At 40.3% G+C, this 144,179-nt stretch overlaps 2 protein-coding genes and 1 pseudogene across 2 annotated transcripts; 2 read left to right on the top strand and 1 right to left on the bottom strand.

The window, feature by feature from the left end:
* Nucleotides 1-29,125: 29,125 nt before the first annotated feature.
* LOC104097207 (mitogen-activated protein kinase kinase kinase 20-like) lies at nt 29,126-86,064 on the bottom strand (annotated as a pseudogene).
* A 1,698-nt stretch (nt 86,065-87,762) lies between these two features.
* Nucleotides 87,763-88,521, top strand: LOC138908149 (uncharacterized). The gene has a single exon (XM_070198793.1). The coding sequence runs from the start codon at nt 87,763-87,765 to the stop codon at nt 88,519-88,521; it is 759 nt and encodes a 252-aa protein (XP_070054894.1).
* Nucleotides 88,522-92,850: 4,329 nt separating this feature from the next.
* Nucleotides 92,851-94,909, top strand: LOC117277043 (uncharacterized). The gene is made up of 3 exons (XM_033656463.2): nt 92,851-92,959; nt 93,889-94,177; nt 94,849-94,909. Exons 1-3 carry the CDS (start codon nt 92,851-92,853, stop codon nt 94,907-94,909), a joined length of 459 nt encoding a protein of 152 aa, XP_033512354.2.
* Nucleotides 94,910-144,179: the final 49,270 nt, after the last annotated feature.

Raw genomic sequence — 144,179 nt, forward strand, 5'->3', positions numbered from 1 at the left:
TTGGGTTATGATTCGTGGTTCTAGCATTGTTTGATGTAATTTGAAGTTTCATCTAAGTTCGTATGATATTTTAGGACTTGTTGGTATAATTTGATGGGTGTATTTTTGGATCATTGGTTGAGGGACTAGTAAAGTTAAGAAATTTGGGAGTTTGACCATGGTCAATATCGGGTTAAGACGACCTCTTTTCAGTATTTTGAGTGCGCAAGCAGGTCCGTAGCATGTTTTATGATTGAAATTCATATATGGTTTGTGTCCGGGATGTTCCAGATGAGTTTCAAGGTGGTTTCGGATCATTTCGGAGAAGTTTGAGTTAGCTGGTTTCCGGTGAGGTACTGTTCATTCGCAATTACGAAAACACTGTTCATTCACAATTGAGAACTATTTATCGCAATTGCGAAAACACTGTTCATGGGAGGCACTGTTCATTCGCAAATGCGAAATTTTTGTCAGCAAATGCGAACCTAGGCAGAAACTTAAGGATTAAAAATCTACCATTTCTTCATTTTCGATTGGGATTTTTGGAGCTCGGTTTTTGGGTGATTTTGAGGATTTCTTCACGACTTCGACTGGGGTAAGTATTCTATATCCTAAAATGATTATATATCATGAATCTATGGTTATATTCATCGTTTAATTCAAATTGAAATGGAAGAAATCAAGTTTTTTGAAAACTCTTCCAAAAACGAAAATTCAAGATTTAGAGGACGATTTGTTGTTGGAATTTGATAAAATTGGTATGGTTGAACTCATATCGGAATGGGTGATCGGATTTAGTGATAATTATGCCGGGTTCCGAGAGACCCGCATTGACTTTTGTTGACTTTTTAGAATTAATTTTTAAGTCGGCGTTTTATTATCCGGAATTATTTTCGATGAATTTTAATGAAGTTATACAATTAATTTGGTTAGATTTGAGCGGTCCGAAGGTCAATTCAAGCAAGAAGGCAATTTTGGAATATCGACATATCTTTAAAAAGTAAGTATCTTGCCTAACCTTGAGTGGGAGAAATTTCCCTTAGGCATTGAGTCTTATGTGCAATTTGTATAATTGAAAACCATGTACGTGAGGTGACGAGTACGTACTTGGTTTATATGTGCAAATTACATTGGTTCAAATCTTTAGACGCCCTTATGTATAAATTGGAAATTATTGGCACTTATTAAATCCTTCTTTGGTTGGATTTGTTTTTATATGATGATGTGGTGTGATTGCCTCCTTGATTTTTATGTGAATTATTATTTTGTTGAGTTGTTCACTCCCAGATATATTTGTTACGATTTTGTGCACATTATGATCGAGCCATGGGCTCCTTATTGTGGAAAATAATGTATTGTTGAATTTTGTGGCAAATTATAATAATTGAGCACTTGATGTGCAAATCTATGCTAAATTGTAATATTTGAGCACTTGATGTGCAATCTGTGATAAATTGTAAGCACTTGATGTAAAAATCTGTTATATGTTGTAATATTTGAGCACTTGAGGTGCAATTTATGAGATGTGATATTGGCACGTTATATTGTTGAGAAGTTTTGTTCGGGTGTTTGCACGAGATTTCTGCCGTACTATTATTACGATTGATTTATGCACATGCGGCGTGACAAGACGGACTATATATATATGTGTGTGTGTGTGGGGGGGGGGGGTTGCGCATGTGGCGAGATATGGTGGGAATATTATTATGCGCATGTGGTGAGACAAGGCGGGCATTTACTTTATTATTGCGCACGTGGCGAGACAAGGTGGGCTATGTTGGAAATTGAATTGTGATGATTTGTGATAGCCTGGTGGCATTGTTGTTTGTTGCATATTTACTTTGGGACTACGAGACGGTACCTCGGGAGATCCCCCTGTCTTGCATATTTACTTTTGGGACTACGAGGCGGTATCTTGGGAGATCCCCTGTTGCGCATTTACTTTTGAGACTACGAGACGGTATCTCGGGAGTGCCCTTTGTTGACATCTCTCTATGGTTGTACTTGTCTTTGGTTATTTTGTATTTCCGTTATAGGTTAATCCTTGTGATCTGCCGTGATGTATTATTTAATTTTACTATGTGTTTGTATTCTTTGTTGTATTGTGTTGGCTTGGGCTTTTTAGTAAGAGACTTTGAAGATTTATATTCCTGGGTTTTACCGGTTTTTGATGACTGAGTTGTTTTAAATAAAAGAAGTTACTATTATATTTTAAATTAATAAGTTTTACATTTGAGGCAACAAATTATCTGATGTTTTATTTAAACTGAAATGTCATTTTTTTTACTCAAACTATTTCTAAAATAAGCTCATTTCTTTGTTGAATTCTTACTTGGTTTAAAAATTATAACCTTACTTTATTGAAAATAAATTAATCGTGCGGATTGTATTTATTGAAATATTTGGCACGAGAGTTGTTCGTGCGGTTGTGATTAGAGATATGGACACGAGGTACCGTGAGAATATGAAAAGGGGCCGAGAATCGTATTTTATGATTATGATATGAGATATTTATTTGGAAGAGTTTTATATTCGAAGGATACTTATTTGAAGAAATATATTTGAAGGGTATTTATTTGAAGAGATTATATGTGAAAGACTTGTTTAATTGGTTGTTCTTGTGTTTCTTATTTGTCTGAGTAAAAATTATTGTGTTCTTGGCGCCTTACTATTTATAGCACTAGTGGATTATTGTTGCTATCACTGCTATTTATTTTCAATTATTTTAGTATGGTACAAGTTATTTGACTAGTGAGTGTCTTGAATGTACCTCGTCACTACTCCACCGAGGTTAGTCTTGATACTTACTGGGTACCGACTGTGGTGTACTCATACTACACTTATGCATATTTTTGTGCAGAGCGAGGTAATGTGGAGTCAGTTGACCGATCACTAGCAGTATGGAACTTGCTGTGGAGACTCAAGGTAAACCTGTTATTGCGTTCGTAGGCTTCGGAGTCACCTTTTGATATTGTATTTGCACTGTTTTATCTCTATTTCAAAACAATTGAATTTATAGGCTTTCTAGTAACTTAGTAGAGCTTATGACTTGTACTACTGTTTTTGGATTGTAAGTATGTATAGAGATTCATATTTCGTATTTGTCAGATGTTATTTAATATTGTTATTATTTCACTAAATGTTAGGCTTACCTAGTCCATAAGACTAGGTACCATCACGACATCCTACGGAGGGAGATTTGGGTCGTGACATTCGCCTTTCCAGTATTCCTGCTGTGAAGGAGGACTGCCGCTGCCCTGAGTTAGATATTATTGCTCCTGATTTTTCAGAGAGAGTGACCCTTCCCAAGGAGAGTTTAACATATTTATTCACGTATCCCTTTACTTTGGGTGCATTTTCTTTGAGCGGAGAGCTTGATTTCGTAATTGCGGAGTTTTGCCTTCGCTACCAGGTGTGCTTGGCATAGGTAAGTCCTTTAGTGTAGAGCATGGTCACCTGCCTTTGGTGTTTATGCCTGGAAACTAGAGAGGAGCTAACCCTAGCTCATATGATGAATCTTTATTCACCCAAAATCTACAGCGGGGGAATGATAAACTTTTGCAACTGTGTCCATCATGCTTTGCTGTCTAGCATGGACGATGACAATGACCGTGGGTGGATGGATGGAATAGTTCGTTGCAGTTGCCACTAGTGACATTATTCCAACAACGGCTTCATCCTTTCCGGTTTCTTGGAACCACTCTCGTAAGTTCTCTTTAATACATCTTTTCTTACTAAATATTCTTTCATGCTTGTATTGATCATTCAACCTTAGTTTGTTATAGAGACTAGATCTATACCACCGGTGGTAGAAGGCTTGGACCGGTGGGTTCAGAAGATCTTGGACATCACAACGCCCGAAACCCGTTTGTGGAAAGATCTATCTCTTAAATACGGGTGGAAGGCCAAAAATCATGGTAACTTTAATTTACCTTGTTTCCACTTTTTGTATATGAAGAACTTGGTTGAACCCTTCTGACTTGCTCACGAAATTAGGTCTACCTACGGGCTCAGTTGATGTCCCCGATGAGGATGTTTTCGCTGACCCTACTGATGCAGCGAGGTTGCTTCAGGAGGCACTCACTCGAATAGGCATCTCCGGGCCTGCTCCGGGCACAAACCTTTCTTCACGGAGGTCCCGGCCAGAGAACAAGCAACCAAAAAGATGGTGACTGGTCCTCCTTCCGGGCCAGTCATAGACACTGTGATGATAGATGATGATGAATAAGCTAGTGATGAGGGAGCTTCTCTTCATAGGAGGCGACTATCCTTATCATCTCAACAAGATGCTAAACTTGTTGAGACAGTCATACCAACCGAGGATGATATCTCGTCACTTTGGGGAGAATTTGATTTGGTAGATAATGGCAACTCCCGTTCTCAGGCCCCAATTGTTGTGCTCGGTACTGCAACCGAGTCCGTGCCATATTTGGTTTGCGAGCATCAAACAACCAACACTGCATTTGATGCAGCTGTTTCACACTCTTCAACTCCATCAGTTTCATCTCCATCATCACCATCACCAACAAATGCTCCACTCTTCAAACAACGGTTGCTACATCATCTCCATCGGCCACACCTGACCATGAAGAAGGTATCCCTCCTCCACAGTCCCCAGTTCATGGGAATTTGGGGTAAAATTATGCCTCCTCTTCTGAAGATCCATAGAGGAGGAAGAGTGTTACCCTTTCAGTCTACACCAGGTGTAACTTGCTTTCAAGGATGGTGGAACTTGCTAACTATCTGAAGCCTTTGGCTTCAGAAAAAGACTAGGAGAAGATCTAGACACTCTCTATGGAGTGTTTGTTGAAAAATGCTATGCATAATGCCGCAGCAGTGCGTTATTTTCTTTTTCTGTTATTTCTTCTACTTTTGAGCAAATATACTCTAAGTTTTACATGTTCTTTTTTGTAGGCCAACTTCCTTGCTTCTGAGGGCTTTCAAAGTTTGATTCGTGAGAAGGAAGAACTTACTTTTGAACGGGATCAACGTTTGGCAGAACGGGACCAGACTATTCTCGGCCTCTCGGAACTGGAAACCAAGGCTACCAAGGCCGTTGTTTTGGAGGCCCGTTTGTAGCAAAGTGAGCAATAAGTAATAACCCTTAGCCAAGAAATTGGGCCGCTGAGGGTTAGATTTGATGAGGCCAAGGCTAAATGGGCAGAATTCCAAAAAGACATTCTTGCTGCAACCGATCGTGAGGCTGCCTCTGCTGAAAGAGTGATTAATTTGGAGCCAGCTTTGAACTCCAAAAATGAAGAGCTTGCTGCTGCGGAAGCGAAACATGCCCAGTTGGAAGAGAAATACAGGAAAACTATCGAGCATAATAGGCTCTATAGTTCAACTGGACGTGATCTTGATGTCAGTCTCAAATCTGCTAGGTCCGCCCGAGAAAACCTTTTTGCCAAAATTACTCAACTCAAAGAAGAGCTCAAGCGCCGAGAAGCTTCCCTCATTGTTAAAAAACCTTATTCCATGTATAACATGAGGAGAATAAACTTAGAAGAGGCAAGACTTGATCATTGACATTGATGCCAAAATTGCTAAGGCCCGAGAGCTTGAGTTGGGTGCAAAAAATGGACTCCCGATGCAGTCTGATGCTCCAGGTTCTTCTGATTCTGGTTCCGAGTTTTTGAAAACTGAAGAGGGATCAGAAGGTGATGATGCCGAAGACCAAGCTGGGGATTTTGCGGTACTCACACGGTTGATATAATGTTGGTGTTCAAGTTTTTCCAAGTGGCACTGAAGAAATTTTAAAGTATTTCTTGTGGGATGATCGTGTATGAGTGGGGTGTTAGACATTCGGGCGGAGGAGATGGAATCAAATATGGTGATTTGCGTGTTCTATGGATTTGGATATTGGTATTTCTCATGAGCAGATTGTTTCATGGTTGTGGACTGTGAAGTTGTGTCGTCGCTAGCCAGATGATGAAATGTGTTATGATTCAGTCATTACAGATTTTCGGAGGGATTTTTTTATCTATTTGTGAATAACCTGAGTTGATTTGAGGGTCTATAGGTAGGCCAAATTAAGATGTGTATTCTACACCGAGCCGGAGTAGCTGGCTCCATACTACTATCATTGAGGGATGTGTCATCCGGTTGATGTTGAACTTATTCGTGTTCTCAAATGATCTGTGAGTTACTCCTTTATGCTACGAGGAGTTGTGATTTATTGGTTATATGCACAGATGGTGCGGTTCTATTTGAGCTTTATAGCGGAATTTGAGTGTGATGAGTATTTGGGTATTACATGATCAATAGCGTAATGGTTATGTCCTTTCAGGTTTTGTGTGGTATTTTTGTCAATTGCCTCTCCGTCGTTATTAATTTGGAGCAGGGTGGCTCGGGGTATATAATATGAACCTCGTGTTATAATCAGGTGATGGTTCTACGGTGTATAATGAATTTTCAGCATTTCGTTGTGGAGGTACTTGTTAATCTGGCAGGGCAGTTCTCTCATTTGAGTCATTTTCCATGACTGGGTACATTTGAATTGTTGCGTATTAGTGCACGGATGGCACGAGTTGTGGCTCCGAGTTATATTGGTGCGGTATGTCTGTGAAGCAGTTATGTTTAGTAATATAAGGTCATTGGACCTGGAATGGGTACTATCAGGTTTAATTTCGGTATATTCATGAGTATAATATTGAAAGTCGGCTCAGAAAGTGATTATGGTTCCGGTTGGAGCGAGAGACCTCCATGACTTGTTGGTCTGATAAAGGGTTACGAGATTCTACGTGTTTCTTTTATTATCAATAGTGTACGAAGGTTTTGGGATGAGGTTTGGTTCGATATGGGTTTAATACTAGTATGCGGTTGGTTTTGGAGTAGTCACTACGATTAGGAATGGTGCTATGAGCATACAAGTTGTGTAATATGCTGGGTGATTATATCCATGGTTATAGTTATAGCTATATGAAGCTTATTCGGACTTATAAAGTGTGTAAATGTAAGATTCGTATCTTGAAAGAAATTTTAAAGGTTGGAAATTAAACTCCAAGGTTTATTGGCAAAGCTTAAATTAATGATTTTCAGTTGCATTGTGTAGTCAAGCCTATGTGGGGTAGGGTGACGAGGGTTCACCACCGGGTACGTGTGTGGTAAGATGGAACGGTGATTTGATGGCTTGGAAACAACTCTTGGCACGTTCGAGGACGAACATATGTTTAAGTGGGGGAGAATGTAATGACCCGACCGATCGTTTTAAGTATTACAACCTTGCTTCCCCTTTTACTGCTCAAATTGTACTTTACAATTGTTATGTGAATTGCCGGGGTAAATGGTTCGGGTCCGGTGAGGTTTTGGAATGAATTGGAATACTTAGTTTTAAGGTTTAAAGCGTAAGTTAAAATAGTGACCGGATATCGACTTATGTGTAAACGACCCCGAAATGGAGTTTTGATAATTCCAATAGCTCCGTATAGTGATTTTGGACTTAGGAGTGTGTCCGGAAAATTTTTTGGAAGTATGTAGTGGAATTTGGCTTGAAATGCCGAAAGTTAAATTATTGGGAAGTTTGACCGGGGGTTGACTTTTTGATATCGGGGTCGGAATCCGATTCTAAAAATTGGAATAGGTCCGTAATGTGAAATGTGACTTGTGTGCAAAATTTGAGGTCAATCGGACGTGATTTGATGTGTTTCGGCACAAGTTATAGAATTTATAGTTTCAAGGTTCAATGATTTCGAATTGAGGTGTAATTCGTCGTTTTGATGTTGTTTGGTGTAATTTGAGGCCTCGAGTAGGTCCGTGTTATGTTATGGGACTTGTTGATACAATTGGTTGAGGTCCCGGAGGGCCTCGGGTGAGTTTCAGACGGTTAACAGATCAAATTTGGACTTAAGGAAATGCTGGAACTGCTACCTACTGGTGTGATCGCACCTGCGAAGATTTTGATCACACTTGCGAAGATTTTGATCGTAGGTGCGAAGCCGCATGTGCGTGAAATAAGCCGCAGAAGCGGCCAAGAGTGGGATTGGGCAGTGCTCGCAGGTGCGAAGAATTTGCCGCATCTGCGAGGCCGCAGGTGCGAGGGGGAATGCGCATCTGCGAAGCCCGCAGATGCGAGATTTTGGAGGGCCGACTGTTTTCCGCAGGCGCGTATTTTTGTCCGCAAATGCGGATGCGCAGGTGTGAGCCCAGGCACCGCAGGTGCGGAAATGCCTTGGCAGTGTTAAAAACGAGGGTTCCGAGATTTTTCTCATTTTTCGAATTTAGGAGCTCGGGTTGGGCGATTTTGGAGAGGAATGTTTTCACACAACTTGAGGTAAGTGTTCTTAACTCCCTTGTGATTATATTCCATGAATTCATCTTTATTTTTGGTGTAAGATTATTGAATCTTCAAGAGAAATAGAAGGAAATTTCTATAATGTCACGAAATGAATTTTTCTAGTTTGAATACCGATTTGGAGTCGGATTTGAATGAAATTAGTATGGTTGAACTTGTAATTGGATGGGTTGTCATATTTTGTGAGTTTCGTCGGGTTTTGATACGTGGGCCCCACAGGTGATTTTTGGGGCGTAATTTCGGATTTTGTGGAAAATATTAGCATTTTGATATGGAATTAATTTCTATAAATTGTGTGGACTGAATCAAATTAATTGTGGTAGATTCGAGCCGTTCGGGTGTTGATACGCGCATAATGGGATTTCTGGAGTATTGTTTAGCTTGCTTGACATTGGATTTGGCTTGTTCAAGGTAAGTAACTCTTCTAATCTTGGAGTTGAGGGTATGAACCCTGAATATATGTATTTTGTGAATTGTTGGGAGGTGACGCACTTACTAGGTGACAGGCGTGTGGACGTGCACTATAGAAATTGTGACATAATTGTTTCTATGAAATTTTATAGTTAAATAACCTTGGCATTTTTCCATGCGGTTTTATGTGTTAAAGAAATTGAGTTGAAAAGCATATTAAAAATCATGTTGAGGCTATGTGCCAATATTATTGGGACCCACAGAGGTCATATTGCTGTGGATTATTGTGTTAAATTGAAAATTCATACTCAGTCATATTCATTTCATTGCATATCATAACTCAGTTTTATGACTCTATTTTGATGCATAAAATGTTTTGGGCCAAATGCCTGTTTTACTGAAATACCCGAGTGGCTTGAGAGGTTTATGATTGAGTGAGGCCGAAGGCCTGATTTATGTTGCATATTTATGGGATCGGGCTGCACGCCGCAGGATGTTGCATGTTTATAGGATTGGGCTGCACGCCGCAACATGTTTGATATCGGCCGAGGGCCTGAATGTGAGGATGAGTGTGGATCGAGGATACCCGCCTGCAGCATACTTTATTATTATAGCACATGAGTTGTCTATGCAGCATGTGAGTTGTCCGTGCAGATTATAGCGCTTGAGCTGAAGGAGCCCCTCCGGAGTCTGTACACACCCCCAGTGAGCGCAGGTACCTACTGAGTGCGAGTGCCGAGTGCCGAGTGCTGAGTGAGTGGGAGGCATGAGTGATTGTGAGGTATGCCCGAGTGGCAAGAGTGATTGTGAGGTATGCCCGAGTGGCACGAGTGATTGTGAGGTTTGCCCGAGGGGCTGTATATGAGTGATGTTCTGCCCGAGGGGCTGTTTATGATTTTATCATTGAGTTGCATCGCATTGGCATGCACACATGACATACAAGCATAGAGATGTATTTCCTCGTGTTGTACTGCATCACATCATTCATGATTTTTCACACATTTTTGGCAGATGGGCATAGTGGTGCAATTGTTTTTACACGGGTTATCTGGAAGGAAAATGAAACATCTTATTTATTATTGACAAGATTTTGGGAGAAATTTATTGTTTTCAAACTATTCATATTTTTGGCAACTCCGGCAAACGATTTGGGTTTTCACTGATATATTTGAAAGGAAGAACTATTATTTTTGAAATTATGATTTGTCTAAGCATTTTATCTCTGAGTTACTTCTGGTATTATTTGCTTTATGTTATTATGGACTGTTGTGGACTATTGGTTATGGACCCGACCTTGGTAGAAGCTCGTCACTACTTTCAACCTACGGCTAGGTTTGTTACTTACTCAGTACATGGGGTCGGTTGTACTGATACTACACTTCTACACATTGCGTGCCGATGTTGGCTGCTGTTGTTGTTGTGCTCGATGGTTGCGCGACATGAAGATGTACCTACGTTCCTGATGTAGCTGCCTCTTGTTGAGGGTAGCCTTAGATTTATAAAAGCTCTGTTTATGTATTATTCAAATAGACTATGTATTTATTTCGTTTAAGCTTTGTATACTCTATTCTTAGAAGCTCATAATTTGTACTACCAGTTCTTAGGGATTGTACATGATTAAGACCTTTATTCACTTAAATTGCTTTAATAATTATTATTAAAATTGGATAGTTGGTAATTGACTTACCTAACGGGTTGGGTTAGGTGCCATCACGACTAGTTGGATTTTGGGTCATGACAAGGGTTGAGCCATCGGTGGAACCAACTCCCAGGGATGCCGATACTTCTCTTCCTCCTGATTCCGGAGACGCTGCAACTTAGATTTTTCTACCTTTATCACTATGACGCGCCCTTGTAAATAAAAACATATTTTTTGCTCAAGTATCGTTTGAGTCTTATTTTCATTTTGAATATTCATGCAAGTCTTTAACTTTTGTACTTGCTTAAGTATTTTTCACATGTTGTTCTGTTCGTGCTTTACTATGTGTAATATCAGATGCTTTTTCTTCGAAGTATTTTGGTTCCAAGAATTATCCTTTTTACATGAGGGTTTCTATAAGTATTTTTGCAAGTTTGCTTTTGCGTCTTTTTCGTATGCAGCTTTGGGTGTATTTCTCCTCGATGGCATTATTGATTCCGGGCATTGATTCTTCTGGAACCAACCCTTTAACGTGAGTATTTTTATAAGAGAGAGCCCTCTTATGTTTATAGTGCTCTTGAAGAAGACGTCTCCTATTCATTACGGCACAATCATTTAAAGTACTTGTTTAACTTTCAAATGGTAAAATTAACTCATCGTTCAGATAAGTAACAAGATAAAAACAAAAGGATTTCATTTCATTTAATTCCTTATATTTTCAAAAGTACATAAGCATTTTTCTATGCAGAAAAGAGATTGCCAAGACTTGTGGTTATAAAGAAATTGCCATGACTTGTGGCTATCTTGTACAACTTGTTTCTACGGAGCTGGCTGCGCAATCTTCGGTCCCGATTATGTATTCTGTTCCGTATTTTCATTCCCCGGTTGACGTGGCATTCAGTGTTGCCGTAACCTCATATCATTTCCCCCCAGTGTTTGAATGCAAAGAATGCAAATTGGAACACTAGAAGTATTGTATCTTCGAAGATCCCACCAATGAATTGCTAAGTAATCCTTCACTCGGCAACATATCTTGTTTCCCCTTAAGAACCCATGGTATCGAGCCAAAGAATGCCTAATAGTTCTCTAGTGGTTTGTGCTCGTGAACGGTCGGGTAACCTCCGTTCGGTAGAAAACTTAACTTTCCGATGGGAATTTTCTATCGAAGCAATGATTATCTAATCGTCTCCGAGTGAAACTTATTTGTTTTCCTTGTTATGAAAGGTCTTATCACTGATGTCTTTGTAGTATGCTTTCCATCACTGCCTCGTTAAAAACCTTGCCAGAAAAATCCAATTGGGACAAAAAATGAACAAAGGGAAAAAGAGTACAACACATACTTTCTTTTTGACTGTTGTTTGTCAGCAATAATATCTTTTGAGGTGAGCTACATTCTAGTTGTTGGGCAAGTTGTCTCCGTTTTGATTCTCCAACTCGTATGATCTTTTCCCAGTGATAGTTGAAACTCAGTAAGGGCTTTCCCATGTTGGGCCTAACTTGCCCGCGTTGCGTTCCCGAGTGTTTTGAGTTACCTTCCTTAAGACCAAGTCTCCTACTTTGAAATATTGGAGATTGGCTCTTCGATTATAATATCACTCCATTATTTTCTTTTGAGCAACCATTCTGACATGCCCAAGTCCCTGCATTCCTCGAGTAGCTCCAAGTTGATTATCATTATTTCGTTGTTCGATCCTTCGTTCGCCTCGAAATACCTTAAGGTTGGCTTCCCCACTTTCACCAGCATCAAAGCTTCTGCACCATATACAAGGGGAAAAGGGTCTCTCCGGTGCTTAACTTGGCTGTTGTTCGGTAGGCCCATAGAACCTGTGGACCCCAAGTATATCTTCGGTCCAGTTGCCTTTTGCTGCTTCCAACCTTTTCTTGAGGTTTTAAATAATCACTTTGTTTGTTGACTCCGCTTGACCATTTGCTCTTGGATGATAAGGTAAAGAGGTAATCCTCTTTATCCTCAAGTCTTCAAGGAATTTTGTAACTTTTGCGCCAATAAACTGCGGCCCATTGTCGCATGTAATTGTTTTTGGTATTCCAAACCTGCAAATTATGTTTTTCTACAAAACCTGAACATTTACCACGTATTGTTACATAAGTTCCTCTTTGGTGTCAAAAATTCCGTAGACTTGATTTACCACCAACTGCAAATCACATTTGATTTCGATGACTTCAGAGTCAAGTCCCCGGGCCAATTTGATCCCTACTATCAAAGCTTCGTACTCTGCTTCATTGTTAGTTAAAAGAATTTTTCTGATGGCTTGCCTTAAGGTTTCCCCCGAAGACGTGATTAAGACTATTTCGAGCCTATGCCCTTTAACGTTTGAATCTCTATCCAAAAATTAGGTCCAAACTCCTGATATCGATTCTGACACCATTATTGCCTCTTAGCTGCCAGAGGAAATAGTCCAGGACTGAAGTCGGCCGCGAAGTTAGCAAAGACTTGCGACTTAATTGCAGTCCTCAGTTTATATTCTATATCGAATTCGCTCATTTTGATGGCCCATTTGGCCAACCTACCCGAGAGCTCGGGTTAATGGAGGATATTCCTCACAGTGAAAGTAGTCACCACAGCTACCGGGTGGCATTGGAAATAGGGTCTTAGCTTCTGAGCGATGACTACGAGAGCTAATGCCAGCTTTTCCAAATGTGGGTATCGAGTTTCTGCTCCTTTTAAATTTTTTTGCTAACGTAATAAATGGGAGATTGCGTACCTTCATCCTCTCGGACTAAACCTGCACTCACCGCAACTTTTGAAATCATGAGGTAGAGTAGCAACGTTTCTCCTTCTTTTGGTTTTGAGAGCAATAGAGGGATTGACAAATATTTCTTCAACTCCTTCAAGGCTCGCCGACACTCCGGTGTCCACTCAAAATTATTTTTCTTTTTTAGTAGTGTGAAAGCGATGACATTTTTTTGATGAACGAGAAATGAACCTCCTCAAAGCTGCCAATCTCTTTGTGAGCCTTTGGTCTTCTTTTACATTAGAAAATTGATCTGGGATGTCATCTATGACCTTGATTTTATTGGGATTTACCTCAATTCCTCTTTATGAGACTAGGAATCCTAGTAACTTACTCGAGCTGACCCCGAACACACACTTCTCGGGGTTGAGTTTCATATTATGCTCTCTTAGGATGTCGAATGTTTCTTGCAAATGTTTCAAGTGGTCACCTCTTGGATTGAGCCAATCTTAAGTAAACAGGTTACCTCTTCTTTGACGAATTTATTCCTTGCTTCAGCAATATGGTGCTTCTTTTGCCTTAATCGGAGATCTGTTGGGATCCAAGCTTAACTTATGTACGGCTATCTCCATTAGGATTCCTGTCATATCCTCGTGCGACCATGCAAAGCAATCAGCATTAATTTTAAGGAATTCAATAAAATTAGACCTGAGTTCTGGGTGCAGTCGTGTTCCCAAATTGAATTTCCTTTTTAGGAATTCTTCGAAGAACGCAACATGCTCCAGTTCTTCTGCCGTGGACTTCGTCGCATCCGTATCTTCCAGTCCTTGAAAATATCTTGGTACCTGATATTGTTCCGACTCTTCTGTCCTCGGGTTATCTTCCTTTGTTTCGGGGGAAGGTGCCGGTTCCAGTAATTGCTATGCCGCATACTCCTTTCCTTTGCTACTGGAGACCGAAATTGCATTCATCTCTCTCGCTACTGATTGATCACCCCTTACCTGTTTGATCCCCTCGTGTGTCGGAAATTTTAACAATTGGTGATATGCTGAAGGCACAACTTTCATCTCGTGCAGCCATGGTCTTCCCAAGATGATGTTTTACCCCATGTCTCCATCTACCACTTCGAAGAGAGTTGTCTTCATTAATCCTTCAGCGTTCGTGAGTAGCAAAATTTCTCCCTGGGTTATCACGCTTGCGAGGTTTAATATGGCGAGGTGTTTCAGTGCCGGAATAATGCTCCCAGTGAGTTTAGCTTGCTCCAATACTCTCCATTGTATGATATTAGCTGAATTTCTTGGATCCACTAAAACACGTTTAATTTTGAAATCTAACACATTTACAGAAATTACCAGTGCGTCATTATGCGGTAGTAGTAATCCATCTGCATCTTTGTCCGTAAATGTGATATCGTCTTCCTGGATCCTTTTACTATGAGTTACCGATACTTTTGTCTTCTTCGCTGCCGAAAATGTGACTCAATTAATCTCATTCCCTCTGAAGATCATGTTGATCGTTTGGCGTGGAGGTTCCTCTCCTACTTTCGAGGTTTCCGCATCGCCCCTATTCCGACTATAGTTGTTTTTAGTTCGGTCCCTCAAGAATTCTCCGAGGTGACCATTCTTTAACAGTGTTGCCACTTCTTCCCGAAGGTGTCGGCAGTCCCCAGTCCGGTAGCCCTTAGTGCCGTGGTTTTCACACCATAAATTGGGATCCCTCTGGCTGGGATCAGATTTCATAGATCTTGGGAATCGTGCCTCTTTGATATTCCTCATGGCGGACACCAACTCTACTACACTAACATTGAAATTATACTCTCATAATATTAGGTAATAAGAATCTCGCGACACCCAGATTTCTTTATCATGCAACGATCTGTTGTTCTGGCCATGATCGGTCCTTCTATCAATGATGAACTTGTCTGTTATACGAAAGCTCCTGCCACAACCTTCAGTCCATTCGTAGGGAAAAAATGGCCCCTTAAAGTCCATCTATCCGTTTTAATAGCATCTTTCATTTTTTCTCTATTTTTCTCCCGTCTTTTGGTCGACGATGGAAAGCCCACTTGATCGTCTTCGATCCTTATTTTTGACTCGTACCGGTTGTGGACATCCGCCCAAGTCGTTGCTTGGAACTCAAGCAGACTTTCTTTCAACTTCCAGGAAGCATCCAAACTTCTCGAATTTAAAACATTGGTGAACGCTTCAGCTGCCCATTCATCCGGGACTCCCGGTAGTAACATCCTTTCCTTCTGGAATCGGGTGACGAACTCTCGTAATAACTCAGACTCCTTGTGCGATCCTGAGTATGTTAGCCTTTCGGGTATGTACCTTTTTGGCACCGTTATGAGCCTTGATGAAAGAATCCACAAGCATCTCAAAAGAATCTACGGAATGCTCGGGAAATAGTGAATACCACGTTAAAGCTCCCATCGTGTGAGTCTCATCAAATTTCTTCAGCAACAAAGACTCAATTTCGTGAGGAGCCAAATCATTTCCTTTCACTGCTGTTGTGTAAGTAGTAATGTGCTCCTGTAGATCTGAAGTTCCATCATACTTCGGCACCTCGGGCATTTTGAATCGTTTCAGAATTAATTCCTAGGCCGCACTCGGCTTGTACGATAATTGAATATACGTCTTCAAATTCGGGCCTTTCAATACTGGTGGCGCGTCCAGGATTTGATCCATGTGGGCGTTTACTTCCTTCATGAACGGTAAAAGTTCCTCCTTGAACGGGTCGTTATCGTTGTTGAGGCCGGATCTACTCCCCCAGCCCTGTCGGAGCCAACTTCGCCCCTAGGAGTGTTATTATCAACTCTTTGCGTCGTATTGTTCGCGGAACATCATGAGGAACTGGATCTCTCCTGTTTGTATTATTTGAGGCACCCGATTGCGCCTGCTTCAGTTCCGTCATAACATGATCCTGTCGCGTGAGATGGCCTAGAATGATTACATGTTGCTCTTGCAGGATCCTTACTGCATCCACCACATGCTCCTCATCAGCATCATCAGGAGTTGCCTCCCAAACTTGTCGAGGGTACCGCCTATCATGTACCGGTATGGCGTCATTCCCCTCATTGCGAGTGTCACTGATTGAATCCTTGAAATTAGGCTATTCCCCTTGAATCTCAGGGTTGCGTGTGCCATTAATAGAGTTATCTGCCATTTTTTTGTGCTTTTTTGCTAAGACTAAGTAATCAAAACACATTAGTAAAAAAGGCAAGGATCAATCTAATTGCACGACTGTCTAGGCCCCACGGTGGGCGCCAAACTGTTAACCCGAAAAGTGGTACAGTTGAATTTATTCGTGGTTTTTAGGCAAGTGAATTAATTTGATCCAAAAAGTAATGAAATAAGCTGATGAAATATAAAATACTTAGCCTTAGAATGTAGATGGAACGACGAAGCTAATGAGTCCGGGAACAGGGTTTCCGAGCACAACAATGATAAGATCAAAGGCGAGAAAGTAAAATTGTATTAAAATGCTTGTATAGAATGTAGTGCAACCAGAAAAGTTCATCCTTACAATGATAACGGAGCTCACTATTTATAGCTACGTTTAGGAAAGAAAGTACTAGGACAATGTTGTAACGACCCGACCGGTCGTTTTGAGTATTACAGCCTTGTTCCCTCATTTACTGCTCAATATTTGCTTTACAATTGTTATATGACTTGCCGGGGTTATTGGTTCAGGTCCGGTGAGGTCTTTGAATGAATTGGAACACTTAGTTTAAATTTAAAACTTAAGTTGAAAAGGTTGGTTGGATGTCATCCTATGTGTGAAAAACTCTATAATAGAGTTTTGATGATTCCAATAGCTCCGAATGGTGATTTTGGACTTAGGAATGTGCCCGAAAAATTATTTGGAAGCCCGTAGCTAAATTAGGCTTGAAATGGCGAAAATAGGAAGTTTAAGTTTGGATGTTTGATCGGGGAGTTGACTTTTTGATATCGGGGTCAGAATCCAGCTCTGAAAAGTTTCTTAGAAGTTAGAATTTCTTAGTTTTATTAGGCTTGAATCGGGGTATGATTCATGTTTTTAGCATTATTTAATGTGATTTGAGGCTTCGACTAAATTTTTATGATGTTTTAGGACTTGTTGGTGTATTTGGTTGAGGTCCCGGGGGCCTTGGGTGAGTTTCAGATGGTTAACATGTCAAATTTGGACTTAGAACAATTGAAACTTGCTGCTGCCTACTGATGCAATCGCACCTGCGGATCTTGGCTCGCAGGTGCGAGCTCGCAGAAACGAGCGTGGAATCACAGAAGTGTGTGGTCCGTAGAAGCAGACGGAATATCGCGGAAGCGACCTCATGGCCACAGATGCGGCCTGGGCTAGGAGTGCACTGGACCGTAGAGGCGGACACTTCTTCATAGAAGCAAATCCACAGAAGAGGGTACTATTCCGCAGAAGCAAGAATGGCATAAAAGCGGGAGGAAAAACCGCAGAAGCGGTTAAAAGTTCCGCAGAAGCGAAACCTCTAGACAGTGTACAAAAACAGAGTGTTCCAGCATTTTTGTCATTTTGGGCAATTTTTCAGAGAGAATTCACGAGAAATCTTGAGGTAAGTCACTTATGATCATTGTTAGTAAATAATATTGGATTATTATTGAATATTTCGACTAGATTACGCGTTTTGGAGGTGAAATTAGAGGATTTGAGCCTAGGGATTTCAAAAAAAGATTTTACGATTTGGAGGTCGAGTTGATTTCGGAATTTGGTAAATTTGGTATGGTTGGACTCGTGGTTGAATGGGCGTTCATATTTTGTAACTTTTGTCGGGTTCGAGATGTGGGCCCTATAGGAGATTTTTGAGTTAAATTTTAGATTTTGTTGAAAAATTAGTATTTTCATATGGAATATATTCCTATGATTTTTATTGACTAAATCAAATTAATTGTGACTAGATTCGAGGCGTTTAGAGGCCGATTCGCGAGGAGAAGGCATAGTAGAGTAAATAATTATATGGTTTGAGGTAAGTAACAATTCTAAACTTAGTTCAGAGGGTATGAATCCCTGAATTTTGTGTTATATCAATTGTTGGAGGTGACGCACATTCTAGGTGACGAGCGTATGGGCGGGGACAATGGAAATTGTGACTTAAATAAATTCCGTGGAGTTGTAAAATTAAAGAATCATGTTATTATTCGAATATTCTCCACGTGTTAGGGAAATTGAGGTGAAACTCATATTAAAGATCATGTTTAGGCTACGTGCCAATATATTGGGACCCATAGGGTCGTGTTTCTATTGAATTTAGTTTTTTAAAAATATACATTTCATACTCAGCCATGTTCATCCATTGTGAGGATATTTATTGGATCGGGGCTGCCCACCTGTATCAGGCCATATCGGCTTTAAATATATTATTATTTTATGGATCGGGGCTGCCTGCCTGCTGCAGGCCTTATAGGCTTTATTATTATATGGATCGGGGCTGCCCGCCTGCAGCAGACTATATCGGCTTTATATCACGCTTGGGCTGAAGGAGCCCCTCCGGAGTCTGCACCCCCCACAGTGAGCGTAGATGATTTATATTTGGGATGAGCTTCCTAGAAAATGGACTTGCCTTACTTATTTATATTTGTGAGGAATTTTTCTGGACATGGATCTTATTCGAATCACTTTAATTTTGGGATAAATTAACCCCTGAGCTGGATTTGGCCTTATACGGTACTGATTCACTAACTGTCAGTTGATGTATATATATATACGGGATGGAATTTCCCTGGACTGGATTGGCCATATACAATACTGAGTGACTGAGTAATTGTGATCGTGAGTATATGAGGTTTTTTCACTAAGATGTCATATTCCTCATAACATTCAGTATTGATCTATTTTCTTGTACTGAATTTAAGTGTTGAACTTGAAAGCATGCCTATATTTCTATACTGTTATTTCTATACTGGACTGTACCTGCTGAGCTCGTCACTATTTATAGCCCAAAGGTTAGTCTTGTTACTTATTGAGTTGGTTGTACTTATACTACACTCTGCACCTCGTGTGCAGATCCAGGTGCTTCCGGATACGAAAACTGTTAGATCTCAGAGTGTTATCAGTTGGAGACTATCAAGGTAGCTGCCTGGCATCCGCCGACCTTGACTCTCTCCCTTTCAGTTATTGTACGATTCTATATTTTCAGATAGTGTTATTATCAGTCAGACTTTTATCATTTAGATGCTCATGTACTCAGTGACACTGGTTGTTGGGAGTGTTTTGTATCTGTAATTGCGAGGTTTTCTATTGAATTCAAATATTATATTTTCAAACTTAAAAGATATTATATTTTATTTAGGTTGTCGGGTTGACTAGTATTGAGATAGGCGCCATCAGGACATGCAGATTTTGGGTTGTGACAAGTTGGTATTAGAGCTTAAGTTACATAGGTCTCACGAGTCATGAGTAGGTTTACTAGAGTCTTGCGGATCGGTACAGAGAAGTCTGTACTTATCTTCGAGAGGCTATCAAACCCTTAGGAAAAATGTCACTTTCTTGTACTCTGTCGTACGAATTTGTTGATTCCGGAAACTAAATTTATGTTATTGTATTCTCTCACATCTAGTGAGGATACGTACTTTCGGATCGGACAGTCAGACACCAGCGCCACCAGTTAGGGCCGCGAGAGGCTAGGGTAGAGGTCGATGTGTAGCTCGTACAATAGTTGGAGTAGCACCTGTAGCACCACCAGTTGCCCCAGCTTAGGAGCATATTCCAGATATAGTTGAGCCGACAGGACCAACTCAGTTACCAGTTTTGCCTATTTTGATTCCAGGCCTTCAGGAGGCTTTAGCTCAAATTTTGACTATTTGCACTGGCTTTGCTCAGGTGCTTTCGGCTCTGGCTTCACCTACCACTTCTCAGGCTAGAGAAGGTACTCATACCCCTGTTGTCCGTACTCCAGAGCAGGTAGTGCAGGGACTTCAGGTACCGAGGGCACTGCCAGTCCAGCTGATTGCAGCTGCTCAAGCCCAGGTGATCCCCGTTATGGACGATGATGAGCAAAGGAGACTTGAGAGATTTTGGAGGCTTCGACCTCCATCATTTAGCGGTGCTGATTCAAAGGATGCTCAGGGTTTTCTGGATAAGTGCCAATGGATGCTTCGGACAACAGGTATTTAGGAGACCAGTGGGGTCTCGTTAAATACTTTTCAGTTTTCTGGGACAGCCTTCAGATGGTGGGAGAATTATGAGAGGAGCCGACCATTTGGTGCAGCACCACTTTGATGGCATGAGTTCTCTGTATTATTTCTGGAGAAGTTTGTGCCATAAACTCACAGAGAGGAACTGCGCAGACCGTTCGAATATTTATGTTAGGAGGACTTGTCTGTGACTTAGTATAAAATGCGGTTTTCAGAGTTGGCTTATCATGCAGTTTGGTTGGTTCCCACTGAGAGGGAAAAGATCAGGAGGTTCATTAATGGCCTCAACCAGTAGTTTCGTTTTGTTATAACTCTGGGGAATGTAGTAGGTGCTAGATTCGACGAGGTGGTTGGCAGTGCTCGATGGCTAAAGATGGTCCGTACTCAGGAGCACGAGGAGAGGGAGGCCAAGAGGTCTTGTGGTCTGGGTAATTCCAGCGGTTTTCCTTCTGGGGGACAACCTTATCACATCAGGGGTTGTCCTTATAGGCCCGCTCAGATGGCTTGTTCAGCTCATCGTGGTGCATCAGCTAGCCATGGTCAATACAATGCTCGACAGAGTCTGTCTTCTCTTGGCGCACTTCTAACTTAGAGTTCATCTCGTGCACCATTAGTTCAGGGTTCATCAGTACCAGGTTCTCCTGGTAGTTATTCTGGTTCTCGAGGTCCGCCTCAGAATTTGCCACCATGTTTCGAGAGGGATTGCTCCGAGTGTGGAGAGCTGGGTCATGTGAGGAAATATTGTCCCCGCTTTTCGCGAGGTCCAGTTCAACAGAGGAGTCGGGCTACGACTCATGCACCGGTTACTCCACTACCCGCCCAGCCAGCTCGGGGTGGGGCTCAGTCGGCTAGGGGTCTCCCTTGAGGTGGAAGACGATCAAGTGGCGGTTAGGCCCAATTCTATCCTTTCCCTGCTAGGCCAGATGACGTTGCTTCAAATGCAGTGATCACATGTATTGTCTCAGTATGCCACATGGAAACTTCTATATTATTTGACCATGGTTCTACTTATTTGTATGTATCATTGTTCTATACTCATTATCTAGATATGCCCCGTGAGTCCTTAGTTTCACCTGTTCATGTATCTATGCCGGTGGGCGATACTATTTTTGTGGACCGTGTATTGGTCGTGTGTGGTAACTATCAGGGGACTGGAGACTAGAGTTGATCTCTTATTGCTCAGTTTGGTTGATTTCGATGTAATCTTGGGTATGGATTGGTTGTCTCCATGTCATGCTATTCTAGACTGTCACGCAAAAACCATTACGTTGGCGATACCGGATTACCAAAGGTTGAGTAGAGAGGTTCTCCAGATTTTGTTCTCATCGGGGTAATTTCTTACTTTAAGGCTCAATGTATAGCCGAGAAGGGGTGTTTGTCATATTTGGCTTTTGTGAGAGATGTTGATGCAGACAATCCTACTATTGATTCTGCACCGGTAGTGCGAGCATTTCCAGATATATTTCTTGAAGACCTGTCGGGTATGCCACCAGACAGGGATATTGATTTCGGTATTGACTTGGTGCCGGGCACTCAACCCATTTCTATTCCTCTGTATCGTATGGCACCAGCTGAATTGAAAGAATTAAAAGAGCAACTTCAGGAACTTCTTGATAAGGGGTTTATTAGGCCTAGTGTTTCACCCTGGGGTGCACCAATTATATTTGTGAAAAAGAAAGATGGTACTATGCGGATGTGCATCGACTACAGAGTTGAACAAAGTTACAATCAAGAACAAATATCCTTTGTCACATATTGATGGTTTATTCGACTAGCTTCAAGTAGCGAGGGTGTTCTCCAAAATTCATTTGAGATCCGGGTATCACCAGTTGAAAATTCGGGATTCGGATATTCTAAAGACGACATTCGGGACCCGTTATGGTCACTATAAATTTCTCATAATGTCTTTTGGGCTGACCAATGCCCCAACAACATTTATGCACTTGATGAATAATGTATTCCACTCGTATCTTGATTTGTTTGTCGTAGTATTTATTGATGATATCCTGGTGTACTCACGTAGCCAGGAGGAATATGCACAACATTTGAGTATTGTACTACAGAGACTGAGGGAAGAGAAACTTTATGCCAAATTCTCCAAGTGTGAGTTCTGGCTTAGTTCGGTGGAATTCTTGGGACACATAGTGTCCAGTGAAGGGTTTAAGGTGGATCCGAAGAAAATAGAGGTAGTTCAGAGTTGGCACAAGCCATCTTCAGCTACTGAGATTCGGAGTTTTCTTGGCTTGGCTGGTTATTATCGTCGCTTTATGGAGGGCTTCTCGTCTATTGCATCACCCTTGACTAAATTGACCCAGAAAGGTGCTCTATTCAGGTGGTCGGATGAGTGTGAAGAGAGCTTTCAGAAGCTCAAGAATACCTTGACCACAACTCCCGTTCTAGTTTTTCCTTCAGCTTCAGGCTCTTATACAGTATATTGTGATGTTTCTTGGATTGGTATTGGGTGTGTCTTAATGTAGGAGGGTAGAGTTCTTTCTTATGCTTCGTGCCAGGTAAAGCCACATGAAAAAAACTACCATGTCCATGATTTAGAATTGGCAGCCATTGTTCATGCATTAAAGATTTGGAGGCGCTATCTCTATGTTGTGTCTTGTGAGGTATTTATAGATCATCGGAGTCTTCAATACTTATTCAAACAAAAGGATCTAAATTTGAGGCACCGGAGATGGTTGGAGCTGCTAAAGGACTATGATATCACTATTATGTATTATCTTGGGAAGGTTAATGTGGTGGTCGGTGCCTTGAGTAGAAAAGCAGTGAGTATGGGTAGCCTTGCATTCATTCCTATTGGTGAAAGGCCTTTTGCAATTGACGTTCAGACCTTGGCTAATCAATTCGTGAGGTTAGATATTTCGGAGCACAGTCGGGTTTTATCTTGTGTGGTTTCTCGGTCTTTCTTATATGACCGCATCAGAGAACGCCAGTATGATGATCCCCATTTTCTTGTCCTTAAGGACACAATTTAGCATGGTGATGCCAAAGATGTTACTATTGGGGATGATGGGGTACTGAGGATGCAAGGTCGGATTTGTGTGCCAAATGTAGATGGGCTGCGTGAATTGATTCTTGAAAAAGCCCACAGTTCGTGGTATTCCATTCATCTAGGTACCGCAAAGATGTATCAAGACTTGAGATAACACTACTGGTGGATAAAAATGAAGACAAATATAGTAGGGTTTGTAGCTCAGTGTTTCAATTGTCAGCAAATGAAGTACGAGCATTAGAGACCGAGCGGATTGCTTCAGAGAATTGAAATTTCGGAATGGAAATGGGATCGTATTACCATGGACTTCGTAGTTGGACTCCCACGGACTTTGAGGAAGTTTGAAACTTTTTGGGTGATTGTAGATCGATTGACCAAGTCCGCACATTTGATTCCAGTCGGAACTACTTATTCTTCGGAGCGGTTGGAAGAGATTTATATCCACGAGATTGTTCACCTACACGGTGTGCCAGTGTCCATCATTTCAAATTGGGGTACGCAATTTACATCATAGTTTTGGAGAGAAGTACATCGAGAATTACGTACACAGGTTCAGCTGAGTACAATATTTCACCCTTATACGGACGGCCAGTCCTAGTGCACTATTCAGATATTGAAAGATATGCTACACGCTTGTGTTATATATTTTGGAGGTTCTTGGGATCAAGTTTTGCCACTTATAGAGTTTGGTTATAATAACAGCTACCAATCGAGCGTTCAGATGTCCCCGTATGAGGCTTTATATGGGAGACGGTGTCGGTCTCCGGTGGGTTGGTTTGAGTCGGGTGAGGCTAGGCTATTAGGTACTGATTTAGTTCAGGATGCTTTGAAAAAGATTAAATTGATTCAGGAACGATTTCGCACGGTGCAGTCTAAACAGAAGAGTCATGCCGACCGGAAGCTTCACGATGCTGCTTACATGGTATGAGAGAAGGTACTACTCCGAGTTTCGCCTATGAAGGGTGTTATGTTGTTTGGGAAGAAGGGCAAGTTGAGTCCTAGGTATATTGGGCTTTTGAGACACTTAAGAAGATTGGAGAGGTGGCTTATGAACTTGCCTTGCTACCTAGTCTATCGGGTATTCACCCAGTGTTTCATGTATCTATGCTCCGTAAGTATGTCGGAGACCAGTCTCATTTTTTGGATTTCTGTACAATGCAATAGGATGGTAATTTGACATATGATGTGGAGCCAGTGACCATTTTAGATCAGCAGGTTCGAAAGTTGAGATCAAAGAACATAGTTTTAATGAAAGTACAATGGAGAGGCCAGCCAGTCGGAGAAGCTACTTGGGAGACTGAGCGAGATATGTAGAGCAAAAATCCACACATGTTTAAGACTTCAGGTATAATTCTAAATCCGTTCGAGGATGAACGTTTGTTTAAGAGGGGGAGAATGTAATGACCCAGCTGGTCGTTTTGGGTATTATAACCCCGTTCTCCCATTTACTGTTCAATTTGTAGTTTATAGTTGTTATATGACTTTCCAGGGTAATTGGCTCGGGTCCGGTGAGGTCTTGGAATGAATTAGAACACTTAGTTCCAAAGTTTAAAACTTAAGTTGAAAAGGTTGGCTGGATGTCGACCTATGTCTAAACAATCCCGAAATAGAGTTTTGATGATTCCAATAGCTCTGTATGGGGATTTTGGACTTCGGAGATTGTCCGGAAAATTATTTGGAAGCTCATAGCTAAATTAGGCCTGAAATGACAAAAATAGGAAGTTTAAGTTTGGAAGTTCGACCGTGGAGTTGACTTTTTGATATCGGGGTCGGAATCCAGTTCAGAAAATTTTCATAGGTCCGTTATGTCATTTATGACTTGTGTGCAAAATTTGAGGTCAATCAGACTTGATTTGACAGGTTTCGGCATCGAATGTAGAAGTTGGAATTTCTTAGTTTCATTAGGCTTGAATAGGGGTTTGATTCGTGTTTTTAGCATTGTTTGATGTGATTTGAAGCTTTGACTAAGTTCGTATGATCTTTTAGGACTTGTTGGTGTATTTGGTTGAGGTCCTGGGGGCCTCAGGTGAGTTTCGGATGGTTAACGGATCAAATTTGGACTTAGAACAATTGAAACTTGCTGCTGCCTACTGATGCAATCACACATGCTGAACTTGGCTCGTAGGTGCGAGCTCACAGAAGCAAACCTGGAATTGCAGAAGTATGTTGTCCGCAGAAGCGGACGAAATGTCGAAGAAGTGCGACCGCAGAAGCGACCATATGGTCGCAGATGCGGCCTAGGCTAGGACTGTACTGGACATAGAAGAGGACTCTTGTCCGCAGAAGCGGGAGGAAACACCGCAGCAGCGGTTACGCAGAAGCCGTTAAAAGTTCCGCAGAAGCGGTTAAATGTCATTTTGGACATTTTCAACAGGGTTTTGGGCGAATTTTCAGAGCGAATTCACGGGAAATTTTGAAGTAAGTCACTTGTGATCATTATTAGTCAATAATATTGGATTATCATTGAATATTTCGACTAGATTACGTGTTTTTGATATGAAATTAGAGGATTTGGGCCTAGGGATTTCAAAATAAGAATTTAAGATTTAAAGGTCGAGTTGATGTCGGAATTTTTGTAAATTTGGTATGGTTGGACTCGTGGTTGAATGAGCGTTCATATTTTGTAACTATTGTCGGGTTCTGATACGTGGGTCCCATGGATGATTTTTGAGTTAACTTACGAGTTTTGTTGAAAAATTAATATTTTCATATGGAATATATTCCTATAATTTGTATTGACTGAATCGAATTAATTGTAACTAGATTCGAGGCGTTCGGAGGCCGATTCGCGAGGCAAAGACTTAGCGGAGTAAAGAATTATACGATTTGAGGTAAGTAACAATTCTAAACTTCGTTCTGAGAATACGAAACCCTAAATTTTGTGTTATATCAATTGTTGGAGGTGACACACATGCTGGCTGACGAGCCTGTGGGCATGCATCATACAAATTGTGACTTAAATAAATTTTGTGGAGTTATAAAATTAAAGAATCATATTATTATTCGAATATTCTCCACGTATTAGGGAAATTAAGCTGAGACTCGTATTAAGGATCATGTTTAGGCTACATGCCGATATTTTTGGACCCATAGAGTCGTGCTGCTGTTGCATTTAATTGTTCAAAAATATACATTTCATACTCATCCATGTTTATCCATTGTGAGGATATTTATGGGATCGGGGCTGCCCGCCTACAGCAGACCATATCGATTTTATATAATTATTATTCTATGGATCGGGGATTTCCGCCTGCAGCAGGACTTATAGGGTTTATTATTATATGGATCGGGGCTGTCCGCCTGCAGCAGGCCATATCGGCTTTATATCACGCTTAAGCTGAAGGAGCCCCTCCGAAGTCTTCACCCACCACAATGAGAGTAGATGATTTATATTCGAGAATGGCTTCGTAGGGCATGTACTTGCCTTACTTATTTATATTTGTGATGAATTTCTCTGGACATAGATCTTGTCCGAATCATTATAGTTTGGGGATAAATTTACCCCTGGGCTGAATTTGGCCTTACACGGTACTGAGTCACTGACGGTCAGTTGATGTGTATATATATACAGGATGGAATTTCCCTGGACTGGATTGACTATATACAGTACTGGGTGATTGAGTAATTGTGATCATGAGTATACGAGATATTTTCACTGAGATGTCATATTCCTCATAACCTCTGTACTGTTATTTCTATACTGGACTGTACTTGCTGAGCTCGTCACTACTTTTAGCCCAAAGGTTAGTCTTAATACTTATTGAGTTGGTTGTACTCATACTATACTCTGCACCTCCTGTGCAGATCAAGGTACTTCTGGATACGACGACTTAGATCTCAGAGGATTATCAGTTGGAGACTATCAAGGTAGCTGTCCGGCGTCCGCCGACCTTGACTCTCTTCCTTTCAGTTATTATACTACTCTATATTTTCAAACAGTATTGTTATCATTCAGTCTTTGTTATTATTTAGATGCTCATGTACTCAGTGACACCGGGTTTTGAGAGTGTTTTGTATCTGTAATTGTGAGGTTTTCTATTGAATTCAAATATTATGTTTTCAAACTTAAAAGATATTGTGTTTTATTGAGGTTGTCGGCTTGCCTAGTATTGAGATAGGTGTCATCACGATATACGGATTTTGGGTCGTGACACGTGCTCTTCTTTAATGTCAATTATGAGGGCTATTGATGAAGATGTAACGCTTAAATATAAATGCCAAATTTCCTGTAACGGGCTATCATCCTTAATGCTGCAGAATATTCTGTATTAAATATTATCGGGTTCAAAATATTTAATACTCTTTTTATGATCGTTATTCCTTTCGGTGACGAGAAATAGTTATGCTGGGTAATCATCCCCATCTTATATTCCACGTGTCCCTCCTTTAAGCGGCCATGTATCATGTTGTATTTTTTCCTATACAATCCCAAAAGCTAGCTCATACTCCTCTTCGTGACCTCCCATAGTGGTCCTTACTTTTAAGAAAGCCGAGCGGGGCCAATTTCTTATACTTGCTCAGTGTGCCTCTCTTTCTTCGAGTGTCCCGTCCGGTTCACTGGGTTGTTGGCTTGCCAAGCCCTTGGCCGCTTTTCCTGCCGCCCGCTTGACTGGCAGAGCGCTCGTTATCCTGACGTTTCTCTCTGATGGGTCCCTCCCATTGCTATAGCCATATGATGTGGCAGCTTCAGCTCACAACCATTTTCCCGGACAAACCTTTATACTTTAGGATGATTTTTCACCGTTGAAGGACATGGTTCAATGTACCAATTGAATTTTTCACTCATTTAGTTATGTAAAAATAAAACAAATTGGTTCAAGTATCAAGCATAAATTGGAAGATTAACAAGATCAAGTAAATAATTCATTTAAGTATTCATTGTAGGAATGTGAGTGGGAGACGTTTGGTGATAAAATCATTCTACCGTGTCAAAAAAAAAAAAAAATAGAAACAAAAATATGTCATTTTTCTAATCTATAACTTATGGTGATAAATAGACTTTTTTTTTTCCTTTAATCAAATTTTAAAAGTCTTATTTTATACTAAATCATAACCCTCAACTTTTTGTTTTTCTTGATATGATGATACTTTTTTTCTTTTCTAATCTACGCCGTCACACACTGTATAATGAATAGTACATTTAGTACTTTAAATAATAATAAAAAATAAGTAACAAAATATAATTTTAATATATAAATAAAGTTGCTCATACAAATAATCTATATATTATTAAAATGAGTAAAAAAATACATTAAAAGGACTAAAAAAATGCATGCACATTATATTAAAAGGAGAGTAAGGAGAGTAGTGAAGTTGACGAAACGTCATATTAGCAATAAAGTAATACTGAATACTAGATCATGAAATAATGAAAAATAAGAAACAAAATAGTTAATTGATAACTATACGATTCGTTTTCTTCAGTTTCAATTATTTCTAAACACCGTAGCTTTTGCTTAAATTCTGTTTTTGTAGTGAAAAATTCATTAAATATGTATAAATATCGGTGACAAATGATCTATGGTTTCGGTGACAAATTTAGAACCCATAAACTTCAAATCATGGCTCCACCTCAAACTTGTTGGTCCTTTTGAAGATCCATAAAATTTTATCCTCACCTACTTGAACAGAGGTGCTAAGATTTCACCTATGTCATTATTTCTTTAATATTTTTTGCTATAATCAAACTGTGCTCTCTACTCATCATCAATTCTACTACGATTGTTAACTTTGGCAGCAGCTGGAGTTTGTAATAACAGGTGTGGTGGGAGAAAATTTTTGTGTAGAAACAGAATGTACTCACTATTAGCAAAAAGCTGCCTTTTTGTACAGATTGTTCTATACAACAGAAAATATAAACACAAAATTATTTTTGTTTAATACAAAGGGCTGGAACTAATTTCCTAAGGGATAAAGCCATAACGTAGTTCTTTACATTACTATAATCCTAATCAAAATTGATAATCAACATCATTCTAGTAGATTTCTTCTTTTGTTGGATCTGCAATTCATCAACTTCAATTCATTGGTTTCAGCTTCGTACTATTGCAAAAATCATCAATTAATGGATCACTTTCTCTTACAATTTCTATAAACAAAAGCGGGTTGAGTTCCTTTTTCCTTGTCTACTCACCAACAATAACATTATCATGAGATGAGAGAAACGGATGCTTTAATAGCATATCAGCAGTCCATCATAATCTCGACTCCTTAACAAGATACTTTTTCAGAAAATCTTTAGCCTCTTTTGACAATCTTTTGTTCTGCAAATCCAGTGATCCCATTTCAATTTTGCACAATAGATAAACAACATCGTCGCAATCCCAAACTGTCTTCCCTGTAACCATCTCAAAGACAGTGCACCCAAAAGCCTAAATATCGGCTTCAGGTCCGTACTCGTTATCGAGAACTGATTCTGGCGCTATGTACATAGGTGCTCCCTTGAGTCCACTCTTTCTTTTTTGACTCTTTACTTCAACCTTCTTCGCGAACCCAAAATCAGCAATCTTAGCAACTTTTTTCGTACCCACAAGAAGAATGTTAGCTGGTCTAATGTCAAGGTGATTGAAACCTTTTCCATGAATAACACTAAGACCTAATAGAATTGATTTCGCGTACTGTTTTACCTCAAAATCTTGCAACCCTTGCCTTAAATTTTGATCAATCCGATCAGCTAAACTTCCACCATATGCGTACTCGAGCAACATGTTGTATAATATCTTCCCACCCTCTTCAGTAACATCAGCTCCGAAACATCGAATAATATGATTGTATACGGGTAGAACCGAGGCTAAGGAGCACTCCGATTTCCCGATGTGGAAATTAAGTAAGAACGTAACTATAAGGAATCAAGGCCCGAACAAAGCACCTGCCCCCGGAGCTATCGAGACTATGCCCCCGGACCTAATTCGAATAACAAGACCTCAGAAAGCATTGCCAAACATCCGTACACGATTAACAAAGGACCGTGATATTCGTGCCCGACCAGATATCACGGTGTGAATATCGGCCCGTATCAGCAGTTGATCAGTGATTAGCAAAAAGGAAGATCATTACCTTTCTTAGAATTGTACTTAGGGTAAAACTCTCCTGCTATATAAAGTGGAGGTTTATTATTCAATACACATGTTGTAATACGCATACCAAGACAATATACACCTGTTTTCTCTGATTCTAAAAGTTATTCAAGGTTCTTATCTTTGTTCATAAGTTCTTCATAAGTGTTAGCTCTGAACCGAAGGCAGGCTATTTGTTACTCTTTTAACCGAGCTCGGATTCGGTATTATCACTGGTTTGGCTGTTAATTCTATATTTAATTTGCTTATCTAACGTCATTAATCACTTGTATTGAATTAGTTCACATATCCTTAAAATCGCATATAAATTCAATTGTTATCTATTTTAAAGGGTAAACAGTTTGGCGCTCACCGTAGGACTAAGGATGATAGTGGTAACTTGATACAAATTTCTATAACATACTCTATTTTATACTTGTTCTTTGAGATTTTAATTTCAGGTCAACCTAAAAATGTCAAACTCTCAGTTTGCTAACTTGAACGTTGATGCTGAATCTAGCCATCACGACAAAAATAACAATATAGTGCCCAACAACGAGGTGCCCCTTGTTGATCCTAACGGAGTCCCGGTTGCAGACCCAATTGACACCAATTTGCATGTGGCCATCGATGCCAACCTGTCGACCGACCTTGAGAACAGTGTTCGCGGAGGAGCCCGACCTACGACTCGAGGTACACCCGAAGATGAAGGCAACGGGATCCATCTGCGGGTGATTTTCAAAATGTTGCAGACCCAACAGACGTCGATAACACAACTGCAGAATAAAAGTCGCGCCCCCAGCAGAGTTGAGCCCTAACCATCACGGGAAAACGCCCCAAGGAGTGAGAAAGAAACAGAAAAGCCAGGTGAAGTTGAGCCCGGGACCAACCCTGAAATAGTAAAAATGCTTGAGGAACTGACAAAGCAGATGGAATCGGGGGATAATTAGAAAATTGAGTCCAATGACAAAAACTTGGAGACCTATAACGCCATAGTCGATCAAATCCCAGGAGCGCGCCCGATATTGAAAGGCCTGGATTCCAAGAAATGTTTCCAAAAGCCTTTCTCTCAGAGTGCGGCACCGAAGCCAATCCCGAAGAAGTTCTGCATGCCCAAAATTTCGAAGTATAATTGAACCACAAATCCAAATGAGCACGTGACCTCCTAGACGTGTGCCATCAAGGGAAACGACCTAGAAGATGATGAAATTGAGTCGGTTTTGCTAAAAACGTTCGGGGAAACCCTGTCCAAAGGAGCAATGATATGGTATCACAACTTACCCCAAAAGTCTATTGATTCGTTTGCTATTCTTGTAGACGCCTTTGTGAAAGCAAATGCCGGGGTCATCAAGGTCGAGACCAGAAAATCGGACCTTTTCAAGGTAAAACAGAGAGATAACGAAATGCTCAGGGAATTTGAAACAGAATTTGATACAAAGAGACTCCTTAGCTTCATAGCAGTTGAAACAGAATTTGATAGCGTACCCGGCGGTAACTTGGGCCGACATCCATAACAGGTACCAGTCAAAAATTAGAGTTGAGGATGATCAGCCCGGTGCCCCTGACTCCATTTATCCCATCAGAACTAATGATAGGCCTAAGAGAGTCGTGAATCATAAACCAAGACCGAACAAAGACCGGTATCAATCATATAGCAGGGATCGAAGGGGCAACCGATCTGGGCGCAACCCCATGAGAAACGAAAAGAGCAATGATCGAGGCCACAGTAGCGGGGACTCATGAGCAAAAACGGTTTCAACAGGCCACTCGGGGCAAGGGAGGCACCAAGGTTATCAGAATACAATGTCGATGCTGCTAGCATCGCATGTGCTATCGGGCGCATCAAAGACACCAAGTGGCCTCGACCATTGTAGTTCGACCCTACCCAGAGAGACCCTAACTTAATGTGTAAGTATCATGGTACTCATGGCCATAGAACCGAGGACTGCCGATAGTTAAGAGAAGAAGTGGCCCGGTTATTCAATAACGGATATCTCCGGAAATTTCTAAGTGATCGAGCCAAAACTCACTTCAGGAATAGGGACTCCAACAAACATATCGAACAAGAGGAACCTCAGCATGTAATGAACATGATCATTGGTGGAGTCGACGTCCCCCAAGGACCAATGCTATAATGCACCATGGTGACCATCACAAGGGAAAAATGAACTCGAGATTATATCCCGGAGGGAACCATTTCGTTCAATGATGAGGATGTTGAAGGCATCGTACAACCGCATAATGATGCACTAGTAATATCCGTACTTATAAATAAATCTCGAGTTAAGCGTGTATTGATTGATCCAGGTAGCTCGGCCAATATCATCGGATCGATGGTCGTAGAGCAGTTGGGTCTACAAGACCAAATAGTGCTGGCAGTCCGGGTTTTAAGTAGATTCAACATGGCATGTGAAACTACGAAAGGGGAGATAACCCTATCAGTGAACATCGCCGGGACCATCCAAGAAACAACATTCTATATGATCGAAGGGGATATGAGATATAATGATTTATTTTGAAGATCATGGATTCACAGCATGAGAGAAGTACCCTTAACACTACACCAGGCACTGAAGTTCCCCATACCGGGATGAATCAAGATGGTTTACGAAAAACAGTCGGCCGCAAAAGAAATGTTCGTGGTCGATGAGGTGATCCTAATATTTGCATTCTCGACATCAAAGAACACGGAGCCGTTTAGGAAGGAAGAAACCAAATAGCAATCACCGATATTGGCCCCGACAAAACCGGAGAAGCAAGAAGCATGCGAGGATGATGAATACAGAGTCCCTAGGTCGTTCATCAGCCCTGATAATTCTGATGCCACCAAATTAATGGTTGAGGAGCTGAGCAAGTCACATTAATCGAACACTTTCCCGATCGGAGTGTATACCTGGGCACGGGGTTAACTCCCGAGCTCAGGAAAAAACACATTAAATTCCTTATAGCTAATATAGGTTGTTTCGCTTGGTCCCATCTTGATATGACAGGAACCCTGCCAGAAATAACCACTCATAAGCTGATCTTGGATCCCAAGTTCAACCCAGTTAAATAGAAGAGGAGGCCTCAGTCCGAAGTCAAGCATGCATTCATCAAAGACGAGGTATCTAAACTCCTTAAAATAGTTTCCATTCGGGAAGTAAAGTACGAATTGGCTAGCTAACGTAGTGGTAGTGCCTAAAAAGGTAAATAAATTAAGAATGTGCGTAGATTACAAACACTTGAACAAGGCATTCCCTAATGACTTTTCTTTTGCCTAACATCGATCGCATGATCGATGCGACAACCGCGCACGAGATACTTATCTTTCTTGACGCCTATTCCGGGTACAACCAAATCCGGATGGACACGGACGATCAAGAAAAAACTTCCTTTATCACTAAATTCGGCACTTATTATTATAACGTAATTCCGTTTGGACTATAGAAAATTGGTGCCACTTATCAATGCCTAGTAAACCGTATGTTCAAAGAACAAATAGGACAATAAATGGATATTTATATTGGCGACATGTTAGTTAATTCCATGTGAGCAGAGGGACATTTGAAATATTTGTAGGAAACCTTTGACGTACTGAGGAGATTCAATATGAAGTTAAACCCGAAGGAATACGCATTCGGGGTCAGATCCAGAAAATTTCTTGGATTTATGGTGTCTAACCGAGGGATTGAGATAAATCCCGATAAAATCAAAGCTATAGAAGAAATCACCGTGGTGGACAGTGTCAAGGCTGTTAAGAGGCTAACCGGGCGCATAGCCTCCCTGGGCCGGTTCATATCAAGGTCTTCCGATAAGAGCCATCGATTCTTCTCATTATTGAAGAAGAATAACTTTTCTTAGACCCTGAAATTCCAACAAGCTTTGGAAGAACTCAAACGGTACCTTTTGATCCTACCCATGCTCCATACTCCGAAGGTGGATGAGCAATTGTACCTGTACTTGGTGGTATCCAAGGAGCGGTAAGTGGAGTCCTAGTCCGGGAAGAGAAAGGTACATAATTTCCTATTTACTATGTTAGTAGAACTCTGGGTGATGTCGAAACAAGGTATCCTCGCCTGGAAAAATTGGCGCTCGCTTTGTTAAGCGCATTCAGAAAGTCAAAGACTTATTTTCAATGCCACCCCATATGTGTCGTAACTTCTTACCCACTAAGGAATATAATGGTCACAGAAATTAGCGAGTATGATATCAAATATCGACCCCGAACCGCCATCAAATCACAAATTTTGGCAGACTTCATGGCCGACTGTATGTCGGCCTTAATACCCCAAGTCGAAAAGGAATTGTTGTTAACCTCGAGGACTTCCTCAGTAATCCGGACCTTCTTTACGGATGGTTCTTGGAATGCAAAGGGGTCCAGACTCGACATCATGTTGAAGCCACCTATGGGTAATGTAGTTAGGCAGTCTATTAGAATTGTGAAATTGACTAACAATAAGGCCGAGTATGAGGCCATGATTGCAGGTCTCGAATTAGATAAAAGCCTTGGGGCCGAGGTGGTCAAGGCCAAGTGCGACTCCCTCTTTGTGGTAAATCCAGTCAATGGGATGTTCGAAGTAGAGGAGGAACAAATGCGAAGGTATTTAGAAAAATTGCAGGTAGCATTGTATCAATTCAAGGATTGGACCCTACAACACGTACCCCGAGATCAAAATAGCAAAGCCGATACTCTGGCTAACTTGGGGTCATCAGTTGATGACGATGAATTCAGCTCAGGAACGGTCGTACAACTCATGAAATCGGTAGTGAAAGAAGGCAATGCCTAAATAAACTCAACTAGTTTAACTTGGGATCGGAGAAACAAATACATAGACTATTTGAAGATTGGGAAGTTTCCCTCGGATCCTAAACAATCGAGAGCTCTACGCACAAAGGCGGCCAACTTTAGCCTGTCCGAAGAGACTCTGTTTAGAAGAATATTCGACAACCCGTTCACCATATGCTTGGGGTCGGGAGATACCGAATATGTCTTCAGAGAAGTTCACGAAGGCACTGCGGAAACAATTCGGGGGTAGAATCTTTGGTTTAGAAGATAATCCGGGTCAGCTATTACTGGATCAACATGGAGAAAGATGCAAAGGACTTTGTACGAAGATGTGATGACTGTCAGTGACATGCACCGATTATCCATCAACCTGGAGAGATACTCCATTTGGTTTTGTCCCCGTGGTCGTTTATGAAATAGGGAATGGACATCATCGTTCCCTTGCCGTGGGCACCTGGTAAGTGTCAATTCATATTGTTTATAACCGAATATTTCTCTAAATGGGTCGAAGCTCAAGCGTTCGAGAAGGTCCGGGAAAAAGAAGTCATTGACTTCATTTGGGACCACATAATATTTTGGTTCGGGATACCAGCCGAGATCATGTGTGATAATGGGAAGAAATGCATCGGTAACAAGGTAAACAAGTTCTTTAAAGACCACAAGATTGAAAAGATAATCTTTACACCCTATCACCCTAGTGGTAACAGACAAGGGGAATATACAAACAAGACCATACTCCAAAACTTGAAAAAGAGGGTGACTGATGCGAAAGGGAAACGTGGAAGGAAATTCTGCCCGAAGTCCTATGGGCATAATGTACAACTTCAAAATCTAAGTACCGGGGCCACCCTGTTTTTGATGGTCTATGGTGCTGAAGCATTAATATCTGTCGAAGTGGGAGAACCGAGCCTCAGGTTCAAATATGCGACCGAAGAATCAAACAGTGAGGCCATGTGTACGAGCCTAGAACTATTGGATGAAAGACAAGAGGCCGCCCTAGTCCGGTTGGCCGCCGAAAAATAGAAGATAGAAATATATTACAACCGAAGATCCATCCTCCGACACTTCAAGATCGGTGACTTGGTGTTATGAAAATGTAACGATCCGACTTGTCGTTTTGAACATTTACGCTCCTTTCAACTATTTTAAGTATTGAATAGCTTCATATGATATATTATGACGGGTGTGAATTATCGTTTTGATGTTTCAAGTGTTTCGCGATTAGTGCAAAAGAATATATTTCATGTTGGAAGCTTAAATGAAAAGGGTTGACCGGAGTTTAACTTTTGTGCAAACGACTCCGGAATTGAGTTTTGATGATTTCAATAACTCCGTATGGTGATTTTGGACTTAGGAGTGTGTCCGAAAAAGTATCTGGAAGTTCGTAGTTGAATTTGGCTTGAAATGGCGAAAATAGGAAGTTTAACTTTGGAAGTTTGACCCGAGAGTTGACGTTTTGACATCGGGGTCGGAATCCAGTTCTAAAAATTTTCATAGGTCCTTTATGTCATTTATGACTTGTGTGCAAAAGTTGAGGTCAACCGGACTTGATTTGATTGGTTTCGACATCCAATGTAGAAGTTGGAATTTCTTAGTTTCATTAAACTTGAATTGGGGTATGATTCATGGTTTTAGCGTTATTTGATGTGATTTGATTCAACTAAGTTTGTATGATATTTTAGGACTTGCTGGTATATTGGTTAAGGCCTCGGGGGCCTCGGGTGAGTTTCGGATGGTCAACGGATAAATATTTGGATTTGGAATTTTTCTAATATTTGTACCTGGTTTCCTTATACGCGATCGCATGAACTTGTCCGCGATCGCGTAGGCTTGTTTGGGGCGGTGATGATTTTGTTCTATGCGGTCGCGAATGCTGGAACACGATCATGTATGTTTGTCTAGGCTGTGCTTCTCGAATGCGTGTCTAGGGCGCGTTCACGTAGAGGAAGTAAGGCAATTGGGGCCACGCGCTTAATGCTTTGCGATTGCGTGAATGAGTCCGCGATTGCGTAGGTCTGCGGAACTGTGCTTCGCGATAGCGTGGAATTATCTGCGATCGCATAAGGTTTATTTGGGCAGTGGGAGATTTGTCTTTCGCAATCCCGTGAATGAGTCCGCGATCGCGGAGAGCAAATGTCTGGGAAGTGAGTTTAAGTTCTGAAAATGGGAATTCGTCCCATTTTTCATTTTTACCGATTTGGATCTCGGAGAGAGGCGATTCTTGAGAGGGTTTCAAGGAAAACAACGAGGTAAGTGTTCTTAACTCAATTTTGATGAAATTACCCAAATCTATGATTGTTTTTAACGTTTAATTGGTGATTTAAGTTGGAAACTTTTGAAAACCCTATTGGTTAAATTTGAAGATTGAGGGTCGAGTTGATGTCAGAATTTAGTAAAATTGGACTCGTGGTTGAATGGGCATTCATATTTTGTAACTTTTATTGGGTTCCAAGACATGGGCCCCACTGGCTATTTTTGAGTTATATTTCGGATTTTGTTGGAAAATTAGTATTTTCATATGGAATTAATTCCTATAATTTATATTGACTTAATCGAATTATTTGTGACTAGATTCGAGGCGTTCGGATGCCGAAGCGTGAGGAAATGGCTTATTGGAATACAAAATTACACGGTTTGAGGTAAGTAACACTTCTAAACTTGGAGCGGAGGGTATGAACCCTGATTATACGTCTTATGTAAGTTATTTGGTGGTGACGCACATGCTAGGTGATGGGCGTGTGGCAGTGCACCGTAGAAATTATGACTCAGTCGATTCTGTAGGGCTGTGCAATCAAGTAACTTGTTATCTTCCATGCACTTTTCCATGTATTAGAGAAACTGAGATGTGACTCATGCTAAAAATCATGCTGAGTCTATATGCCGATATTATTGAGACCCACAGAGGTCGTGTTGCTGTTGAATTATTTGTCTAAATTATAATTTCATACTCAGTCATGTTCATTCATTTCATATCATCTCTCAGTCTCTGTTGCTATTTGTTGATTCATCATATCATCATTTTGGGCTAGTTTCATGACATTGGGAACCCGAGAGACTGGAAAGATTGACGAGTGAGCGAGGCCGAAGGCCTGATTATGAGGATTTATATGGGATAGGGCTGCACACCATATCGGGCCATATTTGCTTTATATATGTTATTGTTATATGGATCGGGGATGCACTCCACAACAAGCCTTATAGGCTTTATTATTATGGGATAGGACTGCACGTCGTAGTAGTCCACATCGGCTTTATATAGCGCTTGGGATGAAGGAGCCCCTCCGGAGTATGCACCCCCCACAGTGAGCGCAGATGATTTTATATTTGGGATGGACTTCCCAGGGCATGGAGTTGCCTTAATTTATTATATTTGAGATGGACTTCTCAGGGCATGGAGTTGCCTTATTTACTTATAATTTACCTAGGCATGGATCTTGCCAGAATCATTTATTATATTTGGGATAGAGTTCCATCGGCTGGATTGGCCCTGTACAGTACTGAGTGACTGAATGATAGTTATTATGTATATATATGGGATGGATCTTCCCTGTGCTAGATTGACCATATACAATACTGAGTGATTGGGTATTCTGAGAGTGTGAGTACATGAGTTCATCATTGTGCTGCATTGCATTAGACATGCATACTTGATATGTATGCATATAGAATTATTTTTCCTCATGCCATCTGATAAGGAAATTTCTTATCTGTCGTTAAAGTTTTGAGAAAAATCATAGATTTCAGACTTACTCATATTTTCAGTCACTTTCGGCAAAAGATTTGAGTTTTACTATCATATTGAAAAGAAAATATTTATTATCCGAAAATTTATATGAGCTGAGCACTTTATTATTGAGTTATTACTTGTGTTGCTTTAAATTGTATTGTTATGAGATGTTATTGGTTATTGGCGTGGACTCTAACCTTGGTACAAGCTCGTCACTATTTTCAACCTAAGGCTAGGTTTGTTAATTATTAAGTATATGAGGTCGGTTGTACCCATACTACACTTCTACACCTTGTATGCAAATTTCTGATGTTGATGTTGCTGCGTACGGTTGGAGCTGGATCAGAAGATGTACTTACGTTCCAGTCATTGCTACTTCTCATTCATGGTAGCTTTAGAATTTTTAATCTGTTCATGTATATTTCAGACAGATGACGTATTTTTATTTCATACCAGTTTTGTAAATTCTAATCTTAGAAGCTCATGATTTGTACTACCATTCCTTGGGAAATGTATTAGAGTCAGTTAAATATTAATTGAATCGAATTGTGTTATTTGTCTTACCTAGCAGGTTAGGTTAGGTGCCATCACAGCTAGTTAGATTTTGGGTCGTGACAGAAAAGTAGCACTGCATACTCGAAACCTGAACGAGGGAAAGTTGGGACCGAATTGGGAAGGACCATATCAAGTCATCGGAATTACCGGCAAGGGCTCGTACAAACTCGAAGCAGGAAATGGTGTACCGCTACCGAACAACTGGAACGTGACACACTTAAAGAGATACTACTGCTAAGGTACGATTTCATTTACTTTTTTTAATATTATGAATCGGGCTAACACTTGCAGGCAACCGCCAACGGAGAATGTGACTATTACAACTTAAAGCGTGCATTGCACTCTTTTTTACTTGAACCGGTATTGTCCCAAATGGGTTTTCTGGCAAAGTTTTTAACGAGGCAACAATAAATCATGCTAACTTAAATTCGAAGATCGATTTTAAATCGGAGCCAATGGTCGCATCAACAGTATCCGAGCCCTCTCAAGATCGACCTCGAATATTGGGGGCCATCACCCTCTGGTTAAGGTTTTTTAGCAAGGAAAAAATGAAACTTTGTATTTGAACAACTTAGGCTTGGTGGTTAGGATTTATTCTAAGGGCCTAACGGTCAAATGAGCCGTACCCGCGTAGGCCACCTTAGCCATAATACAACCTTTTACACGCTTTCGATCATGTACTTTACACACATAAATGAAAGAAATTTTCCATTTTGAAATTACGTATTTTTGCCTCTTCGAACATTGAGCCCAAGGGCTATCACTATTCGGGAACTATCGAGCCCAAGGGCTAGCCCTATTCGGGGACTATTGAGCCCAAGGGCTAGCCCTACTCGGGGACTGTCGTCTGAAATAAATTTGGGCAACTCGGGCTACCAAATCCCAGAGGCACAAAACCTATTGGGTAGTTCCTAAACATAAAAGGCTACGACCACCCTAAAAAATGACTTGGAGACGTCCAAAGCTCGTAATCAAAGCATAAGGCCTTCGTAATACTTCAAAACATGCTAAAAGGTTACTCTTGGCAAAAACATCGTCTAAAGTCACTTAAGCATCATGGGAAAACTTCCGATCACACCGAGTTTTCAAAGCCTCGAGCAAATAAAGTTGCATCAAAGTCAGGGGCTGTTCAGACCTCCAAAAAGCAAACGACTTATTATTACATTTAATTCTATGCAAAGGCAGAAGAAATATTTGCAAGAACAGAAAAGATGCTAAAAAGGTGAAGACTCAAAATTACCAAAAAGGGAAATTTTATATATTCGAGAATGTCTTTACAAAAGCCAAACAAAAACAGCCTCAAAATAAACAAAAAATATACACAAAAAAGAAATTAAAAATATTCTAAGGCATTCATGCCTGATCTTCGTCGGGGCCCGATTCAGCGCGAGAACCCTCGGTGCCTTCGGATTCCTCGGAACCCTCGGAGTCCTCTGTACCCTCAGGTTTATAAACTTTCTTTGTCTCGACCTCACGTTTCCTTTCCTCCTTGATCTCGGCAGACAAGTCGAAGCCTCGGGCTTGGATCTCTTCTAGGGTCTCCCTTCGAGACTGCCATCTCATATATTCAACATTAGTCTTCAGGCGGGCCTCAGCTTCTTCAACGTCGGTCTTGTACTGGGCTACCATATCTTCGGCATCGTCGAAGGTTGTGTCCGACCTGGAGCTTGTTGTTTCATATTCTTTAAAGATAGCATCCCGTTCTGCTAGGGTCGAGCTCAAATGTGCTTGGAGTTCGTCAATCAGCTAGGATCTCTTGTCGGCTTACTCCTTCACCACTCGAAGTCGAAGACTCCTTCTGAGCCCTATCTAGATCGGCTTGTAGGTCCTTGATGTCCCCGTCCTATTGCTCGCTGAGGAGCTTGTACATATACCTTTTTTGAGCCTTCTCCTTGAGCTCGAGCTGATTGACCTCGACCCGGTACCAGAGAGATCTCTCATGATGAAGTATGAGGCTTGCACAATAATGAATTATGTGAGAGACATCAAAACCTAAGTAAAATCCAAAAAGACGTAATGATGCCTTACCCGGATCAATGCATGTTGTGCCTCATTGAAAAGGCATGGCACATTCACCTCGTTCATTTTTGCCTGGTCGTCCTCAGTCACCAAGCATCGGAGGTAGCTGGCTATGCCCACGAGGGCAGATAGAAACCGACCATCCTCCGGGATAATAAGAATGATTGATCTCTTGCGACCGGGGTCCACACTCGGAGCGGGAAATTAGTTAATCTATTTTGGGCTCAAACTCGGCCCGCCAACTTCCGAAGATGTATCCTTCTTCGGGACTTCTAGGTCACCCAGCCTGGAAACTTCTTCAAAAGGGGACGAGTCCACACCATCAAGCAAAAGAGTGAAGGGGATCTTCTGTGCAATGGATCCTTTCATTGGACTTCTCCTTTCCTGCTTGGGCCTCTTCAAGCATGGACTCGGTGTAGGAGAAATCCCCCAAATTTCTATAACACCGAGCGCTTTGTTTAGAGTGGAGCCGGCGTCCCGGGGGGTCTCGGCCCCTATCTCCATACCCGTTTCCTGTGTCTGAGGGAGGTCGGCCTTACGAATCTCCCCCTCAGTTGACGCCTGCTCCTCGAGAGGGGTTGTTCCATGAGCAATAAAAATGTCGACTTCTTCGGACTCATCATTGAGCCGAAGAAGCGTATCAGAGTCTAGTGCCTGAGATGTAACGACTCGACTGGTCATTTTACTTTATAGATCCCCATTCCCCTAATTAACACTCCCCGTATGTGCTTCTACAGTTTTATGACTTGCGGAGATGGTTAGTTCGGGTTTGGAAGGGTTCAGATTGAAATTGGAACACTTAGTGGGCGTTTGGACATAAGAATTGTAAAATTACAAAAACAAAAAAAGTGAAAAATAATTTCAAGTGAAAATGATATTTGAAAATTAGATTTTTGTTTGGACAAGAATATAATTTTGGGTTGTTTTTGAAGTTAAGTGAGAGATCTGAGTGAATTTTGAAAAATAGATTTTCTGGAGTTTTTTAAATTTTTGAAAAATTTCAAAATTCATTTTCAAGTGAAAATTGGAAATTATACGGCCAAACACTGATTAGTGAAAATATTTCGAAAAAAATGAAAAAAATGCTTATGTCCAAACGGGAGCTTAGTTCCTTAACAGTAGCCTATGATGGTTAAGTTTGACTTGAGTTAACATTTTGAGTAAACAATCTTGGAACCGGGATTTGATTGTCCCAATAGGTTCGTATGGTAGTGTGTTCGTATTGGGTTTCGGATGACCCATGAGCATTTTGGCGCTTAATATTTAAAGTTGGCACATTGAAGGTTTTTCAAGTTCTTTAAGTTTTCTTTGGAGTAGACTATGGTGTTATCGAGATCCGTTTGGGATTCCGATCCTTGGAGTAGTTTCGTATAGTGATTTAAGACTTGTATGTAAAATTTGGCATCATTCCGAGTTGATTTGATAAGAATCGGACGCGCGGAAGTCTTTTTACAAGTTTTTGAGCTTCATGATTTGATTCATGCGTTTTGGCATCCGATTCATGATTCTAGATGTTATTTCGGTGTTTTGATCGCGCAAGCAAGTTCATATGATATTTTTAGACATGTGTGTCATCTGGTGTGGAGCCCCAAGGGCTCGGGAGAGTTTCAGACACGTTCGGAGAGGTGGAAAGACTTCAATTTTTCTTATCTTTTTGCTGGTGCCTCAAGTATTGCAAATGCGAGGTTTTGTTTGCATTTGCGAGTTGGCCTTCGCAATTGTGATGAAGCCCAGGCGAGGCAAAACTCGCATTTGTGAGCTTTTCCATCGCTTTTGCGATCAGCACCACTTCGCATTTGCGAAGCTTTTGGTCGCAAGTGCGACCGGGACAGAAATGATCAGACTTCACAATTATGATTCTTTTGTCGCATTTGTGACCATCGCTTTTGCTAACTAGATATCGCAAATGCGACATCTGCGACTGGTGCAAGGGCTTTTATTACTGGTGTGACTGGTGAGTTTCTGATGCGTTTGGAGGGGTGGAAGGACTTCAGTTTTTCTGCTTTTTTTTTATGGTGCCTCAGGTATCGCAAATGCGAGATTTTGTTCACATTTGCGAGGTGGGCTTTGCAATTGTGATGAATCCTTGGCAATGCAGGACTCGCATTTGCGAGCCTTTCCTTCGCTTTTGCAATCAGCACCACTTCGCATTTGCGAAGCTTTTTGGCGCAAATGCGACATGGACTGAAATGATCATACTTCGTAATTGCGATGCTTTTGTCGCATTTGCGAACTAGATGTTGCAAATGCGACATCTACAACTGGTGCATGGGCTTTGAAAACGGGACTTAGACCTTTTTCCTCACATTTTCATTTAGTCTTGGGAGATTTTGAGAGCACTTTAGAGGGGGATTCTCATAAACATTCTAAGGTAAGTGACTCCCACCCATTTTCATGTTAATTATGCAGATTTTAGGTAGATTATACGTGGGAAAATTGTGAAAACTTGGGGAATTTGTGAAAAGCGTAGGGTTTTGGTAAAAATGAGATTAGCCACAAAATTGGTTATGGAATTAAGTAAAAATTATATATTTGAGTTCGTGAGGCTATGGGTGATATTTATCTTCGAAACTTTCCGGAATCTGGGCACGTGGGATCGGAGGCGAATTTTAAGAATCATCCAATTTGGGTTGGGTAATTACTCTAATAGCTAAATTATTGACTTTTGAGTATATATTGATTAAATTATATAATATTTGACTAGTTTCGGATCTTTCGGCATCGACTTGGGGATTTTAGAGTGGATTAGTGGACTGAAAGTGGGCTTGGGAACGAGGTAAGTCGCTTGCCTAACCTTGAAAGAGGGAACTCATCCCCTTAGGTGTTTCTTGTTGTGTATTACTTGTGTGGGTAGCTGCGTACGCAAGAGGTGACGAGAGTACGTTGTGTTTATATTGTGTATTGATTGTCTTGAATACAGCTGAGACAAGGGATTTGAAAGTTGCAATTATCGACTTAGCCTTCTTATTTTGAAAATTTGAGTAATACTTAATAACTATGAAATGTCTATATCTTCTCGTCTCGCAAGTACTTCCACGAGCGAGGTAAACTTCTCTACTCTAATGGGATCGGGCCGTTCGCCTCGGTAGTATGGTAACACCACTCTTATGGGATCGGGTTGTTCGCCTAGGTAGTATGGTAACATCACTCTTATGGGATCAGGTTGTTCGCCTCGGCAGTATGATGGCAACTCTATTCTTATGTTATCGTTCCATTCGCCTCGGCAGTACTGAGTACCACTATTCTTATGGGATCAGCCCATTCGCCTCGGCAACTTCGTGTTTAATAATCACAATGGGTTCCAATTGGGATATACTTGAGTTAGGGTCTTCACGGCCAATTATGAGATGTTGGTGATGTGTTACGGCCTCATGTTGTATTTATTGTAGTTTCTTATATTTGTCTCATTGATACCTGTTATATGTTCACCATGTCTACTTTATGCAGTTTCATTATTATTATTGACCTCTAGTAAGTGTCAAGTCGACCCCTCGTCACTGCTTCTTCGAGGTTAGACTAAATACTTTCTGGGTACGCATTGTTCTCCGTACTCACGCTACACTTCTGCATTGATGTGCATGTACTGAGACAGGTTCCACCAGTGGTCACGCGGGCACGTAGCCGATCATCTACAAAGACTCCGGAGTCTCCTTCCACCTTATTTACTATTCTTGTCTATTACTTTTGGACAATAGTTTTTAGTAGTTTGGTATAATCTCTAGATTGCTCATGTACCTGTGACGCCGGAATTTAGGGATTGGTAGCACCTATGTATTGTTGTACTTGTCATTCTATCACTGCAAAGTATATACTTATTATGTTGATATTTTGGTTTAAAAGGACTTATCACAGTTGTATGAACTTTAGTGTAATAAAAAAAATGTTAAAAAGGGATAAATAAATAGTAGTTTCACATGTGAGCTTACCTAACGGTAGTGTTAGGTGCAGTTTCTACCTAGTACAAAATTGGGTCATGATAGCTTGGTATCAGAGCTTTAGGTTCACATAGGTCTCACGAGTCATGAGAAAACCTAGTAGAGTCTTGCGGATTGGTGCGGAGACGTCCGTGCTTATCTTTGAGAGTCTATATAAGGTGTTAGGAAATTTCTCTTTCTTCATCTCCTATCATGCAGCTAATATTATACTAAGTGTATTTCTATTGATCTCTCGCATAGGGTAAGAACACACGCGGCGGATATACCACGCAGTCGAGGGGCTGCTCCCCCCGTTGCTAGAGGCCACGGGAGGACAAGGGCGCCCTAGGCTGAGGGAAGGCCCCAGCTCCGTCAGAGGACAAGGGCGCCCTAGGGTTGCTCCTGTTGTGCCACCAATGGATCCAGTGAAGGATCCTGTTATTGTGGAGCAGGATGAGGCGCCTGCAGCTGTGCCAGCCCCAGCAGATTTCATGACTGTCCTGGGATTCCAGGAGGTCATGGGCTTTATGATGCGGTTCATGGACACTATGACGCATGCTGGTTTATTTCTAGCGGACCCTGCCACATCTTAGGCGGGAGGGGGAGCACAGACCCCTACCGCTCAGGCTCCAAGGCATGCTGCTGCTATTAATCAGACCCCAGGTACCCTACCTGCGGGTGGAGCCTAGCTTGTTGCAACAGCTACGCTAGAGGCTATACCAGTCGCAACCGATGATCAGCAGAAGTGACTAGACAAATGGACTAGGCATCGCCCCCTTCTTTTGGGAAGGATAGGCTCCGAAACATAGGGATATTGGACTCCAACGGGATGGACTACACCACTTTCAGTTTGAGGGCAAGGCCCATAGATGGTGGCAGGATTATCTTCTTAGCAAGCCTGCAGGTTCACCTCCCTTGACTTGGGATCAGTTTACACATCTGTTCTTGGAGAAGTATATACCACCTTCTAAGAGAGAGGAGCTTTAGGGTCAGTTTGTGCAACTCCGTCAGGGTCATATGTCTGTCTTTGACTATGACGTGAGATTCACTGACGTGTCTCTCCATTCAGCTATTATACTCCCCACAGATACAGAGAGGGTGCGGAGGTTCATTGTAGGTCTGTACCCTAAATTTCAGGTACCTATGGCCCATAAGACAGAGATGGGGACTTCTTTTCTTTAGGTTGTGGATATAGCTTGGAGGATCGAGCGTATTCGAAATCGCAGTGGAGAGTTTGTACCGAGGGAAAAGTGGCCTCGGCAGTTTGAAGGATTCTGTGGTGCCCTACCAGGGGGCAGGGGTCAGTTCATGAGGGGCCAGCCCAGCACGCCCATGCAGTCAGCACCACCGCCTGCTCGGGGTGCTCTAGCATGACCTATTTCAGTGCCATTCCAGAGAGTACTAATCGCCCGCTGGCTATTCAAAGTTCTTCTAAAGGGTATTCAGGCCATCAGGGTCAAACTTCAGGTCAGAAGTCCACCGTTCCGAGGGGTTGTTTCAAATGCAGGGATTTTGGCCATGTGAAGAGGTTTTGTCCCAAACTTCGAGGCAAGGCTGAGCAACAGGACTATCGGCCTATGATTACCGTACCATTTTCCACACCAGCCGTCCGGCCACCTAGAGGCAGAAGACAGGTAGGTAGGGGTCATCCAAGAGGTGAATGCCAGTCATATGGTGCTCTAGCTAGGTTTTATGCCTTTACATCCAGACCAGATGTAGTAGCCTCAGATGTCATGATCACACGTATTATTTCTGTCTGTGGTAGGGATGTTACAGTACTATTTGATCCAGGGTCTACATATTCATATGTTTTCTATCTATTTTCTCATTTTTTGGGTATTCCTCACGAGTCCTTGGGTATTTCTTTATATGTATCCACGCCAGTGGGCGATTCTGTTGTTGTGGATTGGATTTACCGGTCCTTTATCGTGACTTTCTGCGGTTATGAGACTAGAGCAGATCTGCTGTTGCTTGATATGACCGACTTTGAGGTCATCCTGGGCATGAACTTGTTATCTCCAAATCATGCCGTCCTTGATTGCCATGCCAAGACTGTTACCTTGGCGATACCAAAGTTTCCCAGATTGAAGTAGAAGGGTTCATCTATCAATGCATCTAGTCGAGTTATCTCTTTCTTGAAGTCTCGACACATGGTTGAGAAGGGTTGTTTGGCTTATCTAGCTTATATTTAGGATGCTATTATAGAGACTCCGAAGATTTATTTAGTGCCCGTGATGGGCGTTCTCCGATGTGTTTCCTTTAGATCTACCAGGCATGCCACCAGATCGTGATATCGATTTTTGAATTGATTTGGCTCCAGGTACCCAGCCTATCTCTATTCCATCGTACCTCATATCTCCAAAATCATTGAAGGAGTTGAAGTAACAGCTTGAGGAGTTGCTAGCGAAGGGGTTCATCAGACCGAGTGTGTCGCATTAGGGTGCATCGAAGTTGTTCGTGAAGAAGAAGGATGGGATTATGCGGATGTGCATTGATTATCGCCAGTTGAACAAAGTTACCATTAAGAACAAGTACCCGTTATCGTGCCCCTTTTTCTCGCGAAAGAGGGCTTTGACATATTACAACTCTTTTGGATAGTAGGATAGGTATTAAAAGAGAAGAGTCGCCACCTAACGGTTTTTAGGGTGCGTTAGAGCACCTATTATGCAAATGACTATGTTTGACTAGTCAGCGTCACCAAAGATTGGGTAAAGGCTCAAATTACCTCAAAGAGAAAGTGTTAGGCACTCTTCGAGGCCTACAGCTGTGGGTCCTATCCGAACTTATGATTATGTGGATTACAATTAGGCTAAGTGATCAAATAAACAAAGCGAATGTAAAGGCCAAAGAATTTCATTACAACATGATTAGCACAGATCTTAGCACGAATATAGGGATACAACTATTTGGATCTAATAACAACATATAAAAGAGGGGGAGGGGGGGTCCGAAGTTTTTTAGCCTAAAGGATCACCCCGTGCAATATAAATAATACTTCGCAACTCCCTTGAGATATAGAGTTACTCATATTATTCAGCGCACTAATTCCTTATACCCGATTACTATGTTAAAGTTTACCTAAAGCGCACTAATTCAATTCTAAGTCGTGCTCTATGCGTGCACTACTTGTCCCATTCCTATGGTCCAGGAGGTATTGGACCTCTACTAGGGTAGTTCTAGACCTTACTTAGGTGGCTCAGAAATATCAAAAATAGGCGACATACATAACACATATTGGACTTCAAATATAGGCAGTTAAGGGCTCAAGTTAGCCTCCACACTTAAGCAACACATGCATGCGAAACATGTATTCATGTTAGGCCATTTCAGAATTAAGAACCTTAAGCCCTATAGACATGCAAGATTAAAGTCAAACCAAAAAAGTAAGGTAATGTGCAAAGGTTCACGTGATTGGGTGACTAGACGAGAAATTAAAGGTGTACGAAATGTAGCAACATGCCTGCGAATATATGTGACTATGCATTATAACATACAAGCAGTTTCAGAGGCTAGGCGTTGCTTATCTATAAATAATTATACGATTGTTGCATGCTGATTTGAGATTGAAGATTTCCAGTTATTTTACCTACAAATGTTGCGTTTAGGTGATTTACGCACTAAGTGACAATGAAATCTATTGGAGGAAAGCCCAGAATTATTCATGCTTTTCGAGCAGCAAACAACGTTTAGAAAATTAACACTTTTTGGCGAGTAGTAATACCCTATAGGCAGGATCTCTAATAATTGGCGATTGGAACCAATTCTATTGTTATACTTTAACCTTATAGTCATGTTTTCTAGGTGAACAATGCGATACAGTAGAAAATGAAATTATTAAAATCCTATAGGCATGATTTCTAGTGGATATGCTGCAGCGATGCAAATTGAAGGAAAATTCATTGATATTTATTTCCTATGGGCTGGTTTTCTAATAACATGTAGCAGTAGGGATAATTGAAGCATTTGAACTAATGCTTTGCTAGTAGACAATTAGTGTGAGTGTGTGCTCTTCTTAATACCATGAGTTCTACAGTGCACATAGAGATTGAATGGCATATATAGCAGATGAATCATTGAATCCTATAAGCATGTTTTCTACCCTTGCATGCAAACATTAGAATTTACCTATCCCCCATTTTTACTAATACCCCAATTGATTATTACAAAGTTATTATAGGCCCAATAATGAATATTATTACAAATATTATACAAATAATGGTATTAGGCCCACAGCGGGCCCAAAAGAAATACCTAGAACTACTGGGCCTTCAACAATTCTCCCGTGGTATACCCAGATTTTCAACAAGGAACCATATTCATCAGCACAACTCAGAATCCATAGAAAAGCTCAAAGCAAAACCACACAAGCATAGATCAACCATATTACCCAGTCATTAAATCACTTAAACCAACTGGCTTACATGTTCATTAGGCAATAGGAAGAAGGAATTGAGTGGGGTAGTTCAGGTCTCAGTAATAGATAAAGTGGCTAAAAGACCCCAAACCCTAGTGTTTCAGAGTTCACAAGGGTCTCAAATGGATCCCGAGCAGTGCTCACACTAGGGAGGTCAGTAGTAAGAGTCTTGGTGGCCTTGGCTTTCAGCCGGCCAAGAGTGATAGGTTCATAATAGGACAGGTAACAAATGTGAGGGAGTTGACAATGGTTAAGGGACAGAAGTTGAGGAAATACACTTATAGTTTAGAAAGCAAACATAATAAAGTTAAGAATACAAAATAGTTAATCAAATGGTCAACAAGATTTAGAAGCAGGTTCAACACTTAGCAAATATAACACATTGGCAGAAAGCACATTGGGAGTTGGAGGATAGTCAAGTTCCCTGAGATTAAAAGATCAACCAGATTATCATACTAAGGTGCATATTATCAAACAAATCTAAGTGGGGTACTAACTTAAAAGGTTTAAAAGACATGTTAACTTATATCATGAAGCAGAAAAGTATCAAACATGGTATGGAAACACAAACTAAGATAACCATTCTAAAGGTTTCAAACAGTTACTAAGGATATATGATTAAGCAAAACAGAGACATGTTGTGAGACACATTAACAGGGGAGCAGATCATGGTTGATAGAAAAGGATCTTAACATGGATTAGAACACTTTACATGTGCAAGTCTGTCATTACAGAGATTCAGAACAAAGTGGGAAGGCAAGCTCATGTTAAATAGCAAATATAGGCATTCAGGTATTGACATAGTAGACTAATGAACTTAAGAGGGTTCAAATTATTCAAATTAGGCATAAACATGTCTCAAAACTGGCAGCATTAGGTAAAATTAAATACTAAAAAGGTTCAAAAGAAAATGCAAAACTAATCAAAGTTGCACACAAAAGTAGCCCAGAAACACATTAAGTCATGAATTTCAGAGGTAAGGATGTGCGAATCATAAACACATAAGAACGAAATTGCAAAGCCAAGTGACTTACCAGTTAAACGGACAATAAGGGAGAACAAATTACACAATGTTTCTGAGTATCAACAAAGAACAAGAACCTAGAATCTCAATGCATCAAAGTTTCCAATGGCTTCAAGGGAACCCCGAGCAATGCTCGCACCATGAAAAGGTTGAAAAGTTGAATCCCGGTGGGCTTGGCTTTCAGCCGTCCAAGAATCAAGGTAAAGAACAAGAGAATGAGAGAATAATAAAGTGATAGCTCCAATTTTTGGTGAAAGTCTAGCGATTCATATTTTTTCTCAAAGAGGAATGGGGAGGGGTTTATATAGTGACAGAAATCGAATAAGTAAACAAGGAAACACTGTAAAATCAAACATAAATAAGGAAGTAATAACATGCAAAATCCATAAAAATCGGATTAGGGAAAAACATAGGTAAACCCTAGTTGACAGAAATCGAAAATTGGTTGGAAATCCTAGCTAATCGGGCCCATATAGCCTGGTCATGATGTATATGGACTAAATATTGTCCAGATTTAAGCGATTGAAGTGGAACGGACCCAAATCTGAGAGATAGTACTTGCCAAGTTTAGGCAAGTACTAAGTGATATCATAGCCTTGCAAGTAGTACCGAGATAACACATAAAAGGAAAGAAAATCATGGAAAGAATCCATGATTGAGATGGATTGAGAGGTTGGCTAGGGTTTTCTGAGGAGAGGAGAAGAAAGGTTTCAAAGGCGGCGTCTGGGAGGAAATGATAGGGTTTTGGGGCGGGTTAGGTTAATTAAAACGGGGGAATGGCTATAGGCCGTTGATCATTTGAGATCAACGACCAGGTTTAGAGGAGAATAGGACGGGTCGCAGGATGGGTCCCGACTGGGTTATAACTAAAGGGGTCGTTTGGTCTTGGGCCAGGAGGTTGGGTTAAGGATACTGGGCCAATTTTTGTCCTAAAAAGTAGTTTAAATCTGGGCTATTATTTAAATACGCAATATTTATCGAAAGTAACTTATAAAAAGTATTAATAAATAAATAAGAATATTATTTATGCACTAAAATGATTAGAAATAAGAACTTAGTATTAAAAAAAATATAAAATGCTATTTTGACACAAGTAATATAAATAAAGAGCATTTATGTATGAATATGGGCTATTACTGCAAAATTGTGCAAATAGCCTTTAAAATACTAATGTAATTATAAAAAGAATGAAGAAAAATTATTTGAAACCTGTGTTATAGGTGCAAATAATAATTTTAGGTAACTAAGTTATCACAAAATAATTTTAAGGAGTAATTAATAATTATTCAAGTAATTTATGTACAGGGAAATCAATTTAAAAACTCTCAAAATTATGAAAAATTATAGAAAATACTCGTATAGATTTGCAAACTAAATAATGATGCAAAGAATGATATTTGAAAGTATATATATTATTTGAGAAAATAGGAGGGCAAAATTGGGTAACAACATCTGCCCCTCTTTACCCGGGAATGATGAAAGAGTTGTCGGGTAAAGAAAATGATGACAAATTATGGTCGAATTGAGTGAGAAATGATGTGATTTTAAAAATTGGGACCGAACTCTGGTTCCTGAGTTGCCTACATATCCTTGGTGTTACGGGAATTAGGCCGTGTGTTGTTCTAGATCCAACGACGAACGAAACCGAGGGAGTTGTTATAAGAATGATCGTACGTTTTTGGAAAGGGTTCTTTTGGACACGATAGTATCAGATGAATTTATGCGAAATCATGAATGTGAATTTAAAATGTTGCGGATATATCACTGAACAAATATATGAACGGTCATAGAGTGAAAGGCAGAATTGATGGTGGTCGGTTATGTTTGAAATAATTGCAGGATGTGAACATTGTGAACGGAAACCGGAGCAAAGATTGCTCCCATTTGGGGAACGGCTACCTCCTGGATTACCTGCAAAACTTAAAATATGGTGCATGTGAATATATATGGGTTATTGCGAGAATTTAAATGTGATGCAAATTCCCTTCGGACCATGAAGGTTGTCTTTGGACGGTTAGGATGATATCCTTAGACCATGACGTCCTGGTCCATAAAGCGTGTGATAAGGGATTCGCAGGTGATGAAATGGTGTCCTCGGGCAATGAGGATGGTGCCTCTAGACTATGACGCCTTTGAATAATGGTGTGCAATTTTGAGAGATCCTCGTGCCATGGAATGGTGTCTCCCGTCTATGAGGATGATGCCTTCGGACTATGACGCCTTTGGATAAAATGGGGATGCTCCAGCCCATGAAATGCAAAGATATGATGCTTGGTCAAATGCAAAATGAGACAAGACAAGGCTTAGTCTTGTGTAAGATGAGGGAAGTGCTTAGCCCTAGGTGAGTAGAGGATAGTGATAGGTCTTAGATAGCGTAATAGAGCTAGTATTTAGTCTCACGCAAGGAAAGGCAATGCTTAGCCTTATGCAATTAGGGAGGCAGTGCTTAGTCTCATGCAGGGAAAGGCAGTGCTTCTCCTTATGCAATTAGGGAGGAAGTGCTTAGCCTCATGCAAGAAGAGGAGACAATGCCGAGTCTCATGCAGGGAAAGGAAATGCTTAGCCTTATGCAATTAGGGAGGCAATGCTTAGCCCCATGCAAGAAGAGGAGACAATGCTTAGTCTCATGCAGGGAAAGGCAGTGCTTAGCCTTTTGAAATTAGAGAGTCAGTGCTTAGCCTCATGCAAGAAGAGGAGACAATGCTTAGTCTCATGCAAAGAGGGGAGACAATGCTTAGTCTTTTACAAGGAAAGGCAATGCTTAGCCTTATGCAATTAGGGAGGCAGCGCTTAACCTCATGCAAGAAGAGGAAACAATGCTTAGTCTCATGCAGGTAAAGGCAGTGCTTAGCCTTATGCAATTAGGGAGGTAGTGCTTAGCCTCATGGAAGAAGAGAAGATAATGCTTAGTCTCATGCAAAGAAAGGCGGTGCTTAGCCTTACACAATTAAGGAGGTAATGCTTAGCCTCATGCAAGAAATGGAGACAACGCTTAGTCTCGTGCAGAGAAAGGCAATTCTTAGCCTTAGGCAATTAAGGAGGCAATTATTAGCCTCATGCAAGAAATGGAAACAATGCTTAGTCTCATTCAAAGAAAGGCAGTGCTTAGCCTTATGCAATTATGGAGGCAATGATTAGGCTCATGCAAGAAATGGATACAATGCTTAGTCTCATGCAGAGAAAGGCATTTCTTAGCCTTACGCAATTAAGGAGGCAATTCTTAGCCTCATACAAGAAATGGAGAAAATGATTAGTCTCATTCAAAGAAAGGCAGTGCTAAGCCTTATGCAATTACGGAGGCAATGCTTAGCCTCATGCAAGACATGGAGATAATGCTTACTCTCATGTGGAGAAAGGCAGTACTTAGCCTTACGTAAGAAATGCAATGATCAGCTACGAGAGAGTAAAGTATTTCTTAGCTTGATGTGTTTGCATTTAGAAACTTGTCGTCATGGAGGTAGTGATTTTGATGTGCGTATGTATTTGTGAATATTACTGTTGTGTCGTACCTGCATTCAAAGGAAAATTGTGAGTTTTGCGGGGGATGGTTGGTTCGTGCTCTTGATTCCTTGCTTCGCCTTTACTCCTGTCTCGAGATTGTGTTTGAGTTACCCTGGGTAACGTTTGGATGTCACAGAAATAAAGCTTTTGAAATAATATGCATGCATTTGATAAATATAGTTATTTAAAATATAGTAGTATGCGATATCAAGTAATTTAGATGAACCGATGACTGTGACATATTTTAGAGACATTGCGACCTCCCTGCTTTAGAAATTTGAGGGTCCCCTTCAAAATTCTGCCCCAGTTTAAATGCAATACTTCTGACAATACTTTGGCTATTTCGTATATGACGAAGTTGGCTGGACTTGCTTTAGAATTTTGAGGGTCCTCCTCAAAATTCTGCCTCAGTTTCTAATCATGGCAAAGTGAAGATTTTATTAAGATGTGACTGAACCCCACATGGCTGCCTATGTATCCCCTCTTAAACGAAAATCAGGTCAACCGTAGTTCAGTTACATCAAATGAAGAAATGTAAACAATCCTAAACATAGTATCTCTTGACTACATCTGAGTTGATAGGTTTTGGCCAAATCTCTCCGTCCATTTCTGCAAGTATGAGTGCTCCTCATGTTAGTACTCGATGAGCCATGTAGGGACCTTGCCAGTTAGTTGAGAACTTCCCCTTGGCTTTGTCCTGATATGGGAAGATCTGCTTTAGCACTAACTGCCCCGGTGTTAATTATCTTGGTCTGACTTTTTTGTTGAAAGCTCTTTTCATTCTATTCTGGTCGAGTTGACCGTGACATACCGCATTCATTCTTTTTCCATCGATGAGAGACAGTTGTTCATATCGTCTCTGTACCCATTCTGCGTCCCTGAGCTCATCTTATTGTATGATTCTTAGAGAAGGGATTTCTACTTCGGCAGAGATAACCGCTTTCGTACCGTAGACCAGCAAGTAAGGAGTTTGCCCGGTTGATGTACGAACCATGGTACGATACCCGAGCAGAGAAAATGGCAGCTTCTCGTGTCATTGTTTGTAATTGTCTGCCAGTTTCCTTAGTATCTTCTTGATGTTTTTGTTGGCGGCTTCTACAGCTCCATTCATCTGTGGCATGTATACTGTAGAATTCTTATGCCTGATCTTGAAAGTTTCACACATGGCCTTCAATAAATCACTGTTGAGATTGGCGGCGTTGTCGGTGATAGTGATGATTGACTCTGGTACTCCAAACCGACAAACAATGCGATCCCGAACAAAATCTGCAACGACCTTCTTAGTTACAGCTTTATAAGATGCTGCCTCAACCCACTTTGTGAAGTAGTCTATGGCCACTAGAATGAACCTATGCCCATTTGAAGCAGCGGGTTCGATTGGACCGATGACATCCATGCCCCAAGCGGAGAAAGGCCAGGGTGCGCTTGTTGGATTGAGTTCTTTGGGTGGCACTCGTATCATATCAACATGTATCTCGCATTGGTGATGTTTCTAAACATACTTGATGCAGTCTATTTCCATAGTCATCCAGAAATACCTTGCTCTTAGTATTTTCTTGGCAAAGACGAAGCAACTCATGTGCGGTCTGCAAGTTCCGGCATGTATTTCCTTGAGTAATCTGGATGCTTCCTTGGCATCGACACACCACAGTAACCCCAGGTCAGGAGTCCTTATGTACAAAATTCTTCCACTTTGAAAGAAGTGATTGGCTAACCTTTGGAGTGTGCGTTTCTGAGTATGATTTACGTGCTCCGGGTACTCTCCTTTTGCCATGTGTTCTTAGATGTCGTGGAACCATGGATTTCCATCACTTTCTTCTTCAATATGAGCATAATAAGCTGGCTGCTTCTAAATTCCTATTAGAATAGGATCGATGAAATTCTTGTCTGGGTGTTGTATCATGGAAGATAAAGTGGCCAATGCATATGCGAACTCATTCTGAACCCTCGGAACATGTTTGAATTCTATCTTTGTGAACCTCTTGATCAGCTCTTGTATACAGTATAGATAGGGCAATATTTTGGTATTCTTTGTAGCCATTCTCCTAAAACCCGATGCACCAAAAGGTCGGAATCTCCAATCCCCAGCAATTCCTGAACATTCATGTCAATGGCTAACCTTAGTCCCAAGATGCAAGCCTCATATTCTGCCATATTGTTGGAACATGAAAACCTTAGTTTTGCGGATACCGGATAGTGTTGGCCTATTTCGGACACTAATACATCTCTAATACCCACTCCTTTGAAGTTTGCAGATCCATCGAAAAATGTTCTCCAACCATCGTATGCTTCGGTGATATATTCTCCCACAAACGATACATCCTCGTCGGGAAAATACATTTTTCATGGTTTGTATTCTCCTTCTACAGGATTTTATGCCAAATGATCTGCCAATGTTTGCCCTTTGACCGCCTTCTGAGTTACATAAATGATGTCGAACTCACTCAGCAATATCTACCATTTTGCTAACTTTCCCGTAGGCATGTGTTTCTGGAAGATGAATTTCAGCGAATCCATCCTTGATATGAGATATGTGGTGTAGGAACAGAAGTAGTGTCTTAACTTTTGATCTATCCATGTCAAAGCGCAGCAGGTGCGCTCCAGCAAAGAGTACAGTGCTTCGTAAGGTGTGAATTTCTTACTCAAATAATATATTGCCTACTCCTTTCTTCTAGTTTCATTATGTTGTCCAAAAACGCAACCGAAAGCTCCATCCAGTACAGACAAATAAAGCAGCAGTGGTATTCCTAACTCTGGTGGAACCAGAACGGGCGGTTTGGATAAATACTTCTTGAATTTGTTGAAGGCTTTCTGACATTCTTTAGTCTAGCTTGTTGCAGCATCTTTCATCAGTATTTTGAAGATCGGCTCGCAGATCACGATTGATTGTGCTATGAAAGGGCTGATGCAGTTGAGATGCCCTAAGAAGCTCATCACATCTTTCTTATTCTTCGGCGGTGGCAAGTCCTGCATAGCTTTGAATTTTGATGGGTCCAATTCAATCCCTTGACGACTGACGATGCATCCTAGCAATTTTTCAGCAGGGACTCTGAAGGCACACTTTGCAGGATTCAGTTTCAGATTGTATCTTCGAAGCCAATCAAAGAATTTCCTCAAGTCTTCTATATGATATGTGCTTCTTCTGGATGTGATAATGACGTCATCAATGTACAACTCTATTTCCTTGTGTATCATGTCATGGAAAATGGTTTTCATGGCTCTCATGTAAGTGGCTCCAGCATTCTTTAAACCAAACGACATCATTTTATAGCAGTACATCCCCTATGTGTGATAAATGCTGCCTTTTCGACATCCTTTTCATCCATCCAGATCTGATGATACCCCGCAAAGCAATCCACAAAGCATAGTAATTCATGATTGGTACAGTTGTCAATCAGTATGTGTATATTGGGCAACGGAAAATCATCTTCTGGACTCGCCCTGTTTCAATCTCGGTAATCAACACACTATAACTTTCCCATCTTTCTTCAGAACCGGCATAATGTTGGCCAACCAAGTCGGATATTCAACCACTCTGATAACATTGGCTTTGATTTGCTTGGTGACCTCCTCTTTTATCTTCAAATTCATATCCGACTTAAATTTTCTGAGTTTTTGTTTTACCGGTGGACACATGGGATTGGTAGATAGCTTGTGAGCCACTATGGATGTGCTCAAACTAGTTATATCATCGTAGGACCATGCAAAGATATCTGCATACTCTTTTAGGAATCGGACATACTCTTCCTTCTCTGATGGTGATAGGTGAATGCTTATACGTGTTTCCTTGACCATTTCGGAGTCCCCTAAGTTAACTGTCTCAGTCTCGTCCAAATTAGACTTAGGCTTGTTTTCAAAGTTTTCCATTTCTCTGACAATTTCCTTAGGTATTATGTCATCTCCCACATCCTCTGAATCATTATCCTTATGTCGCATTGCCTCATTGCATGTAATAGTCGTAGGTTCATCGGGATAGGTAATAATAATGTTGTAGAGAGAAAAAATGTAAAGAATAACAATAAATACTAAAACTAAAAATGCATTAATAAAATTTGAAAACCGTTAACAACTACGGCTCGATGACTCGAGCAATTATTTCAAAATAAAATACATTCAAAACAAAATAATGAAAATGTCTTAGATGCTAAAAAATATTGCTTTAAAATAATTGATACTAATTGCCAGGCTACCCAGGAACTCGACGGGCCCGTGATGGTGCAGCAGTCCAATTCTTGAGAGCAGCTCCTTTTTCAACGGTCTGAATGGTAAGGTCTTCCTCCTCCTCCTCAACTATCGCACTGCAATCCATGTCTTCGTCATCCAGGAATAGCTTCCTTATGCCAGCTAAGTCTTCATCTTCCTCAGACACCCACATCATGTCAGCTTGATGAAATGTCTGGTGCAAATGTGGTACTGGTTGTGCCATGGTGGCAACCAATCCTGGCACTCTTGCCAAGTATATTCGTACCCAAGTCCGAAATTTATACCATGATGCTTCGACTGTACCTGTTTGGTGATCCCTTGGAGGGTCTTGCTTAGACCCTTGCCAGGTTCATACCCTATCCATAGCAGTATGTTTTCTATCTTGTTGCTCCACCATTTGTCCTTTTCAATTTCGTTGACGCGCTCAATGCGATGGTATGTCTCTCCACCTAACTTCTTTCTATTCTCGATGACCAAAACAGTCTGATTGGTATAAATCGGATTACTTCCATCTCAGTGGATGATCACCTCCTGGTGGTTCCATTCAAACTTCACGGTCTGATGCAGAGTAGAGGCCACTGCCCCAACGGTATGTATCCAAGGTCGTCCCAATAATAGATTGTAGGTAGTAGATATATCCAGCACTTGAAACTCAACATCAAACCAGGTTGGGCCCATTTGTAGGTTGAGGTTGATTTCTCCGATTATGGCTCTTTGAGATCCATATAATGCCTTTACATTCATGTTTCCTACTCGTATCTCGTGTAGGCCTTTACCCAATCTCTTCTTAGTGGTCAGTGGACATATATTGAGACTCGAACCCCCATCTATCAGGACCCTGGCGATGAATTTATCTTCAAATTGCACTGTGATATATAGTGCCCTATTGTGACTTAGTCCTTCTGGTGACAGCTCGTCTTCATGAAAGGTGATTTTGTGGCTTTCCAGTACCTGTTCGACCATGTTGGCCATTTCCCCACAAGTGATGTTGGTGGGTACATAAGCTTCACTCAGCACCTTCATCAAGGCATTCATGTATGTCTTGGAGTTTTGCAGTAGTGATAAAATGGATATCTAAGTAGGAGTTTTGTTCAGATGGTCAACCACAGAGTATTCACTCGCTTGCACTTTTCTCCAAAGGTCGTCAGGGCTAGTCTCAATGACAAGCGGCTTAGATGCAGCTTCCTTGCTTGTTCCTCCCATGTGCTCAGGTGTATAAACCCTGCCAGTTCTGGTCATGCCTTGTGTTGTACCTCTTTCTTCCATTTTTGCTTTTCCTTTCCTTCTCGCTTCCGCAACATAATCCCATGGTATAGCATCAGACTTGTAAGATGGCATGAGTGCTCCCATCACAGTGAAAGGTGTTATTACATCAACTTCAAACGATGTTGGTGCGGTTACCTCGATTTCAAGCGGTGCTTGGGTTTGTACCACAATGGGCGTGAAGGTAACTGGAGATGTTTTAGGATTATCCCCATCCCGAATGAGTCTAGTTGACCCTTCCGTATCCCATTCCTCATCGGTCTCTATCATATTCACTCCCTCACCTTAGTGATCCGGAAGAGGATTGTTACGAACATTAGGTTAATACTCGCGGAAAGTTTGGGTTAATCCACTGAGAAGAGTTTCTGTTGATTTCTTCTTGAGATTTTGAATGTAGAAAACATCTGGTGCATTTTCTATGTTGAATCTGAATCTATCCATAAAATCTGACGCCATGCTCACCCAATTAACCCACTTCTTCGGGTTTTGACCGATGTACTAAGACAAAGCATCTCCTGTGAGGCTTCTCATGAACAGCTCCATACAGATTCGTTCATCTTTGCCCACGCCTACAAGTTTGTCACAATATGTCCTTAGATGTACCTTCGGATCACCAGTTCCATCGAACATTTCAAACGTTGGAGGTTTGTAACCCTTCGGCAGTTTCACATCTGGTTGAATGCACAAGTCCTCATAATTCAAACCTTCAATGCCCTTACCACCTTCGACACTCTGAACTCTGCCAGTGAGCTTCTTGAGTTCTTCTGCCAAGTTCTTGATGAGCAAGTCATTCTCGGTTAATTCCGGTATATATAGGGTTTGTTGTGGGGTGTAGGGTAAAGTTTTCATATATGTGGGATTGTTTTGGTGAACTCCGGGAATCCGGGAATAAGGGTGGTCATTGGTTGAATTTTGGGGATCAAGAGTAGGTTGTGGCGCATTCTAGGGAGCATGATAAGTGATGGTTTATGGGTATTGAGTCGGATGATGGTGGTGTTGTTGAGGAGTATGTACTGGTGCAGGGTTGTGGTTCTGAGGAGCTCTGGTGTATTGATGTGGTGCAGGAGGATTCATCGGTGGATTTTAGTTCTGCGTGTTTTGGGGTGGTGCCGGGTTTTAGGCATTTGGATTTTGTTGGTTGATATCAGGGACGTTTAGGGTGAGGGAAATATTTGCCAACTTTCGGACCTCATCAAATTCTCCTTGTAGCTCTAGGATTTTCTATTCCAGGGGAAAGACCAATTCATTGTTTGTCGGAATACTTCGGCCATCTAAAATTTCAACATTTTCTGCTATAGTAGCATGGTCTTTTCTGATACCGCTTAAATCATCCATTTTTCCTTTCCCTTTGCTTCTGCCTTTAAGATAACTTGGTGGAGGAGGAAGTGGAGGACCACTGGATCTAGTGTGATATGCAGATGATGCCAGTATACACGAACCAACCTTGGGGAATGGGAATAATCAAAAGAAAAAAAAACAAACAAAGGTAACTAAGTCAGTAAGGATTTTTGAAAGAATGCTTGCAGTATTTAAACATGTTATGTAAAATCATGCAATAATTCATGTCCTAATTGGGGACCTCATTGTGCCCGAGGTAGGCCTAAGTGACACATAGTCTCGGAGAAAATTGATTCCAATATTGTGTCATTTCATTAATGTGAAAACGAGCCAAACTTTTACTAAATCAACAATAATAATGAAGTTACTAATAGCGTTTAGCCTTATTACAATCGAAATCTAAACTAAGCTAGAAAATAGTAAAAAACATCATTTGCTAAATCTATTTGGTCCCTGAGGGACCTTCTCCATGCTTGGCTCTCTTGAATCCGTCAATCAAGTTCCCCAGATCGCGCATATCCAACAATAGGTAGGCCTTTGCTAGATGCCCTCCTTCATTTCCATACATGTTCTAACAATCTGAAAGCCTCTTCCTCATCTTTCCCTCAAACTCCATCAACCCTTGCTCCAAATATTCCAATCTCTCGGTGGACTTAGTGGCGATTTCCTTCCATTCATTAATTGCCTCTATGTCCCCTTTATGTTGTTCCAGATGTCTAGTTTCAGACTCAAAAACCCTTTTGCGAAGCCTTCTATACTTGACCTGTGCCTCGGCACCATCATCAATGATCCTATTTTCTAAATTGACCTCTGACTTGACATCTCCCACTATATCATCATCCAACCATGATGGATAGAAATACAGATGACCGGAATGGTACCTGTCGGGCTCGATAGTCTCTCTTTCCACAATGACGTTCTGTTTCCACATATGTTGCACCTCGAACTTGAAAGGAATGATGTCCCCTTTGAAATCTACCTTGTACTGGACCTTGTTGGAAACCCGAGGTATGACATGTTTTCTTCCTGCTTGTGCCATTACCCTTATAAGAGCATAAGGATAAATGCCCCACAACCCGATCAATACCAAATGAGTAGTATCTCACGACATGATAATGAGCTTGCTACTAGGAAACCACTCAAACATCCAATGTACCTTTTCATCTATCAGATTGTTGAAGAAACGTACCCAACTTACAACACCTCTGGGCTGTGCAAGCCTATCTGGGATGAATGTCATTTTCTTTGGGTGATGGTAAGCTATGCAGTCATTCAACGATCGTCGCAGAAGCTCTTGGAGGTATTCTCCCCTATAAAAGTGTTCCAATAACCATACTTGTAGTAATAGATTACAACCTTCAAAATGTCTGAACCCCTGCTTGCACCAATCTAGAGTGCGGTACAGTTCAGCTAGGATCATAGGGATGATTGTGTTGGTTTTCCCTTCGATGACTTCCATTAAAGTTCTTGCAACCATAGCTAAACGAGTGTGAATCCTTCCCCCTTTCATTGGAAATATCAACAAACCCAAGAAGAAAATGAATGAATACATAAACTCGGCGGTGCGTCCAACCTAAGGAGGTAATGGCAAGTTACTTATGATGAAGATTATATGACTTACTGTGCCCGTAATGCTCATAAAGGAATTCAAATGGGATGTATGACTTCTTCAAACAAAGCAACTCATCATTTTTCTTGAAACCTAGCATTTTTAGAAAACCACGAGGGGTGCAATTCTCTGGCACTAATAACCCTGGACTATCCCATGGCAGCTTAGCGAAGCCTCCTATTCCTTCTAGGAGATGAGTCATTTTTATGTCACTAAAGCAGAAGACGACCCTTTTCTCATCCTAGAACATGGTAGCGGCCTCAATCAATGCCCTATTTGGTCGGATGTCTAACAAGGACGGAAAATTACCAAGAACCCTTCTCACATGATTCTTGTCTCAAGGCGCGATGATTTTCCACCAATCAAGTAGTAGAGGTGGGATGTTTTGGACCATGCCGAACCTAGGGACTTCGTGCTTCATTTTCTGCAAGCAAATAAAGTTAGCCCTTTCCCCCTCCAAATTCGACCATTTACACAATAATGATCAACATATTGGCATATTTTCTCCAAGTAATGCACATAACATGGTAGTGTCTATTGGGATTGTGCAAATCCAGTCGGACTTTGGATAAGGCTTATCTTAGCGGGCTATTACGTTAACAATGTCATAACCCGTACTGGGTTTAACATGATGTATGTATATTTGATGGTGGAGTAAGATTTCTAGAATAGTATAGACTGGTACTCTCAAGTGGACAACTTGAGAGGGAAAGGCACGGGACCGTCGACTGCACCGCTGATCGACTAGTCTACCGCAAATAAGTCTTTCCGATTTATAAGGGTAATTCTGGAAGAGCGCAGACACTCATCAAGTGCTGCTATGTTTATAATTGGCAAAAGTGGAGTATGATGTAGAGCATGCTTTATGCAGAGATAATAACACGTTGCCAAGTATTTGCGTGATAAATATGTAAAAGCAGCAAATACGGTAATAAGTTAAAACATGAAAAGCATAAGAAAGAAAGACAAGGAAGAAGTTAGTTCGTGGAATATATGCGAGAATGTAATAAATCAAGTAAGGGAGTATGGATGGGAGAAACATGATATAGCAATCAAATGAAGAGCAGTCATAGCAAATAATGGGGAAGGGATGTGCATGTTAAAACAAATTTAAATAAATAAAGGTGGAGAATGGAAAGGATGTGCATGTTATAACAACGAAAATAATCCACATAAGCCAAGTTCATTATGGTAAGAGCCTAAGTGTAAATCCCCAGTAGAGTTGCCATGCTGTCGTGCCCCTTTTTCTCGCGAAAGCAGCTTTGACATATTACAACTCTTTTGGATAGGAGGATAGGTATTAAATAGAAGAGTTGCCACCTAACGGTTTTTAAGGTGCGTTAGGGTACCTATTATGCAAATGACTCTATTTGACTAGTCAATGTTATCAAAGATCGGGTAAGGGCTCAAATTACCTCAGAGAGAAGGTGTTAGGTTCTCTTCGAGGTCCATAACTGTGGGTCCCGGGCAAACTTAAGATTATGTGGATTACAATTCGGCTAAGTGATCAAATAAACAAAGCGAATGTAAAGGTCAAAGAATTTCATTACAACATGATTAGTAAAGATCTTAGTACGAATATAGACTATCTAGATCTAATAACAACATATAAAAGAGGGGGAGGGGGTCCTAAGTTTTTTAGCCTAAAGTATCACCCCGTGCAACATAAATAATACTCCGCAACTCCCTTGAGATAGTGAGTTACTCATATTATTCAGGGGCACAGACTGTCATCTCCTACTACCCGATTACTATGTTAAAGTAGTTTACTTGAAGCACGCTAATTCAATTCTAAGTCGTGCTCTATGCGTGCACTACTCGTCTCATTCCTATGGTCTAGGAGGTATTGGACCTCTACTAAGGTGGTTATAGACCTTACTTAGGTGGCTCAAAAATGTCCAAAATAGGCGACATACAAAACATATATTGGACTTCAAATATGGGCAGTTACGGGCTAAAGTTAGCCTCCACACTTAAGCAACACGTGCACGTGAAATAGGTTTTCATATTAGGCCGTTTCAGAATTAAGAACCTTAATCCATATAGACATGATTTCTAGTGACTATGCATTAAAACATAAAAGCAGTTTCAGAGGCTAGGCGCTGCTTATCTCCAAATAATTATACGATTGTTGCATGGTGATTTGAGATTGCAGATTTCCAATTATTTAACCTATAGATGCTCCATCTAGGTGATTTATGCACTAAGTGACAATGGAATCTATTGGAGGAAAGCCCTGAATTATTCATGATTTTCGAACAGCAAACATCGTTTAGAAAATTAACACTTTTGGGCGAGTAGTAATATCTTATAGGCAGGATCTCTAACAATTGGCAATTGGAACCAATTCTATTGTTATACTTTAACCTTATAGGCATGTTTTCTAGGTGAAAAGTGCGATACAGTAGCGAATAAAATGATCAAAGTCCTATAGGCATGATTTCTAGTGGATATGCAGCAACGATGCAAATTGAAGGAAAATTCATTGATATTTATTTCCTATGGGCAGGTTTTCTAATAACATGTAGCAGTAGGGATAATTGAAGCATCTGAACTCATGCTTTGCTAGTAGACAAGCAGTGTGAGTGTGTGCTTCACTTAATGCCATGATTTCTACAGTGCGCATAGAGATTGAATGGCATATATAGCAGATGAATCATTGAATCCTATAGGCAAGTTTTCTACCCTTGCATGCAAACATCAGAATTTACCCATCCCCTGTTTTACTAATACCCCAATTATTTATTACAAAGTTATTATAGGCCCAATAATGAATATGATTATAAATATTATACAAATATTGACAGTAGGCCCAAAATAAATACCTAGAATTGCTGGCCCTTCTACAATTCTCCCGTGGTTTTCAACAAGGAACCATATTCATCAACACAACTCAAAATCTATAGAAAAGCTCAAAGCCAACTCACACAACCATAGATCAACCATATTGCCCAGGCATTATATCACTTAAACAAACCAGCTTACATGTTCATTAGGAAATAGGAAGAAGGAATTGAGTGGGGTAGTTCAGGTCTCACTAATAGAGAAAGTGGCTAAAAGACCCCAAACCCTAGTGTGTCAGAGTTCACAAGGGTCTCAAATGGACCACGAGAAGTGCTCACACTAGGGAGGTCAGTAGTAAGAGTCTTGGTGGCCTTGGCTTTCAGCCGCCCAAGAATAATAGATTCAGAATAGCACAGGTAACAAATGAGAGGGAATGGACAATGGTTAAGGGACAGAAGTTGAGGAAATACACTTATAGTTTAAAAAGTAAACATAACAAAGTTAAGAACACAAAATAGTTAATCAAAAGGTCAAAAAGATTTAGAAGTAGGTTCAACACTTAGCAAAAATAACACATTGACAGAAAGTGCATTGGGAGTTGGAGGAGAGTCAAGTTCCCTGATATTACAAGATCAACCAGATGATCATACTAAGGTGCATATTATCAAACAAATCTAAGTGGGGTACTAACTTAAAAGGTTTAAAACAAGGTACAAATTATATTAAGGATTCATCACAATATCATAAAAGAAATATGTTAACTTATATCATAAAGCAGAAAAGTATCAAACTTGGTATGGAAACACAAACTAAGATAACCATTCTAAAGGTTTCAAACAGTTACTAAGGATATAGGATTAAGCAAAACAGAGACATGTTGTGAGACACATTAACAGGGGAGAAGATCATAGTTGATAGAAAAGGGTCTTAACATGGATTAGAGCACACTGCATGTGCAAGTCTGTCATTACAGAGATTCAGAACAGAGTGGGAAAGCAAGCTCATGTCAAATAGCAAACGTAGGCATTCAGGTATTGGCATAGTAGACTAATTAACTTAAGAGGGTTCAAATTATTCAAATTATGCATAAACATGTCTTAGAACTGGTAGCATTAGGTAAAATTAAATACTAAAGAGGTTCATAACCAAATGCAAAACTAATCAAAGCTACACACAAAAGTAGCCCAGAAATACATTAAGACATGAATTTCAGAGGTACGGATGTGCGAATCATAAACAATAAGAACAAAATTACAAAGCCAAGTGACTTACCAGTTAAACGGACAATAAGGGAGAACAAATTCCACAATGTTTCTGAGTATCGACAAAGAACAAGAACCTATAATCTCAATGCGTCAAAGTTCCCAACGGCTTCAAAGGAACCCCGGGCAGTGCTCGCACCAAATAAAGGTTTAAAAGTTGAATCCCGGTGGCCTTGGCTTTCATCCGGCCAAGAATCAAGGTATAGAACAAGAGAACAATAAAGTGATTGCTCCAATATTTAGTGAAAGTCTAGCGATTCAGGTCTTTTCTCAAAGGGGAATGGGGAGGGGTTTATATAGTGACAAAAATCGAACAAGGAAACACTGTAAAATCAAACATAAATAAGGAAGTAATAACATGCATAATCAATAAAAATTGGACTAGGGAAAAAAATAGGTAATCCCTAGTTGACAGAAATCAGAAATTGGCCGAAAATCCTGGCTAATCGAACCCATATAGCCTGGTCATGATGTATATGGACTAAATACTGTCCAGATTCAAGCGATTGAAGTTGAACGGACCCAAATATGAGAGATAGTACTTGCCAAGTTTAGGCAAATACTAAGTGATATCATAGCCTTGCAAGTAGTGCCAAGATAGCACATTAAAGGTAAGGAAATCATGGGAAGAATCCATGATTGAGACGGATTTGGAGAAAATTGAAAGGTCGGCTATGGTTTCTGAGGAGAGGAGAAGAGAAGATTCAAAGTCGGCGTCTGGGAGGAAATGATAGGGTTTTGGGGCGAGTTAGGTTAATTAAAACAGGGGGCTATGGGCTGTTGATCATTTGAGATCAACGGCCAGGATTAGAGGAGAAGCGGGCGGGTCGCGTAATGGGTCCCGACCGTGTTATAATTAAAGGGGTCATTTGGTCTTGCGCCAGGGGGTTGGGCTAAGGATACTGGGCCAATTTTGGTCCAAAATATTAGTTTAAATCTGGACTATTATTTAAATAGGCAATATTTATCGAAAGTAACTTATAAAAATGATTAATAAATAAAAAGAATATTATTTATGTACTAAAATGATTAAAAATAATAACTTAGTATTATAAAAAATATAAAATTATATTTTGGCACAAATAATATAAATAAAGAGCATTTATGTATGAATACGGGCTATTACTGCAAAATTGTGCAAATCGCCTTTAAAATACTAATGTAATTATAAACAAAAATGAAGTTAAAATATTTGAAACCTGAGTTATAGGTGCAAATAATAATTTTAGCTAACTAAGTCATCACAAAATAATTTGAAAGAGTAATTAAGAATTATTCAAGTAATTTAAGTACAGGAAATCAATTTAAAACTCTAAATATTATGGAAAATTAAAGAAAATCCTCGTATATATTTGTAAACTAAATAATGATACAAAAAATGATATTTGAAAGTATATATATTATTTGAGAAAATATGAGGGAAAAATTGGGTATCAACACCTATTGCTGCGTATTGATGATTTGTTTGACCAGTTGTAGGTTGCCAGGGTGTTCTCTAAGATCGACTTGAGATATGGGTATCATCAGTTGAATATTTGTGCTTCGGATGTTTCGAAGACGGCCTTCCAGACTAGATATGGTCACTATGAGTTTTTGGTGATGTCCTTCGGCTTGACTAATGCCCCGGCAGCATTTATGGATTTGATGAATTGAGTGTTCAGGCCGTATCTTGATTCTTTTGTCATTGTCTTAATTGGCGACATATTGATCTACTCGCGTATTATGGAGGAGCACGAGCAACATTTGAGAGTTGTGCTTCAGACCTTGCGGGAACCGAAGCTATATGCTAAGTTCTCCAAGTGCGAGTTCTGGTAAGATTCTGTGGCATTCTTGGGGTATGTTGTATCAGGCGAGGGTATTAAGGTAGATCCTAGGAATATCGAGGCAGTCAAGAGTTGGCCTCGTCCTACCACAACGACCGAGATCAAGAGTTTCCTTGGGGTTAGCAGGTTAGTATCGCCGGCTTGTGGAGGGCTTCTCATCTATTGCATCACCTTTGACTAGATTGACCAAGAAGGGTGCTCTGTTCCGAAGGTCCGAAGATTGCTAGGCAAGCTTTCATAAGCTCAAGACAGCTTTGACTACAGCACCAGTGTTAGTGTTGCCTTCTGGTTCAGGAATGTATATTGTATATTGCGACTCTTCACGCAGTGGCCTGGATTGTGTATAGATGCAGGAGGGGTGAGTTATTGCATATGCTTCACGTCAACTGAAGCCCCACGAGAAGAATTACCCCGTTCATGATTTGGAGTTGGCTGCGATAGTTCATGCTCTCAAGATCTGGAGGCATTATCTTTATGGGGTGTCCTGTGAGGTTTACACTGATCATCGCCGCTTGTTGAATTTGTTCAATTACATGGATCTTAATTTGAGGTAGCGAATGTGGCTTGAGTTACTACAGGACTATGATATTGACATCCTTAATCATCCGGGCAAGGGAAATATGGTTGCGTATGCCTTGAGCAGAAAGGCTGAGAGTATGGGCAGTTTGGCATTCATTTCAGTAGAGAAGAGGTCATTGGCTTTGGAAATTTAGTCCTTAGCTAATAGACTTATGAGGTTGGATACTTTAGAACCCAGTCGGATTCTTGCATGTGTCATGGCTCAGTCTTTATTACTCGAGCGGATCAAGGCTCGTCAATACGATGATCCGCACTTGTTGGTTCTCAGTGAAAAGGTACTACAAGGTGGTGCCAAGGAGGTTACTATCGGTGAAGATGGTGTTCTACGGCTCCAAGGTCGCATATGCGTTCCTAATGTTGATAGCTTGAGGGAGAAAATTTTAGAAGAGGCACATAGTTCTGGCTATTCTATTTATGTAGGGGCTACAAAGATGTATCGCAACCTGAGGCAACATTATTGGTGGCGGCGGATGAAGAAGGACATTGTTGAGTATGTGGCGAGATGTCTAAATTGCCAGCAGGTCAAGTATGAGCACGAGAGGCCACATGGCCTACTTTACCAGATGGTTATACCTTAGTAGAAATAGGAGCGCATTACTATGGATTTTTAGTGGGGTTTCCACGGACGTTGAGGAAGTTTGATGCAGTTTGGGTTATTGTCGACAGGTTGACCAAGTTGGCACACTTTATTCTGGTTGTGACTATGTATTCTTCAGGGAGATTGGCCCAGATTTACATTTAGGAGATTGTTCGGTTACATGGTGTGCCTGTTTCCATCATTTAAGATAGAGTACCTCAGTTCACTTCGCACTTTTGGAGAGCAGTACATAGTGAATTAGGTACCCGGGTAGAGCTCAGAGCATGTGTCATTGACTTTAAGGGTCAGTGGGATAGATTTTTGCCCTTGGTTGAGTTTTCTTACAACAAGAGTTATCAATCCAGCATCGAGATGGTTCCATTTGAGGCATTATATGGTCGGCGATGTCGTTCACCTATCGGATGGTTTGAACCCGGCGAGGCTAAGTTATATGGTACTGATTTGGTAAAGGATGCCTTGGAAAAGGTAAAGTTTATTTAGGATCAACTCCGCACAACACAATCAAGACAGAAGAGTTACGCAGATGAGAAGGCACGTGATTTATCATTTATGGTGGGCGAGAAGGTTCTCTTGAATGTTTCGCCGATGAAGGAAATCATGAGGTTCGGGAAGAAGGGAAAGCTGAGCCCAAGGTTTATTGGCCCATTTGAGGTATTGAGGTGAGTTTGGGAGGTTTCTTATGAGCTAGCTTTGCCTCCTAGTCTATAAGGAGTTCATTCGGTCTTCCATGTGTCTATTCTCCGGAGGTATCATGCCGACTGGTCGCATGCACTAGATTATAGCATGGTTCAACTAGATGAGAGTTTGGGTTATGAAGAGGATCCAGTTACCATTATTGACAGGAAGGTTTGCTAGTTGAGGTCCAAGAAGATTGATGCGGTAAAGGTCCAATAGAGGAGTCAATCAGTCAAGGAAGCGACTTGGGAGGTCGAGGAGGACATGCGGAGCAGATATCTATTCTTATTCAGCACTCCAGGTATGATTCTAGACCCGTTCAAGGACGAACATTTGTTTAAGAGGTAGAGAATGTAACGACCCCATCAGTGATTTTTCTTTTTAGATACATGTTCTTCTAATTAAGACTCCCCGTATATGCTTCTATGTTTTATGTCTTGCGGGGATGATTAGTTCGGGTTTGGAAGGGTTCGGGTTGAAATCGGAACATTTAGTTCCTTAATAGTAGCATATGATGGTTAAGTTTGACTTGAGTCAATGTTTTGAGTAAACGACCACGTAACTGGTATTTGACGGTCCAAATAAGTTTGTATGGTAATTTTGGACTTGGGCGTGTGATCGGATCGAGTTTCGGATGACCGAGAGCGTTTCGACGCGTAATATTGAAAGTTGGCGCATTAAAGGTTTTCCAAGTTCTTTAAGTTTGGTTTGGAGTAGAATTTGGTGTTATCGAGGTCCGTCTGGGATTTCGAGCCTGGGAGTAGTTCCGTATGGTGATTTAAGACTTGCACACAAAATGTGGCATCATTCCGAGTTGATTTGATAGGAATCGGACGTGCGAAAGTGCTTTTAGAAGTTTTTGAGTCTCATGATTCGATTCATGCGTTTTGGCATTTGATTCATGATTCTAGAGGTTATTTCGGTGTTTCGATCACGCGAGCAAGTTTGTATGATGTTTTAAGACTTGTGTGGATGTCTGGTGTGGAGCCCCGAGGGTTCGGGTGAGTTTTAGATGCGTTTGGAGGGGTGGAAGGACTTCAGTTTTGTTGCTTTTTTTATGGTTCCTCAAGTATCGCAAATGCGAGGTTTTGTTCACATCTGCGAGGTGGGCTTTGCAATTGCGATGAATCCTGGGCAATGCAGGACTCGCATTTGCGAGCTTTTCCTTCGCTTTTGCAATCAGCACCACTTATTGCGAAGCTTTTCGTCACAAATGCGACCTGGACATAAATGATCATACTTCGTAATTGCAATGCTTTTGTCACATTTGCGAACTAGATGTTGCAAATGCGACATCTACAACTGGTGCACGGGCTTTGATAACGGGACTTAGACCTTTTTCCTCACATTTTTATTTAGTCTTGGGAGATTTTGAGAGCACTTTAGAGGGGGATTCTCATAAACATTCTAAGGTAAGTAACTCCCACCCATTTTCATGTTAATTATGTAGATTTTAGGTAGATTAAACATGGGAAATTGTGAAAACTTGGGAAATTTGTGAAAAACCTGGGGTTTTGGTAAAAATGAGATTAGCCACGTAATTGGTTATGGAATTAAGTAAAAATTATATATTTGAGTTCGTGAGGCTATGAGTGATATTTATCTTCGAAAATTTCCAAAATCCGGGCATGTGGGCTCGAGGGCGAATTTTAAGAATCTTCCAATTTGGGTTGGGTAATTACTCTAATAGCTAAATTATGAACTTTTGAGTATATATTGATTAAATTATATAATATTTGACTAGTTTCCGATTGTTCAACATCGACTTGGGGATTTTAGAGCGGATTAGTGGACCGAAAGTGAGCTTGGGAATGAGGTAAGTCTCTTGCCTAACCTTTCAAGAAGGAACTCATCCCCTTAGGTGTTTCTTGTTGTGTATTACTTGTGTGGGGAGCTACGTACGCAAGAGGTTACGAGAGTACATGCGTAGCTATATTCCATGATATGTCCGGGTAGACTTAGATCCACATCATGCTTTTAATTGTACCGTTGTGTTTATCTTGCGTATTGACTGTCTTGAATAGAGCTGAGACTAGGGATTTTAAAGTTGCAATTATCGACTTAGCCTTCTTATTTTGGAAAACTAAGGAATACTTAATAACTATGAAATGTCTATATCCTCTCGTCTCGCAAGTACTTTCGCGAGCGAGGTAAACTTCTCTACTATAATGGGATCGGGTCGTTCGCCTCGGTAGTATGGTAACACCACTCATATGGGATCAGGTCGTTTGCCTTGGTGGTATGGTAATACTACTCTTATGGGATCGGGTCATTCGCCTCGGCAGTATGGTAACACCACTCTTATGGGATCGGGTCTGTCGCTTCGATAGTAAGATGGCAACACTATTCTTATGGGATCGGGTCATTCGACTCGGCAGTACTAAGTACCACTTTTCTTATGTGATCGGGCCGTTCTCCTCGGTAACTTCGTGCTTAATAATCAAAACGGGTTCCAATTAGGATATAATTGAGTTAGGGTCTTCACAGCTAGTTATGAGATGTTGGTGATGTGTTACGGACTCCTGTTGTATGTATTGCAGTTGATTATATTTTTCTCATTGATACGTGTTGTATGTTCACCATGTCTACTTTATGCACTTTCATTATTATTATTGACCTCTAGTAAGTATCAAGTCGACCCCTCGTCACTACTTCTTCGAGGTTAGACTAGATACTTACTGGGTACGCGTTGTTCTTCGTACTCATGCTACACTTCTCCACTTATGTGCAGGTACTGAGACAGATTCTATCAGTGGTCACGTGGACGCGTAGCCGACCATCTACGGAGACTTAGGGGTGAGATGCTTGCCTTTCTACGATCAGCAGAACCAGAGTCCGTTTCCATCTTATTTACTATTCCTGTCTATTACTTTTGGACAATAGTTTTTAGTAGTTTGGTATATTCTCTAGATTGCTCATGTACTTATGACACCAGGTTTTGGGGATTGGTAGCACTTATGTACTGTTGAACTGTAACGACCCGACTGGTCGTTTTGAGTATTATAACCTCGTTTCCCCATTTACTGCTCAAGTTATGGTTGATAGTTATTTTATGACTTACCGGGTTAGTTGGTTCGGGTCCGGAAGGATGTCGGTGTGAAATGAGACACTTAGTCTTATAATTGAAAACTTAAGTTGGAAAAGTTGACAGAATATTGACTTATGTGTAAACGCCCTCGGATTTTAATTCTGATTATTCCAATAGCTCCGTATGGTGATTTTGGACTTAGGAGCGTGTCCGAAAAATTATTTGGAGGTCAGTAGTGGAATTATGTTCAAAATGGCGAAAGTCGAATTTTTGGAAAGTTTGACCGGGAGGTTGACATTTTGATATCAGGATCGGAATTAGATTTTGGAAATTTTAATAGGTCTGTTATCTCATTTATGACTTGTGTGCAAAATTTGAGGTCAATCGGACGTGATTTGATAGGTTCCGACATCGTTTGTAGAAATTGGGAGTTTCAAAGTTCATTAGGCTTGAATCTATGTGTGTTTCATATTTTTAGTATTTCTTGATGTGATTTGAAGACTCGACTAAGTTCGTATGATATTGTAAGACTTGTTGGTATATTTGGTTGAGGTCCGGGGGCCTCAGGTTGAATTCGGGTAGTTAACGGACTTGGAAGTAAGTTGAAGAAGCAGCTGATGTTTTGCTGTTGGTAGTGTAATGGCACCTGCGGAGTGGTAACCACATGTGCGAGCCCGCGGAAGTGGGGAGGAAGCCGCAGAAGCGGCCAGGAAGGATTTGGGCAGGGGCCGCAGATGCAGACTTGTGAGCGCATAATCACTTGCGTAGAAGCGGGAGGACGGGCGCAGGTGCGGGCATGCGCACAGGTACGATGGAATTTTCCGCACCTGCGAAGCCGCAGATGCCGTCCAAGGCTCGCAGAAGCGGAGGAAGCTGGGCTAAGTGACTTCCGCAGATGCGGTGTTTTCACCGCAGAAGAGGGACTGCAGATGCGTAAATATGGCTGCATGTGCGAAAGCACTGGGCAGTGTACAAAACAAAAGGGTCCGAGAAATTTTGTCATTTTTGACATTTCCATGAGCGGGTGAGGCGAATTTTGAGCGAGATATCATGGGAAATCTTGAGGTAAGTCACTTGTGATCATTTCTACTCCATAATATTGAATTATCATCGAATAATCCGACTAGATTACATGTTTTTGAGGTGTAAATCGGGGATTTGAACTTACGGATTTGAAAATAAGATTTGAAGATTTGGATGTCGGGTTGAGTTCGGATTTTGTTAAAATTGGTATGGTTAGACTCGAGGTTGAATGGGCTTTCGGATTTTGTAACTTTTGTCGGGTTCCGAGATGTGGGCCCCACCAACGATATTTGAGCTAGATTTCAGATTTTTTTGGAAAATAAGTATTTTCTTATGGAATTAATTCTAATAGATTTTATTGACTGAATCAAATTATTTGTGGCTAGATTTGAGGTGTTTGGAGACTGATTCGTGAGGCAAAGCATTGCAGAATATAGAATTACACGATTTGAGGTAAGTAACAGTTCTAAATTTGGTCCTGAGGGTATGAAACCCTGGATTATGTGTTATGTGATTGGTTTTGAGACGACGCACATGTTAGGTGATGGGCGTGTGGGCGTGCACCGTAGGAATTGTGGCTTGGTCAAATTCCATGGAACTGTGTAGTTGAATAATATGTGGATACCAGAGAGAAAATTGAGCTGAGACTCATTAAAAATTATGCTTAGACATATGTTGTTATTATTGTTACCCACTTGGGTCATTTATGTTATTGAGTTATGTGTTCAAATTGTAATTTCACACTCAGCCATGTTCATTCATGAATATCATATCTCAGTCTCTGTTGCTATTTATTAATACATCATATTATCATTTTGGGGATGATTTTCATGACATCTTGAGCCCAAGAAACTGGAGAGGTTGATGACTAAGTGAGGCGAGGGCCTAGTTGTGAGAATATTTATGGGGTCGAGCTACGCGCCATAGCATATTTCATTGTTTTATGCCATGATTGGCTTGATATAGCGCTTGGGCTGAAGGACCCCCTCTGGAGTCTGTACACACCCCCAATGAGGGCATGCACCTACTGAGTGCGAGTGTCGAGTGTCGAGTGCTGAGTGACTGTAAGGAAAGAGTGAATGGGAGGACTGAGTGACTATTACTCTGAGAGGATGTATTGATTTCATTATTTGCTGCATTTCAGCTGTCATATATCACTATTTTGAAAATTTCGGAAAAAACATTATTTTCTTTTCAGTCAAATTTGATATGAAATTACTGTGAAATTTTAAATGTTGAACTTGAGAGCATGCCTACCCTTTTATGTTGGAAAGTACTGTATTTGGACTTAGCTGAGAAGCTCGTTACTACCTTCAGTTCCTTATTTATTATTGTTACTTGCTGAGTTGGTTATACTCATACTACACCCTGCACTTCGTGTGCAGATCCAGGTGATCCCAGACACAGTGAGTGTTGATTCTTTCACGTAATTGATTTTTCAGAGATTCGGAGGTAGCTGCTATTTTTTGTAGACCTTGTCTCTCCTTCCCTATCCTTTTGTTTATTATATTTGATCTCAGATTATTATAGAACGGGTTTCCCAGACTTGTACTGTATAGATGTTTATGTACTCAGTGATACCGAGTTTTGGGAGTATGTTTATTTCCAATGTTTGTAGGATTTACTCTTAAACATAATTATGACGTTTTTCGTATTTAAAATATTTTGTGGGTTATTGATGATGTCGGCCTGCCTAGTATTGAGATAGGTGCCATCACAACGGGTGATATTTTGGGTCGTAACAAGTTGGTCTCAGAGCCTAGGTTACATTGGTCTCATGAGTCATGAGTAGGTTTAGTAGAGTCTTGCAGATCAGTACGGAGATGTCTGTACTTATCTTCGAGAGGCTGCCGAACCCTTAGGAAAATTTCACTTTCTTGTATTCTTTCATGTGAATTTGTTGATTCCGAAAATTAAATTTATGTTATTCTATTCTCTCACAGATGGTGAGGATACGTACTACCGGATCGGACGGTCAACCACCAGTGCCACCAGTTAGGGCCGTGAGAGGCCGGGGCCGGGGCCGAGGTTGTAGGTCGAGGTGTAGCTCATGCAGCAGTTGGAGTAGCACCTGTAGTACCACCAGTTGCTCTAACTCATGAGCAGATTCCGGATACAGTTGAGCTGGCAGAACCAGCTCAGGCACCAACTGCACCTATTGTGATTCCAGGCCTTCAGGAAGCTCTGGCCAAGATATTGACAGTTTGCGCTAGTCTTCCTCAGGTGGTTTCGTCCCAAGCCGCACCTGCCACTTCTCAGGTAGGGGGGAAGTACTCATACCCCTGTTTCCCGTACTCCAGATCACGTAGTGCAGGGACTTCTGATGCCGGGGGCAATACCAGTCCAGCCAGTTGCAGATGCTCAGGCCCCGGTAGTCCCCGTTATGGAAGATGATGAGCAGAGTAGACTTGAGAGATTTAGAAGGCTACGACCTCCATCATTTAGTGGTGCTGAGTCAGAAGATGCTTAGGGATTTCTGGATAAGTGCCAGTGGATGCTTCGGAGAAGGGGTATTCTGGAGACCAGTGGGGTCTCGTTCACTACTTTTCAGTTTTATGCGGCTGCCTTCAGATGGTGGGAGGCTTATGAGAGGCTCAGGCTGGTTTGTGCAGTACCACTTACATGGAAGGAGTTCTCCATTCTCTTTTTGATGATGTTCGTGCTGCAGTCTCACAGAGAGGAGCGACGCAGACAGTTTGAGTAGTTACATTAGGATGGCATATTTGTGACGCAGTACGATATGAGATTTTCTGAGTTGGCTTATCATGCAGTTTGGTCGGTTCACACTGATAGAGAGAGGATTAGGAGGTTGATTGATGGCCTCACATATCAACTACGATTACCTATGACATGGGAGAGAGTATCTGGTGTTAATTTTGATGAGGTCATTGGCATTGCTCGGCAGATAGAGATGGTCCATAGTCAGGAACGTGGAAAGAGGGAGGACAAGTGGCCTCATGGTCTAGGTGATTTCAGTGGTGTTCCTTTATGGGGTCATTTTTACCGTAGTAGGGGTCGTTCTTACAGACACTCTCAGACGGGTCGTCTAGTTCACCGTGGGGCATCATCCGGCCATGGTTCATAAAGGTGCTTCTGGCAGTTATCTGGTTCTCGTGGCCCGATTCAGTTCGCACCACTACATGTACCAGGGAGTTACTTTGAGTGTGGGGAGTTTGGTCATATATGGAGGCAGTGCCCGTGAGGTCCAGTGCTGCAGAGGAGTCAGACTATGACTTCAGCACCAGTTACTTCGCCACCCACCCAGCCACCTCGGGGTGGGGCTCAGTCAGGTAGGGGTCGCCCAAGAGGGGGAGGCTGATCAGGTGTGGTCAAGCCCAATTCTATGCTTTTCCTTCCAAACTAGATGTTGTTGCCTTAGATGTAGTGATCACAAGTATTGTCTCAGTATGCCAGAGGGAAGCTTTTATATTATTTGACCCTGGTTCTACTTATTCGTATGTTTCATCGTACTATACTCATTATCTAGATATGCCCCGTGAGTCCTTAGTTTTACATGTTCGTGTATCTATGCCGGTGGGCGATATATTATTATGGACCGTGTATATCGGTCTTGTGTGGTAACCATTGGGAGACTGGAGACTAGAGTTGATCTATTATTGCTCAGTATGGTTGATTTCGATGTAATCCTAGGAATAGATTAGTTGTCTCCATGTCATGCTATTCTGGACTGTCACGAAAAAATCGTGACGTTGGCGATGCCGGGGTTGCCGAAGGTCGAATGGAGAGGTTCTCTAGATCATGTTCCTAGTGGGGTAATTTTTTATTTGGAAGCCTAACGTATGGTTGGGAAGGGGTGTTTGTCATATTTGGCTTTTGTGAGAGATGTTGATGCAGATACTCCCACTATTAATTCAGTACCGGTGGTGAGAGACTTTCCGGATGTATTTCTTGCAGACTTGCCGGGTATGCCGCCCGACAGGGATTGATTTTGGTATTGACTTGATGTAAGGCACTTAGCCCATTTCCATTTCTCCATATCGTATGGCACCAGCTGAATTGAAAGAATTGAAAGAGCAACTTCAGGAACTTCTTAATAAGGGGTTTATTAGGCCTAGTGTGTCACCTTGGGGTTCACCGGTTATGTTTGTGAAAAAGAAAGATGGTACTATGCGGATGTGCATGGATTATAGACAATTGAACAAAGTTACAATCAAGAATAAATATCCTTTGCCACGTATTGGTGACGTATTTGACTAGCTTCAGGTAGAGAGGGTATTCTCCAAAATTTATTTGAGATCCGGGTATCACTAGTTGAAAATTCGAGATTCGAATATTCTAAAAACGACATTCATGACTCGTTATGGTCACTATGAATTTCTTGTGATGTCATTTGGGCTAACCAATGCCCCAGAAGCATTAATGCACCTGATGAATAGCATATTCCAGTTGTATTTTGACTCATTTGTCGTGGTATTTATTGATGATATCCTGGTGTACTCACGTAGCTAGGAGGAGCATGCACATCACTTGTGTATTGTATTGCAGAGGCTGGGAGAGGAAAAACTATATGCCAAATTCTCTAAATGTGAAATCTGGCTTAGTTCAGTGGCATTCTTGGGACACATAGTGTCCAGTGAAGGGATTAAGATGGATCCGAAGAAAATAGAGGCAGTTCAGAGTTGGCCCATACCATCTTCAGTTACTGATATTTGGAGTTTTCTCGGCTTGGATGGTTATTATCATCGCTTCGTGGAGGTTTTTTCGTCTATTGCATCGCCTATGACTAAATTGACCCAGAAAGGTGCTCCGTTCAGGTGGTCGGATGAGTGTGAAGAGAGCTTTCAGAAGCTCAAGACAACTTTAACTACAGCTCTAGTATTGTTGCCTACAAGTTCAGGGTCTTATATTGTGTATTGTGACGCATTGCGTATTGGTCTCGGCGCAGTGTTGATGCAAGACGGTAGGCTGATTGCCTATGCGTCTAGACAGTTGAAGGTACATGAGAAGAATTATCCGTTCCACGACCTTGAGTTAGCAGCTATTGTTCATGCCTTGACACTTTGGTGGTATTACTTGTATGGTGTCCATTGTGAGGTTTATACCGATCACCATAGTCTACAATATCTGTTTAAACTGAAGGATCTTAATTTTCGGCAGCGGAAGTGGTTGGAGTTGCTTAAGGATTATGATATCACCATTCTTCATCATCCCGAAAAGGCCAATGTGGTGGCCGATGCCTTGAGTCATAAAGCGGAGAGTTTGGGCAGCTTGGCATACTTACTGGTAGCGGAGAGGCCTTTAGCCTTGGATGTTCAGGCCTTGGCCAACCAGTTTGTTAGATTGGATGTTTCCGAGCCGAACCGAGTTTTGTCTTGTGTGGTCTCTCACTCTTCTCTTTATGATCGTATCAGAAAAAGTCAGTATGATGACCCCCATCTGCTTGTCCTTAAGGACACGGTTTAGCACGGTGATATCAAGGAAGTCACTATTGGAGATGACGGTGTATTACGGATGCAGGGCAGGCTATGTGTTCCTAATGTAGATAGGTTGCGTGAGTTAATTCTCCAGGAAGCTCATAGTTCGTAGTACTCCATTCATCCAGGTGCCGCGAAGATGTATCAGGATTTGAGGCAGCACTATTGGTGGAGGCGAATGAAGAAAGATATAGTTGGGTTTGTAGCTTGGTGTTTAAACTGTCAACAGGTAAAGTATGAACATCAGAGGCCGGGAGAATTTCTTCAAAGACTTGAAATTCCGGAGTGGAAATGGGAGCGTATTACCATGTATTCCGTAGTTGGGCTTCCACGAGCCTTGAGGAAGTTTGATGTTGTTTGGGTGATTGTGGATCGGTTGACCAAATCTGTGCATTTTATTCCCGTTGGTACTAATTATTCTTCGAAGGGGTTGGCTGAGATTTATATCCGCGAGATTGTTCTCCTACATAGTGTGCCAGTGTCCATCATTTTGGACCGGGGCATGCAGTTTACATCACTGTTTTGGAGAGCAGTACAACTAGAATTAGGTACACATGTTCAGCTAAGTACAGCATTTCACTCTCAGACAGACGGGCAGTCTGAGCACACTATTCAGATACTGGAAGTTATGCTACGCACTTGTGTTATAGATTTTGGAGGTACTTGGGATCTGTTTCTGCCACTCGCAGAGTTTGCTAACAATAACAGCTACCAATCTAGCATTCAGATGGGCTGGTTTGAGCCAGGTGAGGCTAGACTACTGGGCACTGACTTATTTCATGATGCTTTGGAGAAGGTTAAATTGATTGAGGAGCTGCTTCGCACAACGCAGTCTAGGCAGAGGAGTTATGCCGACAAGAAAGTCTGTGATGTTGCTTACATGGTTGGGGAGAAGGTTTTGCTCAAGATTTTGCCCGTGAAGGGTTTGTTGAGGTTCGGGAAGAAGGGCAAGTTGAGCCCTCGGTATATTGGGCCTTTTGAGATACTTAAGAAAATTGGAGAGGTGGCTTATGAACTTGCTTTGCCACCTAGTCTATCAGGTGTTCATCCAGTGTTCCATGTATTCATGCTCTAAAAGTATGTCGGGATCCGTCTCATATATTGTATTTTAGTACAGTGCAGCTGGACGGTAATTTGACTTATGATATGGAGCCGGTGATTATTTTAGACAGCAAGTTCGAAAGCTGAGGTCAAAGAACATAGCATCAGTGAAGGTACAGTGGAGAGGCCAGCCAATCGGAGAAGCTACTTGGGAGATTGAGCAGGAGATGCAGAGCAAATATCCACACCTATTTGACAGTCTAGGTATGATTCTAAACCCTTTTGAGGACTAACGTTTGTTTAAGAGGGGAGAATGTAACGACCCAACCGGTCATTTTAAGTATTATAACCCTGTTCCCCCATTAACTGCTCAAGTTATGCTTTACAGTTTTTTTATAACTTACTGGGTTAGTTGGTTCGGGTCTGGAAGGATATCGGAATGAAATAAGACACTTAGTCTCATAATTGAAAACTTAAGTTGGAAAAGTTGGCTGTATGTTGACTTATTTGTAAACTACCTCGGATTTGAATTATGATGATTCCAATAGATTTGTATGGTGATGTTGGACTTTGGAGCGTGTCCAGAAAATTATTTGGAGGTCCGTAGTGGAATTAGGCTCGAAATGGCGAAAGTCGAATTTTTGGGAAGTTTGACCGGGGGTTGACTTTTTGATATCGGGATCGGAATCCGATTATTAAAATTTGAATAAGTTTGTTATGTTATTTATGACTTGTGTGCAAAATTTGAGATCAATCGAACGTGATTTGATAGGTTCCGGCGTCGTTTGTAGAAATTGAAAGTTTCAAAGTTCATTAGGCTTCAATCTATGTGTGATTCGTGTTTTTAGTGTTGTTTGATGTGATTTGAAGACTCAAATAAGTTCGTATGATGTTAAAAGACTTGTCGGTATGTTTGGTTGAGGTCCAGGGGGCCTCGGGTTGAATTCGGGTGGTTAACGAACTTGGAAGTTAGTTGAAGAACCAGCTGAAGTTTTGTTGATGTTGGTGTAATCGCACCTGCGGAGTGGGACGAGCCCACAGAAGAGGGGAGGGAGCCGCAAAAGTGGACAGGAAGTATTTGGGCAGGGGACGCAGATGTGGACTTGTGGGCACAAAAGCGCTTGGGCAGAAGCGGGAGGGCGGGCGCAGGTGCGATGGAATTTTCTGCACCTGCGAAGGCACAAATGCGGTCCAAGGCTCGCAGATGCGGTGTTTTCACCCCAGATGCGAAAATATGGCCGCAAGTGCAAAAGCACTGGGCAGTGTACAAAACAGAAGGGTCCGAAAAATTTTGTCATTTTTTGACATTTCCAAGAGCGGGTGAGGCGATTTTTGAGCGAGAAATCACGGGAAATCTTGAGGTAAGTCACTTGTGATCATTCCTACTCCATAATATTGAATTATCATCGAATAATCCGACTAGATTACATATGTTTGAGGTGTAAATCGGGGATTCAAACTTAGGGATTCAAAAATAAGATTTGAAGATTTGGAGGTTGAGTTGAGATCGGATTTTGGTAAATTGGTATAGTTAGACTCGAGGTTGAATGGGCTTTCGGATTTTATATCTTTTGTCGGGTTCTGAGACGTGGGCCCCACGGGCGATTTTTGAGCTAAATTTAGGATTTTGTTAGAAAATTAGTATTTTCTTATGGAATTAATTCCAATAGATTTTATTGGCTGAATTGAAATATTTTGTGGCTAGATTCGAGGCGCTTGGAGACCGATTCGCGAGGCAAAGGCATTGCAGAATAAAGAATTACACGATTTGAGGTAAGTAACAGTTCTAAATTTGGTCTTGAGGGTATGAAACTCCGAATTATGTGTTATGTGATTGGTTTTGAGGTGACGCACATGCTAGGTGACGGGCGTGTGGGCGTGCACCATAGGAATTGTGACTTGGTCAAATTCCATCGAACTGTGTAGTTGAATAATCTGTTGATGCCAGTACATTCTCTATGTGTTAGAGAAAATTGAGCGGAGACTCAAATTAAATATTATGCTTATACATATGCTGTTATTATTGGTACCCACTGGGGTCATTTCTGTGATTGAGTTATATGTTAAAATTGTAATTTCACACTCAGTCATGTTCATTCATTTCATATCATATCTCAGTCTCTGTTGATATTTATTAATACATCATATTATCATTTTTGGGCTGATTTTCATGACATCTTGAGCCCGAGAGACTGGAGAGGTTGATGACTGAGTGAGGCCAAGGGCCTAATTATGAGGATATTTATGGGATCGAGCTGTGCGCCATAGTATGTTTCATTGTTATGTGCCATGATTGGATTTATATAGTTCTTGGGCTGAAGGAGCCCCTCTGCAGTCTGTACACACCCCTAGTGAGCGCATGTACCTACTAAGTGCGAGTGTCGAGTGTTGAGTGACTGTGAGGTTGGAGTGAATGGGAGGACTGAGTGACTGTTACTCTGAGAGGATGCATTAATTTCATTATTTGCTGCATTTCAACTGTCATATATCACTATTTTGGAAATTTTGGAAAAAACATTATTTTCTGTTTCAGTTAAATTTGATATGAAATTACTGTGAAATTTTAAATGTTGAACTTGAGAACATGCCTACCCTTTTATGTTGGAAAGTACTGTATTTGGACTTAGCTGAGAAGCTCGTCGCTACTTTCAGTTCCTTATTTATTATTGTTACTTGCTGAGTTGGTTGTACTCATACTACACCCTGCACTTTGTGTGCAGATCCAGGTGATCCCGGACACAGTGGATGTTGATTATTTCACGCAGTTGAGTTTTCGGAGATTCAGAGGTTGCTGCTATGTTTTGCAGACCTTGTCTCTCCTTCCCTATCCTTTTGTTTATTGTATTTGGTCTCAGATTGTTATAGACCGAGTTTCCCAGTCTTGTAATATATAGATGCTCATGTACTCAGTGACACCGGGTTTTGGGAGTATGTTTATTTCCAATGTTTGTGGGATTTACTCTGAAACTTAATTATGATGTTTTTCGTATTTAAAAGATTAGTGGGTTATTGATGATGTTCGATTGCCTAGTATTGAGATAGGAATCATCACGACGAGTGAGATTTCGGGTCGTGACATGTACTTGTCATTTCTATCACCGCGGAGTATGTACTTATTATGTTGATATTTTGGTTTAAAAGGACTTATCACATTTGTATGAAATTTAGTGTAATTAAAAATATATTAGAAAGGGATAAATAAATAGTGGTTTTGCTTGTGGGCTTTCCTAACGGCGAAGTTAGGTGCAGTCTCGACCTTGTACGGAATTGGGTCATGACACGAGAGTTGGAGCTCTTCTTGGGCTTACGAACCACTCTTTTCTTTGGCTTCACTACGGAGCTCGGCGAGTAATCTTGTTTAGTCCGCCTTAGAAGATTCGGGGACTGTATAAACGGAGTAGATGATCGATGGTGAACTGACGAGACTCGGTCTTATTCATAAAGTAACGAAGGAGGATCACGATTCTCTATAGAGACGGGTGGATTTTCCTCAGGCACGCCTCGTATCTATTACAAAATTCTAAAACAACTAGGTCTACTGGGCCCAGCGTGAAGGGGTAAGTGTAAACACTTAATTACCCCTCCACATGGGTAGTAATAGCGTCCTCGAGCTCGGGGACTAACACGTCCTTACCTTCCCAATTACAGTCCTCTCGGACCACGAGAAGGACGTCTTCGGTCACAGAGCATATATACTTTGATGCTTCTTCACCCGGTCCTGCTTGGACAAGGATTTCTCGACCTTGAAGTCATCCACAATTGAGAACCCCACAGGAATAATCATTTTGAAGAGGGGATCGGGAGTCAATTCGGTGGCAGCCGACTCGGTGGAAGCCACTTCGGGGGCTATCGTTTCGAGGGAAAATACTTAAGGAGCAAAAGCCTCAGTACCGGTGGCCGGTTGGGAAGATGAAGAGGCAACTTGTTGGGGAACAAATTTAGATGTTTTAGCCATTGTTATCTGGAGAAGTTTGAAAATTTAAAGAAAGAATATAAAGGTTTGAAAGATCGAGTTTGAAGGATGAAGAACAGAGTATGAAGATTTGAAGGAAATCTGGATAAAAACCTAAAAACAACTATAAGAAATTGAAAATCAAGGATGAAGATATGAAGGTTTGAAGAAGGTTGATAATAGCTAAGGAATTCGGAGGTAGAAGGTTGTTCAGAAAGTAGGAACAGAACAGGGGATGGAAACTTTTATAGGGAGGATCGCGTCGCTTCGCATTCGAAGGTAACCATCCGATGGTTGACACATGTCCGAAGTCAGAACGGCGCAACTGATGGGACATTTAGACTTCTTCGTTTTGACCGTAACGTACGGAGGAAGGAATCGGAGAACATCTATCGTTTCTCATCGCTTAGGCAAACCTACTCTCTGAGAAACGATGGAACTATTTGTATACGGGTATAACCGAGGCTAAGGAGCACTCTAATTTCCTGGTGGGGGAAACATAGCGAGGACGTAACTACAAGGAATCAAAATTAAAGCTGGGAACCTCCCGTATCAAGGCCCGAACAAAGCACCTGCCCCGGAGCCATCGAGACCATGCCCCCGGACCCGATTCGATTAACGAGACCTCGAAAGGCATTGCCAAATGTCCGTACACGATTAACAAAAGACAGTGATATCCGTGCCTGACCAGATATCACGGCGTGAATCTCGGGCCATATCAACAGTTGATCAGTGATTAGCGAAAAGGAAGATCTTTACCTTTCATAGAATTGTACTTAGGGTAAAACTCCTCTGTTATATAAAGGGGAGGTTTATTATTCAATACACACATTGTAACACGTATACCAAGGCAGTATGCATCTATTTTCTCTGCTTCTAAAAGTTATTCAAGGTTCTTATCTTTGTTCATAAGTTCTTCATAAGTGTTGGCTCCGAACCGAAGGCAGGCTACTTGTTAAGCTTTTAACTAAGCCCGAATTCAGTATCATCACTGATTTGGCTGTTTGTTCTATCTTTAATTTGCTTATCTAACATCATCAATCACTTATATTCAATTAGTTCACATATCCTTAAAACCGCGTATAAATTCAATTGTTATCCCTTTTTAAGGTTAAACAATAATCACCATCATGAAACTCGTATAGTAATTCTCTCTCTTTTTTTAACGACTTTGAACATGAAAATAAGGAAGATTTTACTGCGATTGTCGATGGAATATCAACTGAGAAGTTTGTTGTCGTTGCCAAAGTGACGATACCAAAACCGCCTCTTCCTATGGTTTTGCCTCTCGTACACATTATTGGATTGGTAATCGCTGCCATTGTATCAATTTTTCTCTTGCTCTCAATAGTAAGTTGATAACCTGGGTTTTTGTTTTTGGTAACTTACTTAAGAGTACGAGTTACATAGTTTTCCTTTTCCCTATTTACATATGATTACGTGTTTCTTGAGTTATAAGGTTTTTGGGGCCGACAAGCTAAAGCTAAAGTTTCTAAAATTTGTTATTTTCATCTATTGTAATTTGTAACAAATTATTTACCACTTTATTAAGTAATCTGACTAATAGATGTTAATTAATAGGTACAAATTTGATGAGAAGTTCAAAACATCAGTTACTCATTAAGGTAATCACGGCTTTCACAAAGGGCTCACGAGACTATTTATTAATTTTCCAATTCATAAAATATATATGTATACGGGTAAAACTGAGTTCAATGAGCACCCCGGTTTCCCGGTGAGGCAAATGGAGCAGGAACGTGACTGTAAGGAATCAGAGTCACAGCGAGGAGCCCTTATATCGGGGCTCGAACAAAATACCTGCCCTAGATTTAATATTTTCTTTTAAATCTATCTTAGAGACATGAAGTCCAGAAATTTAAAAATAAAAAATAAAAGAAAAATCTTGAATTCCAAAATATTTTCGTTTTCTTCACAAGTTTTACTCTCGAAAATTAAAAAGGAAACTCTGAATCCAAAAATATTTTCGGAAATTCAAAGGAAAAAATTCAAAATCCAAAAATATTTTCTTTCCTCTTTAGAAGTCTCTCTTACTAAAAATCCAAAAAACAAATTTTAAAAAAATCGAAATCCAATTTTTTTCTTTCTCTTTAGAAGTTTTCTTTCAAGAATTCCCAAAAAGAAATCCAAAATATTTTTAGGAGCTTTTGTGAGGTTATGAGTAAAAAAAAGAGTTAGTTTATTTACTTTATTCCCGATCCTCCTAAACTACGTAATGATCTGATTCATGCGGCGGCATGATACGTAGGCAACCCACAAAAGGTTTGATCAAAATATTTTTCAACGATTCTAAGATCAGGGATCAAAATGAGGCGCGAGTGAAAAGAAAATCAAAGGGAGAGAAGAAAAGAGGAGCATAAATAAGAAGCAACTTGATAAGACGAATGAAACATGAAGCCTTCCAAAAGCATGATAGAAATGGTGATAACGTTAGGAGTATGGAATATTACGTGTGATTCATATCTATAAAATGCTTAGCCCTAACACGTTTGTTGTCTCTTATATAGTAAGCTTAAGGTGGTTGGTTTGTGGTAAAACTGGCAACACATTATTACTTCACCAGATATAAGGGAACGGTAGTAATGACTAACAATGATAAAATCGAGTTGGTCATTGACAACCCCTAGGGTTAGTCAGTTGAGCAAGAGTTGGAGGAAATAAGAAGATTGAGACAACAATTGTCTGATGTATATCAAGCTTGGGTTTCCGGTCAGCCTCCACCCCAGGGTCCCTCAGAGGGAACTTCTATCGTACCCCTGGCTACTCAACCACCGCTCCATGCAACGAACGATCACATTCTACCACCAGGGTATGTGCCAAACTACATCCTCCACGCTGCCCCTGGTACCTCTAATGTGCGACCTCCAGTCGCACCGGTAAGGAACACCCCTCTCGTCGTGTTTGGCGCACCGGTAAATACAATTCCGCCACCACCTCCTATGATGAGGCCAAACAATGAGCCACCATCTCATACTTATGATGGCCAATAATACTCTCAAAATATGGCTTTCAGGGTCTCAGCTCCATACAATCAGACTCCTCAGTACGAGTCACCAGTGGAAAATGAAAAGCCTGCCAAGACGGTTGAGCCGGATGAGATAGCCATAAAAATAAAAAGTCTTGAACAGAACATAAAGAACATACAAGGACTAGGTGGTAACAAAATTGCTTCATTCAGTGATCTACGCATGTTCCCTCACATTCATTTGCCACCAGGGTTCAAGACCCCAAAATTTGAGAAATATGATGGACATGGCGACCCTATCGCCCATTTGAAAAGGCATTGCAACCAGCTGAGGGGTGAAGGTGGAAAGGAAGAATTGATGATAGATTATTTTGGGGAAAGTATTGTGTGGGTAGTCTCCGAATGGTTCATTGACCAAGATATCTCTCACTGGCATGCCTTGGATGATATGGCCCAGGCCTTCGTCAAACATATCCAGTACAACATTAATATTGCACCAGATCGTAATTCCCTGTCCAATATGAAGAAAAGTCCGACCGAAAGCTTTAGGGAGTATGCCATAAAGTGGAGGGAGAAAGCGGCTAGATTTAAGTCACCCATGGATAATCACGAGTTGATCACTTTTTTTCTAGAGGCTCAAGAGCCTGATTACTTTCAGAACATGATGTCCGCGATGGGTAGACCTTTTGTAGAAGCAATTAAAATAGGGGAGATGGTCGAAAATGGCATCAATACTGGCAGAATTATAAGTCAAGCTGCTCTCAAAGTCACCACCCAAACAATCCACAATGGGTAGGGAAGTTTGGAAAATAGAAAGAAGAAGGGTCCATGATGACCTCGGGATCCAGGGAAGTTCAAAGAAGGGCATCACACACTTATGTGCAAGTTCAGCAGAGGGCAATCCAGCTACCCTCAACATTATTATCCCCCGCCGATTCCTCAATACTCTGTGGGCCCACTATAGTATACAGTGTTTAATGCTCAATCTTATACTTGGACTCCCAATCAATAGGTACGGACACCATTTCCAAGGATCCCCCGAACTTAGCAGCAAAATTTTTGGGCACCCTACAAATCTCGTCTCAGGCAGGATTATGGTCGAGAGCAGAGGTCAGTGCAAAATTTCACTCCATTGGCTAAATCATACACTAGTCTGTTCCAGAAGTTGAAGTAGATGGGCATGATTGGACCCATCGCTCCCCACCATATACATCTCGATTCACATGAGAATATCATTCAGGTGCCCCGGGGAATAGCACTAATGACTGTTGGACTCCGAAAAGAGCCATAGATAGAGTCATCGCTGAAAAGTTGATTGTGGTAACAAATGGCAAAGACCCTCCTGATGTGACAAACAACTCGTTGCCATCACATAATGGTGTTCATTTTGTGGGAATGATTGGCCGAGATCAAGAATACAAGCCAGTTGGTCGAGCAAAAATGATAGTGGGAATGATTTAAGAAGGAACATGACTGGAAGTAAGTCCAAGCCGAGATGTGCCGTTGATTGTGAAAGGCCCAGAGCTCAGAGAAGGAACCTTTATTTGTTACTAAAATATCAAGGTTAGACGTTCGCTCCAATATTCCAAGCACAAAGTTGTATGTCCTTGGAGGCCACCCCATCACAAGGCAGAAGTAGGGCAGTATGAAGGGAATAACACAGCCGATCATAATCAATCATGCCAAACAACCCCATGTGACAAGCACGAAAACCATTCCTTGGAACTACAACAAAACTGTGATGACCTACAAAGGCAAGGAAATCATAGAAGAAGTTGGGGAAACTGGAGGTTTGACTCGATCGGGGAGGTGTTACTCTCCAGATGAGTTGAGGAAGGCCAAGGAAATCAAAGAAGGCCAAATGACAATAAAGAAACTAGTAACTAAAGAAGAGGCAGAAGAGTTTTTGAAAAAGCTGAAAGTCCAAGATTACTCAATCATTGACTAGCTGAGAAAGACTCCTACCCAAATCTCTCTACTATCTCTGCTCATACATTCAGAAGAGCATACCCATGTACTAATCAATATCTTGAATGAGGCACATGTCTCAGAGAAGACCACAGTAAATCAGTTAGAGAAGATGGCCAATAGATTTTTTGAGGTGAACAGAATCACCTTTACTGATGATGAACTCCCTGAAGAAGGAGCCGGGCATAATAGGTCTTTACACATGAGTGTCAAATGCGAGGGGCACTACGTAAAGCAAGTCATGGTTGATGGAGGCTCGAGCGTAGATGTATTCCCTCTCTCCACCTTGCAAAGCATGAAGATCAATACAGACAGAATTCGACCCAGTAATGTTCACATTCGGGCTTTTGATACCATTGGGGAGATCCGCCTCACCATGACAATTGGGCCGGTCGATTTTGAAATTATCTTCCAAGTAGTAGACATGGAAACTTCTTATAACTTTCATATTGGAAGGCCATGGATCCATATGGCTCGAGCTGTGCCATCCACCTTGCATCAGATGTTCATGTCCGAACATGACAGGCAAGAAATTATTATTCACGGAGAAGACGAGTCATCCATTTATAATGACCCGTTAATCCCGTGTATTGAGGCCAAGGAAGGGTGCGAGTCCATTGTCTATCAGGCTTTCGAAGTGGTTGTTGTGCACCGTATTGAGGAAGGAAAGCCCATTCTACATCATGGTCTTTCTGCCATATCTATAATGATGGTTGCACTTATGTTGAGACAAGGTTATGAGCTAGGAAAAGGCTTGGGGGCATCATTTCAAGGAATTTCGAAACCCATCTCTCCCTTTAGTAACAAGGGTACTTTGTCTTAGGCTTCAGGCCAACACAAGCAGACGAAGACAAAGTCATGCACCGCAAAAATCATGGGACAGTCTTGCAGCAACCTATCCCTCATATTTTCTACACTTTTGTCAAGAAACGACTCCAAGAGGGTCAAAATTCCTCGGTGCAGGCAAACATTGATGAAATTTGCCATGGCCTCAGCTAGATTTTTTCTGAAGTGAATATGATCCAGACTGGAGAAGGCTTACTAATCGTACCGATATGTAACTAATTGACCCAGACACCAGGTTCAACAACTGGGAAACAAATCTTGTCCTCACAAGGAAGGAGTCTCAGAAGTTTGCTTTTACAGTCTCCTTTTTGTATTTAGGTTACTTTTAGGGTTGTAATAAAAACAACTCAGTTTGCTTGTTTTGTTTAGATATAAATCCCTCTATCCTTTCAAATTCAATAAAAATGCAATTCAGTTTCGTATTAAGTTCTGTATCTTTTCTTTTTTTCTAATTCCTATCATTTTGTTTCCATTTCATTTTTGTTAACGCCGGATTTAATAACATGACATGCATGCAGAATTCACTCCCAGATCTTTAAAAGCTATTTAATTTTCAAGTAATGTATCAAAAGGTTGAATATGATAAAAATGAGGTTGTTGAGGAAATAGAAAGAGAATTGGAAGAATTTGAAAACAAGCCTAAGCCAAACCTTAATGAAACTTAGCCAATTAACCTTGGAAGTCATGAAGAAATTAGAGAAACAAGGATAAGCATTCACACTGAACAAAAAACCAGAGATGCCTTGATTCAACTTCTATTTCAATACAGAGATGTGTTCGCTTGGTCTTATGTGTGTTGATCTAGTGGTTCATAAGCTTCCCGTGTATCCTGATTTTCCACCAGTCCAACAAAAGCAACGAAAATTTAAAACAGATATGAGTGACAAAATCAAATAGGAAATAATGAAACAACTGAGCACCAATGTGGTCAGGTCTGTCCGATACACCACCTGGGTGGAAAATGTTATGCATGTGCCAGAGAAGGATGGAAAAATCAGAGTTTGCATTGATTATAGAGACTTGAACAAAGCAAGTCCAAAGGATAATTTTCCTTTAACAAACATCCACATTCTTGTGGATAATTGCACAAAGCATGAGATATATTCATTCATGGATTGCTATGTTGGGTACCACCAGATTCTAATGGCTGAGGATGATGTAGAAAAGACAGCTTTCACCACTCCATGGGGTACATATTGCTATAGGGTCATGCCATTCGATTTGAAGAATGTAGGGGAAACTTACATGAGAGCCATGACTACTATTGTTTACAACATTATGCACAAAGAGATTGAAATATATGTCGATGCTGTCATCATAAAATCAAAGACATAGGCTGATCACGTGCGCGATTTGAAATAGTTTTTCGAACAGTTGCAAAGGTATGACCTTAAGATCAATCCAGCCAAGTGTGCATTTGGGGTTCCATTTAGGAAGCTCCTCGGTTTTATAGTCAGTCGTAGAGGCATCGAATTGGATCCTTCTAAGATAAAGTCCATTCGAGATTTGCCACCCCCGAAGAACAAAACTGACGTCATGAGTTTGCTCGGGAGGTTGAACTACATCAGTAGGTTCATTACTCAACTCACAACCACGTGCGACCTCATCTTTAAGTTCTTAAAAAAGGATGTTACTGTTAAATGGACAAGCGACTACCAAAAAGCATTCGATAGGATCAAAAACTATCTGTCGAAACCCCATGTACTGGTCCCATCTGAACCAGGTAGGCCTTTGTTTTTATATCTATCGGTCATGGATAATTCCTTTGGATGCGTTCTGGGGCAACATGATGCGATAGGCAAAAAGGAACAGGCAATCTATTATTTGAGCAAGAAGTTCACAAATTATGAGGTTAAGTATACCCTTTTAGAAATGACTTGTTGTGCTTTGACTTGGGTTGCTCAGAAGTTGAGGCATTATCTTTTGGCCTACACTACTTACCTCAAATACAGAATGGATCCTTTGAAGTACGTCTTCCAAAAGCATATGCCCACTAGCAGACTCGCAAAATGGTAAATCCTGCTCACAGAGTTCAACATCGTCTTTGTCACTCGCACCGTAATGAAAGCACAAGCTTTTGCTGATCATTTGGTAGAGAATCCAGTTGATGATGACTATGAGCCACTAAGCACATACTTCCTAGACGAAGAGGTCAACTCAATAGATGAAGTAGTTTTGGACAACAACTATGCATGAAAAATGTATTTTGATGGGGCTGTCAATATCAAAGGAGTAGGGATCGGGGCAATCCTCATCTATTGGACAATATTACCCTATAACAGCACGACTTCGATTGTTCTGTACCAATAATATGACGAAATACGATGCTTGTATCATGGGTCTGAAAATGGCTCTCGATCTGGATGTGCATGAACTATTGGTTATGGGAGATTCTGATTTACTTATCCGGCAAGCCCAAGGTAAATGGGAGACTTGAGACATCAAGATTATTCCATATAGACAATGTGTGCAAGACATGAGAAAAAGATTCAAATCTATTAAGTTTAGGTACATTCCTAGGTTTCACAATGAGCTAGTCGATGTCTTGGCTACCTTAGCCTCGATACTCCCTTATCCAGGCAACACTCATATTGATCCATTGTAAATCCAAGTTCGGAATCAACACGGTTACTGCAATACAATTGAGGCAGAACCAGATGGTGAACCATGGTATCATGATATAAAACGATTCCTAAAAACAAGGGAGTACCCAAAGCATGCCAAAGGAGATAAAAAAGAACTATAAGGCAGCCCGCTGGTGGTTTCTTCCTGAATAGGGAAATTTTGTACAAAAGGACCCCAGATTTAAACTTGGTGAGATGCATAGATTCCATAAAAGCTTAACAGATCATGAGGGAAGTGCATTCGGGGGTGTGTGGGCCTCATATGAATGGATATGTTTTGGCAAAGAAGATTTTACGGGTAGGGTATTATTGGCTTACTATGGAGCGAGATTGCTTCAGTTTTGTTCGCAAGTGTCACCAATGCCAGATTCATGTCGACCTAATTCACTCGCCTCCGTCGTATTTGCATCCTATGTCCTATCCTTGGCCTTTAGTTTCTTGGGGAATGGATGTTACTGGGCCAATTGAACTAAAGGCTTCAAACGGGCATATATTCATTTTGGTCGCCATTGATTACTTCACCAAGTGAGTGGAGGTAGTCACTTTCAAAGCAGTCACCAAGAAAGTAGTGGTAGATTTTTTTCAATCCAACATCATTTGTCGCTTTGGTATCTCAAAGACCATTATCACTGACAACACATCCAATCTAAATAATCATTTGATGAAGGAAGTATGCGAGCAATTTAAAATTGTTCATCGCTATTCTACCCCTTACTGTCTAAAAGTCAATGGAGCCGTTGAAGCGGCAAATAAGAACATCAAGAATATTCTTAGGAAGATGATCCAAGGGTCAAGGAAATGGCATGAAAAATTGCCTTTTGCTCTTTTGGGAAACCGCACGACTGCTTACACATCTGTGGGTGAAACTCCTTATCTACTGGTTTATGGAACTGAAGTTGTAATACCGGCTGAAGTCAAAATTCCCCCTCTCCGAATCATTGTGGAATCAGATATTGAAGACACTAAGTGGGTCAAGACCAGATTAGAACAGCTAATGTTGATTGATGAAAAATGGTTAGCGGTAGTGTGTTTTGTCCATTTATACCAGTAAAGAATGGCATGCGCTTATAACAAGAAAGTGCGTCCAATGCACTTTGAGGTAGGCTAGCTCATTTTGAAACGCATCCTTCCGCACTAGGTAGAAGTTAAGGAAAGTTCGCCCTAAACTAGCAAGGACCCTACATCATCAAGAAAGTATTACCAAAAGGGGATTTTCACTTGGTAGATGAAGAAGGACTAGAACCAAACATGACTATTAATGCAGATGCAGTCAAAAGATATTACGTTTGATATATACCCACTGCGGAACTTTCACGCATGATTTTCTCAAATCGAGATAACGAAGGCTATCATTGCTCATGATCTCAAATAGGTGTCACCCTTTTGTTAACCCTTTTGAGGTGTATTTGTCGTCTTTGTTTTCCCTCTTTTTGGAACCTGTGTACTTGTAAAAGGAAAAATGAAAAAGAAAAAAAAATGAAAAAAAAATTGAAAAAAAAAAGAGAAAAGAAAAATCAAACAACAAATCTTCTAAGTTAGTGAACTACGTCCGACCTGATTCCGAAAGAATATGTAGGCAGCCTTACCCTGCATTCGGTCCCATCACAACAAAAAATCCATATTCCCAATAATCCAAAACTGGGGCAGAAGTTTGTTTTATTTTACACTTTTTTCTGTAAAAACAGTTCCAAAAGTTGTAATTCAGTTCAAGGTTCTTTTTGCCTTTTCCCTGTTAGGAACTTCTGATTGATCTTTGAGAATGTTTGAAGTCCCCGTGACAAGGGCGTTTAGCAACCTTCCGCATACATTATCTTAGTCAAAAACAAAAATGTGAGAGTCTTATCGGTGAAAACCCATATGGGCACTGTAAGGCGACAGCGAGTAGAGAAATGAGAGAGTCTTATTGGTAAAAACCCATATGGGCACCATAAGGCGACGGTGAGTAGAAAAATGAGAGAGGTCAGTTAGTGAAAACCCGCAAAGGGTGCTACTTGCCGAATGAGGGTCTTCGATACTCCGGCATGAGCACAACCAAGACAGTTTCAAAATGAACATTTGCGATAGATTTTGAGAATTAGACAGCACAAACGGATCAGGCGTCTAGTATAAAATGCATGTCATGATTCATTGAAGTCAGCACACACCTCCAGATAAGTCTCCCTATCCCTCACCCCGAAAGGGACACCTTTTGTTTAGACAAAATTCCTTTTTTCTTACTTTCAATTGCTCTTATGTTTTTTCCTATAATTTTTCTTTGAGTCCATTTCGGTCTAATATTGCATCAAAAGCTAAGCAAAGAAATGGCTGCAAAACTGGCTACAGTTTTACCGTAATACCTAGCACAATTTGGGGCATATACGACATTGACAAAGGCACGAATATGTTTGCGATCTCTTTTGCTAAGCCGAACAAAGTGTCAAAGAAACTGAAAAGGTCACCTAAGCAAGACTTGCTTCATGTGAAAAGTTGATAAGCACTACATACACAAACTAATATTGGGTGCAAGACAACTAAGTTTGATTTTAAAGAAAAAAAATTCTAGCTTTAGGGACAAGGATTAGCGATACTATGGATATCTGGGTATGAAACAGTCGGGGCAACATCTGAAATCCAAGGTCTCTAGAAAGCGATATAGAGTATCCGAGCATCTTGGTACTAGTATGATAGAATCAGTTATTCGACAACGGAGTGGCCGTGAATTCGAACTCCTTAGGGCATCAAGACAACAAACCAACCACCACTTTGAAAACTCAAAAATTTTCTTTGTTTGGATCAGGAACAAAGTAGTGCAGAATGGTGATTGTCAAAGGACGAATGTCACCAAAAGGTAAGTTCCTCAAAATATCCATTTTCTTTTGTTTTCAACATGCATCACTACTATTCATACCTCTCATTTTTGTAGCTTAACTCCGGTAGAACTATTTAGCCTAGGGGGATCCAGCTCATAGTTTCGGGTAGAAGTATCTTTCGCTGATGTTGTTTTACGTAGCTTAACCTAGGTAGAACCTTTTTGCCTAGGGGAATCCACCTTTTATTTTTGGGTAGAAGTACTCTTCGCTCGGGCTATTTTACGTAGCTTAACCAAGGTATAACCTTTTCGCCTAGGGGGTCCAACTCATATTTTTGAGTAGAAGTATTATTTGCTCAGGCTCTTTTACGTAGCTTAACTCGGATAGAAACTTTTCGCCTAGGGGGATCCAACTCATATTTCCGGCTAAAAGTACTATTCAATAAGCCTGTTTTACATAGCTTAACCCAGGAAGAACCTTTTCGCCTAGGGGATCCAACTCATAGTTTCGGGTAGAATTACTCTTCGCTCAGGCTGCTTTTTGTAGCTTAACCCAGGTAGAACATTTTTGCCTAGGGGGATCCAGCTCCTATTTCCGGGTAGAAGTACTCTTCACCCAGGCTTGCTTTTCGTAGCTTAACCTATGTAGAACTTTTTTGCCTATGGGGATCCAGCTCATATTTCCGTCACGACCCAATTTCACCTATAGGTCGTGATGGCACCCAACATCACAGCTAGGCAAGCTAACTAGTGAATCAAACATATATTTATTCCGTTAATAATTTTTGAGTAATTAAACTCGTCTTACTTGCAAGATTTAAGAAACAAAAATATAAAAGGTTCTGATTAAATAAAACCAAGAAAATACTTAATCTACAATTCTACTAGTGTGTGTGCCAAGACTTGGTGTCACAAGTACATGAGCATCTAGTAGATTATACAAAAAAAATCCAAAATACTGTCTGAACAAAAAATAGACAGAAAACAAATACAAAGGGAGGCACTAGGTGCTGCAGAACGGCTCAGGAGAAGCAGCTCACCACTAGGTCTCGAGATAGCGTGGGTGCACACCGGTAGGACCACCTAAGGTTCTTGTCTTAGATCCTGCACAAAAGTGCAGCAAGCGTAGCATGAGTACATAAAAAATGTGTACCCAGTAAGTATCAAGTCTAATCTCGAAGAAGTAGTGACGAGAGGTCGACTTTGACACTCACTATGGGTCAATAATATTAAAATATAAATATTTAAATGGACATGGTTTATGTGAATAACAATAATTCTCTTAACAAGCGGAAATAAATAATTCTTTCAAATTCAATAATTTCCAATTAATCGTTTATCTTCACAAGTTGCAATAGGATGTCAAGGTATCGTGTAATTATTATTATTAAGCATGATTTCTGCCGAGGTCGTACGGCCCGATCCAGAGTGTTGTGTACACTGCCGAGGGACGTGCGGCAAGATCTATAGATGCATCTATACTGCCGAGGCATTCGGCCCGCTCCACAAGAAAGGAGGACATTTTCTTATGAACCTCCGGAATGAGAAGTTATTATAAGACTAACACATAAGGATGTACAATTTCTACTAACAGTCAAGTAATTTGCACAAAAATTCAAGTATGTGAAATTTCGATCTTTTACTATTTCCTCTAACAATTTTCAATATAATTCCAGTACTTTAATTAAATAAAGGATGCAATTATTACAAGTAATTCATGATTTGAATCCTAAACTACCCGAACATAGAATAATTAGTAGCTACACACGGACATTCGTCATCTCGTGCGTACGTAACCCCCCCCCCCCCAATTAGCAATAATTATTAATTTAAATAACCTATAGGGTAAATTCTTTCTTACAATATTAGACAAGAGACTAACTTTGTCTCAAAGTTCACTTCCCGATCACAACATCGCGTTAAAGCCTTACTTCGGAGACGAAAAAACTAAAACTAGCCAAATGTTATATAAAATAATTAATACACACTTAACAATTCAAAATTAGATAATTACCCGACCCAAAATAGTAAAATTCCTAAAATTCATCCCGGGCCCACATGCTCGGATTCCGGAAAATCGTTACCCATAATCTTAGGAACTCAAATATACAATTTTTATCCCATTCCATAACCATTTTCGGGGTTAAAATCTCATTTTTATCAGAGCCTAGGTTTTTCATCTAAACCCTTGATTTCAACAGTTTACATGTTATAATCTACCCATAATCTATGTATTTAACTCACAATAGGTAGAATTAATTTACCTTCAAGTTGCTAGTTGAAATCCCCTCTCAAAAAGCTCCACAATCGCCCAAAACATGAAGAAAATGGGGTAAAAATACGCAACTCCAGACTTAAATGAAGGTTCTGCCTTATGCGATTTTTGCACCTGCGGAAGGACAACCGCACTTGCGGTTCCACACCTACGGAAAAATCCTCACAGGTGCGCATTTCTCCATTTGGCCTGGCTCCACACCTGCGGTCAAGGGTGCCGCTTCTGCGCATCCGCAGGTGCGACCAAAGCCTTCACACTTGCGCCATTTCCGCTTCTGCGCCTACGCCTTCGCACCTGCGTGCTCGCAGGTGCACCCAAAATTCCGCACCTATGGTTGATGTCCTTCCCTCACCTCCTTCGCACCTGCGACTGGTGGCTCGCCCCTGCGACTGCCCATGCGCAGGTGCGATCGCACCAGAAGCTGAAAGCTTCAGCTTTTCTTCCAAGTCCAAAATTGGTCCGAGACTCATCCGGTAAACACCCGAGGCCCGCCCGAACATACCAACAAGTTTGAAATTATAAAACGGACTTACTCGAACCCTCGGAACGTGTAAACAAATATCAAAACTAAGAATCATACCTCAAACCAAATTGATTCAACTTAGAATTTTCAAATTCTTCAAACTTACTCCGAACGCGCCGAAACATATTTAAATTACCCGTAATGACTCCAAATTTTGCGTGCAAGTCTTAAATCACCATACAGGACTATTCCCAGGCTCGGAAAATTCGAACGGACCTCAATTACTCCATAACCTACTCCAAACAAAATTTAAATAAACCTTAAACCTTTAAATAGTTGATTTTTACTATTAATCACCGAAATGCTCCCGGGTTGTCCAAAACACGATTCGAACATACGCCCAAGTCCAAAATCATCTTACGAACATATTGGAGCCATCAAATCCTGATTCCTTACAAAGATATTGGAGCCGTCAAATCCCGATTCCGGTGTCGTTTTCTCAAAATATTGACCGAAATCAAACTTGGCTTTTAAAGCCAAACTAAGGAACCAAGTGTTCCGATTTCAACCTGAACCCTTCCAAATCCCGAACTAGACATCCCCGCAAGTCATAAAATAGTAAAAGCACATATGGGGAGTCTTATTTAGGGGAACATGGTTCTAGAAGGCAAAACGACCGGTTGGGTCGTTACATTTTCTACCTTTTAAACAAACGTTCGTCCTCGAACGTGTTTAGAATTATGCCTGGATTGTTGAATAAATGTGGATATTTGCTTCGCATGTCCTCCTCAGCCTCCCAAGTCGCTTCCTCGACTAGTTGGCCCCTCCACTAAACTTTTACCGCAGAAATCTTCTTGGACCTCAACTGGCGAACCTGTCTATTAACAATGGCAATTGGTTCCTCTACATAACCTAAGTTCTTCTTTAACTGAACTATGCTGAAATCTAACACATGTGACAGGTCGGCATGATACTTCCGGAGCATAGATACATGGAAAACCGGATGAACTCCCGATAGACTGGGAGGCAAAGCAAGCTCGTAAGCAAACCTCCCCAACTCACCTCAACACCTCAAATGGGCATATAAACCTTGGGCTTAACTTGCCCTTCTTCCCGAATCTCATGATTCCCTTTATCGGTGAAACCTTCAACAGAACTTTTTCACCCACCGTAAACGATAAATCATGCGCTTTCAGATCCGCGTAACTCATCTGTCTGGACTGTGTTGTACGAAGTCGCTCCTGAATTAACTTTACCTTTTCCAAGGCATCTTTCACCAAATCCGTACCATATAACTTAGCCTCGCCTAGATCAAACCATCCGATGGGTGAACGACTTGGCCAACCATATAGAGCGTCAAATGGAACCATCTCGATGTTGGATTGGTAACTATTGTTATAAGAAAACTCGGCCAAAGGCAAGAAACGATTCCACTGACCTCCAAAGTCAATCACATATGCTCTTAGCATATCTTCCAAATTCTGAATTGTTCGCTTCGACTTCCCTTCGGTCTGCGGATGAAAGGTTATGCTGAGCTCTACATGGGTCCCCAATTCACTCCATACTGCTCTCCAGAAATATGAAGTAAACTGAGGGCCTCTATCTGATATGATGGAAATTGACACACCGTGCAATGAACTATCTCCTGAATATAGATCTCGGTCAACCTCTCTGAGGTATACGTAGTCACAACAGAAATAAAGTGTGTCGATTTGGTCAACCTGTTGATAATGACCCAAACTGCATCAAACTTCTGCAAGGTCCACGATAACCCAACTACAAAGTCTATAGTAATGCGTTCACATTTCCACTCCGGTATAGTCATTTGCTGAAGTAGGTTGCCTGGCCTCTAGTGCTCATACTTAAGTTGCTAGCAATTTAGGCACCTAGCTACATACTCAACTATGTCCTTCTTCATCCGCCGCCACCAATAATGCTGCCTCAGGTCACGATATATCTTCGTAGCACCTGGATGAATAGAATACCGAGAACTGTGTGCCTCCTCTAGGATCTTTTCCCTCAGTCCATCCACATTAGGAACACATAGACGATCCTGCAGTCGTAGGACACCATCATTTCCAATAGTAACTTCCTTGGCACCACCCCGTAGTACCATTTTCTTAAAGAACCAATAAGTGTGGATCATTAAACTGGCGAGCCTTGATCCGCTCAAATAGTGAAGACTGGGCAACAACACATGCAAGAACTTGACTGGGCTCTAAAATATCCAGCCTCACAAGTTTATTAACCAAGGAATGAATATCCTAAGCTAATGGCCTCTCCTCTGCCGAAATAAAAGCCAAACTACCCATACTCTCCGCTTTCTACTCAAGGCGACTGCAACTACATTTGCTTTGACGGGATAGTACAGGATATTAATACCATAATATTTTAGTAAATCAGGCCATCTGCGCTACCTCAAATTTAGGTCCATCTGCTTGAACAAATATTGCAAACTGCGATGATAGTGTAAACCTCATAAGACACCCCATAAAGATAATGCCTCTAAATCTTAAGAGCGCGAACAATCGCAGCTAACTCCAAATCATGTACCGGGTAATTCTTCTCGTGGGGCTTCAGCTGACGGGAGGAATATGCAATAACTCGCCCCTTCTGCTTCAATACACAATCCAAGCCGAAGCGTGAAGTGTCGCAATACACTGTATACATCCCTGAACTGAAAGACAACACTAACATTGGTGTGTAGTCAATGTTGTCTTGAGCTTCTAAAAGCTCACCTCACAATCATCGGACCATCGGAATGGAGCACCTTTCTAGGTTAGTTTGATCGAAGCTGCTTCAATAGATGAAAAACCCTCCAAGAACCGACGATAATAGCCTGCTAACCCTAGGAAACTCCTGATCTCAGTCGCCGAAGTAGGACGATGCCAATTCTGAACTGCCTCAATCTTTTTAAGATCAACTTTAATACCCTCGCCCGATACAATATGCCCCAAAAAGGCTATAGAATTTAGCCAAAACTCACATTTGGAGAACTTAGCATATAGTCTTTATTCCCGTAAGGTCTGAAGAACCACTCCCATATGTTGCTCGTGCTCCTCCTTACTGTGCGAGTAGATCAAAATGTCATCAATGAAGACAATGACAAACGAATCAATATATGGCCTGAACATCTTGTTCATCAAATCCATAAATGTCGTCGGGGCGTTAGTCAAACCGAAGGACATCACCAGAAATGCATAATGACCATTTCTAGTCTGGAAAGTAGTCTTCGGGACATCCAAATCCTGAATCTTCAATTGATTGTACCCCGATCTCAAGTCGATCTTAGAGAACACTCTAGCACCCTGCAACTGGTCAAATAGATCATCAATACGCGGCAATGGATACTAGTTCTTAATGGTAACTTTGTTCAATTGGCGATAATCAATACATATCTGCATAGTTCTATCCATCTTCTTCACAAATAATACCGGTGCACCCCAAGGAGACATACTCGGTCTGACGAACGCTTTGGCTAGTAACTCCTCAAGTTGTTCTTTTAACTCTTTCAACTCTTTCGGATCCATGCGATATGGTGGGATAGATATAGGCTGGGTATCTGGAGCCAAGTCAATACAGAAATCAATATCACGATTTGGTGACATACCTAGAAGGTCAGAAGGAAACACATCAGAAAACTCATGGACTACAGGCACCAAATCAATCGCCAGAGTCTTTGCAGTAGCGTCCCGAACATAGGCCAAATAAGCCAAACAACCATTCTCGACCATGTGTCGAGCCTTCAAGAAGGAAATGACCCGACTAGATGCAATGACAGACGAACACTTCCATTCCAATCTACGCAACTCTGGCATTGCCAAAGTAATGGTCTTAGCATGGCAATCTAGGATGGCATGATATGGAGATAAACTGTCCATGCCCAGGATGATCTCGAAGTCGGTCATCTCAAGAAGCAAAAGATTTGCTCTAGTTTCATAACCACAGAATGTAACAATGCAGGACTGATAGATCCGAACCACAACAACAGAATCACCTACAGGAGTGGACACATAAACAGGAGTACCTAAGTACTTACGAGAAACACCTAGGAAATGAGAAAATAGAGATAACACATAGAAATATGTAGAGCCTAGATCAAATAATACGAAGGTATCTTTTCCGCAGACAGAAATAATACCTGTGATCACGACATCTGAGGCCTCTACATCTGGTCTGGCCGAAAAAGTATAGAACCGAGCTGGAGCACCACCTGGTTGGCCTCAACCTCTATGATGGCCCCTACCCACCTGCCCTCCGCCTCTGGGCGGCCGGACGACTAGTGGAACAACTGGTGATGTAATCATAGGCTGTTGACTTTGTTGCACGGGCCTACCCCGAAGCCTGGGGCAGAAACTCTGCATATGATTGAAATCCCCACACTCGAAACAACCCCTCGGTACGATGGGCTGCTGACTTGAGGTCTGGCCCTGATGACCTGAATACCCACTGGAAGAACCTTGAATAGCCGGCGGGCGGTAAGAACTCTCCAGCATAGCACTGAAATAAGGTCGCACTAGAGCACCCCGAGGAGGTGGTGGTGCTAGATATGGGGGCCTGCTGGACTGCCCTCTCACGAACTGACCTCAACCCCTAGACGGGGCACCTCTGAAATATCTAAACCGCTTATCTCTCATATCATGCTCTCGTCTACGCTGACGCACACCCTCAATCCTCTGGGCTATATCTACAACCAGCTCATAAGAAGTCCCCATCTCAACCTCTCGGATCATAGTGGCATGAATACCATTGTGCAAACTCGTAACAAATCCACACACTCTCTATGCATGAGTAGGAAATATCATACGTGCATGGTGAGATAACTCAGAGAACCTCACCTCATAATCAGTCATTGACATATGACCCTGCTGGAGTTTCTCGAACTGAAATCACAACTTTTCCCTCTGGGAGGGTGGAATATACCTATCCATGAAGATACGGGTGAACTTGTCCCAAGTCATGGGAGGAAAATCTGCTGGTCTTCCAAGAAGCTATGACTGTCACCATCTACGGGCCCTGCCTTCCAGCTGAAAGGTAGCAAAGTCTGTCCCTGCACCACTCAAAAAAGTCCTGGGGATCATCATGCCGCTCACCCCCCAAAGACAGGAGGATGTAGCCTGGTCCATCTGTCTAATAGATTCTGCAGCTTGCCGACCACAGCTGGTCTGGGCTGGGGTGTAATTGCTGCCACTGGTTGGGCTCCACCCACGGGTAGTGCACCCTGGGTCTGATATACAGCAGCTGCCTTCCCATAAGCTTGCGCAGTAGGGTTCTGTACTCCCCATCCTGCCTGAGATGTGGCTGGGTCTGCCGGAAATAAGTAGTGTCCATGAACCGTGACATATGGCCCATGACCTCCTGAAATCCCGGTGCATATGTGAAATCCACCGGAGCTGGCTCTGCTGCGCGCACCTCACCCTGCTCCTCGATGATAGAATCCTCTACTGGATCTACTGGTGGTACAACTGGAACAACTCTGGGACGTCCTCATCCCTTACCACGGGCTGAAGCCCTCCCTCGGCCTCTGCCTCAGCCTCTAACAACAGGGGGAGCAGCTCTTCCCTAGTGTGGAATTTAGTAGAGCGCGTTCTCAACATCTGTGAGACAATAAGAGAAAGATACTTAGTACTACATCAACTACACGATAGGAGATGAAGAAAGAAAGTTTTCCTAACACCCTATAGCCTCTCGAAGATAAGTACATACGTCTCTGTACCGATCCACAAGACTCTATTAGGCCTGCTCAAAACTTGTGAGACCTACGTGAACCTAGTGCTCTCATACCATGTTGTCACGACCCAATTTAACCTATTGGTCGTGATGGCGCCCAACATCTCAGAAACTCAAATATACAATTTTTATCCCATTCCATAACCATTTTCGTGGTTAAAATCTCATTTTTATCAAAGCCTAGGTTTTTCATCTAAACCCTTGATTTCCACAATTTACATGTTATAATCTACCCATAATCTATGTATTTAACTCACAATAGGTAGATTTAACTTACCTTCAAGTTGCTAGTGGAAATCCCCTCTCAAAAAGCTCCACAATCACCCAAAACATGAAGAACATTGGCTAAACATACACAACTCTGTACTTAAATGAAGGTTCTACCTTCTGCAATTTTCGCACCTGTGGAAGTACAACCGCACCTGTGGAAAAATCCTCACAGGTGTGCATTTCTCCATTTTTCCTGGCTTCGCACCTGCGGTCAAGGGGGCTGCTTCTGCGCAGCCGCATGTGCGACCAAAGCCTTCACACATCCGCAGTTTCCGCTTCTGCACCCTCACCTTCGCACCTGCATGCTCGCAGGTACGCCCAAAATTCTGGACCTGCGGTTCATGGCCTGCCCTCCCCTTCTTCGCACCTACAACTCGTGGCTCGCACCTGCGACTGCCCATGCGTAGGTCCAATCGCACCAGAAGCTGAAAGCTTCAGCTTTTCTTCCGAGTCCAAAATTGGTCCGAGCCTTGTCTAGTTAACACTCGCCCGAACATACCAACAAGTTTGAAATCATAAAACGGACTCGCTCAAACCCTAGGAACGTGTAAAACAACATCAAAACTAATAATCATACCTCAAACCAAATTGATTCAACTTAGAATTTTCAAACTCTTCAAACTTACTCCGAACGCGCCGAAACATACTTAAACTACTCGAAATGACTCCAAATTTTGCGTGCAAGTCTTAAATCACCATACTAGACTATTCCCAGGCTCGGAATTTTGAATAGACCTCGATTACTCCAAAACCTACTCCAAGCCAAATTTGAAGAACCTTAAACCTTTAAATAGCTGATTTTCACTATTAATCGCTGAAATGCTCCCGGGTTGTCCAAAACCCAATTTGAACACATGCCCAAGACCAAAATCATCATACGAACCTATTGGAACCTTCAAATACCAATTACGGGGTCGTTTTCTCAAAATGTTGACCGAAATAAAACTTGGCCTTTTAAAGCCAAACTATAGAACCAAGTGTTCTGATTTCAATGTGAACCCTTCCAAATCCCGAACTAACCATCCCCGCAAGTCATAAAACAGTAAAATCACATACGGGGAGTCTTATTTAGGGGAACGGGGTTCTAGAAGGCAAAACGACTAGTTGGGTCGTTACATTCTCCACCTCTTAAACAAATGTTCGTCCTCGAACATGTTTAGAAATATACCTGGACTGCTCAATAAATGTGGATATTTTCTTCGCATGTCCTCCTCGGCCTCCCAAGTCACTTCCTCGAATGGTTGGCCCCCCCACTTAACTTTTACTGCAGAAATCTTCTTGGACCTCAACTAGCGAACCTGTCTATCAACAATGGCAATTGGTTCCTCTTCATAACCTAAGTTCTTATCTAACTGAACTGTGCTGAAATCTAACACATGTGATAGGTCGGCATGATTCTTCTGGAGCATAGATACATGGAATACCAAATGAACTCCCGATAGACTGGGAGGCAAAGCAAGCTCGTAAGCAAACCTCCCCAACTCGCCTCAACACATCAAATGGGCCTATAAACCTTGGGCTTAACTTGCCCTTCTTCCCGAATCGCATGATTCCCTTCATCGGTGAAACCTGTGAGCACCTAATTTTTTTACTATATTTGAATTTTTATCATCTTCTACTATGTAAATATTTTCAGAATTTAATATATATATTTTAGCTTTGTTATATATATATATATATATATATATATATATATATATATAGAGAGAGAGAGAGAGAGAGAGAGAGAGAGAAATTATTAATAATTTAAAAGGTCAATTATTACTATTAGTATTATTTTTATCTTTATTTTTAAATAAAATGAATTAAAAACCAAAAATAAATTTCGGATGGGAATTAAAAAATAGGAAAAGTAGAAATATAAAATTAAAAAGTAGAAGTAAAAGTAGGTAGAAATTGTTTAATAAAAAAGTAAAAGAAAGTGGGAAATAAAAAAAGAAAAATAAAAAAGTGAGATTTTAAATATATTAAAAGTAAAAAGAGTGATAAATTTAAAAAATAAAAGTAAAGGAAAGTGGGGAATTATTTTGTTTTAAAAAAAATAAGAAAAATGGGAAGTGGAAATTCTTTTTAATTAAAAATAAATAAATAAATAAAAAATAAAAAATTGAAAATTCTGAAAACATTTTCTATAAATAGAAGTGAAATGTGATGAAAAAGAGAGAGAGAGAGAGAGAGAGAGAGAGAGAGGAAAAAATAGGGAGGAAGGAATTGAGAAAAAACTATTTTCTTCTTCTAGGATAAGGAAATTTCTACTCGTGTCATTCTTTCTTCGGCTTTCTTTCGAAAAATCCAGCAGCTTCACCACCCCAAAACCACCAGCCCTTGACCACTTTTGAGCCATCATTAACCCCACCCCCCACCCCACCCAAAAAAAGCTCCAAAAATAGCCACTAAATCGTCAGTTTTGCAAGGTCGATTGAGGTTGCAAGTTGAGATTTGCCGCTCGAGTTTTTCATGGTCTGAAGGGTCCAGTTGAGAGCTATCCGATCATTGAGTGGTTGTAATTTAAATCCACAATCATCAATACAAAGTTCACTTCTCTTTCTATTTTGTTTTTTTTCTCATTAATGTTTTGGGTCACTCTGTTTTAATTTAACTTTGAGTATGATATGATCGAGTTCGCATCTGAGTGTGCTAAGATTAATTTGTTCTCATGTTGAGTATTTGTTAAGATTAATTTATTGTCCTTTTTAGTAGTTCATATGGTTAATTTTATTGATGAATATGTATTAATTCGTTACTTTTCTTGTTTATTCAATGAAGTAATGACTTTCCATTTTAGCATGCTTTAGTTTCATTTTGATCTCCTATCTTAGTGACTAAATTGGTCCTGCATGTATCTATCTTTTCCTGCCATAAATTTAGTCTAATTTCAAATATTGATTAGCAGTAAAATTATAAGAGATTAGGTTGAGCCATGATTGGTGTAAGACTTTAATTGGACTTCCCTAGCGTATTTATGGGCTAATTGTTGCACATGACCAAAAACAAATAAACATTCACAAGCTAGCCAACTTTTTCCATAATTAATTTACTTCATTTCCCCCATAACAATATACATACCTCATGACCTTACAATAATGTCAAAATTAGTAATTGAATAATATTCGAACACCTTAGCTTGATTTAGGCGTGATTAATAATAAATCATTGTGACTATGGGTACGGTTCTTGTGGCATAGTCATGATACGTATACCCCAATTCAAGTGCGCGTTTCACGCGACTTGACCATAACTTCAAATAATAATAAAAATAAACATGTTGTAATCGCAGGTGAGTTTCACGTGGCGCGGTTTGCAATGTGTACCAAAACGACAAGTGTGCGATATCGCGACTTGTTCAAATAAATTCCATAAATATTAAAAAGCGGTAAAAGACAAAAATACACAATAGGTTTAAAACATGTAATAAATTAGATAATTACGCCAAGTATTAATTGTTAAGCGACCGTGCTAAAACCACGGAACTCGGGAGTGCCTCACACCTTCTCCCAGGTTAACTGAATTCCTTATCCGGTCTTCTGTGTTCGTGGACCAAAAATAAGAATCAAATTTCCTCGATTTGGGATTCTAAAATAAATCGGTGACTTGGGACACTATAAATTATTTCAAGTGGAGACTCTGAATAAATAAATAATCTCATTTCGAATAATGTCACTTAAATTGGAAAAACTCCCTATCCCCTATCGCCCTTGGGGAAAAAGGAGGTGTGAGGCACTCCCCTATTCCCTTCATCGGTGAAACCTTCAAGAGAACTTTTTCACCCACAATAAATGATAAATCACGCACTTTTAGATCCGCATAACTCTTCTGTCTGGACTGTGCTGTACGAAGTCGCTCCACAATTAACTTTACCTTTTCCAAGGCATCTATCACCAAATCCGTACCATATAACTTAGCCTCGCCGGGCTCAAACCATCAAATGGGCGAATGACATCGCCGATCCTATAGAGATTCAAATGGAGCCATCTCGATGCTGGATTGGTAACTGTTGTTATAAGGAAATTCAGCCAAAGGCAAGAAACGATCCCACTGACCGGTTGGGTCGTTACATCCGGGTGGAATTACTTTTCGCCCAAGCTTGCTTTTCGTAGCTTAAACCAGGTAGAACCTTTTCGCCTAGGGGGATTCAGCTCATATTTCCGGGTAGAAATACTCTTCGCCCAGACTTGCTTTTCGTAGTTTAACCCAGATAGAACCTTTTCACCCAGGGAATTCAGCAGTTTATTTGTAATACATGGTACCAACCCTTAGTTACATTTCCTTTTTAGTAATACGGGGCACCAACCCCTAGTTACATTTCCTTCTCTGTAGTACAGGGTGCCAACCCCTGGTTACATTCTTTCTCAGTAATATAAGGTACCAACCTCTGGTTACATTCCTTTTCAGTCATACAGGGTATCAACCCCTGATTACATCCATTTTCAGTAATACAGGGTGCAAACCCCTGGTTACATTCCTTCTCAGTGATACAGGGTTCTAACCCCTAGTTACATTCCCTTTTCAGTAATACAGGGTTTCAACCCCTAGTTACGTTCCTTTTTCAGTAATACAGGGTACGACCCCTGGTTATATTTCCTTTTCAGTAATACAGGGCACCAACCCCTGGTTATATTTTCTTTTCAGTAATCCAGGGGGCCATCCCCTGGTTACATTTCCTTTCAGTAATACAGTATGTCAGTCCTTGATTACATTCTTTTTTCGTAATAGAGGGTACCAACCCCTGGTTACTTTTCCTTACCAGTATCAGGGTACACCAATACCTAGCTGTATTTTTCGACATAGGGTCACCACTTCCTAGTTGATGATAGTTAAACATAGGGTCACTATTCCCTAGTCTCCTTACCAGTATAGGGTACACGAATCCCTAGTTATGTTTTCCAACGTAGGGTACAACAATCCTTAATTTATTTGATCTTAAATGCAGGGTACTATACTCCCTGGTATCTTTGTTAATTCGGGGTACACCATTCACTAGCCAAATTCTTCCAACATAAGGTACATCAATCCTTAGTTAAGACACCATTTAGACAATTAGGGTACACTATTCCCAAATAGTCATATTTTTTCGAGGTACACCAATCCCGACCTTTTATTGTTTTTAATAATGAAGTAGTATAAAGTTTTGTTGCAAATAACTCATGAAATTTTCCTAGTAAAAACTGGGGCAGAAAAATTTCGTTCGTTTGTTTATTTTGGTGTTTGAGCAGGTTTTACCTTGAGGCACATGGTTCGAGATGACCAAAAGAAGAAGTCTTAATCTAGAATAAAGGAAAGAAAATAAAAGAAAAAAAAAGTGAATCCAAAATGCAAAAGCGAATGAAAGGATGTGGAATACTCAAGACAGGACTGAAGTCACGAGCATTGCATTTTCTGTTTTGATCAAAAGAAGCCATAAAAAAGTGAACTAGCACCCGAAGCTAGCAAGCATCAAGTTTCAGATCAAAGTTTGCATGAAGAACCAGTCATGACTCAAGATCAAGTTTTAGAAGACTTACATATAGGAATCTTATAACTCATAGTTGATGGGACACTTACGTTATTTAACAAAAGACAAATTATTGATTTTAAAGAAAGGCCCAGCTTACTTTCTATTGCCATTGGGCCTATAGATTTTAGCTTATTTGGCCCATGTTGCTTAATACCCTCAATGACCAAGACAACACAAAATGAGAAGTATTCTTCTAAGCCCAAATTGCTTCTCACATTAATGTCCAAACAAAATTTATTTTTCATTAAAGAAACTTACATGCTAATTATTATCTTTGCTCTTTTATCTTCTTAATCAACTATTTCTTAAGGACTAACATAATATTTCTACTCGTCTACACCAACATGGCACTAATCAAACTACAAACCCATTAGTAACATAAACACCTTAAGTATTTGAATCCACTTCATAACTACAACCGCAACTAAATATAAAAACTACAAAACGGTAATACTTTAATGCTAAATAGAAGAACTATATTATAATATTATATTGACTATAATTTAAAGCATCAAAATATTTGAAGGTAGAAGTCTTTTCTAGATAATTATACATGAACCTTAAAAGTAACTCACATAAAAGATCCCAAACTAAACAAACATGGTTAAAAATGAGGTCTTTATATTTTCCTTAAACTAAATAAACTTAACATAATGCAATTTTAATCACATATATAAAGAAGAAATGATAATTTAACTAATTTCTAACAAATTTACATGATGATAACACTAATATAACATTCATCTTGAAACAAAATAACATCTAACATGTTCCATCAACCAAATCGGTATCAAATCCTTCTTATTATCATCAAGAATCTGCAATATAAGAATTTGAAAGTTACCTGGTTTATAAAATAATAAAATACAGAAGTGCAACAACAAAAATTCGGTAGCAAATACAGTAGAAACAGTAGCAAATCAAGTGTTTAAGATAACCCAAAAAACTCAACAAAGATGCTTTAAACTAGTAGCTATCAACTTCACAAACTGCCTAAGGGATCTTTCTATTTTTCTAAAAGTTTTTTACACTCAAATAATACCCACAAAGCTCTGAAATTTCAGCTTGGTATATGAATTAAGCTGCTTATTTTTCTCAAAGATATATGTCTTTAAGCAACTCTAAAAGATGTCCTAAAAGCTTGTGTCTATGCGTTTTTATATAAGTGAGAGAGAGAGAGTGGGAGTGTGAGTTGTTAAAGAGGAAGAGTGGGAGTGTGAGTTATTAAAAAGGAAGAGTGGAGAGTGTGAGTTGTTAAAAAAGAAAAAGTGGGGAGGTGGGAAATGAGGTGTGTGCTGTGAGAGAATAATTGTGTTGTGTCTATGGTAGAGTCCATCAAGACATGACTATACTTTGGTAATTTATAAAGATGTTCAGAAAATAAAATTGTGCCAAAATATCTTGTGATGGATTTAATTAACTTTTCCTTATCTTTTATTTAATTTATTTTTTAAATAAAACCTATAACAAGGTGAAACAAAAGCTAAAATATCAAAATTTAAATTTAAAACTATTTAAATACTAAAAGTGATAGAAAATCTAAATGTGATAAAAACTTAGGTGCTCACAGGATCCGAAGTTCCACCTGGTTAAAAGAAAAGGAGGCCTCAGTTCAAAGTCAAGCATGTGTTCATCAAAGACGAGGTATCTAAACTCCTTAGAATAGGTTCCATTCAGGAAGTTAAGTACCAGGATTGGTTGGCTAACGTAGTAGTAGTGCCTAAAAAGGGAAATAAATTAAGAATGTGCGTAGATTACAAAGACTTGAATAAGGCGTGCCCCAAGGATTCTTTTCCTTTCCCTAACATCAATTGCATGATCAATGCGAAGGTCGGGCATGAGATACTCAGCTTTTTCGATGCCTACTCCGGGTACAACCAAATTCGGATGGACCCGGGTGATCAAGAAAAAACTTCCTTCATCATTAAATTCGGCACCTATTGTTATAACGTAATGTCGTTCGAAATAAAAAATGTTGGTGCCACTTATCAATGCCTAGTAAACCGGATGTTCGAAGAACAAATAGGAAAATCAATGGAGGTTTACATTGACGGCATGTTAGTTAAGTCTTTACGAGCAGAGGACCATTTGGAACATTTGCAGGAAACCTTCGATATACTGAAGAAATACAATATGAAGTTGAACCTAGAGAAATGCGCATTCAAGATCGGGGTCGAGTTCGGGAAGTTTCTTGGATTCAAGGTGTCCAACCGAGAGATCGAGATCAATACCAGCAAAATGAAAGCTATAGAATATATCACCGTGGTGGACAATGTCAAGGCCGTTCAGAGGCTAACCGGGAGCATAGCCGCCCTGGGCCGGTTCATATCAAGGTCCTCCTATAAGAGCCATCGTTTCTTCTCATTATTGATGAAGATGAATAATTTTTCGTGGACCCCGGAAAGCCAGCAAGCTTTGGAAGAACTCAAACGGTACCTTTAGAGTCCACCCTTGATTCATACTCTGAAGGCAGACGAGCAGTTGTACCTGTACTTAGCGGTATCGTAGATAGCGGTAAGTGGAGTCTTAGTCAGGGAAGAGGAAGGTACGCAATTTCCTATCTATTATGTTAGCAGGACTCTAGACGAGGCCAATACAAGGTACCCTCACCAAGAGAAATTGGCGCTCGCTTTGTTAAGCGCCTCCAGAAAATTGAAGCCATATTTTCAATGCCATCCCATTTATGTCATAACATTTTACCCACTAAGGAACATAATGCACAAACCTGAGCTCTCGGGTCGATTGGCCAAATGGGCCGTAGAAATTAGAGGGTACGATATCGAATATCGACATCGAACCGCCATCAAATCTCAAATTTTGGCAGACTTCGTGGACGACTGCACGCCGGCCTTAATACCCGAAGTCAAAAAGGAATTGGTGTTAACCTCAGGGGCCTCCTCGAGAATCTGGACCCTCTTTATGGACGGTGCCTTGAATGCAAAGGGGTCCAGACTCGACATCATGTTGAAGCCGCCTACGGGTAACATAGTTAGGAAATCTATTAGAACTGTGAAATTGACTAACAACGAGGCCGAGTATGAGGCCATGATTGCAGGTCTTGAATTAGCTAAAAACATGGAAGCTGAAGTGGTCGAAGTTAAGTGCGACTCCCTCTTTATGGTAAATCAAGTCAACGGGACATTCGAAGTAAAAGAGGAACGAATGCGAAGGTACTTGGACAAATTACAGGTAACACTGCATCGATTCAAGGAATAGACCTTACAGCACGTACCCTAGGATCAAAATACCGAAGCCGATGCTCTGGCTAACTTAGGGTCATCGGTTTATGACGATGAATTCAGCTCAGAAACGGTCGTACAACTCATGAAATCAGTAGTGGAAGAAGTCCATGACGAGATAAACTCAACAAGTTTAACTTGGGACTGGAGAAACAAGTAAATAGATTACTTGAAGACTGGGAAGTTGCCCTCGGATCCTAAAGAATCGAGAGCTCTACGCACGAAGGTAGTCAGATCTAGCCTGTATGAAGGTACTCTATTTAGAAGAACGTTCGATGGCCCTGGGGACGGGGGGACACCGAATATATTTTGAGGGAAGTTCACGAAGGCACATATGGAAACCATTCGGGGCAGAATCTTTGGTTCGTAAGATAATCAAAGTTGGCTATTACTAGATCGACATAGAGAAAGATGTGGGGGACTTTGTACGGAGATACGATGATTGTCAGAGGCATGCACCAATGATCCATCAATCCGGGGAGCTGCTACATTCGGTCCTGTCACCTTGGTCATTTATGAAATGGGGAATGGACATTGTCGGTCCCCTGCCATGGGCACCCGGTAAGTCTCAATTTATATTGTTTATGACTGACTATTTTTTTATGTGGGTGAAAGTTCAAACGTTTGATAAGTTCCAGGAAAAAGAAATCATCAACTTCATTTGGGACCACATAATATGCCAGTTCGGATTACCGACATAGTGTGTGATAATGGGAAGCAGTTCGTCAGCAGCAAGGTAAGAAAATATTTTGAGGACCATAAGATCAAAAGGATCTGTCAACATCCTATCACCCTAGTGGGAATGGACAGGCAGAGTCTACGAACAAGACTATACTTCCAAACCTTAAGAAAAGGTTGACTGATGCCAAAGGGAAATGGAAGGAAATTCTGCCCGAAGTCTTGTGGGCATACCGTACGACCTCGAAATCTAGTACCGGGGCCACTTCGTTTATGTTGGTCTATGGTGCGAAAGCACTAATACCGGTCGAGGTGTGAGAACCGAGCCTTAGGTTCCGTTATGTGACCGAAGAATCAAACGGTTAGGCCATGAGCACGATCCTGGAACTATTGGATGAGAGGTGTGAGACCGTCCTAGTCCAGTTAGCTGCCCAGAAATAGCAGACAGAAATATATTATAACCGAATACCCAACCTCGGACACTTCAATATTGGGGACTTCGTTCTAAGAAAAGTAACATTACACACCCGGAACCCCAACAAAGGGAAGATGTGACTGAATTTGGAAGGACCATATCGAGTCATATGGATTACCAGTAAACATTCATACAAACTTGAAGCAAGAAACGGTGCACATCTACCGAACAACTGGAATGCCACGCACTTAAAATGGTACTACTGCTAAGGTACCATCTCATTCACCCTTTTTACGAATCGAACTAACACTTGCAGGTAACAACCAAAGGAGAATGTGGTTGTTAGGTATGAAAGAACGCGTTGCACTCTTTTTCCCTTGAACTGGTTTTGTCCCAAATGGGTTTTTCGGCAAGGTTTTTAATGAGGCAACATTAAATCGTACTAACTTAGAATCGAAGACCGGTTTTAAATCAGAGTCAATGGTCGCATCAACAGTATCCGAGCCCTTTCGAGATCATCCTCAAATACTGGGGGCCATCACCCTCTGGGCAAGATTTTTATCAAGGAAGGAGGGATACTCTGTGCTTAAACATTCTAGGCTCGGTGGTTAGGATTTATTGTAAGGGATGAATGGTCAAGTGAATCGTGCCCGCGTAGGCCACCTTAGCCATAATACGAACTTTCACATGCTTATAATCTTGTACGTTACACACAGAAAAGAAAGAAAGTCTCTAACTTGCTAATACATATTTTTGCTTCTTAAAAGTATCGAGCCTAAGGGCTATTTCTACCCGGGGACTATCGAGCCCAAGGGCTATTCCTACCCGGGGAATATCAAGCCCAAGGGCCACCCTTATCTAAGCCCAAAGGGATGCCCCCACTCGAAGAATGGCGCCCGAAATATGTTCGGGCGGCTTGGGTTATTGAAACCTAGAATAACAAAACCTATTAGGTAGTGCCTAAACCTAAAAGACTACGGCCACCCTCAAAAATAGTTCGGAGACGTCCAAAGACCGTAATCAAAATGTAAGGTCTTCAACAAATTCTAAACTTGTCAAAGGTTACCCTCGGCAAAGGCATAGTCTAAAAACATTTAAGCAAGCATCTTGGGAAACATTCCGGTCACTCCGAGTTTTCACAATTTTCGGGAAAGATTGCATCAAGTACGGGTTTTGTTCGGACCTCCTAAAAATGACTTGTCACTACGTTCGATTATGTGCTGTCATTAGAAATATTTGCAATTATAAAAATATGCTAAGATAATAGACTTGAAAATTGCCAAAAGGGAAACATTTTATATTCCGAAATATCTTTACAAAGTCCCAACAAAAATGACCTCAATATATATATATATGTACATGATACAATAACAAAAACAAAATCTTAAGGCATCTACGCCTAATCTTGGCCTCGACCTCAAGTCTTTTTGCCTCATCGATCTCGGCATATAGGTCGAAGCTTCGGGCATGGATTTCTTCGAGGGTCTCCCTTTCGGATATCTGCCTCACATACTCAGTAGTGGTCTTTAGGCGGGCCTCGATTTCTGCAACATCGGCCTTGCATTGGGCAACCATCTCGTCTGCATCGGCCGAGGTTATCTCCAACCTGGACCTCATTATTTCAAGCTCTTTACCAAGAGAATCCCGTTCAGCGATAGCCAAGCCCAGTTATGCTTGGCGATCTTCATTTTGCTGAGCTCGTGCATCAGCCTTCTCCTTTGCCACCCGAAGTTGGGCTTCCACCGAAGACATCTTGTCCTGGACTGTCTCCTTCTCCGAGGCCAGCGGTCCATCTTGCTTTTCCACCCGTCGGCCATTACTTGGATCTCGTCCATCTCCTTGCAAAGTTGGTCGATCTAGTCGATCTTCTGTTGGACATGCAAAGTATTATTGTTAGCCTCTGCGACCTAACCCTCATTTCTAACTTCAAAAAACTTTACCTTATCCACCAAGTCAGCGTGCTTCTGCCTTAAGGTTGATGCTTCTTTCTGAGCTGCATCCAGCTCGGCCTGGAGGTTCTTGGCAACCCTCTCTTGTTGCTCGCTAAGAAGCTTATACATGTCCCTTTTTTGGGCAAGCTCTTTGATCTCGAGCTCGAGTAGATTGAACTCAACCCGATACCGAAGGAAACTCTCGTGGTGAAGTACCGAGTACTGCAAAAGGGCGAAAAACGTGAGAAACATCAAACACATATAACAATAGATCGATGGAAAGAAACGATTCCTTACCCAATTCAGCGCTTGTTATGCCTCATTGAAAAGGAATGGAACATCCATATCATTCATTTTTTTATGATCCTCCTCGGTCACGAGGCATTGGAGGTATATCATTACCGCTACAGGAGCGGACAAAACCCAGGCATCCTCCGGGACGGTCAGTATAATCGATCTCCTGCGGGGCATCATTTTCTTTGGTTTATTCACCTTAGAGCCAGGGGAGCCCGAGGGTTTTCTCTTCCTCTTCCTCTTCCCTCTGTGCCAGCAACGGAGGGATCAACGGATGGGGGCACATCCTCATCCCCTTCCAAAGGCCTAAGTTTGGTGGTCTTAGGCAAACATGCAATAACAAAAAAGAAGAGGAGTTAGTATAATAAAAGATAGAAATATAGTATTGGATACTCAGAAAGAGGCCTTACCATGAGAAAGGGCCTCCCATCGGCCCTTCGAGAGTATGCACCATGTGCACTCAAAGTACAACTTCTTAGTACAGATGCCCTCGATCCATTCCTTTAGCCGGGGAAGCACATTCGGAACTCGGGCGACAGCTGCACAACCACAAACATGAATGAGAAGATAGAAATTGAAGAAAATGAATTTTGATGTTTAAAGATAGATTGCACTTACGAGACGCATTCCACTTCTCAGGGAATGGCATGTATTCGGGGGGATAAAATACCTGGTATTCACTCGGACAAAGCGTCCTTGCTAGCCCCGATCTCGTTCTTCGTCGATACTCAAAAATAGGGCCATGCTGGCCCAGTGAGTAAGCCTGATCATTCCTCCTCGGAACATTCGGGGAATGTATAATCGGAGCAGGTGGTCGATAGTGAACCGACGAGACTCGATCTTGTTTACGAAGTAGCAGAGGATGATCACGATCCTCCACAACGATGGATGGATTTGCCTGAGGCACACATCATACCTCTTGCAAAAGTCTAGAATGATGGTCCATCAGGCCCAGTGTGTATGGATGAGTGTAAATACTTAAGTACCCCTCAACATGGGTAGTAACGGCTTCCTCAGGCCTAAAGACTACTATGTTCTTGCCTACCCAATTGCAGTCTGTACGAACTATGGGAAGAACATCTTAAGTCACGAAACATATGTACCACGAGACTCCTTCACCACGGTCATGTTTGCATGAAGGCTTATCGACTTTAAAGTCATATGCAATTGAGCAACCCCCGGGAATGAACGCTTTCAAGGGAGGCTCGGCAGCTGGTTCATTAGCAACCACAATGAGGGAAGCCATTTCGAGGGCAACCACTTCAGGGGCAACCGCTTCAGTACCAATGGGCGGTTGAGAAGATACATAGGCAAATTTTTTAGGAACGGTTTTCGATGGTTTGGCCATTGTCATCTGGGGAAATGTTTGAAAATTTGAGGAAAGAATGCAAAATTTTGGAAAAATGGGTTTTGAAGATGAAGAACTGTCACGACCCGAAATTCACACCTTCGGACTGTCATGGCACCTAACATTTCACTTGCTAGGCAAGACAACGTTAGAATAATATTAACCAATTTTTAAACAATCTTTAAATTATTAATAATCAAGTAAACAAAAGCTAAAACAAAGTCTGAAATATAGTAAATAATCCATAAAAATAACGGTATCTAAATACCATCCCAGAATTGGTGTCACAAGTGCCCGAGCTTCTAGAATAATAAAAATAAAGGTCTGAATAAAATAAAGCTATCTGAAAATAAACACACAGCTAAAGTAAAATAGACGGGGACTTCAACTACAGACGCCATGCAGTTATACCTCAAGTCTCCTCCGAGTAACTGAAATCCGAGCAAGTCTATGGCACGCCGCTTGGACCAACTCCGAAATCTGCACAAGAAGTGCAGAGTGTAGTATCAGTACAACTGACCCCATGTACTGGTAAGTGCTGAGCCTAACCTCGATGAAGTAGTGATGAGGCTAAGGCGGGTCACTTACATTACCTGTACGAAATATTAGTAACAACAACAATAATAGAAATAAATTAGGTAACTGATTTATAATAATTGAAGCCAACTCAGCAGTCTTAACCAATTATCATTTTCATCAATTTTGTTGCAGCGTGCAACCCGCTCTCACAATATATTCACATTCAATTATGTTGCAGTGTGCAACCCGCTCTCACAATATATTCACATTCAGTTATGTTGCGGCGTGCAATTCGCTCCTCCAATATATTCATTTTAATCAAGTCTGTTGCGGCGTGCAACCCGATCCCCCAATATATATATATATATATATATATATATATATATATATATATATATATGTGGACTTTTAAATAAGTCTGTTGCGACGTGCAACCCGATCCTCCAGTATAGACTTTTAATAAGTCTGTTGCGGCGTGCAACCCGATCCTCCAATATGGACTTTTAATAAGTCTGTTACGGCGTGCAACCCGATCCTCCAATATATTCATTATAATTAATTCTGTTGCGGCGTGCAACCCGCTCCTCCAACGTATTCATTTACCAATTCTTATAGAAGAAATTTCCTCAATAAATGCAACAATTAATATAAAATTATAAAATAACAAGCACACAATAATTATGATTTAATTATGAAACAAACAAAGGCAAATAGCAAATTATTATGGAAATCATAGAGAAAATATGCAGTTTAATATTTAATATGTTAAATGTCAAATAACAATTAAGGCACATAATTCAAATAGCATGTAACAATTAATGCAGGAATTCAAAAATTAATATTTGACAAAGAATAGGAGAGAAATAATTATTTTAATAATTAATTCATGATTTAAAATAATTTATGATTTTTCAAGTAAGCAGAGAAATAATTAATTTGACGATGTATAGATACTCGTCACCTCGCCTATACGTCGTTCACATGCAATTCAAATAACAAATAATTTGAGGGCTCTATTCCCTCAAGTCAAGGTTAACCACCACACTAACCTCGCTTTGAAAATTTCAATCAATTACTCAACCACAACTTTTCCTTTTAAATTTGTCTCCGAAAGCTTCAAATCTATTCACAAACAATTCGATATATTCAATACTAATCATAGGAATTAATTTCATATGAATTTACTAATTTTACGGATAAAAATATGAAATATTCGATAGTAGGACCCATGTCTCAAATCCCGGAAAAACTCGCGAAATCCGAACGCCCGTTACGCTACGAGTTCAACCATAAAAAAACTATCCAATTCTGATGTCAAATGGACCTTCAAATCTAAATTTTTCTTATATGGAAAGTTTTACAAAAATTCCAATTTCTTCCATCTAAATCCGAAATAAATAATGAATATAGACATAGATTTGTGAAATATAATCACTTTTGGTTAAAGAACACTTACCCAATTCAAAGTCAAGAAAATCCCCCTTGAAATCGCCCAAATCTGAGACTTGAAATTCAAAAATGAGTAAAAATGGCAACTTCCAAATATATGGGCTCTACCCAGTCATTTTCGCATCTGCGGATAAAAGTTCCGCATTTGCGAGACAAAGCTCGCATTTGTGATGCCAGGCTGCCAGGTGAAGTTCCGCATCTGCGACATCCGCTTCTGCGCAAAATGGCTGCACCTGCGAAGACCCCAGGCCAGCCTAGTCCCGCATCTGCGTGATTTGGTGCGCATCTGCGGACACGCTTCTGCGAGAAGATGTCTGCTTCTGCGATCGAAGCCTGAACACGCCTGGACGAATCTGCAATGGAAGGCTCGCTTCTGCGAGCTCGCACCTGCGGTCAAATATCCGCAGGTGCGATTACAACAGAAGGAAAAATTCAGATTTTGCTTAAGTCCAATTCTTGATCCGATTTCAATTCGTATCACTCTCGGGGTACCCGGGATCCCGTACGAATATACCAACAAGTCCAATAACATAATACAGACTTACTCGGGGTCTCGTATCACATCAAACAATGCTGAAATTACAATTCACACCACGATTCAAACTTTGAGTTTTAAACTTTTCAATTTACAAATCTCGTGCCAAAACATATTAATGAATCCGGAATTACTTCAAATTTGGCACACAAGTCATAAATGACATAACGGAGCTGTTCAAATTTCAAGAATCGGATTCCGGCTCTAATATCAAAAAGTCAACCCCGTGGTCAAACTTGGAAATCTTTAGCCTTTAAATTGCTAGTTCCGTTAAATGGTCATAACTTGAGCTAGGAACCTCCAAATCAAATTCTGGGCATATGCCCAAGTCCCAAATCACGATACGGAGCTATCGGAACTGTCAAAACACTGAACTGGGTCTGTTTGCTAAAAGTGTTGACCAAACTCAACTCAGTTGAGTTTTAAAGCTCTATTTCACATTTTAATCCATTTTTCATATGAAAACTTTTCGGAAAATTTTACCGATTGCGCACGCAAGTAGAGGAATGATAAATGGTGCTTTTCGAGGTCTTAGAACACAAAATTACTTATTAAATTTAAAGATGACATTTTGGGTCATCACATTCTCCACCTCTAAAACAAACGTTCGTTGTTGAACGGAGTTATAAAAAAATACTTTAGCTGGAGAAAAGGTGTGGATATTTACTCCGCATGTCCGACTCGGACTCCCAGGTAGATGCCTCTACCGGCTGACCTCTCCATTGCACCCGAACTGAAGGATAACTCTTAGACCTCAACTATCAGACCTGTCGGGCTAGAATAGCCATCGGCTCCTCTTCGTAAGTGAAATCTTAGTCCAATTGGACTGAGCTGAAATCTAACACATGGGACAGATCACCATGATATTTTTGGAGCATAGACACATGGAACACTGGATTAACCGCTGATAAACTAGGTGGTAATGCAAGCCTATAGGCTACTTCACCCACCCTTTCAAGAATTTCAAAGGGTCTGATATACCTAGGGCTCAACTTGCCCTTCTTTCCGAACCTCATTACACCTTTCATAGGTGAAACCCGGAGCAATATTATTTCTCTAACCATGAATGCAATATCACGAACTTTTCGGCCGGCATAACTCTTTTGCCTAGACTGAGCTGTGCGAAGTTGCTCCTGATTAATCTTGACCTTATCCAAGGCATCCTGTACCAAATCGGTACCCAACAACCGAGCTTCTCCTAGTTCAAACCAACCAACTGGCGATCGGTATCGCCTTTCATATAATGCCTCATATGGATCTATCTAAATGCTCGACTGGTAGCTATTATTATAAGCAAACTCCGCAAGTGGAAAGAAATGATCCCAAGAACCTCCAAAGTCTATAACACAAGCGCGGAGCATATCTTCCAATATCTAAATAGTGCGCTCTGACTGTCTGTCTGTCTGTGGATGAAATATTGTACTCAACTCCACCTGCGTGCCTAACTCACACTGTACAGCCCTCCAGAAATGTGAGGTAAACTACGTACCTCGATCTGAAATAATAGACATGGGCACACCGTGAAGGCGGATAATCTCACGAATGTAAATTTCAGCTAACCTCTCTGAAGAATAGGTAACTGCCACTGGAATGAAATGTACTGACTTGGTCAACCTGTCCATAATAACCCAAACTATGTCAAATTTTCTTTGAGTCCGTGGGAGCCCAACAACAAAATCCATAGTGATACGCTCCCACTTCTACTCAGGAATTTCTAACTTCTGAAACAAACCACCAGGGCTCTGATGCTCGTACTTAACTTGCTGACAATTCAGACACCGAGCTACATATGCAACTATATCCTTTTTCATTCTCCTCCACCAATAATGTTGCCGCAAATCTTGATACATTTTTGCGGTACCTGGATGAATAGAATACCTAGAACTTTGTGCTTATTCAAGATTTAATTCACGAAGCCCATCCACATTAGGCACACAAATATGATGTTGCATTCGCAGAACCCCATCTTCCCCCACAGCAACCTATTTGGCATCACCGTGCCGCACCGTGTCTCTAAGGACAAGTAAATGAGGATCATCATATTGCCTCTCTCTGATGCGCTCATATAAAGAAGACAGAGCGACTGTGCAAGCTAGAACCCGACTGGGTTCTGAAACATCTAACCTCATGAACTGATTAGCCAAAGTATGAACATTTGCAGCTAATGGCCTCTCACCAACCGGAATATACGCAAGACTGCCCATACTCACAACCTTTCTACTCAAAGCATCGGCCACCACATTGGCCTTTCCGGGGTGATACAAAATGGTGATATCATAGTCTTTCAACAACTCCAACCATCTTCTCTGCCTCAAATTAAGATCTTTTTGTTTGAACAGATACTGAAGGCTACGATGATTAGTAAATACTTCACGAGACACCGTAGAGGTAATGCCTCCAAATCTTTAGCGCATGAACAATGGATGCCAATTCTAAGTCCTGAATAAGATAACTCTTCTCGTGAACTTTCAACTGCCGCGACGCATATGCAATTACCTTGCCATCTTGCATTAATACTACACCAAGCCCAATGTGAGATGTGTCACAATATACCGTATACGATCCTGAACCTGTGGGTAATACCAACACTGGCACCGTAGTCAAAGCAGTCTTGAGCTTCTAAAAGCTCAACTCACACTCGTTTGACCATCTGAATGGGACACCTTTCTGGGTCAATCTGGTCAATGGGCTTTCTAAAGATGAAAACCCTTCCACTAACCGATGATAATAACCTGCTAAACCCGGGAAACTCTGGATCTCTATAACTGAAGTAGGTCTAGGCCAATTCTGAACAGCCTCAATCTTCTTAGGATCCACCTTTATGCTTTCTGCCGATATAACATGCCCCAAAAAGGCAACTGAGTCTAACCAAAACTCACATTTTGAAAACTTGGCATATAACTGATTATTCTTCAAGGTGTGAAGCACACTTTAAAGATGCTGCTCAGGTTCCTCTCAAGTGCTGGAGTAAATCAAGATATCATCAATGAATACAACCACAAAAGAATCCAAATAAGGCTTGAACACCCAATTCATCAAATCCATAAATGTTGATGGGGCATTTGTCAACCCAAATAACATTACTAGTAATTCGTAATGCCCATACCGAGTTCGAAAAGATGTTTTAGGGACATCCGATGCCCTAATCTTCAACTGATGGTAACAAGACCTCAAATCTATTTTCAAAAATTCCTTGGCACCCTGAAGATGATCAAATAAGTCATCAATTCTTGGCAGTGAATATTTGTTTTTGATAGTTGCCTTGTTCAACTGCCGATAGTCTATACACATCCGCATAGAGCCATCTTTGTTCTTTTTAAATAATACTGGTGCACCCCAGGACGAGACACTAGGTCTAATGAATCCATGATCAAGCAATTCTTGTAACTGCTCTTTCAATTTTTTCAATTTTGGCGGGGCCATATGGTATGATGGAATAGAAATGGGCTGAGTGCCCAGAGCCAAATCAATACAGAAGTCAATATCTCTGTCGGGTGGTATCCCTGGCAAATCTGCAGGAAATACTTCTGGAAATTCATGAACAACTGGTATTGAGTCCATAGAAGGAACATCTGCACTCGGATCACGAATATACGCCAAATAGGCTAGACACCCTTTCTCTACCATACGTCGAGCTTTCATATAAGAAATAACTCTGATGGCAGAATGGCCAGGAGTTCCTTTCTACTCTAACCAAGGTAACCCCGTAATATCTAGGACCACTGTCTTGGTATGACAATCCCATATAGCATGATCAGGGGACAGCCAATCCATACCCAAGATGACATCAAAATCTACCATATCAAGAAGTAGAATATCCACACTAGTCTCAAGATTACCAATAGTAGCCAGACACGAATGATTAGATATGATCTAATACAACAGAGTCTCCCACCGGTGTAGATACACACACAAAAGCACTCAGAGAATAAAAAGACATAACCAAATATGAAGCAAAATAGGACACATAGGAATAAGTAGATCCTGAACTGCGTCTCTGGGACGACCTCTAACTGGCTGGCTTCCACCTCTAACGGTCTGACCTCCACCTCTAATGGCCTGACCTCCACCTCTAATGGCCTGACCTCCACTTCTAATCGCCTGAACTCCCCCTCTAGCTACCTGACCCCTACCTCTAGCTGGCTGAGTAGGCGGTGAAGCAACCGGTGCCGGTATGATGGCACGAGAATCTTGCCGAGATCTGTTACTCTCTAATCTAAGGCAATACCTCCTGATGTGACCAATGTTTCCGCACTCACAACACCCATCCTGATGTTGTGGCTGGTGAAGCTGAAGCTGACCCGAATGGGCCAGATAACCACTGTAATAACTCTGGAGTGGTGAAGCACTGATAGGAGCTGAGTGTGCACTGAATGTCGGCTGTCCAGAGTAAGGCATAATAGGACCGTGACTCCCTGAAGCACCGGGAGATGTATGAAGTGATGAATGAAATGGTCTGGGAGGATGACCCCTACCAAAATTACCTCTGCCTCCAGACGAGGCACCACTGAAACCACTGAACTAACAAGGCCTCTTATCAGACCTCTGCCCTCTCTCCTGTGCAAGAACCATCTCGATCCTCCTTGCGACATTAGCAATCGCCTGAAAAGAAATCTCACTTCCGGTCTCCTTGGCCATCTGAAGTCTGATAGGGTGAGTGAGTCCCTCAATAAACCTCCTCACACTCTCTCCCTCCATAGGTAGTAAAAGGAGAGCATGACGGGCCAAATCCACAAAACGAGACTCATACTGAGTAACAGTCATACTGCCCTGCTGTAGACGCTCAAATTGCTTGCAAAATTCCTCTCTTAGTATGATAGGGAGGAACTTCTCCAGAAATAGCTGAGAGAACTGCTCCCAGGTAAGTGCAGGCGATCCGACTGGTCGAGTCAATGTATAATATCTCCACCACCTCTTGGCGGAACCCGTTATCTGAAATACAGCAAAATCAACCACATTGGTCTCGCTATACCCGTGTTCCGCAACACCTCGTGGCAGTAGTCAAGAAAATCCTGTGGGTCCTCAGAAGGTGTACCACTGAAGTGAACTGGAAAGAGCTTAGTAAACTTATCCAGTCTCAATAAGGCCTCAAAAGACATAGCGGGCCAATCACCGGTCTGTAGCACAACAACCAGCTGAACTATCTCAACTGGCGGGGCTGCTGGAGCCTGATTCTGGGGAGCCATCTTCTTCGAAGCGGGAGTAGTGGGAGTTTGTGCTCCTCCCCCAACATGTGAGATGGTTGGTGCCACTAGAAATGTACCATTCTGGGCCACGACCTACATAAGACTTACCAAACGGACTAGAGCGTCCTGAAGTACTAGAGTGGCTATGAATCCTTCCGGGACCTGAACTGGTCCAACTAGTACATTCTGAACTGGAACCTCCTCCTGAAAGTGCACCTGAGGTTCTACAACAGGTGCAGCTGCTCGAGCTCTGGACTGAGCTCTACCTCGGCCTCTGCCTTAGCCTCTAGCACGACCTTGGGCTCGACCTCTACCCCTGGCCATAGTTTCCACTGGGGGTTCTGGTCCCTGTCCATCGGTAGAGGTATTACGTGTTCTCACCATCTGCGAAATTATAAAAGTAGAACGGTTCAATCATCGATGATAGAATAAAATCGCACAACAGAATAAGAAAGAAGTGATATTATTCCTAAACTTCATAGCCTCTGAGAGATAAGTACAGACGTCTCCCTACCGATCCTTCAAACTCTACTAAGCTTGCTCATGACTCGTGAGACCTATGTAACCTAGTGCTCTGATACCAACTGTCACGACCCGAAATTCCCACCTTCGGACCGTGATGGCGCCTAACATTTCACTTACTAGGCAAGCCAACGTTAGAATAATATTAACTAATTTTTAAACAATCTTTAAATTATTAATAATCAAGGAAACAAAAGCGGAAGCAAAGTCTGAAATGTAGTGAATAATCCAAAAAAATAATGGTGTCTAAATATGTGATGACCCAAAATGTCATCTTTAAATTTAATAAGTAATTATGTGTTCTAAGACCTCAAAAAGTACCATTTATCAATATTCGACTTGCGTGCTTAGTCCCTATAATTTTCTGAAAAGTTTTTATGTGAAAAATAGATTAAAATGGGAAATAGAGTTTTAAAACTCAACTAAGTTGACTTTGGCCATGATTTTTAGCAAACGGACTCGGGTCAGTATTTTGACAGTTCCAGTAGCTCCGTATCGTGATTTGGGACTTGGGCGTATGCCCGGAATTTAATTTGGAGGTCCCTAGCTCAAGTTTTGACCATTTAACGGAACTAGCAATTTAAAGGCTAAATATTCCAAGTTTGACCGCGGAATTGACTTTTTGATATCGGAGCCGGAATCCGATTCTGGAAATTTGAACAGCTTCGTTATGTCATTTATGACTTGTGGGCCAAATTTGAAGTTATTCCGGATTCACTTAATATGTTTTGGCACGAGATTTGCAAATTGAAAGTTTAAAACTCAAAGTTCGAATCGGGGTGTGAATTGTAAATTCAGTGTTGTTTGACGTGATTTTAGACCCCGAGATAGTCCGTATTATGTTACGGGACTTGTTGGTATATTCGGACTGGGTCCCGAGTACCCTGAGAGTGAAACAGATTGAAATCGGATCAAGAATTGGACTTAAGCAAAATCTGTATTTTTGCCTTCTGTGATAATCGCACCTGCGGATTTTGACCGTAGGTGCGAGCTCGCAGAAGCGAGCATTCGATCGCAAATGCCTTCTACACAGATGCGGCCCTTTTGCACAGAAGCGGACGTCGCAGGTGCGACATTTTGTCCGCAGATGCGGAAGCTCGCCTGGCAGCCCCTTTTTCGCAGATGCAAGATTTTCTCCCAGATGCAAGAACGCATGTGCGAGCCCAGGCACCGCAGGTGCGGAAATGCCTGGGCAGTGTATATATCGAAGTGTCCGACAATTTACTCATTTTTGGTCATTTTGAGCTCGGTTAAGGCGAACGTTCGGGCGATTTTCACGAGAAACAATGGGGTAAATGTTCCTTATCCTATATTGATTATAATTCATGATTCCATACTTGTTTATATCATGAATCCGTGAATTTATTGAAGAAAAATCAGAATTTTCTAAAGTCTTCCAAAAAAAGAAATTAAGATTTAAAGGTCCATTTAATATCGGAATTGGACAAATTTGGTATGGTTGAACTCGTATCGGGTTCGCGAGTTTTTTCGGGATTTGAGACGTGGTTTCCACTACCGATTATTTTAATGAATTTCGGATTTTATCCGAAAAATTTGTAAATTCATACAGAATTAATTCCTATGATTAGTATTGAATATATTGAATTGTTTGTGAATAGATTTGAAGCTTTCAGTGGCAAATTTAAAAGGAAAAGATATGGTTTAATAATTGATTGGATTTGCAAAGCGAGGTAAGTGTCGGGTTAACTTTGACTTGAGGTAATAGAACCCTTAAATTGTTTGTTATATGAATTGCATGTAAACGACGTATAGGCGAGGTGACGAGTGTGTATACGTCGTCAAATTAATTGTTTGCCTGCTTACTTGAAAAATCATAAATTGTTTTTAATCATAAATTAATTATTATAATAATTGTTTCTCTCTTATTCTTTGCAAATATAAATTCTTGAATTCCTGCATTAATTGTTACATGCTATTTGAATTTTGTGCATTAATTGTTATTTGACATTTAGCATAATTAATATTAAACTGCCTATTTTCTCCCTGATTTCCATAATAATTTGCTATTTGTCATTGTTTGCTTCATAATTAAATCATAATTATTGTATGCTTGTTGTCTCGTAATTTTATATTAATTGTTATATTTATTAGGAAAATTTCTTCTATAAGAATTGGTAAATGAAAATATTGGAGGATCGAGTTGCACGCCGCAACAGACTTATTAAAAGTCAATATTAGATGATAGACTTATTAAAAGTCAATATTGGAGGATCGGGTTGCACATCGCATCTTCGAAGTGTGCTTCACACCTTGAAGAATAATCAATTATATGCCAAATTTTCAAAATGTGTGTTTTGGTTAGACTCAGTTGCCTTTTTGGGACATGTTGTATCGGCAGAAGGCATAAAGGTGGATCCTAAGAAGATTAGGGCTGTTCAGAATTGGCCTAGACCTACTTCGGTTATAAAGATCCGGAGTTTCCTGGGTTTGGCAGGTTATTCTCGTCAGTTCGTGGAAGGGTTTTCATCTATAGCAAACACATTGACCAGACTAACCCAGAAGGGTGTTCCATTCAGATGGTCAGACGAGTGTGAGTTGAGCTTTCAGAAGCTCAAGACCGCTTTGACTACAGCACCAGTATTGGTATTACCCACAGGCTCAAGATCGTATACAGTATATTGTGACGCATCTCACATTAGGCTTGGTACAGTATTATTGCAAGATGGTAAGGTAATTGCATATGCGTCGTGGCAGTTGAAAGTTCACAAAAAGAATTATCATGTTCATGACTTAGAATTGGCAGCCATTGTTCATGCGCTGAATATTTGGAGGCATTACCTCTACGGTGTCTCGTGTGAGGTATTTACTGATCATCGTAGCCTTCAGTATCTGTTCAAACAAAAAGATCTTAATTTGAGGCAGAGAATATGGTTGGAGTTATTGAAAGACTATGATATCACCATTTTGTATCACCCCGGAAAGGCCAATGTGGTGGCCGATGCTTTGAGTAGAAAGGCTGTGAGTATGGGCAGTCTTGCGTATATTCCGGTTGGTGAGAGGCCATTAGCTGCATATGTTCAGACTTTGGCTAATCAGTCTATGAGGTTAGATATTTCAGAACCCAGTCAGGTTCTAGCTTGCACAGTCGCTCGGTCTTCTTTATATGAGCGCATCAGAGAGAGGCAGTATGATGATCCTCATTTACTTGTCCTTAAGGACACGGTGTGGCACGGTGATGCCAAACAAGTTGTTGTGGGGGAATATGGAGTTCTGCGAATACAGCTCCGTATTTGTGTGCCTAATGTGGATGTGCTTTGTGAATTAATTCTTGAAGAGGCACACAGTTCTAGGTATTCTATTCATCCAGGTACCGCAAAAATGTATCAAGATTTGCGGCAACATTATTGGTGGAGGAGAATGAAAAAGGATATAGTTGCACATGTAGCTCGGTGTCTGAATTGTCAGCAAGTTAAGTAGGAGCATCAGAGACCTGGTGGTTTGTTTCAGAAGTTAGAAATTCCTGAGTGGAAGTGGGAGCGTATCATAATGGATTTTGTTGTTGGGCTCCCATGGACTCAGAGAAAATTTGACGCAGTTTGGGTCATTGTGGACAGGTTGACCAAGTCAACACATTTCATTCCAGTGGCAGTAGCCTATTCTTCAGAGAGGTTAGCTGAAATTTACATTCATGAGATTGTCCGCCTTTACGGTGTGCCCGTGTCTATTATTTCAGATCGAGGTAGGCAGTTTACCTCACATTTCTGGTGGGATGTACAGCATGAGTTAGGCACGCGGGTGGAGTTGAATACAACATTTCATCCACAGACAGACGGACAGTCAGAGCGCATCATTCAGATATTGGAAGATATGCTTCGCGCTTGTGTTATAGACTTTGGTGGTTCTTGGGATCATTTCTTACCACTTGCGGAGTTTGCTTATAATAATAGCTACCAGTCGAGCATTCAGATGGCTCCATATGAGGCATTATATGGAAGGCGATGCCGATCACCAGTTGGTTAGTTTGAACCGGGTGAGGCTCGGTTGTTGGGTACCGATTTGGTACAGGATACCTTGGATAAGGTCAAGATTATTCAGGATCGACTTCGCACAGCTCAGTCTAGGAAAAAGAGTTATGCCGAACGTAAAGTTCGTGATATTGCATTCATGGTTGGAGAATGAATATTGCTCCGGGTTTCACCTATGAAAGGTTTAATGATGTTCGGAAAGAAGGGCAAGTTGAGCCCTAGGTGTATCGGACCCTTTGAATATCTTGAAAGGGTGGGTGAAGTAGCCTACAGGCTTGCATTACCACCTAGTTTATCAGCGGTTCATTCGGTGTTCCATGTGTCTATGCTCCGGAAATATCATGGTGATCCGTCCCATGTGTTAGATTTCAGCTCAGTCCAATTGGACAAAGATTTGACTTATGAGGAGGAGCCAGTGGCTATTCTAGCCCGGCAAGTCCGACAGTTGAGGTCAAAGAGTTATCCTTCAGTTCGGGTGCAATGGAGAGGTCAGCCGGTAGAGGCATCTACCTGGGAGTCCGACTCAGACATGCAGAGTAAATATCCACACCTTTTCTCCAGCTCAGGTACTTTTTCTAACTCCGTTGGAGGACGAACGTTTGTTTTAGAGGTGGAGAATGTGATGACCCAAAATGTCATCTTTAAATTTAATAAGTAATTCTGTATTCTAAGACCTCAAAAAGCACCATTTATCATTCCTCGACTTGCGTGCGCAATCCGTATAATTTTCCGGAAAGTTTTTATGTGAAAAATAGATTAAAATGGGAAATAGAGCTTTAAAACTCAACTAAGTTGACTTTGGTCAACACTTTTAGCAAACGGACCCAGGTAAGTGTTTTGACAGTTCCGATAGCTCTGTATCGTGATTTGAGACTTGGGCGTATGCCCGAAATTTAATTTGGAGGTCTCTAGCTCAAGTTATGACCATTTAACGGAACTAGCAATTTAAAGGCTAAAAATTCCAAGTTTGACCGCGGGGTTGACTTTTTGATATTGGAGCCGGAATCCGATTCTGGAAATTTGAACAGCTCTGTTATGTCATTTATGACTTGTGTACCAAATTTGAAGTCATTCCGGATTCATTTAATATGTTTTGGCACGAGATTTGCAAATTGAAAGTTTAAAACTCAAAGTTTGAATTGGGGTGTGAATTGTAAATTCAGTATTGTTTGACGTGATTTTAGACCCCGAGTTAGTCCGTATTATGTTACGGGACTTTTTGGTATATTCGGACTGGGTCCCGAGTACCCCGAGAGTGAAACGGATTGAAATCGGATCAAGAATTGAACTTAAGCAAAATCTGTATTTTTGCCTTCTGTGATAATCGCACATGCGGATTTTGACCGCAGGTGCGAGCTCGCAGAAGCGAGCATTCGATCGCAGATGCGGTCTTCGCAGGTGCGGCCCTTTTGCGCAGAAGCGGACGTCGCATGTGCGACATTTTGTCCGCAGATGCGGAACCTCGCCTGGCATCCCCTTTTCCGCAGATGCGAGATTTTCTCGCAGATGCGAGCTCGCATGTGCGAGCCCAGGCACCGCAGGTGCGGAAATGTCTGGGCAGTGTATATATCGAAGAGTCCAACATTTTACTCATTTTTGGTCATTTTGAGCTCGGTTAAGGCGAACTTTCTGGCGATTGTCACGGAAAATATTAGGGTAAGTATTCCTTATCCTACATTGATTATATTTCATGATTCCATACTTGTTTATATCATGAATCCGTGAATTTATGGAAGAAAAATTAGATTTTTCTAAAGTCTTCCAAAAATAAGAAATTAAGATTTGAAGGTCCATTTTATATCGGAATAGGACAAATTTGGTATGGTTGAACTCGTATTGGAACGGGTGTTCGGATTTTGAGAGTTTTTCCGGGATTTGAGACGTGGGTCCCACTGTCGAATATTTTAACGAATTTCGGATTTTATCCGGAAAATTTGTAAATTCATATGGAATTAATTCCTATGATTAGTATTGAATATATTGAATTGTTTGTGAGTAGATTTGAAGCTTTCAGAGGCAAATTTAAAAGGAAAAGCTGTGGTTTAATAATTGATTGGAATTTGCAAAGCGAGGTAAGTGTCGGGGTTAACTTTGACTTGAGGGAATAGAACCCTTAAATTATTTGTTATATGAATTGCATGTAAACGACGTATAGGCGAGGTGACGAGTGTCTATACGTCGTCAAATTAATTGTTTGCCTGCTTACTTCAAAAATCATAAATTATTTTTAATCATAAATTAATTATTATAATAATTGCTTCTCTCTTATTCTTTGCAAATATAAATTCTTGAATTCCTGCATTAATTGTTACATGCTATTTGAATTATGTGCATTAATTGTTATTTGACATTTAGCATAATAAATATTAAACTGCCTATTTGCTCCCTGATTTCCATAATAATTTGCTATTTGTCATTGTTTGCTTTATAATTAAATCATAGTTATTGTATGCTTGTTGTCTCGTAATTTTATATTAATTGTTACATTTATTGGGAAAATTTCTTCTATAAGAATTGGTAAATAAAAATATTGGAGGATCGGGTTGCACGCCGCAACAGACTTATTAAAAGTCAATATTAGATGATAGACTTATTAAAAGTCAATATTGGAGGATCGGGTTGCACGTCGCAACAGACTTGTTAAAAAGTTAATATTGGAGGATCGGGTTGCACACCGCAACAGACTTGATTAAAATGAATATGTTGGAGGAGCGAGTTGCACGCCGCAATAGAACTGAATGTGGATATATTGTGAGAGCGGGTTGCACGCTGCAACAAAAATAATAATTGGTTATGACTGCTGAGTTGCCTTCAATTATTATAAATGAATTACCTGATTTATTCCTATTGTTGGTGTTGTTACTAATATTGCGTACATGTTAATGTAAGTGAACCGCCTTAGCCTCGTCACTACTTCGTCGAGGTTAGGCTCATCACTTACCAGTACATGGGGTCGGTTGTACTGATACTACACTCTGCACTTCTTGTGCATATTTTGGAGTTGGTCCCAGCGGCGTACCATAGACTTGCTCGAATTTCAGCTATCAGAGGAGACTTGAGGTATATCTACATGGCGTTCGCAGTTCTGAAGTCCCCATTTATTGTACTTTAGCTATATGTTTATTTCCAGACACCTTTATTTTATTCAGACCTTTATTTATATTTATTCTAGAAGCTCGTGCACTTGTGACACCAATTCTGGGATGGTATTTAGACACCGTTATTATTGTGGATTATTTCAAAATTACTTCAGCATTTGCTTCCTTGTTATTAATAAATTTAAAAATTATTTTAAAAATAAATAATATTATTCTAACGTTGGCTTGCCTAGCAAGTGAAATGTTAGGCGCCATCACGGTCCGGAGGTAGGAATTTCGGGTCGTGACAAAATACCATCCCAGAATTGGTGTCACAAGTGCCCGATCTTCTAGAATAATACAAATAAAGGTATGAATAAAATAAAGTTGTCTAAAAATAAACATATAACTAAAGTAAAATAGACGGGGACTTCATAACTGCGGACGCCATGCAGTTATACTTCAAGTCTCATCCGAGTAGCTGAAATTCTAGCAAGTCTATCGCACGCCGTTGGGACCAACTCCGAAATCTGCACAAGAAGTGCAGAGTGTAGTATCATTACAATCGATCCCATGTACTGGTAAGTGCTGAGCCTAACCTCGATGAAGTAGTGACGAGGCTAAGGCGGGTCACTTATATTACCTGTACGCAATATTAGTAACAACAACAATAATAGAAATAAATCGGGCAACTGATTTAAAATAATTGAAGCCAACTCAGCAGTCATAACCAATTATCATTTCCATCAATTCTGTTGCAGCGTGCAGCCCGCTCTCATAATATATTCACATTCAATTCTGTTGCAGCGTGCAACCCGCTCTCACAATATATTCACATTCAGTTCTGTTGCGGCGTGCAACCCGCTCCTCCAATATATTCATTTTAATCAAGTCTGTTGCGGCATGCAACCCGATCCCCCAATATATATATGTATGTCGACTTTTAAATAAATCTGTTGCAGCATGCAACTCGATCCTCCAGTATGGACTTTTAATAAGTCTGTTGCGGCGTGCAACCCGATCCTCCAATATGGACTTTTAATAAGTCTGTTGCGGCGTGCAACCCGATCCTTCAATATATTCATTATAATTAATTCTGTTGCGGCATGCAATCCACTCCTCCAACGTATTCATTTACCAATTCTTATAGAACAAATTTTCCCAATAACTGCAATAATTAATATAAAATTATAAGACAACAAGCATACAATAATTATGATTTAATTATGAAACAAACAAAGGAAAATAGAAAATTATTATGGAAATCATAAAGAAAATATGCAGTTTAATATTTAATATGCTAAATGTCAAATAACAACTAAGGCACATAATTCAAATAGCATGTAACAATTAATGCAGGAATTCAAAAATTAATATTTGACAAAGAATAGGAGAGAAACAATTATTATAATAATTAATTCATGATTTAAAATAATTTATGATTTTTCAAGTAAGCAGGCAATCAATTAATTTGACGACGTATAGACACTCATCACCTCGACTATGCGTCGTTCATATGCAATTCACATAACAAATAATTTGAGGGTTCTATTCCCTCAAGTCAAGGTTAACCACCATACTTACCTCGCTTTGAAAATTACAATCAATTACTCAAACATAACTTTTCCTTTCAAATTTGTCTCCAAAAGCTTCAAATCTATTCACAAACAATTCGATATATTCAATACTAATCATAGGAATTAATTTCATATGAATTTACTAATTTTCCGGAGAAAAATTCAAAATATTCGACAGTAGGACCCACATCTCAAATCCCGGAAAAACTTGCAAAATCCGAACGCTCGTTCCACTACGAGTTCAACCATACAAAAATTATTCAATTCCGATGTCAAATGGACCTTCAAATCTAAATTTTCGTTTTATGGAAAGTTTTACAAAAATTTCAATTTCTTCCATCTAAATCCGAAATAAATGATGAATATAGACATGGATTTGTGAAATATAATCACTTTTGGTTAAAGAACACTTACCCAATTCAAAGTCGTGAGAATCCCCTAAGGGTGGCAAGTGGGCCGGGCCCGGTCCTAAATGGGCTTCGCGGGCCCGGTCCTAAGTGGGCCGGTCCTATGTGGTCCGGTCCTAAATGGTCCTGGGCTTATTGCTGGAACCGGCTCGGGACCGGGACCACGAACTAACGGTCCCGGGTTAAGTGGGACGGTCCCGGGCCTAAACGGGCCCAACAGAAACTTTGTATTTTTAAATTTTTTTTTTTTTATAGAAGTTAGAGAAAAAAATAGTAATAAAGATATATAAGCTATATTCGATTTATATACTATATATACATCTTAAAAAATATATATACTATATTATATATATTGTATACATCTTAAAATATACTATATATACATCTTAAGATATACTATATATATATAGTACAGTATAGTAGATCTTAAGATATATATACATCTTAAGATATATAAGCTATATAGATATATAGTAAGATGTATATATAGTATATCTTAAGATGTATACTATCGAATATGACTTATAAACTATGTATATATATAGCATATTATATATATATATATATATATATATATATATATATATATATACACACACACACACACTATACTATATATACATAGTATATTCGATATACTATACTATATATACATATATATATATATAAGCTTATATATATATATACTATACTATACTATATATACATATATAAGCTTATATATATATACTATACTATACTATATATACATCTTAAGATATATAAGCTATATTCAATTTATATACTATATATACATCTTAAGATATATATATATATATATATATATATATATATACACATACACACACTATACTATATATACATAGTATATAAGTCATATTCGATAGTATATATCTTAAGATATATATACATATACACACACTATACTATATATACATCTTAAGATATATATATAAACACACACACTATACTATATATACATCTTATATATACACACACTATACTATATATACATAGTATATAAGTCATATTCGATAGTATACATCTTAAGATATATATAATATATATAGTAAGATGTATATATATTATAATATAGTATATACTATATATACAACTTAAGATATATAAGCTATATTCGATATACATATATATATATATATATATATAAGCTTATATATATACTATACTATATATATATATATATATATATATATACTATACTATATATATATATATCTTAAGATATACTATATATACTATACTATACTATACTATAGATTTGAAGGTCCATTTTATATCGGAATAGGACAAATTTGGTATGGTTGAACTCGTATTGGAACGGGTGTTCGGATTTTGAGAGTTTTTCTGGGATTTGAGACGTGGGTCCCACTGTCGAATATTTTAACGAATTTCGGATTTTATCCGAAAAATTTATAAATTCATATGGAATTAATTCCTATGATTAGTATTGAATATATTGAATTGTTTGTGAGTAGATTTGAAGCTTTCAGAGGCAAATTTAAAAGGAAAAGCTGTGGTTTAATAATTGATTGGAATTTGCAAAGCGAGGTAAGTGTCGGGGTTAACTTTGACTTGAGGGAATAGAACCCTTAAATTGTTTGTTATATGAATTGCATGTAAACGACGTATAGGCGAGGTGACGAGTGTCTATACGTCGTCAAATTAATTGTTTGCCTGCTTACTTCAAAAATCATAAATTATTTTTAATCATAAATTAATTATTATAATAATTGCTTCTCTCTTATTCTTTGCAAATATAAATTCTTGAATTCCTGCATTAATTGTTACATGCTATTTGAATTATGTGCATTAATTGTTATTTGACATTTAGCATAATAAATATTAAACTGCCTATTTGCTCCCTGATTTCCATAATAATTTGCTATTTGTCATTGTTTGCTTTATAATTAAATCATAATTATTGTATGCTTGTTGTCTCGTAATTTTATATTAATTGTTACATTTATTGGGAAAATTTCTTCTATAAGAATTGGTAAATAAAAATATTGGAGGATCGGGTTGCACGCCGCAACAGACTTATTAAAAGTCAATATTAGATGATAGACTTATTAAAAGTCAATATTGGAGGATCGGGTTGCACGTCGCAACAGACTTGTTAAAAAGTTAATATTGGAGGATCGGGTTGCACACCGCAACAGACTTGATTAAAATGAATATGTTGGAGGAGCGAGTTGCACGCCGCAATAGAACTGAATGTGGATATATTGTGAGAGCCGGTTGCACGCTGCAACAAAAATAATAATTGGTTATGACTGCTGAGTTGCCTTCAATTATTATAAATGAATTACCTGATTTATTCCTATTGTTGGTGTTGTTACTAATATTGCGTACATGTTAATGTAAGTGAACCGCCTTAGCCTCGTCACTACTTCGTCGAGGTTAGGCTCATCACTTACCAGTACATGGGGTCGGTTGTACTGATACTACACTCTGCACTTCTTGTGCATATTTTGGAGTTGGTCCCAGCGGCGTACCATAGACTTGCTCGAATTTCAGCTATCAGAGGAGACTTGAGGTATAACTACATGGCGTTCGCAGTTCTGAAGTCCCCATTTATTGTACTTTAGCTATATGTTTATTTCCAGACACCTTTATTTTATTCAGACCTTTATTTATATTTATTCTAGAAGCTCGTGCACTTGTGACACCAATTCTGGGATGGTATTTAGACACCGTTATTATTGTGGATTATTTCAAAATTACTTCAGCATTTGCTTCCTTGTTATTAATAAATTTAAAAATTATTTTAAAAATAAATAATATTATTCTAACGTTGGCTTGCTTAGCAAGTGAAATGTTAGGCGCCATCACGGTCCGGAGGTGGGAATTTTGGGTCGTGACAAAATACCATCCCAGAATTGGTGTCACAAGTGCCCGAGCTTCTAGAATAATACAAATAAAGGTATGAATAAAATAAAGTTGTCTAAAAATAAACATATAACTAAAGTAAAATAGACGGGGACTTCATAACTGCGGACGCCATGCAGTTATACTTCAAGTCTCATCCGAGTAGCTGAAATTCTAGCAAGTCTATCGCACGCCGTTGGGACCAACTCCGAAATCTGCACAAGAAGTGCAGAGTATAGTATCATTACAATCGATCCCATGTACTGGTAAGTGCTGAGCCTAACCTCGACGAAGTAGTGACGAGGCTAAGGCGGGTCACTTATATTACCTGTACGCAATATTAGTAACAACAACAATAATAGAAATAAATCGGGCAACTGATTTATAATAATTGAAGCCAACTCAGCAGTCATAACCAATTATCATTTCCATCAATTCTGTTGCAGCGTGCAGCCCGCTCTCATAATATATTCACATTCAATTCTGTTGCAGCGTGCAACCCGCTCTCACAATATATTCACATTCAGTTCTGTTGCGGCGTGCAACCCGCTCCTCCAATATATTCATTTTAATCAAGTCTGTTGCGGCATGCAACCCGATCCCCCAATATATATATATGTATGTCGACTTTTAAATAAATCTGTTGCAGCATGCAACTCGATCCTCCAGTATGGACTTTTAATAAGTCTGTTGCGGCGTGCAACCCGATCCTCCAATATGGACTTTTAATAAGTCTGTTGCGGCGTGCAACCCGATCCTCCAATATATTCATTATAATTAATTCTGTTGCGGCATGCAATCCACTCCTCCAACGTATTCATTTACCAATTCTTATAGAACAAATTTCCCCAATAACTGCAATAATTAATATAAAATTATAAGACAACAAGCATACAATAATTATGATTTAATTATGAAACAAACAAAGGAAAATAGCAAATTATTATGGAAATCATAAAGAAAATATGCAGTTTAATATTTAATATGCTAAATGTCAAATAACAATTAAGGCACATAATTCAAATAGCATGTAACAATTAATGCAGGAATTCAAAAATTAATATTTGACAAAGAATAGGAGAGAAATAATTATTATAATAATTAATTCATGATTTAAAATAATTTATGATTTTTCAAGTAAGCAGGCAATCAATTAATTTGACGACGTATAGACACTCATCACCTCGACTATGCGTCGTTCATATGCAATTCACATAACAAATAATTTGAGGGTTCTATTCCCTCAAGTCAAGGTTAACCACCATACTTACCTCGCTTTGAAAATTCCAATCAATTACTCAAACACAACTTTTCCTTTCAAATTTGTCTCCAAAAGCTTCAAATCTATTCACAAACAATTCGATATATTCAATACTAATCATAGGAATTAATTTCATATGAATTTACTAATTTTTCGGATAAAAATTCAAAATATTCGACAGTAGGACCCACATCTCAAATCCCGGAAAAACTTGCAAAATCCGAACGCTCGTTCCACTACGAGTTCAACCATACAAAAATTATTCAATTCCGATGTCAAATGGACCTTCAAATCTAAATTTTCGTTTTATGGAAAGTTTTACAAAAAATTCAATTTCTTCCATCTAAATCCGAAATAAATGATGAATATAGACATGGATTTGTGAAATATAATCACTTTTGGTTAAAGAACACTTACCCAATTCAAAGTCGTGAGAATCCCCTAAGGGTGGCAAGTGCGCCGGGCCCGATCCTAAATGGGCTTCGCGGGCCCGGTCCTAAGTGGGCCGGTCCTATGCGGTCCGGTCCTAAATGGTCCCGGGCTTATTGCTGGAACCGGCTCGGGACCGGGACCACGAACTAACGGTCCCGGGTTAAGTGGGACGGTCCCGGGCCTAAACGGGCCCAACAGAAACTTTGTATTTTTAATTTTTTTTTTTTTATAGAAGTTAGAGAAAAAATAGTAATAAAGATATATAAGCTATATTCGATTTATATACTATATATACATCTTAAAAAATATATATACTATATTATATACATTGTATACATCTTAAAATATACTATATATACATCTTAAGATATATAAGCTATATAGATATATAGTAAGATGTATATATAGTGTATCTTAAGATGTATACTATCGAATATGACTTATAAACTATGTATATATATAGCATATTATAGTATATATTTACATCTTAAGATATATATATACACACACACTATACTATATATACATAGTATATTCGATATACTCGATATACATATATATATAAGCTTATATATATATACTATACTATACTATATATACATCTTAAGATATATAAGCTATATTCAATTTATATACTATATATACATCTTAAGATATATATATATATATATATATATATATATATATATATACACATACACACACTATACTATATATACATAGTATATAAGTCATATTCGATAGTATACATCTTAAGATATATATACATATACACACACTATACTATATATACATCTTAAGATATATATATAAACACACACACTATACTATATATACATCTTATATATACACACACTATACTATATATACATAGTATATAAGTCATATTCGATAGTATACATCTTAAGATATATATAATATATATAGTAAGATGTATATATATTATAATATAGTATATACTATATATACAACTTAAGATATATAAGCTATATTCGATATACATATATATATATATATATATATAAGCTTATATATATACTATACTATACTATATATATATCTTAAGATATACTATATATACTATACTATACTATACTATATATACATCTTAAGATATACTATATATACATGTATATCTACTATATATATATCTAGTATACTATGTATATATAGTATATCTTAAGATGTATATATAGTATAGTATAGTATAGTATATATAGTATATCTTAAGATATATATATAGTATAGTATAGTATATATAGTATATCTTAAGATGTATATATAGTATAGTATATATAGTATATCTTAAGATGTATATATAGTATATCGAATATAGTTTATATATCTTAAGTTGTATATATAGTATATATATACTATACTATACTATAGTATATAAGCCGTATTCGATAGTATATATATAGGCTTATATATATATATGTATATCGAATATAGCTTATATATCTTATGAGATGTATATATAGTATAGACTATAGTATAGTATAAATATAAGCTTATATATATATATATATATATATATATGTGTGTGTGTGTGTGTGTGTATATATATATATATACACTATACTATATTATACTATATGTATAGCTTAAGATATATAAAAAGACAAAAATATTGTAAAGAGATATTCAAATCAATGCGTTATATTTTTATTATAGCATTAAAAATCATGGCAATATCTTTCTTAGTCTTCCTCCCCCTATGGAATGAGCACAACAAGGTGCTAATACCACCATTGAGAAGAAAAAGAAACTAATCAAGATGTGCCAAAATACAATCCGCATTGGTAAGGTGCTCATCATCATCACTTACATGAGCATTAAACGTTGAGTTTATGGGGTTTCTATATTCATATGCAACAACTAAATTTTCATACATGTAATTCCATCTAGTTGGACAAGGTTTAGGAACCTTTCTTTCTCTTAGGCCAAATTCATCGCATCTTTTAAAATATTCTCTAAGTCTACTTCTACGGTTTAAATAAAAAAGCCAATTAAGAGCCATTTTAACCTTTTCAATTTCAACATTTAAAATTCGCATACCATCACCCACAATTAAATGGTAAATATGACAAATACATCTAACATGAAAAATGTTACTAAATACAGGACTTAGTATAGTGGTAAGTAAGGCTACAACATTTGTATTACTAGTAGCATTATCCATTGAAACTGACATTATTTTATCACTAATACAAAAATATCTACAAATATCCGCAATCGTGCTAGAAATAAACTGCCCTGTGTGACGTAAATTAATTATTCTATAAGTAATAATGCGCTTTTGCATTATCCAATGCTCATCAATCCAATGACTGGTAATAGTAAGGTAATCACAGTCATTACCACTTCTACCAATATCGGTTGTAATAGCAAGACGACAATTTATATGAGTAAATAAATAGCGTAAATATTGTTCATATTCATGTTTATATTTATAAATATCACTCTTTACGATTGTGCGAGGAAAACCTTTATAAGTAGGATTATAAATTTTTCTAATATAATGCACAAAGTGAGGGTTAGAAGGAAAACTATAGGGTAAGCACATAACAGTGACCATTTTTGCCAATTCTTCCCGATCTTTTTTTAGATCATAATATAAAATACCACCGGTAATAGTGTTAATTCCCGGTTGAAATTGATTTGACCCGGTACTAAGGTCAGCCTGACTAGGTGCACTTGTCCCCTCAGCCAAAGCTTTCATATGAAAATATCTAGCTTTATCTTGAGGGTGTAGCAATATGTGTCTAGTCAAACTTCCCGTCCCCTCCCGTCCCTCCTCCCCCCGACTTCCAACATATTGAAAAACTAACTCTTTGCCACAAGTTTTACACTTAGCCCTATTTTTTTCTCTTAGTTGAGTAAAAAATTGCCAAACAAGAGATGTTTCTGCCCGTTTAGGAGGTTGTCTAGAAAAAGTAGGGGCACTAATAGGAGGGTCAGATGGGGGATCATCTAGATTATTATTAGTTGGGTTAACTTCAGGAGCAGGACTAGTGGGTGTATCATCATCCGGTTGCGTTTCATCAAAATCTATTTCTTCATCATCATTTTCATCAATAGTTGGATTACCATAAAGAGCATTCATATATTCATGGTTTAATTGTTCACCGGGTGCAATATTATGGCAAAATTGACTCTCGGTAAATTGTACTAAACTATTATCGTTGTCAAGAATAGGAGGTGTAGGACGGGTAACATGTTTGGGTCGGGGAGCCGGGGGAAGTGGAGGAGGAACATATTGGCCACTAGATTCACCACTCTTCGATTTTTCCTTATTTTTACTAAAGATATTTTTTAAGGAATAAGCCATCTTAATTAATCAAGCAAAGTAAATAAAACAAACAAAATCATAATATTAAAACTTAAGAGTTGAAACGAGTTTACCGAATTGACGAACAACTTGTTGGAAATTGATTATCGTTGAAGACTTCAATTCACCAACTTCATAATTGTTTCACAAATTGTAACAATAAAGTAAACAATAGTAGCAATTATAGAAGTAAATTAGAGAGAGATTATGATAGATTGATGATTTTGTAAGAAAAATAAAATAATGATGGGGTATTTATAGTTGAAAATAGGGAAAAAGTGTAATTATAAAAAGTTTGGAATTAAAACAAAGTTGAGGGGTTAAATGGCTATTTCATAAATAGCCAATGGCTATTTTTGACAGCCCAACGGCTTTTTTTTTTTAAAAAATAACCGTTGGGCCCGCTAGGCCCGCTAAGGGATCGGGCCGGTCCCGGTCCGGTCCCGGGCCCTGGCGGGCCAAACGGTCCCGGCCTGATGGGCCCAAATCATAGGACCGGCCCACGAGACCGGACCAGGCCCGCTAAAATCGGACCAAACAGTCCTGGCCCGTTTAGCCATTTGGCCCGCGGTCCCGGGCCTGGACCGGCCCACTTGCCAGCCTTAGAATCCCCCTTGAAATCGCCCAAATCCGAGACTTGAAACTCAAAAATGAGTAAAAATGGCATCTTCCGAATATATGGGCTCTACCTAGTCATTTTCGCATATGCGGATAAAAGTTCCACATTTGCGGATTCGCATTTGCGAGACAAAGCTCGCATTTGCGATGCCAGGCTGTCAGGTGAAGTTTCGCATCTGCGGACACTCCTGTCACACCTGCGACATCCGCTTCTGCGCAAAATGGCTGCACCTGCTAAGACCCCAGGCCAGCCCAGTCCCGCATCTGCGTGATTTAGTACGCATCTGCGGACACGCTTCTGC

Source organism: Nicotiana tomentosiformis, chromosome 3 (genome assembly GCF_000390325.3).
Source record: "Nicotiana tomentosiformis chromosome 3, ASM39032v3, whole genome shotgun sequence".
Taxonomy (NCBI): Eukaryota; Viridiplantae; Streptophyta; class Magnoliopsida; order Solanales; family Solanaceae; genus Nicotiana; species Nicotiana tomentosiformis.

What these genes read in the sequence shown, in the direction of transcription:
- LOC138908149 (XM_070198793.1), top strand. Translation starts at nt 87,763, where the DNA reads ATGGCTTTCAGGGTCTCAGCTCCATACAATCAGACTCCTCAGTACGAG.
- LOC117277043 (XM_033656463.2), top strand. Translation starts at nt 92,851, where the DNA reads ATGACGAAATACGATGCTTGTATCATGGGTCTGAAAATGGCTCTCGAT. An exon ending in ACTTATCCGGCAAGCCCAAG is followed by an intron (nt 92,960 to 93,888) that starts GTAAATGGGAGA and finishes ACTGTCTAAAAG; the next exon opens with TCAATGGAGCCGTTGAAGCG. An exon ending in ATGTTGATTGATGAAAAATG is followed by an intron (nt 94,178 to 94,848) that starts GTTAGCGGTAGT and finishes CTGTAAAAACAG; the next exon opens with TTCCAAAAGTTGTAATTCAG.